The sequence below is a fragment of the Apostichopus japonicus genome, chromosome 9 (genome assembly GCF_037975245.1).
Source record: "Apostichopus japonicus isolate 1M-3 chromosome 9, ASM3797524v1, whole genome shotgun sequence".
In the NCBI taxonomy this organism is placed as follows: Eukaryota; Metazoa; Echinodermata; class Holothuroidea; order Aspidochirotida; family Stichopodidae; genus Apostichopus; species Apostichopus japonicus.
The window spans coordinates 23,752,300-23,896,478 of record NC_092569.1 but is presented as its reverse complement, the minus strand read 5'-3'; the positions used below and the strand labels follow the sequence as shown (position 1 = coordinate 23,896,478).

At 36.4% G+C, this 144,179-nt stretch overlaps 8 protein-coding genes across 10 annotated transcripts in view; 4 read left to right on the top strand and 4 right to left on the bottom strand.

The window, feature by feature from the left end:
* LOC139973703 (uncharacterized) overlaps nucleotides 1–17,668 on the bottom strand; it is a 24,167-nt gene extending 6,499 nt beyond the window's left edge. Inside the window, exon 1 of the mRNA XM_071980543.1 lies at nucleotides 17,370–17,668. Within this exon, the coding sequence (XP_071836644.1) occupies nucleotides 17,370–17,448 (79 nt within the window). The 5' untranslated portion in view covers nucleotides 17,449–17,668. The remainder of the gene's footprint in view (nucleotides 1–17,369) is intronic.
* A 9,930-nt stretch (nucleotides 17,669–27,598) lies between these two features.
* Nucleotides 27,599–89,745, bottom strand: LOC139973033 (fibrinogen-like protein 1). 2 transcript variants are annotated; one of them, XM_071979381.1, is made up of 6 exons: nucleotides 88,475–89,745; nucleotides 37,941–38,246; nucleotides 33,298–33,746; nucleotides 32,295–32,606; nucleotides 30,326–30,590; nucleotides 27,599–29,239 (listed from the first exon to the last, which is right to left on the bottom strand). In XM_071979381.1, the coding sequence occupies exons 2-6, from the start codon at nucleotides 37,945–37,947 to the stop codon at nucleotides 28,977–28,979; spliced, it is 1,296 nt and encodes a 431-aa protein (XP_071835482.1). In that variant the 5' UTR covers nucleotides 37,948–38,246; nucleotides 88,475–89,745; the 3' UTR covers nucleotides 27,599–28,976. The 2 variants fall into 2 exon arrangements, with proteins under 2 accessions (XP_071835482.1, XP_071835481.1); XM_071979380.1 differs by lacking the exons at nucleotides 37,941–38,246; nucleotides 88,475–89,745 and adding an exon at nucleotides 35,068–35,378.
* On the top strand, nucleotides 45,794–57,861 carry LOC139973034 (fibrinogen-like protein 1). Its single transcript, XM_071979382.1, has 7 exons — nucleotides 45,794–45,926; nucleotides 48,992–49,037; nucleotides 49,525–49,694; nucleotides 50,412–50,691; nucleotides 51,045–51,175; nucleotides 55,379–55,643; nucleotides 57,472–57,861. The coding sequence occupies exons 1-7, from the start codon at nucleotides 45,846–45,848 to the stop codon at nucleotides 57,738–57,740; spliced, it is 1,242 nt and encodes a 413-aa protein (XP_071835483.1). The 5' UTR covers nucleotides 45,794–45,845; the 3' UTR covers nucleotides 57,741–57,861.
* LOC139973035 (uncharacterized) lies at nucleotides 59,209–61,810 on the top strand. The gene is made up of 2 exons (XM_071979383.1): nucleotides 59,209–59,494; nucleotides 60,640–61,810. Exon 2 carries the CDS (start codon nucleotides 60,860–60,862, stop codon nucleotides 61,808–61,810), a length of 951 nt encoding a protein of 316 aa, XP_071835484.1. The 5' UTR covers nucleotides 59,209–59,494; nucleotides 60,640–60,859.
* On the top strand, nucleotides 68,398–72,721 carry LOC139973036 (fibrinogen-like protein A). The gene is made up of 5 exons (XM_071979384.1): nucleotides 68,398–68,643; nucleotides 69,745–69,790; nucleotides 70,656–70,819; nucleotides 71,590–71,857; nucleotides 72,274–72,721. The coding sequence occupies exons 1-5, from the start codon at nucleotides 68,563–68,565 to the stop codon at nucleotides 72,525–72,527; spliced, it is 813 nt and encodes a 270-aa protein (XP_071835485.1). The 5' UTR covers nucleotides 68,398–68,562; the 3' UTR covers nucleotides 72,528–72,721.
* LOC139973766 (fibrinogen-like protein A) lies at nucleotides 76,915–82,589 on the top strand. 2 transcript variants are annotated; one of them, XM_071980629.1, is made up of 5 exons: nucleotides 76,915–77,170; nucleotides 77,515–77,560; nucleotides 78,639–78,802; nucleotides 79,232–79,499; nucleotides 80,709–82,589. In XM_071980629.1, exons 2-5 carry the CDS (start codon nucleotides 77,527–77,529, stop codon nucleotides 80,960–80,962), a joined length of 720 nt encoding a protein of 239 aa, XP_071836730.1. In that variant the 5' UTR covers nucleotides 76,915–77,170; nucleotides 77,515–77,526; the 3' UTR covers nucleotides 80,963–82,589. The 2 variants fall into 2 exon arrangements, with proteins under 2 accessions (XP_071836730.1, XP_071836732.1); XM_071980631.1 differs by lacking the exon at nucleotides 77,515–77,560 and having other exon boundaries at nucleotides 76,919–77,170.
* Nucleotides 89,746–90,679: 934 nt separating the features above from the next.
* On the bottom strand, nucleotides 90,680–113,908 carry LOC139973957 (uncharacterized). Its single transcript, XM_071980848.1, has 6 exons — nucleotides 113,700–113,908; nucleotides 113,280–113,585; nucleotides 112,647–112,908; nucleotides 111,099–111,398; nucleotides 105,867–106,179; nucleotides 90,680–94,977 (listed from the first exon to the last, which is right to left on the bottom strand). Exons 1-6 carry the CDS (start codon nucleotides 113,883–113,885, stop codon nucleotides 91,803–91,805), a joined length of 4,542 nt encoding a protein of 1,513 aa, XP_071836949.1. The 5' UTR covers nucleotides 113,886–113,908; the 3' UTR covers nucleotides 90,680–91,802.
* Nucleotides 113,909–127,937: 14,029 nt separating this feature from the next.
* The window catches only part of LOC139973956 (uncharacterized), a 22,472-nt gene continuing 6,230 nt past the window's right edge, over nucleotides 127,938–144,179 (bottom strand). Inside the window, exons 3-17 of the mRNA XM_071980847.1 lie at nucleotides 143,184–143,288; nucleotides 141,426–141,554; nucleotides 136,247–136,354; nucleotides 135,739–135,846; nucleotides 135,231–135,338; nucleotides 134,724–134,831; nucleotides 134,216–134,323; nucleotides 133,708–133,815; nucleotides 133,200–133,307; nucleotides 132,693–132,800; nucleotides 132,410–132,517; nucleotides 131,903–132,004; nucleotides 131,568–131,728; nucleotides 130,938–131,199; nucleotides 127,938–129,662 (exon numbers count right to left, since the gene is read on the bottom strand). Of these exons, the coding sequence (XP_071836948.1) occupies nucleotides 129,352–129,662; nucleotides 130,938–131,199; nucleotides 131,568–131,728; nucleotides 131,903–132,004; nucleotides 132,410–132,517; nucleotides 132,693–132,800; nucleotides 133,200–133,307; nucleotides 133,708–133,815; nucleotides 134,216–134,323; nucleotides 134,724–134,831; nucleotides 135,231–135,338; nucleotides 135,739–135,846; nucleotides 136,247–136,354; nucleotides 141,426–141,554; nucleotides 143,184–143,250 (2,004 nt within the window). The 5' untranslated portion in view covers nucleotides 143,251–143,288 and the 3' untranslated portion in view covers nucleotides 127,938–129,351. The remainder of the gene's footprint in view (nucleotides 129,663–130,937; nucleotides 131,200–131,567; nucleotides 131,729–131,902; nucleotides 132,005–132,409; nucleotides 132,518–132,692; nucleotides 132,801–133,199; nucleotides 133,308–133,707; nucleotides 133,816–134,215; nucleotides 134,324–134,723; nucleotides 134,832–135,230; nucleotides 135,339–135,738; nucleotides 135,847–136,246; nucleotides 136,355–141,425; nucleotides 141,555–143,183; nucleotides 143,289–144,179) is intronic.

Here is a 144,179-nt window from a genome sequence, read left to right as displayed (position 1 = left end):
ACGTCGATGGAATGATTTTACAACTCGTAGGCTGCAATACGATAATTGGATGTTATATAAACTAAACCTTTCTTGGCCGAGTGTATGAATGCCAAGACTATGTCAGAATGAGTTTTGTTCAAATTTTAAAAATATGTCATATAGTCTATGAAATATATCTACTCATCACCACAAAATACATACCATTCTATATGACTACATGCATGTTGGCACTCATTACAAACGTTTTTTTTTTGCATGACCTAATCATGTACTTTAGTGCAGTGCACATGTAACTTTGTATTACATGATTTTCGTGAACGCATTAACTTTGTTCTATAATAATAGAACAAGAACTAATGACCCTCATTCAATATGTCTGTGACATATATTCTCTTGTTTCTGAAGTATACTTTTAGTCTGGATAGTTATAACCAAAGATAACAGTTTTCTTCAAATTGATCAATTTAACAGAACGTAACTTCTGAATATAATATGTGTTATTGGAGATAAACGCCTTAATTAAAGCCCACCCTAAAGCATGTAGACATGAATTTTTTCTTTAAAATGAAAATCGGAAGTATACTTTTAGAATCTGGTTCAATGTATTAAAATGCGGCTAAAACTCATGGGTCAGATTTCGTCACCAATAATGACGTCATATTCCCAATTTCCATGTCATATCATTGTTCCTTGGGGTAAATATTTACACATTGTAATTAATTAAAATCTGTTCATTTTTGTCAATAGGGACCCAAGTATTGACAGATAGGTATTGAAATGAGGTTTTAATTTTTATTATTTTTTTTTTATAATTGAGCTAATTATGTAAATATGCAAATGAGGTTATGATACATACACTGTACTTTCCTTTGCCCATTTGAAATTATTTTGATGAAATCTGCTGGACTTTTGATAGTTTGATGAGTTCAAGACATGGTTATTTTATACTGTAAGTAAAATATAATTTGATGTTTGAATGTGAGAAATATGACTGATTTTTTGACGTTTTGTTAAATTTTCATTCACGAATAAATTATTTATTTTACAGGCTACCAAATTTAGGGTTTATATCAAAGTTATGGTCTCCATGCTGGTCAAGGGCTCTTCTGGAGTGATAAGTATAGGCTGTTGTTCATCCACATCATATTTGGCACCTCAGTTGTTGCTGTAACTGGAGCAAGGGTCTAATAAAAGGCTAATTAGTATGCGCATAAGTACAAAATTTGTATATACAAACAATACACAAAAAAGGGAAATAAATTGCTTTGACTTTTGAAATTCCTATTCAAACTTAATAAACCAGTTCATTCCCCTCCCCTCAATCATATCTACTACCAGGTTGCCAACCCCCCTCCCTTATACCCCTCCCTCCAAACTACTTGACATGTATTTAGGGGATAAATACGAGGGGAACCAGTCTTAAATTTGATTTGAGACCGATGATGACATCATCGAGGAAGCTGAGCGGACCGAGGCGATAGCCGAGGTCCGCTGCCCTTCTCGATGACGTCATCAGAGGTCTCAAATCAAATTTAAGACCGGCCGGGTACCCTCGTTTTTATCCCCATTCATAAATGACCCTCACAAATGTTAGAAAACAGCATTTTTTTGCTAATTTTTGCTGATCTGTATTTAATTCTCCTTATGCCTCCCTTGATCTTTTTCCTGAATGACTTATAGTCACCTCATATGTAATACAGCATTTTCTTCCCACGAACATTAAGAGTGATAAAATACGAATGGAGCAATGTCGTTTGTTCTTAAATTTTGGTAGTTTAATCAATTCAAACACTACAAAATGGAGGGAAAAGACAATTAAATAAGAACTGATGAACAAATTTCTAAAGATAACATTTTAAAACTTTTTTTTGACCTACCAGGTCAAATTGCGCAATAAACAGATGCTGAGTTGTGTGTGTTCTGGAAAGTCCGTAAATGCTACAACAGTTAGGCTAGCAACGTTGCCTGTTGCTAACATTCTTTTGAGTAGAACTCGTCTATCCCTGGTCGGTAGATGAACCATTCAATAAAACATTTACTGGGCCTGAGAATGAGCAGTTTTTGAAGAGGTTCCGAGCCCCATTGTTCGACAGGTTTTGACTTGTAGTAACCACAGTGTTATTGCGAGTCTGAAAGATCGCTAGGCCTGGTCCCTGGTCAGTCATGTCGTTACTGCTAGTAGTAGCATGGACACTTCGAAGTTCGGACACCTAAGCCTTAAAACACCCCAAAACTATATCTTCTGGTCTAAATCACCTGAAAATATACTTGATATGGTGGGAGAATTGTGTTATATTACAATACACGGCCAAACTTACTTTCCTGCAAACTGTTTTCACGTTGTATTCCAAGAAGATTCTTCGTGATTGTGGAACTGGTATTTTTTTGCTAGAGTATTGCGAAGTTCGGACACCCAACCTACAGTGTGGGGCTGGTGATAAAATTGGTGGCGCATTTGCTCTTTCAGTAATTATAACAGACTTCATAGATCTCCGTCATTTTATTGACAAATATGTAAGTACTTTCTTGCACACAGGTCATTTTGGAGAGAAAATAACTGTAGCTTCTTACTTTTTGGTGAAATTTGGCTCTTCCTGTAGGTTGTCATGGTGAAATCATGTATTTCTTAGGGTGTCCAAACTTCGCAGTGTTCCGAACTTCGCAATACTGGCTATAGTTGTCGTGCCTATTGTTAGGCTTAGCGACAAGGTTCTTCTGTTATAGTGTCAACATTGGACGCTTTACGCTTCGGTTCTTCGTTGAAGCACCTCGATAAGGTTGCTGACATTGACTCTAGCTCAAAATTAAGCTCAAAATTAATCCCTTAGTCATTTCATGTTACTCGAAGTATTTAGCTGGATGATTTAAGAAGTACGTACAGTGTGTATTGAGACTCGGTGTGTGTGAAAACATATACAGTACTACTGCTGTAACTAATTGCAAGTAGGCTATATATACTGTACAGTATTCTTTTGCAATTTGGAACATTTCTTTGCCCATAAACATATTTGCATATACTCATGGCAACGTTACACCATGTCTTCACTTCTTTTAATTATGACTTCATGATTGCCACGGCAACAAACCAGTGTTTGTCTAACATTTCGATCCTGAAGCAATTCTCCTCTCTATACACTCGACCAGTCTCGAATCGCATTCGAGACTGGTCCAGTATACAGAAAGTTGGTTTAGGCATTTATGAATATGTAATACAATGGTAGTCAAGCGTACCTATTGCACTACTACAGTACATGTATACACAATACATACAGTGTGGCTTACCATATCAGGATTTCATCGTCAGAATCTTCTTCAGATTCAGCGATGTCGTCATCCTCCAACGGCTGGATGGTCAAATTGCCCATAAAAAGAAGGTCTAACGCCTCTTTTTAGTATTTAGCCATGATAATATGTGCTAAATAGTTACCGTTTCAATTACGTGAGTGATAGCGTTGACCCTAAGCCTCATTGAAGGTAGCAGCCACTAAGAGCAGACACTAACAGCAGCCATTAAGAAAAAAAGGACAGTAAGACATGACACACAGTACTACAACTGCGGTCGTGTGTGTTTGTTATAACCAGTGTTACCAGCGAGAGTTGACGAAAAAACGCTAGATTGGCGAAAATAAAACCCCAAACGCGCTGTATATACTTAATGTGTAATGATCAGAAAAATGATTTTTTTTTCAAAATCGATTAACTTTAGTTATGGAGCCTACTAGGATGTCCGGTTAGCACCATATTAAAGTAGAAAGGTTCATCTTTCACGTGGTATACCTCTACTATCGGTAACAAAAATGATTTCTTGACCAAAAGTGGCCTTGAAGTTTTAACCCCGATCCGGACATCACTAAACGCGCTGTATCTAAGGTGTAATGATCTAAAAAAATGATTTTTTTCCCTTCAATATCGATTAACTTTAGTTATGGAGCCTACTAGGATGTCCGGTTAGCACCACATTAAAGTAGAACGGTACTTCTTTCACGTGGTATACCTCTACCATCGGTAACAAAAATGATTTCTTGACCAAATATGGCCTTAAAGTTTTAACCCCGATCCGGACATCTCTAAACGCGCTGTATATACGTAATGTGTAATGATCAGAAAAATGGTTAATTTTTATTTATTTTTTCAAAATCGATTAACTTTAGTTATAGAGACTACTGGCATGTCCGGTTAGCACCATATTAAAGTAGAAATGTTCCTCTTTCACGTGGTATACCTCTTTTATCGGTAACAAAAATGATTTCTTGACCAAAAGTGACCTTAAAGTTTTAACCCCGATACGGACATCTCTAAACGCGCTGTATATCTAAGGTGTAATGATCCAAAAAATGATTTCTTTCTTTCTTCAAAATCCATTAACTTTAGTTATGGAGCCTACTGGCATGTCCGGTTAGCACCACATTCAAGTAGAAAGGTTCCTCTTTTACGTGGTATAACTCTACTATCGGTAACAAAAATGATTTCTTGACCAAAAGTGACCTTAAAGTTTTAACCCCGATACGGTCATCTCTAAACGCGCCGTATATACGATATGTGTAATGATCAGAAAAATTTATGATTTTTATTTTTTTCAAAATCGATTAACTTTAGTTATGGAGCCTACTAGGATGTCCGGTTAGCACCATATTAAAGTAGAAAGGTTCCTCTTTTACGTGGTATACCTCTACTATCGGTAACAAAAATGATTTCTTGACCAAAAGTGACCTTGAAGTTTTAATCCCGATACAGACCCTTCTCTAAACGCGCTGTATATACGTAATGTGTAGTGATAAGAAAAATGGTTAATTTTTATTTTTTTCAAAATCGATTAACTTTAGTTATGGAGCCTACTAGGATGTCCGGTTAGCACCACATTCAAGTAGAAAGGTTCCTCTTTTACGTGGTATACCTCTACTATCGGTAACAAAAATGATTTCTTGACCAAAAATGGCCTTAAAGTTTTAACCCCGATACGGACATCTCTAAACGCGCTGTATTTACGTAATGTGTAATGATCAGAAAAATGGTTAAGTTTTATTTTTTTCAAAATCGATTAACTTTAGTTATGGAGCCTACTAGGATGTCCGGTTAGCACCACATTAAAGTAGAAAGGTTCCTCTTTTACGTGGTATACCTCTACTATCGGTAACAAAAATGATTTCTTGACCAAAAGTGACCTTGAAGTTTTAACCCCGATACAGACCCTTCTCTAAACGCGCTGTATATACGTAATGTGTAGTGATAAGAAAAATGGTTAATTTTTATTTTTTACAAAATCGATTAACTTTAGTTATGGAGCCTACTAGGATGTCCGGTTAGCACCACATTAAAGTAGAAAGGTTCCTCTTTTACGTGGTATACCTCTACTATCGGTAACAAAAATGATTTCTTGACCAAAAGTGACCTTGAAGTTTTAACCCCGATACGGACCCTTCTCTAAACGCGCTGTATATACGTAATGTGTAGTGATAAGAAAAATGGTTAATTTTTATTTTTTTCAAAATCGATTAACTTTAGTTATGGAGCCTACTAGGATGTCCGGTTAGCACCATATTAAAGTAGAAAGGTTCCTCTTTTACGTAGTATACCTCTACTATCGGTAACAAAAATGATTTCTTGACCAAAAGTGACCTTGAAGTTTTAACCCCGATACAGACCCTTCTCTAAACGCGCTGTATATACGTAATGTGTAATGATCAGAAAAATGTTAATTTTTAATTTTTTTCAAAATCGATTAACTTTAGTTATGGAGCCTACTAGGATGTCCGGTTAGCACCATATTGAAGTAGACAGGTTCATCTTTCACGTGATATACCTCTACTATCGGTAACAAAAATGGCCTTAAAGTTTTAACCCCGATACGGACATCTCTTAACGCGCTGTATATACGTAATGTGTAATGATCAGAAAAATTTATGATTTTTATTTTTTTCAAAATCGATTAACTTTAGTTATGGAGCCTACTAGGATGTCCGGTTAGCACCATATTAAAGTAGAAAGGTTCCTCTTTTACGTGGTATACCTCTATTATTGGTAACAAAAATGATTTCTTGACCAAAAATGGCCTTAAAGTTTTAACCCCGATCCGGACATCTCTAAACGCGCTGTATATACGTAATGTTAATGATCAGAAAAATGGTTAATTTTTATTTTTTTCAAAATCGATTAACTTTAGTTATGGAGCCTACTAGGATGTCCGGTTAGCACCACATTCAAGTAGAAAGGTTCCTCTTTTACGTGGTATACCTCTACTATCGGTAACAAAAATGATTTCTTGACCAAAAGTGACCTTGAAGTTTTAACCCCGATACAGACCCTTCTCTAAACGCGCTGTATATACGTAATGTGTAATGATCAGAAAAATGTTAATTTTTAATTTTTTTCAAAATCGATTAACTTTAGTTATGGAGCCTACTAGGATGTCCGGTTAGCACCATATTGAAGTAGACAGGTTCATCTTTTACGTGATATACCTCTACTATCGGTAACAAAAATGGCCTTAAAGTTTTAACCCCGATACGGACATCTCTAAACGCGCTGTATATACGTAATGTGTAATGATCAGAAAAATTTATGATTTTTATTTTTTTCAAAATCGGTTAACTTTAGTTATGGAGCCTACTAGGATGTCCGGTTAGCACCACATTGAAGTAGACAGGTTCATCTTTCACGTGATATACCTCTACTATCGGTAACAAAAATGATTTCTTGACCAAATATGGCCTTAAAGTTTTAACCCCGATACGGACATCTCTAAACGCGCTGTATATACGTAATGTGTAATGATCAGAAAAATTTATGATTTTTATTTTTTTCAAAATCGATTAACTTTAGTTATGGAGCCTACTAGGATGTCCGGTTAGCACCATATTAAAGTAGAAAGGTTCCTCTTTTACGTGTTATACCTCTACTATCGGTAACAAAAATGATTTTTTGACCAAAAGTGGCCTTAAAGTTTTAACCCTGATACGGACATCTCTAAACGCGCTGTATATACGTTATGTGTAATGATCCAAAAAATGATTAATTCCTGTGTGGGCAATTGGGCCTTTGAGGTTGCTGCATGGGTCCCGTTACAGTTAAAATATGAAGTCGTTGGTATTTTTGGATACCGCAATGTCCAATAGGGCCAACACCTCTAAACGAATTATCCTGCTTTTTGTTAACATAATCAAATCACGTGTGGGCCATGGGCCCTTGAGGCCATGGTAGAGGATAAATTTGTAGTCATAGGTTTTTCTTTTTTTAATACCCGACAACCTTATGGTCCAGCGCCAATAAAAAGAAATCATACTGCTCTCTTTTCACATGATTAAATCATGTGTGGGCCACAGGCCCTTTCTGGCTACTGTATGGGTCCTGGTACATCATAAAGTTGTTGTTATTAGTATTTTTGGATACCCCAATTTCCAAAGGGTCCAATGCCACTTTAAGAATCACCCTGCTCTCATTTCACATAAATGAATCATATGTGGTCCACAGGCCTTTTTTGGTTGCTGCCTGCATGGGCCCATGTACATCATAAAGTTGCTGTAATTAGTATTTTGGGACACCCCAATGTTTAACTGGTGTACCGCAAAATGAATTATCCTTGTCTCTTTTCGCATGATTAATACCATTTTGATGGGCCCTTCTGCAGGGCCCGTCACAAGGTACAATTACTGTCATTGCTATGATTCTAAAAGTATCTTACTTTGAGTTTTATCCAGCTCTTTTGCCTTGCGTCTTTCACATGATTAAATCAACATTTGAGCCCCCTATTTTAATTGAAGGCACATTTAGACTACATACACGCACATTGTGTGGCACGGCAGCAACACATAACCTTGAATCCTGGTCATAAACGGACATAAGCTGCCCATTAAACCCTCTGTCTCTTTTCAAATCTTCTGGGTTCCCGGTCCAGTTGAGTATCGAATCGATGCAGACTGGGTTGAAAGTAAACGCGGGCCAAGTGCAGTGCAATGCAATAAACTAGGCTCAATTCACTGCAAGATGCGAGCCATCATAATGACGTCACAGGTCGATTTACTGCAAATTTATCCTCTACCATGGCCCAGACAACCTCAAGGGCCCATGGCCCACGCGTGATTTGATCATGTGCAAAGACACAAGGATTATTCTATAGTTGCATTGGACCCTTTATACATTGGAGAAACCAAAAAATACCATCTACGACTTTTATCTGTACCGGGCCCCAGGCAACAGCCATAAAGTGCCCATGGCCCACACATGATTTGATTATGTTAACAAAATCAGGATAATTCTTTTAGAGGTATTGGCCCTATTGGACATTGCGGTATCTAAAAATACCAACGACTTCATTTTTAACTGTAACGGGGCCAAGGAAGCAACCTCAAAGGCCCAATTGCCCACACAGGAATTAATCATTTTTTGGATCATTACACATAACGTATATATATGTTGAATTTGACATGTTGATAGACGTAATGACATATTGGTATTTTGTCTCGATATGTTCGTATGGAATTGTAACATGTTGATATCGAATTGGACATATATATTGACTTGGACACTCCACTTTCTTTTTCGACATTTATGGAACGTTTGGCTCTCCGTACTCTTCGACTGTCTTTGTGTTATGTTTTCACTTAGTTTTGTATGAACTGATCATCTGATCACTGTATCGTCTCTGTATTCCAATCAAGTCTTGGTAATAAACAGAAAGTAATTCATCAATTCTTTTCATGTTGCGATCACTCAGCTGATTAGATTTAAGAACTTTCATTCTCGATTCAGCATGACCAATTGTTCGTGGTACCGAAACTTTACGAACGTTTCTGGTAATACTATTTATATCTACATCTATATTAGTATGTCGGTTCAAGTCACCGAGAAGTAACCCAGACCAAAAAGCAGATGACGGTAATAAACCAGTCTCCAATTCTTTCATAAGTACTGGAGAGTAAAATAGATTGGGATCATACATTTGTTCTTGTATTCACTGGCGGATCCAAGGGGGGGCCAAGGGGGGCCATGCCCCCCCCCCAAGGTGAGCAAAAAAGTGTTTCCGAACATCCGCTAAATCGTATGATTGGAAATTTAAAAAATCGAGAGGAATAGCAGTGGTAGACTAGTCTAAACCTTTTCGTTTTCTGGTTTAAAATTAAATGCAGAGCTCCCAACTGACCCGCGATTCGCGGGAATTAGACCCGCAGTCTAACACCCAAACCCGCTGACCCGCACAAGCGTCCGAAAAAACCGCATTGTAATTGTCAAGTATACATAAAAAAATTTGCATCGAATTTTGACTTAGCAACCATCATTTCTTTAGCATTTAGCATAATAGAGTATAAAACCTCCTTTACAGCATCATTTGAACCTTTGAATTGGGGCGAGCAGCGAACATTTTCATGCCACGGGAAAGAATGAATTATCACCTACTATTCAATTTATTGATGTTACACAAAAAAAAATGCATATTTCTCAGAAAATTTTGGGTGACAAAAGCCTTTCTAAGTGCCACCATTTTACATGTAGGCATCACCAGGATTCCAAAAAGATTCAATAGGGGAGGGGGACACCCCCTCCCCTTATACCCCTCCCCCAGGACGGCGATTCGTGGCATGGACCAGCATTTGCCTTCTCAAGAGTTGGGAGCTATGTAAATGTATGAGCATGAGGATTTACAGTTTAACACCATTTTGCAGTTACAGGCTGGTTGTAAGAAATTTATAACCTATGAGAAATAAAATTTCTTGAGAAAGATGATCCCAACTTTGTTTTATAAATATTTTAGAAAATTACACCTGGGAAACATTTTTTTTTAGAAGTAAATTAACATCACCATTGTACACTTTTGTCGCACCAAATTGCATCTGAGGGCATTCAGCAATAGAAAATTTTCCAAAGGGGAGGGGGGCACCCCATCCCCTTAGACCCCTCCCCCATATCACTCTAATGCCACTTTGGCCCCTCCCAAACAGAGGCCCTGGATCCGCCAGTGCTTGTATTTGATATGCTACTGGATGTAACTAAGTGTGAATATAGGGTTTGTCATGTCTCATAGAGAGTCTGTTTAACTTATAAGACGTTTTATTGTTGTGATAATATTACAAATTATACTTTTACAAAGAGGTAATGAGAAGAGAGATTAATATCGTCAGTCATTCTTTAGAACCTCAAGATCATACTGCAGGATGATTCGTACTAGTTAACAAAAGTATCCGATCGTGTGTTAAATGTACAATGTATTCCACACAGACTTCATGTTGGTTATATGTGGTCTTATGGTACGATGTGAAGATTTTCTAGTCATGCCTCAAAAAGGTAAATGACTAACTTCTTTTGAAAGAAAATACAGTACGACGAAAAGTTATCAATTTTATTTGATTACATATTTTGTCTATATAGTCTGATATTTCGGTACAGGTGGAGCACAGAAGTAGATTTGATACAAACAGTAGCTATGGAGCACAAATAATCAGTTTGTTCCGACAAGAAGGACAAAATTGAATCATAATTAAATCTAATCAAGAAATCAGTTTTGTTAGGGGTCTGTATCGGGGTTAAAACTTTAAGGCCATTTTTGGTTAAGAAATAATTTTTGTTACCGATAGTAGAGGTATACCACGTGAAAGATGAACCTGTTTACTTTAATGTGGTGCTAACCGGACATGCCAGTAGGCTCCATAACTAAAGTTAATCGATTTTGAAAAAATAAAAATTGACAATTTTTCTGATCATTACACATAACTTATATACAGCGCGTTTAGAGAAGGGTCCGTATCGGGGTTAAAACTTCAAGGTCACTTTTGGTCAAGAAATCATTTTTGTTACCGATAGTAGAGGTATACCACGTAAAAGATGAACCTTTCTACTTTAATGTGGTGCTAACCGGACATCCTAGTAGGCTCCATAACTAAAGTTAATCGATTTTGAAAAAATAAAAGTTAACCATTTTTCTGATCATTACACATAACGAATATACAGCGCGTTTAGAGATGTCCATATCGGGGTTAAAACTTCAAGGTCACTTTTGGTCAAGAAATCACTTTTGTTACCGATAGTAGAGGTATATCACGTGAAAGATGAACCTGTCTACTTTAATTCGGTGCTAACCGGACATGCCAGTAGGCTCCATAACTAAAGTTAAGCGATTTTGAAAAAAATAAAAATCATAAATTTTTCTGATCATTACACACTACGTATATACAGCGCGTTTAGAGAAGGGTCCGTATCGGGGTTAAAACTTTAAGGTCACTTTTGGTCAAGAAATCATTTTTGTTACCGATAGTAGAGGTATACCACGTAAAAGAGGAACCTTTCTACTTTAATGTGGTGCTAACCGGACATCCTAGTAGGCTCCATTACTAAAGTTAATCGATTTTGAAAAAAAATAAAAATTAACCATTTTACTTATCACTACACATTACGTATATACAGCGCGTTTAGAGATGTCCGTATCGGGGTTAAAACTTTAAGGCCATTTTTGGTCAAGAAATCATTTTTGTTACCGATAGTAGAGGTATACCACGTAAAAGAGGAACCTTTCTACTTTAATGTGGTGCTAACCGGACATCCTAGTAGGCTCCATAACTAAAGTTAATCGATTTTGAAAAAAATAAAAATCATAAATTTTTCTGATCATTACACATAACGTATATACAGCGCGTTTAGAGAAGGGTCTGTATCGGGGTTAAAACTTCAAGGTCACTTTTGGTCAAGAAATCATTTTTGTTACCGATAGTAGAGGTATACCACGTGAAAGATGAACCTGTCTACTTGAATGTGGTGCTAACCGGACATGCCAGTAGGCTCCATAACTAAAGTTAATCGATTTTGAAAAAATAAAAATCATAAATTTTTCTTATCATTACACATAACGTATATACAGCGCGTTTAGAGGAGGGTCCGTATCGGAGTTAAAACTTCAAGGTCATTTTTGGTCAAGAAATCATTTTTGTTACCGATAGTAGAGGTATACCATGTGAGAGAGGAACCTTTCTACTTTAATGTGGTCCTATTCGGACATCCTAGTAGGCTCCATAACTAAAGTTAAACGATTTTGAAGAAAAAAAAGGAAATTCTGATCATTACACATAACGTATATACAGCGCGTTTAGAGAGTGGTCCGTATCGGAGTTAAAACTTTAAGGTCATTTTTGGTCAAGAAATCATTTTTGTTACCGATAGAAGAGGTATACCACGTGAGAGAGGAACCTTTCTACTTTAATGTGGTCCTATTCGGACATGCCAGTAGGCTCCATAACTAAAGTTAATCGATTTTGAAAAAATAAAAATTAACCATTTTTCTGATCATTACACACTACGTATATACAGCGCGTTTAGAGATGTCCGTATCGGGGTTAAAACTTTAAGGCCATTTTTGGTCAAGAAATCATTTTTGTTACCGATAATAGAGGTATATCACGTGAAAGATGAACCTGTCTACTTTAATGTGATGCTAACCGGACATGCCAGTAGGCTCCATAACTAAAGTTAATCGATTTTGAAAAAATAAAAATTAACCATTTTTCTTATCATTACACATTACGTATATACAGCGCGTTTAGAGATGTCCGTATCGGGGTTAAAACTTTAAGGCCATTTTTGGTCAAGAAATCATTTTTGTTACCGATAGTAGAGGTATACCACGTGAGAGAGGAACCTTTCTACTTTAATGTGGTCCTATTCGGACATGCCAGTAGGCTCCATAACTAAAGTTAATCGATTTTGAAGAAGAAAAAAATCATTTTTAGGATCATTACACATAACGTATATACAGCGCGTTTAGAGAGATGTCCGGATCGGGGTTAAAACTGTAAGGTCATTTTTGGTCAAGAAATCATTTTTGTTACCGATAGAAGAGGTATACCACGTGAGAGAGGAACCTTTCTCCTTTAATGTGGTCCTATTCGGACATGCTAGTAGGCTCCATAACTAAAGTTAATCGATTTTGAAAAAAATAAAAATTAACCATTTTTCTGATCATTACACATTAGATATACAGCGCGTTTAGAGATGTCCGTATCGGGGTTAAAACTTTAAGGCCACTTTTGGTCAAGAAATCATTTTTGTTACCGATAGTAGAGGTACATCACGTCAAAGATGAACCTTTCTACTTTAATGTGGTCCTATTCGGACATCCTAGTAGGCTCCATAACTAAAGTTAATCGATTTTGAAAAAAATAAAAATTAACCATTTTTCTGATCATTACACATTACGTATATACAGCGCGTTTAGAGATGTCCGTATCGGGGTTAAAACTTTAAGGCCAGTTTTGGTCAAGAAATCATTTTTGTTACCGATAGTAGAGGTATACCATGTGAGAGAGGAACTTTTCTACTTTAATGTGGTGCTAACCAGACATGCCAGTAGGCTCCATAACTAAAATTAATTGATTTTGAAGAAGAAAAAAAATATATCAATATTTTAAAACGTTTAGGCCACTTTTGGTCAAAAAAATCGGCTTTGTTACCGATAGTAGGTATTACACGTGAAAGAAGAAATTGTTTTCATTGATTTGATGCTAACCGGACCTCCAAACTAGGTCGATAACTCAAATTAACCGATTTTGAAATAATAATACGTTTGGATCATAACACATTACCACGCGTTTCGAGCTAATTTTCCCATTTGCATCCCACTCCTGTTAGGATCGAACGGTTTGTAGCCATCGAATTTCAATAAATCAAAGTGTTACTGGCTGATTTTTCATACCACGTGTAAGAGGAATAACTTAACATCGTCATTGTACCCCTCTTGACTGTTGCATATTCTCATAAATTAATTGCTTAGACATTTGAAAAAAAAGAAAAAAAATGGTATAAAAATTGCCGCCATTTACGCCTTTCTCCACAAGATTTGGTAGGATCACAAGTTTCAGTTCAATATGGATGCAGATTTCGTCCACCATTAAATTCCAAAATTATATTACATGAAAGAGCAACAACTCATCTCTCATATGGTGCAATTATTGGCATTTTACAGTATTCATAGCGTTAATTATTATCGCTTTAAAACAGGTACGAAAAAGTAGCAGTCTTGTTATTGTCCGCTAATTTAGGCTGCCCTTAGTGGCTGCTGGGGATCCACTTTCCCGCCACAGCGTACCCAGCGCTCGTCACAGTGTACAAACATCAGTGGCCAACGGCGTGTAACGTTGATGTATACACTATTGGCTGCTGTTAGTGGCTGCTGTTAGTGGCTGCTACGTTCAAACAGGTTGACCCTAACTACACGAAGCGTTTCAACTGTGGTTGACCGAAATTCTATTCCATAAAAATGCTCGAGTTGAATTGCTAAGGATTACTCACAAAGTGGAGGCCCTATTGCTAAATTGTTTCTATGTAGCATAGCGTTTCAGTGTGGCGCTTCTGGAGAGCTAAAAATCTACTCTGGTAGGGTGAGGCATTCTGGAGAAATATTATCGGACATAGGTCCGTGTTTTGGCCCTAACTTAGACCGAAAAACGTCATTTTTTGACATATTTCCCCCAAATATAGAGCCATCTCTCTACATATGCATGTGAGGCTCCTGATTTGATTCCGTATGTCTTAGCTAGTTGTATCAGATAGGGTCAGTTGACTTGAAAGTTTTCACTGTTCTCACAATTTTTTTTGAAAAAAAGGTCAAAACGACCGGTTTTTTGAATGTAAACAAATCTTTGAAGACAAAAAAAAAAAACGCCTATGTGACCCCCTCGGAAAAATGTTGTTTATTGATGCAGGCTGTCTTATGTGCAAAATAAAGCTATGGGAAGCTCTCTAGTGTATTCCTATCTCGAGTAATGATTTTCTAAACACATGGTTTTTCAGTGGATCAAATATGGACCACCTGCCAAGAAGGAGCAGGAGCGTTGATCATATAGGGAAAGGTGAGAAGCGGAGGGGGGGGGGTAGGGTATTCCTTCTTCTCCCCATCGGTGAAAACTGGAAGGGGTGGAGGTATGATTTTAACCGCCCAAATAATTACTAGTGGATGCATAAACAAAACACTAAGTCCGATTGTTTTAAATAGGCGGTTTGAAGTTGTGTAAAGCAGTAAATGTTAAACGACCTAGCTTTATGGTTTGAACCAAATTTGATCAGCCTTGTTCACAAGTCTTGCACATCATTCTAGCGAGAGCTGGCAAGTAAAATTCGAGTTTACAAATGAAAGCAAAAAAAAATATCAAAATTATGGACCAGAAATCAATACAACGTTTGGAAGACGTTCGACTTTTTCTTTCCAAACTTTTGACCAAAAGTACAAATTTCGACATTCTATGTAATTTAATTTGCAGGAAACCCTTAACTGTCAACAGCTTATTCCCATAGTTGTCAACAGTGCCCTGTATGCCTTACTCCATCCCATTTTTCATCGTATCCCTTTTATTCTAATTTCAAGATTAATATTAATTAATAGTGCATATCAATTAATATTGTGAGATTAGAAAGTTCATATTTTGGCTTATAACCCCAAAGTTTTGATAGCTTCTTACACCTCTGAACTAAGTTGCGTCCTGTAAAAAAATAAAACAGGTACGCGGAAGGGGAAGGGGTCAGAAGGAGGTACATATTAAAATCCAATCATGCATGGGTCCTTCTTATCAAGTAGTATATTTGCCAGTGGCGTAGGAAGGTACTTTTGAGTGGGGGGGGGGGGCTGAAGACTGATGGTCGGCCTGGGGGAGGAGTCTAAGGGGAATTTTTTGCATTTCCAGGTAGCCTCAGATGCAATTTGGTGCAATATAGCACACTTCAACACCGACTCCATTTTGTAAACTTAATTTTGTATTTTCACCTGGCCTTAGATGCAATTTGGTGCTCCAAATGAGATTTTTTTCTCATTTGGAAATGAAAAAGGGGTTTTCAGACTTGCGAAGCGGGGGGGGGGGGACGGAATGATACTTCCGCCTCTCCACATTTTCACTGGGGGGGGCTGGCGCCCCCCAGCCCCCCCGGTTCCTACGCCCTTGATATTTGCCAAATTCATGAACGATTTTTATCGGTAAGTTCAGTCATACCCACAGTCCTGATAAAAGTTCAACGCCCTCAAAATCAAGTGCAATATAATAACACGATATAACAGATTCGTGAGTTACAAAACTGCCTTAACATGAGAAGATTATGTAAAATTAAATGGGTGGCTATAATTTTGACTTCATTTCAGGTTAATATACCTAACGTTAGGCTCATTACTGGTAAGCCAATTCGTTCATATTACAGTACCTGGTGCTTATAGTTACTGTGTTTCATCAAACAAATAAAACAAAATTCAGGATGATGACAGAATCAAACTGTCAAAGCAAACATTTTAGTAATTATTTAATTGTAATGTATTCCGTACTAGTATTACATAGACTATAACGTATTTGTGGCGTATAATTATCTGATTCTTCATCAGCCATAGCATAAATTTGCATGAAATTAAATAATAAACTATTATATAATTCTAAATGTTGAATGAATTCCGGTTGAATAATCCTGCTCTCTGATTTTTCTTTAACGTTCAGACTAAATTATAAATAATTTGATAGTTAAGAGTGGATTCTGTCAATGAAGCGAACAGCCTCAATGGACATTTAGGCAAAATTGATATTTAATCGCTAAATGCCAAAGTATCTCTCATACTGTGATTGTGTAATAACAATGTAATGGCCGCAACGCCATATTTCAGAATGTATCAATTTCACACACAAAACGGTATTCCAAGAAAGTGTATGTATGCTTAGACATAATGTTAGCCTAAATTTGAAAAGAGTTCGGTCTTACAAACCTCAGAAATGGTCTGTGTTATCTTTCAAATGAATGTCACTGACACGTCGGTTGCCTAGGCAACCGTTTGTAAGGAAACGCACTAAGTAATATTATTCACAGAGCAATGTCATTCATTAATGTTGATAAAATTAATTTCTTCCAACTCAAGAATAATAATAAGTGAATAATAATTGAAAGGCAGTGATAACCATAACATTTCAAACTTTACAATGTTTAGGTTTGACTTCATTAATTTGATATGACATTTTGTATAATCAAGTTGATGGTCTACATAATCTGCTATGAAAACATCAAATATGACTCAACATTTCAACTAAAGGATGTATTTTCGATTATTATGTGTTCACCATATTAAATCATTTTAAACTGAATGTGAGTTGTTAACAATAGGACACTGACGAGCGTGTACTGAAGTATACTATCCTATCAATTAATCATTTAATCAATTAAGAAAGACAACAACTTAAAATAACGTGATTTGTTTCGTAATGAAATACTAGTTTCTACAAGGTCCAAAGGATACATGGAGATTGCTATCATGGTAACACTACATTATACTGAATATGCAAGGATTTTGTTGCGAACACATAACAACGTAAAATAGTTAATATCATACATTTTAAAAGGAGTTATTCTTTAGAGAGGAACATTAACGTACAAGCTCAAAATAGGCTTACCTTTGGTCAGAGTCACATTTGCCATATTGATCATCAATATTGCGATGGTTATGATGGTTGTACGAAGCTCCATTTTCATTCTTTTCAGTGCAATATTTAGCGTGTTATAAATCAAATTAATTTTGCTTTCTATATATATGTATTGATCAATTCTTTACAATATAAAATGAAATTCGACGGATCCAAGTAGATCAAGAACCGAAATGATTTTAACGTCGTCTAGAGAATAAACGCTCAGACGAGTAACACATTTGATTTAAACCGAACGATTAACTGATATCTTGCGAAATCACGTTCGTCCATTAAAAAGCCAATCGATGAAAGTTTCCTTTAGTGACGTAGACAAGGAAGATATAGCTGATTATTAAATATCACATGAGTCTCGATAGCAGAAAAATTAATCAGTAATTGTTCACATGAAACGATAAATCTCCCAATGGCAACAGTAATTAGTTACATTGATAATAACGTAACGGTGTATACCAGACCGCCTATATGCAACCAAGCATGATTTGCATATTTAACGATGGTTTTCGAGTTATTAATAATTTTGTTCTTAACAGTAAAATGAAGGGAAGGGATTGGGGGAGGGGGGGGGGGGGGGAACACACATGCAGTGCAAAATGAAGAAACAGTATACAATTTTATGACCTGCAAGCAACTGCTTTTAGTGAATTTTCAGTATGATCTCAACTCACTTAATGTGAGAAATGTCGGTATAGCAGAGTTTAAACGTGAACATAGCAACAATGGTATGAAACATGTTGAATGCATATATTTATGCATTTAAATAGATCGTTTATAAGATTCCAAGTTTGAAGGCCTTATCTACTAACAGTCTTATTATTGCCATCTTAAACGATGTAACTTAACATTTTTTTCAATGTGCGCGCCCTTAGGAAATAAACAATGTATTTGCAACCTCTCTTAGAGGCTGTAGACCAGGGATTCCCTAACTTTACCCCCCCCCCCCCCCACGAACCCCCTGTGGATGTCAGAGTTCTCCACGAACCCCCAACTTTTCGAGACACGATTTGAGTCATTATTGTCACTCAACAACAATTTTCAACCAATAATTTATGCTAAAGTCAACTTTGCTTTGTGTCGGGCAAAATGGAGGTCATCTGGAATTTCCAAAATAATAATATTTTCTTTGGCCAACTTTTCAGTTACTTTCTCAACTCTTTATCTTCACGACGTACTGCCATGCGTACACCAACTTCACCAAAGTCATGCGGCCTGTGTCTGTTTCAAAATTCAGTTATTTATCACATGCACGGTACGGTACTGCTATGGCAACATATGCGTCTGGAACGCGAAAAGTTTGTCGATAGGTACGACTTTTGTTCATTACTAAATTATATGATTTATCAGATTTTAGTTCAACAAAAAGTACTCTAGTTTTGACTTACAGAAACGTCTCACGAACCCCCCTTAGATGGACTCACACACCCCCTGCAGGTTCATGCACCCCAGTTAGGGAACCCCTGCTGTAGACGAATGATTTGCTCATAAATATAGTTGTTAATTTCTGTTGCTTCGCACGCACCCTGGATTCCGGCCATGGACACATCCAGGGGTCGTTTGCCCCACAGATTAATTAACAAATTAACCGCTGCTCTAAAACTTAAAATCGTGATGAAAAATGAATTAGAATCTATGAAAAGTGTTAGACTGTATTGTTTATCGTTGTTTCTTATAATTATAAATTTACTACCGACTAAGATTTGTTTATAGTTTGTCCATATTTCAGTGTCCCTCTAATGTTGATTGTAGGTATATGCGTTACGTAGGCCTATCATTGAGAAAAAATATAAACCGCTGCTCTATCTAATGGAAATAGAGAGAGAGAGAGTTCATTTGACTTCATCTAGAGAATTTGCTTGACCATAAAATTTCAAAGTTTATGATAATTATTCTGATGCCAACTGTGTGTTTCGTTTCATTTGCTGTTGTTATTATTATTACTGTACACTAGGAAGTATGCGTGGCTGCGCCCCTGGCTGCGCCCCCGGCTGTGCCCCTGGCTGCGCCCCTGGCTGCACCCCTGACTGCGCCCCACGCTGCAACCCTGGCTGCAACCCTGGCTATGCCCTGGCTGTGCCCCTGTCTGCGCCCCTGTCTGCGCTCCTGGCTGCGCCCAACAACCCCAGAGCAACACCACCTCCTTTCTATGGTCGAGATTCGCTCTTGATGATATACATCAGCAAAACATATTCAGGTTTATCTCCTCTCGTTAAGCTGTTAGGCAGGTTAAGTGGAGAATGCTATTAAGCGTGTGCATTTGTTACACAGAGGTTACTATAGAGGCGTTGTCGTAGACCAGTGGCGGGTAACCTTCGGCCCGAGGGACAAATATGGCCCGCGAGAGGCACCTTACTAAAAAGTAAAAAAATAAATATAAAATATAAAATAAAAGCCCCTTTTCCGCTTCCTGGCATTAGGTTTTGAATGCTCTAGAGTGTATTAATGAGTTGGTAATCTCATTTTATTATCAAAATAGCTTGCCAGCATTCAGAAGGAGCACCGACTTTCACTAATTTGCATTTCTGACGAGTTTGTATTTCATTTTTGTTTTCATTCATAAATTTGGTAACTGAAATTTCGCAGTTAATATGCTGAGGGTGAGGGTGTGGATTGGTTGTACATTGGAAAACCTGTTTTAATGCTGGTCCGGCCCGCCGGGATACCAGACTACATAATTTTGGACCCCAAGTAAAAAAAAAATGTTGCCTGCCCCCGTCGTAGACCCACAGGGACGATGCGGGTGAGACTATTCAAATGCCAAAGGCTTAAGATGACAAGTACCGAACCCTGTTCTAAGGAAATATTTATTTTTTAAAATGCGCTTTATTTTCGATAGACCGTTTGACCATTGACCAGTCTGTTTTGTTTTCATAATTTTTTGTTGTTGTTTTTATAATTCTACATTAACTATATATTTTTTTCTGTTTTTCTTAATGTTTTTTCCTTTTTCATTCCATGAACAATGTAATTAATTTATTCCTATCGAGATAGTCCGTCTTATGCTGGCACATCATGTGTGTTAGGCCTAATCATAACCGTACAATGTTTAGTTCCATACATTACACATTATAACTAGTATAAGTGTATAACAGCGTTGCTATCAATGGATCGATATAGTTCGTTAGACTATTTACAGTGTATAATAAAATACACACAATACTCCTTCAGTTCTGGCTATATTCATCAGTTTTATATCATTAGTAACCAAACAAGCCATCTTCGACAACTATAGAAGAGAGTAATACCCTTTGTGTCATTTTAATATTGAGCACAAAGATGGAGTATTATCCTCAATATTGACTGATGTTGCCAAATTCAAGATGTTACTATGGCAACAGCATACTCTCATGGGTTAACGACGTCTTGCACTTTGCTTTCTTTGTCAGCTAATCTCCTGTGTTCCAAAACTAATGCGACAGTCTGATAACGTGTAGGTCCAATGATCTGGCCACGTGGTAAATGACGTCACCGATAAATTATTCACTGATCCCCTTCTCCAAAATCGGCCCCGCGATCCGAGGCTGCTTGACCCTCTCCTGACCCTAGCCGCTCATCAGGCATGATTGTGAAATATGAAGTCGGCATTATTAGATATTCGTATTTTGCGAATGTTCTTTACTGTGGAATACAACCATGTTATATATAGAGAAGGCCGACTTTTAGTCGTGACTCTATTAGGCTATATTTGGACCAGTTACAATTTTCCCCCTCCTTTACTCTTTCTCTTTGCCAACTCGGCATCATCAGTCCCTCTACCTCTACCTCTCCCCGTAACTCTACCCCTATATAGGCCTTCCTTAATATTGAGTTTGTAGTAAAGTAGCTCTAGTGTGGAGTTTGCTACAGCTTATTATCACAGTTAGGCTGAAATGAAAGGATACATCCATTTAGAATGTTCCATTTCCATGACTGAAAGAATACAATAGCTACCCATATATCCTTTGCATACAATAATATTTCTTATGAATATATCGTAGCGATATATCTATGGACAGACCATTATATGTTTATTCAACAGGTTATTTAAGGATTTGATGAATAATAACGAGATTCAGAACATGGACAGACGACAAGCTCAGTGGCACAGACCACACGGAAAAATGTAGTATAGGACAACATTTCTGTTACCTCGATCTGAAGTTTGAAACGCTTCTGATAAAACGAACATTAATACCATTTGTTGTTCAGTGTAAGTGCATGCATTAATGCATGGTAATCCGTATCTCTCTATTAGATGTCATATTGATATTGAAAGATCATCCGTATTGCCCCCAAATTTTAGCATGATGCTAAAACTTATCGAAAGTAATGCTTTTTCTGCGGTTCTGGCGTTTCAAAATATTTCTGAAATGGACTGGTATAGAGGAGGGTTCAATTGGACAATTATAAATGTCTAAAACGGAAACAAATGCTTTTTGATGTTAGAACATGAATGACCATTATTTGATATTCTAGCATATTTCCCGACAATAACGTCGGTGGCATATAATGACTGTATCGACCGTCTGTGGTCATAGGCTTAGATGCACTGTAGAGACCTTGTTACAGTTTCACTTGTATTTGTAAAAAGTACACCTTTGTGACATATTGACTAATGACTTGAAGATATTGGCGTTACAAAAAAAAAAAAAATGGATTTTCTTAGAAAGCGAACAACACTTTTCCGGTCTTTAAATTTTGTTTCCATCTATCTAAACAGACACCTTTCTCTCATCTTGTCGCATATCATGTTTGCCGACAATTTAACAAAGATATTACATTTTGTAAATTCTACTTCAATTTTTTATGTACCATTGAGATTCTAATGTATTATTTACCTGTTTCACCTCTTATTGTGAAATAAAATCAAATGCGACGTTTTTTCAAGACTTGAGCAAATATTTAACAGTCAACCCTGCTATAATATCAAGGTTCAACATGCAATAAAGCACTGCCTGTTAAATTCCCAGATCTGAAGAAAGTTAGGATGTTGCCATGGTAATCATATTTGTATAGAACATGTTTCACAAATGAATGATACATTTCCGATACACCTGTTTTAATATAAATTCAACGTTTCATATTTAATACTATCTTAAAAGGGATATTATATTTAATTTTTTTTTATAGCAGGCCTGTATTTTGCTGTCCTTTGTATATTTTTAAATGAAAATCAGTCAACATTTCTGCTTTCCGAAGTAGATTTTTTTATATTTTGTTTGTTTATACCAACGCTGCAGTTTAATTTGTCCGATTCAGTGGGTATTATAGGTTTTGCTCTAAGTATAAGCCTGATTTTATCAAATACAGTCTATACTTACAGATTGGAAGGTTTTGTCAGAAGCTGTTAATTTTAAATTTATTTAAGGTGTATTGCGATGGTCGAATTTGATTATGTCTAAATCAGTGGCGTGAGTAGAGGTGAGAGGGGGGGGGGGCGGGGGAGGGTAGAAGGCCACAATCTCCCATCAGTCGAGGGAAATGAGGAGTCCAGTAACAATGATTTTTACTCTCCTCCGTAGAAAAATTACCACCGCTACGGATCGACATTCATACTCTAGAAAATGCTGGGGAATTATTTTGGCCAACAGTGGATATGTGTATGTGTCTCGTGTATGTGTATGGAAATGTATGTGTCCAAAAAACTTCCAATTCGTAAAGTTCATGCCCCTACCTAAATCAGTCGTTAACAATTTAGAAGTTGACTCCCACCCACCCTCCCCTTCCGTTACAGCTTAATTATGTAAATATTTATTTTCCATTGCTACATAGGGATGGGTCAGATTTTGATGACAACATGTTTAATCGAATCGATATGGTCTTTTATAGGTTTGATACACTTGAATCAAATCACCATCACCATAAAATTGAGATTAAAACTGTATGCATTGGTACTGTAAACTGAAATTTTACACCTAGAGAGACACTATTCTGACAAGACTGAACATGTTGGCAGTTCTTAAACTACATTGTCAACTAAGCAACAACAAAAAATCCACAAGTGTCACATTTCCATTATAAAAGCATTGCACAACATAATGATGGCGTCCATGCAATCCATCATCGTTCTTGCGACCAGATTTTGTATTATATTTGCCCGCAATAATTTTTGCAGCATATTGTACATTCATTATGAATAACATGGTATGTAACCTTTCTTCTCTTATTGTCTAGATCCATACATAGTAACTTGTCCACCCAATGAGACAAGACCGTTTTATATTACATATTTTAACGTTTGCAATCCCACAAATTAGGTCTCTCATCCTCTACGAAATCCTTCATCTCCCCTATCCCACCACCTTCGTTCCCCATATCGCCCTCGCAAATACCCTCTATGAGTAAATTATTATGGGCTACATAATATGACCAATTGAAATCCGCCACTTGATATCATGATTATTATTTCATTATCTTTATGTTGTCTCTCATGATATTATTATAGTAGTTATTTTTTTTTATTACAATCACATCATAAATCTTCGTTACGTAATGATGACAGTATATAGAGCTATCTTCTGTGTTAAATATATATATATGTTTTTATGTCTTGATATTGTAACTAAAATTGCGTAGTATATTAATATCTTAAGAAGCCATATGTTACGCTGAATTGTTTGAGCTTGCATGTCTAATTTTGCAATAGTTTGTCGGGAAATCCCCGTTCCCTCCAGGGTTGTTTGTTATGACGTAATCAATCGCGCCCCTGGCCTTTCGTTCGCGGCTCTGAGCTTCCTAGTTTCCAGAAGACTGGTGACCGCAAATCAGGGGCAGTGTTCTTTGAAGTAGTAATTACTCATGCGCGTAATCGTAAGCCAATACGTAGGCCCAAATGCAAATGAGCTGATTTTAATATCCAGTGTGACACTCCTTAACAAAATCACATGCAAGACAATAGCCTACGAACTGTGCGTCATATTATCATTTTTATCAATCAAAGTTGGGACTCTCCTAATACCATGGCAACTGTATCTAACTGTTCGTTGATATTATTAAGGCTTGGCAAACCATTGTATGCATTTGTGGGTCATATGAATTGCTTGCAGACAGACTGTACTGTTGCACTAATCTATAATATAGTACTATCCTACTATGGCGGGTTAGGTGTATTTGTAAAGCGTTATTGGTAAGTTTTAGATTAATAAGAACCGGTGCTCTACGTTTCTAAATTCTGTTCGAAGCCTTAGAAAATAGTGATTGCTTCATTCTTAACATTCAATATTTTTAAGAAGAGTCTTATATATATCATATTGACTAGATCGTCTTTATGAGGTTCATTGGTGATAATGTACAGCATACAGCTCATCTATTGTAGACATATTACCGATCAATGTTTGTGATAATGGCAAAGACCTTGTAGAATCTTTCTCTTTCTTTCACCAAACACAAAACACATCCAGGGGTTAAATGGGTACATGTGAGATAAATTTTCATTATGCGTAGTATAAAACTGCAGCCGACTAGAGGGATTGTCTCTGGGACAAATTATCATTGACCAGGGATAATATAACGTCTGTAGAGCGCTTTGAGACCTTTTGCTGGTATAAAGCGCTATATAAAAATTAACTATTATTATTTTTCTTATCCATTATGGTGGGAATAGAAACCGTATGTTGTTGATAGGCAACATGATGTAATGTAACTTTCATAATATTTCGTAATATAACGTCTGTAAAGCGCTCTGAGACCTATATTGCTGGTATTAAGCGCTATATAAAAATTGAATATTATATTATTATTGTAATCCATTATGGTGGGAGGAGAGACTGTATAATGTTGCTAGGCAACATGATGTAATGTAACTTTCATGTTCTGAGGACACTGTACTGACAAAGCATATGATACATACAATATACTGAAGGTCAATGTCCTTTCCAGCGATATTCTATAGACACCTTGGTATTCTATGCTTTGAAACAATTTCGGATAGAGCAGCTAAAATGCCCTCCCCATACTATCTTTTATTTGTATCGAAAAATAATAAAGCTGTTAACCTCCTGTAATTAGTCAAACAGTCAAATCAGAGGTTCACAATTCCATATTTTTGAATGTCAAAATGTTTATGAGCCACAAAAAGCTGATAATGAAAGAAGGTCTTTACATAACTCATATTAGGAATACTGTACCTACAAGTATGTAGACCTGAAAATAAAAACTTAAGTAAATCCGGGTATTTTCAGGAATACTCACATGCCCACAATCTTCAAAAGTCTGGTCTTGCTTTATGCTATTCTATTGTCTATAGTCTGTAGCCTAGTAGTCAGGTGGCTTAGCAACAATTTTCATCTTGAAATATCGGAACCGATTAAGTGGGTTCCACGGATGAAATCAATAGTTAGGTCTAAAAGAAACTCCATGCCAAATTTGGTACTTTTGTCCGGCCGGTAACGTTAAATTTGCTAAGCCACCTGACTATAGCGCATTCGTTAACCAGTGGTAGTTATAACATATAGCCTAGTTGAACAGAAGACTATCAAACTCTTCCAAGTAAACTGAAATTTGACAGTTGAACGCCTCAACAGTTCAAGGAATTATGCTAGTCCTTTGGAGATCTTGCTAAATGCCTAAGCTACAACTATATTACAAAATGACTGAGTAATCCGTTACAACGCTTTTACCATTCAAGTTTTTCATTTGTGTTTGTTGAACAAAGGATGCGTTTCATAAATTTCGGGAAAATAAAAAAAAGGAACATTTCTGAATGTCTGCTATTGCAAGAAGAATAAAATTAGGAACATCTCTGATTGTCTTCTTTGCAAGAAAATAGTTTGCTCTTCGCTGGTCACTCGCAGTAGAAGAAATGTGAGATGCCATAATAATACGATTTATGAATATTTATCTGTATTTGTGACATTAAATTTCCAATGACTACCATTTTTTCGAACAAATTTATAACTATAGGAAACTAAACTATCCATAAGCTCATCAGTTTTATGCAATTTGTAGTTGTTGTCATGAAAAACAGATTTATTTGTGATAAGTTGATGGATTTTTATTGTTAATTTCGTGAAAAAAGGAGTGTTAGCTCAGTGGTCAACGCCGGTGCCTTCCAATGATAAGGTCCCCGGTTCGAGTCACTCCAAGATTAATGTATGTCGTCCAGTTACAGAGTTGTTGACAATTGACAATTCATAATCATGGACGTTAAATATGAATCTAAGAGACTGACTTCGGTCAGCTTGCGGCTTTGATAAGACAATGATGGCTTCTTCGCGAGTTCCTGCTTGCAGGAGGATCTACAGGACATACATACAAACAAAAGTGGAAATAGAGGGTGGATCACTGGACCTTCGTCCACGAATCACATGTGTTTAAGAGGGAGGTAAAAATTGCTCAATCAGGAGGGGCACAAACATCGCCGAGCATAAGTGAGGTATCTGAATTTGATTTTAAAATAATACACCACAAACTAGTTGTCTTAAAAAGGTAACCAAAACTGGGGCTCTGCTATAGCCGTTCCAAACATTCCAGTATGTGGAATGTTTTTCAAAAGATAAAGGGAACGTTTTTACCATGTTTGTCTAATTCATCAAAATAAATCACAAAGATCAGTGTCTTTTGTTTTGCTTACTAATATGAATGTTTCAGAAAGGAAGACAATGAATATTTAAAGAGAAAATTCAGTTTCTAAAAATTGAAAAAAAAATGTGCTTTTTGTTACCACAAGGTACATTTGTTATTTGATAACAGAAGGAATATTTGATGTGCACGGATGAACAGAAAAAAAATATATTGATGGCATTTCATTTTCGTTGACGTTTAGGGAAATGGAATTTCTTAATCTCAAATATTTAATCATATCAAATTGATTCTAGTATACTAATGTAACTATTGCCATTTAGATTTGTGAAATAAATACCGACTGTGACCAATTTGACTTAATACCGAAGGAATTATGAGACCTTGTCTTATTTATTTATGCTTTTTCATTTTTGTGGTATTGGGAGAACCAGAATTGGAAGAGGTTTGGATGAATTCCTTTAATAAAAATGACACACAATATGTAACGTAATTGAGCGTAGGTGCACATATATCATTTATTTTTACATTACTTACATCAACAAACGTCCACACTGCCATGAAGGCCTACCAAGAGTTAACAGCTTAAGCGCATTGCAATTACAGTGTGTGAAGTGCAGCAATAGTTTAAACCATATTAAATGATAGCAGCGTCTGATCAATACTCGCATGAGGGGGATTAAGAGGAGAGAGAGGGAGACATATAGAGAGCGGAAGGTGGAGAGAGAGAGAGAGAGATGTGTTAAGTACATCTAGATTCTTCGTGTCGAAAACGTACTTATATATGCAGTCCCGCTTCCGAAAATGTATGTTTTGCATCCAGCATAATATGGCTTATAGTCTTATATAATCCACCTCAACCTCTGCCTCACCTCTGCCCCACCTCTGCCCCACCTTTGCCCACCTCTGCCTCACCCTTGCCTTACCTCTCCCCCATCTCTCCCCACCGCATCCACGGTCTACTAGGTTTAGTGCAAATGACAAAGATAAACTAAATCAACAGAAATATTGTGGAACATGATGACATACATTTGAGGATGACTTATAAGTGGTGGTGCACAAATATATTAACATTTGATATGGTACATACAATATGAATAGACACACAGCTAACGTAAAGAGGTTTAGGTGTAACTTTAATTACACAAGTTAAATCATCTTTGATTCGTGCATGTGATTGGCTTATGGATTCGGTTGCGTCATAACAATTACACCAGTTAATTCCCCTCTCCCACTCCCATCCTACACTACGTACCAAGAATCCATACTGTGTTTATCAAATATTAGTCTTAAAATTAATATGGTATACCTTTTCATGACACCTGAATGTTTCCATATAATTATAAATCTGACTTTTCATAACTGATGAAGTAGATAGAAAGCTTTACCCATGTCAAAGGCAAATTAGAGATGAACTTTGGGGGGGGGGGGGGAGAGGGGGATCTCAAGGAGCAACGAGGCATGTCATATTGGTTTGAGGGACAAACAAAATCGAAAAGCTTCCTGACAATGCGAAATTACTTTGTGCACTTTTCAGTGTTCCACTATTTCACTATAATTGCCAAAGGACACTTTTCAGTATCAGAAAGTGACACTTATTACGAAGACGTAGCGTGTCTCCTGTCTCTCGAGACGAACCCCTCCTCCCCGAGTAGATTGTTACAATAGGAAGAGCAGCATCAGCTATATGATGTCGTAATAGAGTGGTAGTTTTGCTATCTTGGGGTTGGCGTCCTCGAGGGTGCCCGAGGCTCAGAACTGCCCTGCGTTGGACCCAGACTTGACTCGGATGTGATACACTCGACTACTGTCCTGGTACTTCATAGTAATAACATGAATAAAAGTTAATTGGTGGGTTTAAACATTAACTATGATAAAAATCACAATTGTAACAACTATCAACACGAATAATATGTAACGAATGATAATCCTTTATTCTTTTGCTTTTAAACTATAGGAATTTGTTTCCTCTATTTACGGATTGTAAATCTGAATTCCAAAGCTGAATGTTCGTATGTGTCGTACAGTGTCGTTTGACTGTGTCTAATGGATCCAATTAGACACGACAAACTCATATAATATCTACACTGCAGGACGAATCTTCATCTCCGTGTACATAATCTTATACCAGCTTCCAGGGAGATCAAACCAGTTGATACTTTTAGTACTTTGAAACGAGTACCGATAGTCACCATTCAGGTTCGATTTCCCGCAGCCCTTGAACCACCAGCCACCATACGCTTCCTGCAGACAATCTTGGGGACTTTCTCTGTTGTTTCTGTCGCTGGTGCTGAAGAAAGTGTTCAGATGATAGCTTAAAGCTATGCCGCCTTCGCTAAATTGAACTGTGAATTTAAAGAAGAAAGTTTCACGCAATGAGACCTTGTGAGACGCGAGTGTAACGATTGATACAGTATTTGTATCACATGTGTACTCACTGCTTGGTAACCGTGACACATCAGAACACAACTCTGACTACATATCACACACCACAGATATGGTACAATAATGACATATTAAACGATATGTTATTTCAGTCATTCGTTCATGTTATGATATAATTGCATATTACTGTGGTAATATGTTTCTTAAACAAACAACAAACCTGTAATTTCACTGTGATGGTATATTCTATACTGTTCGAAGTTTGTTTCCTCTCTTCCTTGTCTAACATATAAATAAATAAATAAATAAATAAATAAATATATATATATATATATATATATATATATATATGTATATCTATATATATATATTTATATATATATATATATATTTATATATATATATATATATATATATGTATATATATATATATATATATATATATATATATATAACGTTGAATACAAAGCAACGTTTACTTCAGATAAAAAAAACCCAACCTCGTGCATAGGTCGTTTAAGGTACCCCTTCAAAACCAGATGCTACAAACACACAAATCCTTTAGAAATCAGAGATATGAGAAAGAAACCGAATTGTCTAAACATATATGACTACACTGGAACCAGGGAAATCCTAAACAAGTCGAACACAGCCAAGTGCGTATCTGGACGTTATTTTCGGAACATTGTCAGCTAGTCACTGCAGTCTGCCGCGAAGAAGCCCAATCGGTCGATACTCTCTTGATAAAAATTATGATGAATGTTTGATCACATGTTTCGCAATTGTATTTTTATAAGTGAAATCAAAATTTTCATGAACTGAAATTCCTATTGTGTTTTCGAGCTCATATCTTTTCCAATGATGTGCACTCAAAGACAGGTGCGTTTTGCACTTCCGAGTTTTGTATCCCGAACAGTTTGCTTGCCCCCTTCCTTTCCTAGCCTCCCCTTTGCTTCAACACATCAACGACATCTCGCAAAGGAAAAAAAAACACACAAAAAGCAGTTACCATAGTGTTGGACATAAAGCTTTGAACATTGACGAACCTGCTGTTCCGTCGAAAGCTCCTAGGTCAGACAAGCGATAATTATCGCTCTCGTCGTTGATGCGGAACGTTTGAAACTGAGCGAAGTAGTGATCTCTAACACTATTCCCCAGATCAATTCGGAGTTGATACTTACCTTGATTGGTGAGGTAATACAACTTGTCGTTACCCAACCAAAACTCGTGATTGGGCTTACCAAAGCCTTCTTTATAGCTTGTCCAATTACGATCAAAATCAACCAAACCATCGACACGGCGTTGGAAGACCTGGTAAATAAGGGAAATTTAAAAAAAGCATTGCAGCAAAGGCAACATGACTCAAGCAATTTATTTCAGGAATCACTGCTTCTTCAAATTTAACTGATACCACACATTAAACGAAGCAAATACAAAGACGATGGAGGTTGTTGTACTGACTTGAATTAGTGAAAAATGTCCGTTCTCTGGCCTTGCTTCAGTACCGTGCATTTTTCTTTTCGAAGCAGTTTACTCGGACCTATGAGCCGATATTAAATTGTGTTGGGCTACCAGGGTAGGCTATTTATCAGGTAAGTTTATAGAGCTTTTAAGGTATCCAAAATTTAAACAGCTGAATAAAGAAAATTAACCGGAACCACAATAATTTTAACTGAAACCCAACAAATAAATATTTCCCATTTCCCTACTTCAGTTATATTAAACATGAAACAAATAAAGTACATCGTCTATACTATAGGTTGAACATACTAGACTCACCATCTATACTCCTCCGTCAGTCATATTATATATATATATATATACAATATATCGCACATACTATAGGGTGTCATAATAGACTTACAGTCCACCCTCCTCCGTCAGTCATTTTATATATATATATATATATATATATATATATATATATATATATATATATATATATATATATATATACAATACATCGTCTATACTAGGGGTTAAAGGGGTTAAATATGATTCCCAGTTAAATAATTTTTTGTTTTGTTATTCCAGGGATCCTGTCGTGGAGCACTTCAAAGAGACTATGAAGTCCCGGGTATCATATAGGACTTTAACGTGTATGTATTAAGTGTAATAGTAATAGATCGAATACATCGTAAATCGATTAAGAATACATCATAGACTTACCATGTATCATTCTCGTCCAAAAGTGTACTAAATATCATCTATAACATATAATTATGATGTCATACTAGACTCACCGTTCATCCTCCTCCGTCAGTCATATTATACATATACAACATATCGTCTGTACTATAGGATGTCATACTAGACTAACCGCCCATCCTCCTCCGTCAGTCATATTATACACAATATATCGTCTACACTAAAGGATGTCATACTAGACTTACCGTCCATCCTCCTCCTCCTTCAGTCATATTATACATATACAATATGTCGTCTATACTATAGGATGTCATACTAGAATTACCGTCCATCCTCCTCCGTCAGTCATATTATACATATACAATACATCGTCTATACTATAGGATGTCATACTAGACTTACCGTCCATCCTCCTCCGTCAGTCATATTATACATATACAATATATCATCTATACTATAGGATGTCATACTAGACTTACCGTCCATCCTCCTCCGTCAGTCATATTATACATATACAATATATCGTCTATACTATAGGATGTCATACTAGACTTACCGTCCATCCTCCTCCGTCAGTCATATTATACATATACAATATATCGTCTATACTATAGGATGTCATACTTGACTTACCGTCCATACTCCTCCTCCGTCAGTCATATTATACATATACAATATATTGTCTGTACTATAGGATGTCATACTAGACTTACCGTCCATTCTCCTCCATCAGTCATATTATACATATACAATATATCGTCTATACTATAGGATGTCATACTTGACTTACCGTACACCCTCCTCCGTCGGTCATATTATACATATACAATATATCGTCTATACTATAGGATGTCACACTAGACTTACCGTCCATCCTCCTCCATCAGTCATATTACAGAAGACTTCAAATGGTGGTTCATTCCAGTTAGTTGGTTTGATAGTATATATACCATCAGTAATGAAACCAGCATTGAACACATCCAGACAGTCACCCATTTGTATAATGGTACATTCCTCCCCGTTGCCAAGGTACCCACTACTACAGTAGCACCTATGTGTTTCTTCGCGCGTCTCGCATACTGCATGTAAGCTGCAAGAGTATCCTTCGTTCACGCTTATCAGTCCATCAGTACAGTTATACATTACTGTACAGTCGTTGTTCACAAGAAAAGAACCTGTCTGAAATAAATTAAGAATAACCATAATTAAATTGGTCACTAATAAACTAATTAAGGCCTTTTTGTGAAAACGCGTACTGCGGTATTGATTGCGGACGTCTCCAACAATCCGTGTATTCATCCAATTGTGAATATTAATTGCTTGCATAACCTAATTATATAATTGGCAAAATCCATCGAAAAATGGATTTGATCGTCTCTAATGCATTACTGAATCAATCGTTTTGAAAATTGGAGAATAAAATTGGTGATTAAGAAAATTAAGAAAATTGGTGATTAAGAATCGTTATATAAATGTAATTTCTGCTCTATATCGGTGGTCCTTAATCGTTCACACGTTATTGCCCTGCCCTATCATGTAAGTCAACTACACTGATGTTGCCAACGAAATGCATCCTCAGGTCCACACAATAGTTGTTACCATCAAACTCCTTTTAGCGATGTAACGAAAGCCCAAGTGTGTGTGAATGTATGCATGCATACATTTTACAGAGCCATATACCCACAAGTTTCTAGTATTCAAAGCGCCAGAGAGCGAGAGAGAGAGAGTAGGAGGTGGAGGGGGAGGTGGAGAGGGACAATAATAAAAAACAAATGTAAAATTTATCTTTCGAATTTCTTCTCTTTTGATTTAAAATCCTACTAATTTCGTTTAAATACAGTCCTGTAATTTGAAATAACTTTTATCTCACCAAAACAGATACATTCTCCCCTGGAAGAAAACAATTCTCCCCGATACTTTTCTGTGTAGAGGGAACTGTTAGTGATGCAGTACCAGTGTTGGTTGATGAGGTTATTGTGACTGTTTGAGTTGTTTTTCCTCCCTGGTAGGTGGTTCCACTATTCGCCGTGCTTCCTGGTTTGTCATTTGTAGTTGCATCTTCTTGGATGGTGGTTTCACTTGTAACACCGACGTCTTTTTCGGTGGACATTGCGCTAGTCGTGTCTCCTTTAATGTTTTCAACATTAATTGTGCTCCAACTCGTCCTACTCGTGGGATCTGATGATGTGATGGTTGACTCTCCCATCATGCTATCACTGGTTTTAATGTCCTCCTGACCAATAACAGTTGGAAGTTCTGGTACAGCGTTGGTATTGGTGTTGGTGCATTTAAAGTAACCAGGGATCCCGGAACCATCCTCTGTTTTAGATGAAAAGGAGATCGAAATACCAAATATCAGAAGAACTTTCGTCCCTTCGCAAATTCCAACCAAGATGGACTTTCGTTTTTTTTTTCATATACAAACATTGTTCTAGTTTGATTGAATATAAATGATTCATTTTTTTGTGTATCATAGAAAACATGAATTATGTATTATGTTCCATCTTACAGAAGGGAAGTCACTTAGAACAAAGTTGAGTAAATAAGACAAGATTTAAGATCATAGTTAGCTATCAAGGCTTCAATCAATTGACCTGTAAGTTTAGACTATTGAATACAATGCCTTTGCCTTATCGATCTATTCTGTCCCATTATACATCTCAAATATATGACAATATTTGTTTAATTACAAAATCACCAGGCTGAAGATTATATAGCGTACGACTATAACGTACAATAGCATTTAAGAATTGTTTATATCATGTATTGTTTAATATGAGGAAATCCATTATCCATAATCAGGTAAGCATATGAAAACGTACTCATTCTTTTGAAACACTTCTACAGCTTTTCACAATAAATTAGTCCGAGGAATTTCCTTTTTCAGAAGTTATAATTAATATTATAAAGAAAAACGAAAACAATTCTACTGAATTTCATGTGTGCTCATTTGTTCTGGAATTGCCAGATGCATTTACAAAGTACAACCAACTTTGAGAATGAAAACGTGCTTCGCCATAGGCAATGCCGTGATGACAAGGTATTGAAATACTATTAAACAATCTTGCTCAGTCATCGAAATATCCGAGAACACCACTGCCCAACCCTAACCCCTCCCTAAACCACTTAACTACAAGCCCTGACTCTAAGATGCTAGTACTTGCGAAGGATGGAACAACTCGTTTCAATTGATAATAATAATAATGATGATGATGATAATAATAATAATAATAATAATAATAATAATAATAATAATAATAATAATAATAATAATAATAATAATAATAATCAGTTATTTGTTCGACGCTTAAGCGACCACAATGTGGGAGAATCCCGCAAGGTGTTATGGATTAAAACATACACGTCGTGTGGCTTCCAATTCAAGTTTAAACTCAAATTTGTAACTCGTTAGAATTGTTTAAATACACATAATTATCGTCACTTAGAAGTCATGAAATGACTCAATTTACTGACTATGTACTTACATCCCCATAGGCCTAGTTATACATGATGAATATCTTCCTGAAAGAAATACGAGGACAGTTTATCGCAAAGATGATTTCTGTTGGATGAACGGATAGTTCACAAAATGAAATTTGAAGCTGACACAGAATCAAGTAAAAAGTTAAAAGCGTCTTACCTTTTGCCAGTATTTTAATCGCCGCATTTATCACCAGAATTATAAAAATGGGACATTTATGGAGCTTCATTTTCCTTCCTATTTTGTTATACCTAATATGCAATCTGTAAAAACTTGCTAAATCCTTCTATCGAATATTAAAGAAAAAAGATGAGATTTGCTAGAAAACCACTTGAAATTGCATATATCTTCTTTTGTGCAAATTCACATTTATCCATCATTGCGGAAGAAACGTAAATATTCTTGTGAATCCTCAATTCCACCTTATGTATATTTTCTCGTTGTGTTCTGAAGGATTTTCATTCTTTCGAAGATGTGCGGCAATAGAAAACCTATTGCAAAAAAATCATTTTAGATCAATACGTGTTACAATGGATATACGGTAGATTTGAAGTATGTAATTTCAGATATCTAGACATCTATTCATCAGAAAGATAAGTAGTCTTGGAAATACAAAAATTTAGCTTTATATATGTTTTTCACATAATATTGTCAAGGATTTCTGACCTTCGGTAATGCATAAGGCATATATATATATATATATATATATATATATATATATATATATATATATATATATATATATATACATATATATATATATATATATATATATATATATATATATATATATATATATATATATATATATATATATATATATATATATTTATTTATATTCATTACATTAGGTTTAAAGGTCTTAAGTCTTTGTTGAGGCCGGTGGTGCAACACTTAATGCGAAAGCTCTAATCGTTTTTTTTCCGTAAATGTTCAGTTACGGATTTGAAGTTCGAGGCAATTAAAGTACATTTTAGGTATTTCACAGAATGTCTATAAAGATTGATATGTTCGGAAACGGGAAATCCTGCAAAATTATCACGAATTGATTTTTGTGTGTGATTATTAAACGTAAGCGGAACCGAGAACCCGTTTCACCACGTCATTGCTCTATTAACAAAGAACACAGTAGAAAATGTAACTAACATTGCTGGAATCACAAGAGAGGGAAGGGCTATTAGACCATACTCAACATTGGCAATATTTACCGTTTATAAACCTGGGGTAATATGGGGGCATATTTGGCACCGAGGTTTTCAGCCACGGAAATGATCTGCGGACGTGGAAACTTGGTATGGAAATCTAGTGGTAGTGAGTAAAAATCTTGGTTTTTTTTTTTTTTTTTTTGGGGGGGGGGTTACGAAAACCTAACATGGAGGAGGGGGTACATTAAAGCATTCTCATATAGACTGATCGTCTTTGAATAAAACAAAATTTGTTTGATAGAGCTAATAAAGGACTTGATGACCTGTTATGAAGATAGTAATATTAAAATATATCACTTATTGTGTATGATGTCATCAATAATTACTCCCACAGTAAAATCACGCAAGCTCACTACTACAACAACAGGGGCGTATCCAGGATTTTCCAATAGGGGGGGGGGGGGCGTCAGGCATGAATGATCGCCGTCCTGGGGGATGGGTCTAAGGGGAGGGGTGGACAATTTTTGCTTTCGAAGAAGGGCTGAAATGCAAAATGGTGCCATATGCATGGGCGGCGATCCGTACTTCTGAGTGGGGGGGGGGGGGGATATGACCTTGTTGACTATCTAAGCGTAGCGCCACCATAAGTTGGCGCGAAGCGTACAAGAAAATTTTGGGATTAACAAACCCTCTAGATGGCCGGAAACGGCACTTCCCGAGGTTTCCAAGCGGCATATACCCAACTTTAAAATAGGGATGTCATGTCCGAAATATCTCATAATCAGGATCCAAAATACCTTTTTTTTAATTTCGGGTGTTATTTTGGGAAAATTGCCCCTGTCAATCTTGTTTCAGGCGCAACGTTAGAATGTTCGAGAGCTCTTTTATATTATTCGATGAAGAAAATGGCCTGATGCAGGCTATTATAGGCCTATACACATGCAATACACAATTACACATAGTTACATTCCTAGGTACCGATTGCTAGGGCATCCAGGTGAAACGTATTAAGCATTACCCTGGTAACATGAGATTCTCAGCTGTTCGAGGGAACATGTACGTGTGTAGGCCTACTATAGGGCCTATATGAATACTATGAGGGTGCATATATGTACTATATCAATACCATGGGCGCGATAATACATTTTTTTGTTATAGGGCCAATGAAGCCTACAGTCAACTATTCTTGCATTATAAAGACGCTTTATTTGAAAAGATCGCACTGCGTTTATGGTAGGCGAGAAATGAAGCTAAAAAAGAGCCGTACATTAACGATGATGCATAAATGTAGGCATGAAAATATTCTTATCCCTGGCATTTGGTGGGGAGGGGATATGGTGTATTACATCCCCTCCACCCATTTTCATGGGGGATATATCCCCCTTCCCCCCAGGATCGCCGCCCATGGCCATATGTGATCCATTTTTCGACCTTAATAATAAGCAACATTTCCAGTAAATATGGACACAAAATGCACAATTTAGTATGGCTGGCATGTCACTTAGTGTTTATAGTGATAATACAAACACAATTACCATCTATGTTTCTAAAACTATTATGCCGCCGAGCTTCGCCAGAACCTTTTTTTGGCAAACAAAAAATAAAGCATACGGGAGGGGGGGGGGGGGGTTGAGCGATCACCGACATCTCACTTTAAGGTCGTCATCATTTTTTAAATTTTTTTTGGCTAAACTTTTTTTTTTGGTGACGGCCAATGGGGGGGGGCGCTTGTTGGGCCCCCCTGGATACGCCCCTGCAACAATACCTAGTTTAAACCTAAGCAGCCGGTTACTGAAATAAATTGTACAATTATATGATTTAATGTATACACATAAACCCACTAATACTCAGAAATGACTGATTGATGTATGCGTACACAAGACTTACCGTCCATCCTCCTCCGTGAGTCATATCACAGAATACGTCAAAGGGTGATGTATTCCATTTTATCGATTTAATGGGGTGTAGACCCTCGGTAGTGACATCCTCATTAAACAGATCCAGGCAGTCAGTTATCTGCTTACAGGTCTGTCCGTTACCTTGGTAACCCCTAGTACAGTAACACTTGCGTTCACCGCTGCGTTTCTCACAGACTGCATTAGCATCACAACTGTATCCTTCATTCACGCTGATCAGCCCATCTGTACATTTAACCATCATTGTACAATTGTGATTCACGTACAATGAACCATTCTAAAAACAAAACGAAAGGGATAATTAATAACCAAGCTTCCATATCTTAACTCTTAAGAAATATTGAAACATGCAGACTGATACAAGAAATAAGTAATCATCATTCTACATGAATTCCACGTATTACATTCCAAACCTTGTGTTCTTTCACTTCGAGGAACAGAGGTCAAGTCGTGACTGCAGTGAGTCACTGAATTCCATTTCGGATTACTTGACTCTTTCTGTTACTAGTTACGTTTGAAATATAATAAAACCTGACACTTTCCTAATTGCTAAAAAAAAAAAAAAAAAGATGTCAAAGAAACTTTGTTGTTACTTCCGCTGCATAAATGTTCCTTTTCATTTGCAAACCTCAACATATAGTCGAAATTATGTCACTTTTACACAGCAGAATGGCATATATCTTTACATTACATAAAAGAATGGAATATCTGACATTGCAATTGTACACACTTTTCTAGTTTCTTTAGCTAACTAATTCCTTGGAAAAAATGCTTCGGCTGTTTAAATATTTAACTGAAACCTGCTGGAAATTGGAATTTGACTTTGAAACGCAATAATCTTTAATAACTGTGAGAAATATCACACCCTAGAATTGAGGACAGAGATATCAACCAGCAGATGTCTAATATAATTTCACCACATTTTTCGTCCTTTGCGGCACTTTAATCTGACAGTCATTTCTTGATTAATATCTTACATATAATTTGAATGGTATATGCTGTCCATATTTTAAAGCTTTTCTGACAGAAATATCACATCAATAAAGACTAGTGGTTTCGTAACGAAATTGATCTGGTTGGCTCATTATAATTTTGTAACCAATACATGTGACGCTAAATTTTAGGACTGTAGCTACTCTCATGACAGAAAATGGACATATGGCATTACATGCAAGAGAAATCATATCTCTCATTGCTATGGGACTGCATTATTATGGTTTTTAAAAAGCCCTATTCGCGGGCCACAGAAGAGTTGTTCGCCAGACGCGTTTTGCACATCCGTGATTTAGACGCCATATTTTAGTTGCGATCAGTAAAAACGCGAAAACGAGTTGTAAAACTGTATAGACATATGCCATTTATTCGTCATTATTATGACTTCTAAATTTTAGCCAGACAACTATCTCCTTGTCGTATTTTGCTTATAATGAGGACAAACGTACCGTACACATCTCAGTTACTAAAATAATCGATTCGTATTTCAAGGGTGAAAGACTATCGATTAATATTTGTTTTATATAAAGTATCTCCTAGTCGTAACGATTGAAGAAGAATATGGTTTGCATTGTTGTATTGTATCGCTTTCACAGTGCAACGGAATATTTTCCCCTCAAAAAGACCTTGGGAGGTCGAGTTGTAAGTGATTTCGCATTTATACTCAGAGGTTTCACTTATATCTGGTTTCATTAAAGCAGTGATCACAAAGTCATATATGCGATAAATCATACTTAATCACTTACATTACTAACTGCAGTTTGTTTCGCCCTATTCTCTCATGTATGAGCCGATTCATATCGTAATCCTTCTTCATTTAGGTCATTACCATTGTTAAACATTTATGTTTTCGCTAATATTATTCATATTACACATTTTTTGTTCTACATTTTTGGGAAATATTTCTATACATCATTCATATGAGAAATGTGTTTAAACTTGAACTTGAAATACAGAATCGTGATCACGAAAGTTTTAGACTAACATTTCATAGACTGACTGTCTCGGTTGTTGTTAAATCTTCACAGGCCGGAAAACGACTGCAGCGTTTGTTATCGATTTAGAATTTCCATTATGTCGAGAAAAACTGTTTGTAAATCATTTGCAGGCTCATGTAAACTAGTGCCTGTACTATTGTATTTTTACAACCTGCCAGGTGGTTTTAAAATTGATTGTCGTAGTGTCTAATATATTACACGATACTTGAAACCTCATCAAAATATCGACGTCCTTATTAGGAAAGCGAATTACACATAATGCACATGAGAATCAACAACACAGGAAAAGTGATCTTAACAATACAAACCTATAATTTTTTCATGACTTTTGAACTGACTCAGCATCGAAATAAATCGTTGAAGCTATGTCATGTAACAAGGTAAAATGTAAAAGCTAATTAGAATGCATTGAATTGAAGAGAGAATTTTCTGTTAACACTTTGTTTGTCTTAAGCTGTTATGTCATGTTGTACGATGATGTTCGACCAGTACAGGGTGGAAATAAACAGGTTATCCTATGTGTCCAATACTTTACATACAAACAAACAAAGAGAAAGAAGGATATTACGCCAAGTAAAAATATTAACACTTTAAACAGAACAGCTATTCAATTAAGGAGTATCAACAAATTAAGTCCAATGTTTGATTTGTACAAAGAAAGACTGATATGATTTATTAAAATAGAAAATTGTATAGGTTGTACACCATTATAAAAATTATCGGCTGAAAGTTTCAAATATTTACAACCTTTTTGTAATTTAAAAAAAAAATCCCATATCGGAGATTATCCACCTGCATATGAATGTATTATCATACCCAGTTTACGAACACTACACAGTATTATTATATGAACAAGGATATTTCGGGGTTCGGGGTAGGGGGGGGGGATACCGTGGAGGACCTGTTGGGGAAGGGCGAAAATTCCAATTTAGGTAGAGCAATACCCCTCACTTTCGAATAGTTTTAAGATGACTCGGAAATGTTGGACTGTAATTATAAATGGTAAGTTTTACATAATTTATTTGAAATAATTTCATCCATGAAATATAGTTCATATGGACATATATTTCAATAAAGTTTTCATTAAAAGATTATCTTAAATTGAAGCAAAAACATTCTAATGTTCGCATTGAAAGAACAGTGGTTTCTTTGCCTTCTTGAGAATTGAAGTATCGAGGTTTTTGTCCGATAGAGATGCATTCAAAATGACCAAGAACTGCTGACTTATCCGCTGTTTCCGAGACAAAAAAGAGAAAAAAATGACTGACGTTTTCATTCCTTACTGTTTAAAACAAAAAATTATCACAAGACATGACACAATTTCTACAATCAGCTTCGGTTTATCTGTATAACAGATCTTAGAATAGTTTGTGACTGGGAGTTGTCATTTTGTAAATCTATATTATCATATTGCGACTAGTATCTGAAGCCATCTACTTTATCATTGTATTTTCCTTCATATATATGCAAGGTAGAATATTTACAATGTTGATAATGAAACCCCCATATGCCATCATTAGGTCGTGTTAAGTACTTCCTTATCTTAGATCAAAGCATTTTCAAAAACCCTGCTTATTACAGTAAATAAATAATGTAATAAATAAGGAAAAAACGAAAAAATTAAGGAGTGTGACTCAACCATGTCATATTTAGACTTGAAATATGTCTCCAATATAGTATGTGAAGGAACAGTAAATTGGGAAATCTCTTAGCTGTTCAGGGAAGATATTCATGACATATATAGCTCTATTCATATAAACCAATAATGAAGATAGCATGTTTGTATCATATTATGTAACATGCGGCAGTTTCAAGCGGCTTATCGTCCTGGACCAAACCAGGGCTCTTGACAAACTTAAAAATCGTAATATGCCTCGGCAGTACACTTTTCCTGCAACCAACAATATTATAGAAATGTGCTAACATTTTCGGAACTTATATTACGCTTGTCTTTTACTAATTTAAACAAATTGAACCAAACTTGTGTGAAATTCTATCACTCTGGGGACGATGTTATTCCAATATCATATGTAATTTAGAAGTTTTGACATTTCTCATATTAAATTTTATAGGACTGATACACACTTTGTTATTTTCTCTTGCTATAGTACTCTGCTAAGAGTGGAGCTTTTAAGATTATTGTTTCACATTAACGATCGCTTTCAACATAAAATGTGCTACTTAGTTTGAAATAACTTGTACTTATATGGGATTTTTGTAATTGTACTATCTGCATTGATTCGAAAAAGTACCTGTCGGCGGGGTTTGACTTTCAAAACTAGTTAGAAATGAAGACGCAATTTAACACTAATTGCGCGGCACTACTTTTAGTATAAGTCCTAAGTGAACATATTGTATTTTTGTGACATAATCTGGAACAACAGTGCTTTTAATTATAATTAACATAACTAAATTATTCTATTTAAAGTTTGATTTCATGATACAAGCTTTGGGGCGCATCTTAATCTAAAGTTAGCCCACTTGACAACTTTGTCGCTCTCAACATTGTAGTGCATTTAATTTTTCCTTTCTATCTTAAACGTAATGACATTGAATCGTCATCACCTGAACTAAAGGACTAACTAAACCTAGGGTTATGATTAGCATTTATCACATATTTTAAGTTTAGCTCAGTAGATTAACTCTCATGTTCGTTCGTCCGTTTGTTTGGTAAATTTGTGTCTGTATCATTATGTGCAGCCACCCCACACCAACCTCCCCCAACCTCACCCCACCCCGCCGTTCTACTAGGTGCACACAATACCATAGAATAACAACTTGTAAGCAATGCTTAAGCTGTCTAAAGAAAGGTTTTGATGATATGGATGCTACAGGAGGTCTCTCTATTGATCTGATACCTCGGACAATACCGGATTGACCACTGGCTAGATCACCACTCGGACAATCCAGATTGACCACTGGCTAGATCACCACTCGGACAATCCGGATTGACCACTGGCTATTTCACCCATAGCCACATATGATACTCTTGGTAAAGCTCTTCAAAAATAGGAAGCAGACATACTCACCATTTGGTAAAGATGGCTATCGCCAAAATTAATACCAACATTGTAAATACTGTAGACGGGAGATGCTTCATTTTCTCTTGTATGGAAAATTGCCTTAAATAAACGATAATTTATTTTCACAATATCAGATGAATAGTATCTTTTTGTGGTGAGCATCTGCTAGTCTTCGCGTCGTAATCAAAATGATATCCTGAGAAGTTTAATAGTTGCAGTATTAAATGGTCAGTCAATTAACACCAGTTTAAATCAGCCACTTAAACAACCAGCCGCATGATAATGTTATGTTAATATTGAAGTCTAAACCTTCAAGTTCATATAAAATCTCACAAGCTGCTCCCAATCAATAAAAAGTAAAACTGAGATACAAAAGATTAAAGGATATACATTTCAATTTTTTATTGACTTAAAATAGTAGCATATAACATATGATTCATTCTCTATAAGTAAACTTTAAGGCAACACAAGACGTCTTAATTGTTTTACATTTTCACAAGTACTTGTATAGGGTTATCATCTTTCGCTGTATAGAGGCGTTCCTATTAATGAATATCTTATATAATTGTTTAGTAAAATCTACCAAGAGCTACATTATCTGTCGTTAAAGCCATTAGTAAGTGACACCGTCAGCCATCACAGCTAGTATCATACACATATAAGTATTGTTATTATAAGGCTTACAGAGAATTGATTCGACATAAAGGACTCTGATTAAAGGTTTCGATATCAAACAGGATATTACGGGATGTGAATATTGATTGCAAGAAGGTTGTTATGATAACAATTTTCTGTATTGTCTTCTACATAAAAAGAAAACAATCACTTCTCGGAGATATTTAATGGTAAAAGCAATTCAAAAAGAAAGCAGCAGGCAAGATGGATCGATGGCTTTAATTGAAAATAAAACAGTTTGAATGGTAATTATTTTCTACAATGCAGTAATGGGATATCGACGTTTTCACTCAGTAAACATATGATCAAAATACACGTATGGATATAATGTTTTCTATATCACATAACACAACGCGATGCGAATATCCCGATGTGAAGGTCCCGAGTTTGAATCACTTCAAGATCAATGTATATCGTACAGTTACAGAGTTGTTGACAATTGACAATCCATAATCATGGACGTTATATATGAATCTAAGAGACTGGCTTCGGTCAGCTTGCGGCTTTGATAAGCCAATGATGGCTTCTTCGCGAGATCCTGCTTGTAGGAGGATTTTAGATACAAATACATACAAAATAGAATGCAATATATAAAGAGCCGTATATTAACCACATTTTTTTCTTCTTTTAAGTATCAAGGTTAACATTATTTGTTGTATTATGTATATTTGTGAATGGCCTTAAATATCAAGTACAGTTTCAAGTCTGACTTTTAGTCAAACTTGTAGTGAGTCTGTTCACCTGATCGTATCCAATTATAATTTCTTGTACTCTCACGCATAGTCTTGAACTGTCCACCATTATACTCATGCTGGCGGCATTTCGAAAATCTAGAATAGATTTTAGCAAGGGCGGCGGAAGCACATTTAATCTGGGGGGGCACCGACATCAAAGGGCACTTTGCAGAAATTCGATTGGACTGATGCAGCCTTATATTTAGTACCATTTATAACTCTTATTGTATTATCTTATTTGCGTATACACATCACTCCATCAATGCCCCCCCCCCCCCAAGGAAAATATGCATACTAGCACTGCAATTTCCAATGTGCAAATTGGGAAACAAGGAACAAGTTTTGTTTTGAGACAAAATGAGGTGAAATCATGCTAGTTGCTAATGTAGGAATCTTCCGAATTAGAGTTTATTTCTTGTCAATATCTTAACAAATCTTTTCCATTAGCTTTGAGTGTGACCCACAGAACTTCATTAAAAGTCGGGGGCGTAGCCAGGATTTGCAAAGTTGTATGCACGACTATCTGAGCGGAGCGCCACCATCGGTTGGCGCGGAGCGTACAAGAAAATTTTTGGTTTTACAAACCCCTCAGATGGCTGGAAACGGCCCTTCCCGAGTGTTCATTCTGGTTGTCTGGCCTCTTGCTAACTTGAGACACCTCAATATTTATGTAGAAAAAGGGCACATTTTTAACCTGAGGAAAAGTGGGGGGGGGGGCACGTGCCCCCTGTGCCCCCCCGGTTCCGCGGCCCTTGGATTTTAGTACAAGATTACATAATCATACATGCACTTAGAACCACTTAGAACCACACAGGGAGTTTATGCTCATTGGTTAATACCGGTGCCTTTCAATCATAAGGTCCCGAGTTCGAGTCACTCCAAGATTAATGTGATTAATTAATTGACAATTGACAATTCATAATCATGGACGTTAAGATATGAATCTAAGAGACTGACTTCGGTCAGCTTGCGGCTTTGATAAGCCAATGATGGCTTCTTGCGAGTTCCTGCTTGCAGGAGGATCTAAAATACATACATACAATACATAAACTTACTATTGAACAAACTGCTTTCTTGTTGAGTTGAACGGACAATTAGAGACACCATAGTTGTCATTTCTTTTCATGCTACAATTATAATTCGATGATACTTCTACTTAGTCAAGGCACGCCCCATGTATATAGTCATTGCGAATTTAGCAAAAAATCACGTGATTGCGTTTGTGTCCGGGTTCTGACAACAATTTCCTTCTAATTCTACGGACGTTAGTAATTACCATCCCTATAAAGAAACTCTATGGAATTACACATTCTTACCATGATACATCTTATTTCCATTTAGTTCCAATATGTTCTTCCGTACATATTTACTTTTCTTGACAATGCCAATTCTTGTTTGAAGAAATTCCATCAGTCGACTGAAGACGAACGACAGAAGAACAACGCTTTTCACAATGAAGATTATTACTCTTGAGCAGAGAGTTCATTTCCAAATATTGTTTTGGATAACAGGTTCGTTTTTGTTGCAGTTAACGGTGAGTCCTGAATATCTGACATGTTTCGTACGAAATTATTAAATTATTAAAGTCGTATGAAAGGTGGTAAAAACTTGATTGAAACTTTTAACAGATGTTCCTGCTTTGCAACAAGCTATTTCTGACGTCTTCATCATTTTTAATGAATATGGAAATATTTTTAACTAATATTTATAAATATTTTTCCATATTTAAATCTTAAACCACAAATGCTGACTGTTAGGACATTTGCTTTTTAATGCAGTGAAAAAATCAGATACAAATGTCCAGCCTATTTTATCTTGCATTTCAGTACAATTTTAACTACTTTTGGTACACCATAAGTTACCAGAAATACTTTAAAGCAAGTCTTAATGCCACGAGAAGAAATAGTGCTGGATGATATGAAAACATTCCACACGGTGCTTTGGCGTTGAAACGTGGCAAGCAGCACTAACGTTTTAATAAGTTATTAAAACATCTATATTTGCCAAAACAGATATAGCAAACGTTTCACTAATATATTTTAGAAGAAAAATATATAACAGTTAAGTTATTGTTAATAGTACATTATGCTCTCCTTAACCAACTGAATATATTAGGGTATGCTGAACATTAAATCAGAAAGCAACAAATCGTGCAAAGTATTTAAATGTGGTCTTAAAAACCCCGAAATGTTTGAAATAGTTATCTAGCCCTCAGTTCTCCTATTAAAAGTGGAATAAATTTGCCAAACCACCAATTAGTAATAATTTACTCTCTTTCCTTTAAGGGTAAATGTAGCATCCTTTATACAACTTAGAATATCAGGAAATATTTACTAACAGCTTGAAATATATTTGGTAACCGAGGATGTATGAAAACGACGAGTTTGAACGGTAAAGAGAAGCTCCTTCCAAACTAATAACCAATAAGAAGGATTTTTCTACAAAGATCAACACAAGGATGTTTACACATTAAAAGTATCGTGCGCAATAATTGTTTAGAAGAAGTTTAATCATTGCATTACATATCTCTCTTTTTCTATATTAAAACAAAATTAGCTAATTATGGAAATATATGGAAATATATAATACTTAGATATAGTTTCTGAAAGGCTTTTATCACCAATCGTTATTTACTTGATTAAAACCAGAGACATTTGTAGAACCGTTCCAAGAATATTGGTAAAGTTGGACGGACGTGATAGGCTTAAGACACCAATCCTGTATCTTTATAGAAACGTGAAGAATAAAACAATATTTCTGGATTTGCTCTAAGTTTAAAAGCAAATTTGATCTGCCTTGGCGTACGGTAATTTAAAAGAACCACTTCTTTTAATCGGTACCAATAGTTTTACACGCTACAATAGAAACAAATACATATTCAATTTACTTTATTACGTTCCACAGCTAACATCTATTGTTTTGTCTTCAAGTAAACGAGTTACTTCAGACAATTTGAAGTTATTACAGATACCGATCGTTAGCATTGAAATCCATTACGTTTTGCAAATACGCTTTCGTTTTCAACTCATTGGAACATAATAATTCATTCCTTTGCTAGTTTTTAGTTCTTTATTGACATTTATCAATGTACAGAATAATCTGGAATCATTTACAAAGTACGAGTTTTTGTCTAATATACGCAACAAACAGCGTTACTTCAGTTATGTACTTACACTACAACGACAATGAAAATCCACAATTAAAAGACAAAAGACAGTCTAGTCACTTTAACTTCTAGAGTTTCTTGAGTTTATTTCGTTTAGCAACTTTTGATTTTAAAGTCCCTTCTTTTAATAGTTTCTTACTTAATGTACAAACTTTTCTTTGGGCATGTCAGATTTCTTGCGATATCATTGACTAACATAAAATCTGTCCTGACATAACCTGTATATCCATACTTGAAGCTTTCCATTGTACATTTATATGGCGTTTAAGTTCTTCATTGCTACGAAATCTCATAATGTAAAAGTTTAGTCCAAAGATACAAGATTGCACTGAAATGAGGAGAGAAAAAAAAAGCTAAGTTTTTTTTTGTCCATCTCACTGCGACATCAAACATTTTGGTTTAACCTTAATCGCGTTAATTTAGTTTTAAACTTTCGACAATATTTAACTGTTATCATATCAAAATATGGCTGTACAAGTCAGGTACACCAATGCGTAGATGACTGTGTTGCCATTTTTATCAGTTAAATATAAATTGATCTATATACAGTTGTTCTATTTAGGTATTTTACGTGGAAAATGAAACAGACAGTCAAAAGTTTTAGAGATTAGGTTTCAAACCAAAATTGAATAATGTGAGCTAGACTTAACACATAACTTAATAATATTGAACATGTAAATTTATGTATCTCATGACTACAATCCCTGTAGAAAATTACATGTCTATAGACATGGAAATATGCCTTTGCGAGTTCCTGTGGTCCTAAGATCGTTGAAGCCGACTGGTATAAATTAGGCTTATAATATAATATGCTGATGAATATATTTAATTTTTTAATTTTTCAACTGCATGATCTGCGCCTGCACTTATAATTTATCCCTAGTTGTTTGCATTAAGGATGATAATTCAAGTAACCAGTAAAAGTATTTTTCGACACTGTTTAAGTTCACAGAAATTAATATACTGTATTAAGGAAATATATAACGTGTACATTATATTGCATACATCAATCGCGTAGTCTACGTATTGACATTGTTGGTCAAAATTTGTTGACAGATGTAAAATTAATTTTCAGTTTGAAAGAAAAATCAATTTCTTTTACCTTAGTTCCATATTGCTGACTTAATTAATAATTGCATATTTTTCATTCTGTATTTGTAAATATTTAAATGCTTTTTTTTCTTTAGGGAAGTTTCTTGTATATACTAAGATAATCCTTTTTTTTGCGTAAATATTACAAATAATTTGCAAAAACTTTGCAATGTTCTAGCATTTTTCTTACTTTTGTTTCTTTCTCAAATTACTGTGGGAACAAAGAATACTGTTTATTTAACTTCTGGGTTTTTGTTCATATGTTCTTATTGGAGATAGAAATATCGTTTTGTATGATAAATTACAACTGTCTTTTACAATTTTTCTCTCTTTGCATTAAGTCTGCTCAGCCAGAAAACAACCACGAGACCACCAAACAGACTACAGGTAAAATAATCACGATCGTAACACATTTTGTTAAAATAATTTGTTACTGTTATAAATAGGAGTCAATGTTTTAGTCAGTTTTTTTTTTAGAAGTGGTATAAGAAACTCAAACATCTATATTTATAAAGATATTGGATATAATTACACATTGGTAAAACAATTATCAGCCTGTGTACAAATACACAATACATATAAAGTAAAATTGAAGTTAACTCAAAAATAAAAGTCCGTGATGATATTTTTCAAGTTTGTTTTAGAGAATCCATAATGTATATCATGTTTCTTCAATATTTCTATTGCTGTGTCAATATCAAAATACGTAATAATGTACTAACATCCTTCAGAAGGGGACGGTGTGATGAATGTATCCAAATAAAACTGCAGTCACTACAACTAGGTATCGAACTTGTTAGCCTCTTAATTGTATTAGAGCCCAAGTTGGGAAGAAACCATAAACATTATTATTACATTTTTTTTTAAAATCAAGATTCATCCATTTTCTTCTACCAACAACCCGGGTTCCCCAGAGACTGTAAGGAAGTCCGAGATCAATGTGACTTAAGTAATTCAAGTGGAATTTATTTAATTAAACCAGAGACTTGTGTCGAACCTTTCGAAGTATATTGCGACAGTTCTCATGATGCCGGTGGCTGGACGGTATGTACCTGAGAGCAATATTGTACAGTCATTCCCGTTTTGCCATTTGGTTTACTTTATGCGATGAAATAACTAACATTTGATGGGAGAAATCATTTTGAAATTAGCTTGTTATAATGTATATTATTGTTATAAATAAAAAAGTGTTTATAATTGACTGTTATCTACACGAAGTGGTCTCTTTCAAATTAATAATCCAGTTGTTGGTTGCTGGTTATGGTTGCTGGTCGTTGGTCATGCGATGAAATAGCTAACATTCGATGGGAGATATCATTCTGAAATTAGCTTGTTATAATGCATATTATTGTTATAAATAAAACAAATTGTTTATAATTGACTGTAATCTATACGAATTGGTCTCTTTCAAATTAATAATCCAGTTGTTGGTTGCTGGTTATGGTTGCTGGTCGTTGGTCATGCGATGAAATAGCTAACATTCGATGGGAGATATCATTCTGAAATTAGCTTGTTATAATGCATATTATTGTTATAAATTAAAAAGTGTTTATAATTGACTGTAATCTATACGAAGTGGTCTCTTCAGACTAATAATCCAGTTGTTTGTTGCGTGTTGTGTGTATCTAGCGACAAACCCTAAAAAAAAGTTAAATATGGTAGTGGTATACACATGGACAAAGTTGTCCTAACGTAGAGTAATGTTACACTTATTATTAATCGTCTGAAAGTTACGAGTTCTCCATACAATTTCATTGACAGGTCATTCATCGTCGGTTTGAGAATGGATCGGTTGAGTTTAACCGTAACTGGGAGAGTTACAAAAATGGCTTCGGCTTTTTGTCTCACGAATTTTACCTTGGCAATGAGAAAATATCTTTGCTGACCAATCAAAACAAATACGAACTGATATTTGAGATTACAACTTCAAATGGTTCTACATTTCAACAGTCTTACGAGAACTTTCGAATTGGGGATGAGTTTAGCAACTACAAGTTAGTGAGCCTTGAAAGAAACTCTGGAACATTATTCCAATTCTCTCGTAAGTCAACATTCTACATTTGTCTTTGTAACTTAATGAAGTCTTTTTTATTTCCTTGAGAAGCCTTTGTCGACATTCTTTCAAAAGAGATTTAGAACTTTTCTGAACGGAACGTACAACTCTCGTTTAGCTTGAGAGCACTGTCCTGCTTTTAATGTATAAACAAATCTGACCCTATCTTTCAGCACAATTAAGACGTTCATGTTTTATTTAAAATAGCACAATTAACTCTTGGTTTCTGGACTAACTACAAAAGGAAGCAAAAAATATGGAAAATTTGTTTTTTTAGAATAAAATATATCCCGTATTGGACTTCTAATCAAACAATCGGTTGTACGTTTTGTCTTCTACAGATTTTGTTGATTGTCAAGACGCATATACCTCTGGCTTTAAAGATAATGGAATCTACAAGATAAAGCCGAACAACTGGCCTGGATCAGCTTTTAATGTTTATTGTAATATGACCGACGGAGGAGGATGGATTGTGAGTAAATGATTACAAACTTCTTTCATTAAAGATTTAACGACAGCAGTTTTCTCTGTTGATGTACTCAAATGGTATCGATTCATCTCATTTGGGGGTGGGGGTGGGGTTATGACTATATTAACGAGCTACAAAGATGATGCATTTTACTGCTGTGTTTTGGAGATTAACCTTTTCTTGTTAATGACCGATGGTCCTTTTTTTTTCAGTTCCCCTTTTCCTCGTTTTTCTTCATTTTCTTCATCAACTTCACATTGTGTTGAAATTTAGCAAAGAACTAAGGTACACTTTCGTAGGTTGGATGGGACGTTAAATGTTGGCGCTTGAAGGTTGGATAGATGCACACATGAGACACTTGCTTCTCTTAATGAAAAAGCGTAGGCCTTAAAATTAGCCCGAAAAATCTTATAAATATTGCATTTGACATGAACCACTATTTCTTCAATTAGCTCTTTCAAAGTAAGCGCAGTAAAATAACTGTTACAACTTGAACACAGTCTCCTTTCTTAGAGTAAATCCAAAACAGGTCGTAAAGATTTGAAACACTAGTCTAGTTAGGAAAAGTGGCATACTTTCCGTTCTTCAGGAAATATCGTCCCGTATAGGTCAACTTTCAAACAGAGTCAAATGACAGTTTGAAATTTAGAGATTTATGTTAGTGTAATTGTAGTGAAACATTTATTCTCACAAGATGTTAAAAAGATCTGATCGGTGTTAATATATATGTGTGTGTGTGAAGGGGGGGGGGGGGGGGAGGAGGTTAAGGAGCACTTTCCCCTGAAAGAATTTCTAAAATAAAATAGCCAAATTATATGATCTCTTGTCGTTCAAAAGGCTAAACCGGCACAATTTTGACAGTAAAAAGGATTGAACAGTATGTAAACCAATTTACTAGTTTATTTTTTGGGAAGTAAACTACACGCAAAAAAATGGAGTGTTGAATTTTAACACTTTCCAGGTGTAACCGTTCACCCTACACCTGAAGGGTTACTCTGACCCTGAGTAGGGTTACATAATTTATGTAGCGTGGATTTTTTAACACCTGCAGAAGTGTACTTTCAGTTCGAGCATTCTGATTGGTCAAACCTCCCGTCAGCTGGATTCTTAGTGTAAGTTAAGTGTTTAAACGATACCACCGTACCGTGAACACGCATTTACCGTACCTAGCAATACTTGTACCAGTTTGTCGACATTTATCGTTACTAAATGTACTATAGTAACCACAGCCATATATACGTTCAATCCACAAAACGTTACGTACTCAGTGTGCGATAACGAGCTACAATGGCATGAAATGACGTTATAGGAGACTGGGGCCTGGAAGAATTGATTGAAAAATTCGAAGGTATGTTTTGATATTATGTAAGTGTACATGACAAGAACGAGATATGCGCTTAGAGACCCACGACTAAGCTGGGTAGACGAATGCATTTGAATCGCTTGCGTTACGTAGACCTAACGTTAAAGTCATACTATAAGTTAATATAATAGGCTAGCTGCTGTTTGTCATAGTCAACTCATAATTGTCAACGAATCAGTGTAGCCTACATACAAGTAAACATTAAACGGAATTGCCTTCGGACGGACGGAGGACTTTGGTCTAGGCCTTTATTGTAATCTAGTGCATTCTATTCCTTTTTGTGCGTTAACCGTAACTTCGTATACCCTGCGAGTCACTTTTTTAAGTTGTACTAGGCCTACTACTAGGCCTAGTACTACTAGTAGGGTATACTTAGGCTATTTCAAGACAATGCATTTTAAATAGCATCGGGCATGGGCCTATAGTTACGCTGGTACTATGTTCAATAAGGGATAAACATATATTCATGTAATGCAATATATAATTACCACTAATTGCCATTTTAGCTTGTAAGTTGTAGCAAGTAGGCCGAAGCTGATGTGGATTGGTGATACTTTTAGACCTAGGCCCAACTATAATTTAGCTATTTTATGGAAGTTAACTAGCTGTTATAATTCATATCAATCTACACAATTGCATACAGTGGGAGTGAGCATTATTTTAAGCATTGTTAACATGATGCATTGGTTATAAAAGTTGCCTACCTTGTCTGATGAAAGTTTAATGCAAGTTCCTGTTTTGACAAGTAATCACTATAGGCCATCTGGCTTTCTAGATTCAAACGTACTTGAAGAAGTTAGAATCACAACTGATTAAATTGTGGGCATTTTCTTTAGGAATGTTCATGTTTTGTGAGGGGTACATGTAAAAAACTGCTTATGCTCCAAGAAGGTTTTAACACAACTTCATTATGATGGGAATTTTCTTTTCTTTTCTTCGTTGTTACTTAGGAAGCATCAACTTGGAATTCTATTTGCAAAAGATTTCAGAAAGACCTCAGCAATATGTGTTACTTCTTGGAGGAAGCAAAATATACCCCAAGCAGTCATTTGTGATCATCCAGAGACATGCCCTACCCCAGAGGACATTTATGAAGCCATTGATGTTTGCTTCAAATTATTCTACGTGTTAAATCTGAATTATACCAAATTGCAAGTCTCGGTGCCTGGGAATTTTTCCAAAAAGTTGTCTACAAGTTGCCTGGTGGTGTGAAACGCAACCAGATTCGAGATTTTTATGCTCACCGTGCCGACAAAAAAGACAAAGTTACTGCAGTTTAGCAGTTGTCATAGACAGAACTCCATGTTTCCTCATCTCACGGATCAGAATGTATGTAAAGTTGTTGCTTATTTGGAATTGTCTTTGGGAAGAGTTTTTTCTTTGTGTTTAATTTGGAATACCAAAGGCACGAGCCAACAACAAAGACAAAGTAACTGCAGTGTAGCAGTCATCATAGACAGTACTCCACGTTTTCTCATCCCACGGATCAGCATATATCTAAAGTTGTTGCTTATTTGAAATTGACTTTGGGAAGAGTTGTTTCTTGCGTTTAATCTGGAATACCAAAAGGCATTTGCCAACAACAAAGACATAGTCACTGTAGTGTAGCAGTCATCATACACAGCACTCCATGTTTTCTCATCCCATGGATCAGAATTTTTCTAAAGTTGTTGCTTATTTGAAATTGACTTTGGGAAGAGTTGTTTCTTTGTCTTTAATCTAGAAACCAAAAGGCATGTGCAAAAAAAGTAAAGACCAAGTAACTGCACCGTAGCATTTGAAAATGTTGGCACTTTTAAGTTGACTTAATTCCACAAGACAATACTTTTATAGCCTAAATTGTTCGTTTTACATTTAATGGGATATAATAAATGGACCTCTGGAATAGGAAGGTCGTAGGGTGTTTAATTGCTGAAAATCCCACATTCTGAATTGTTTGTGTTGTCATTGCTTTTTGCTCTCTCTTAAATGTAACTTTCTGCTGCGAGCGATTCAAACATGCATCCATATTGTTTACCTAATTACTAAGTAATAATTAACCTAAAACCTGTATAAAATATTTACTAAACGGATGCGATGTAAACATTTCTGGCAAAATTTTACATAACATTATTGTATTTGCGTTGCATAATAAACATGTAAAACTTTACAAACCAGCAGTTAAATATACATCCAGAAGTATAAACGAGAGAGCACTATTGTGTGTTGAGAGTCCATTAAGTATCATCTTGACACAGATGACAAATGAACACTATATGGTGGTAATTCTACTCACTGAAGCAGAACTTTGACACCCAGAAGGCCAAAAAATGTGCACTAGAGTGTTAATTATACTCCCTGAAGTGCAATTTTGACACCCAGAAGTGCTAACAAATGAACACTTTATGGTGTTAAATTTACTTCCTGAAGTGTCATGTTGACACCCAGAAGTTTTAACAAATGAACACTTTATTGTGTTAATTTTACTCCCTGTAGTGTACCTTCAACACCAGGAAGTGTTATTTTGACACTTGTATGGGTGTTGTTAAGGTAACACTCGCAAAGTGTTATATTATGTTACACTTCTGAAGTGTTAATTTAACCCGGTGGGTGTTGTCCCTAATCCAAACAGGGTGGGGTGTTAAATTCAACACTTTACGATTCAAATTTAACACTTCATTTTTTTGAGTGTAGCTACATAAAAAACCCGAAGTTTTTTCCCCTTCCGAGGCTATTGTTTTTTGTTCTTCTTCATTTCGCGGACTTTTAAATATGTTTTATCTGCTGAGAGACTAAACAAATAGTTCCTTCTGTAAGGTTAACAATTCGCGCTTTGTTTTCCTCTTTGCTTTTAAAATCATCAGGTTGTTCAACGTCGCGTTGACGGAAGCGTCGATTTCTACCTCGACTGGGATAACTATAAGCAGGGCTTTGGAAATTTAAATTCCGAATTTTGGATTGGAAATGAAAAGCTGCATTTCTTAACGAATGCAAAAAGACAAGAAATAAGAATTGATTTGGTGAACAGGAATGGAGCTCCATACTTTGCCAAGTTTGACAACTTTGGCATTAATAACGAGACGGACAACTACCGCTTATCAGTAATCGGAACTTACAGCGGAACAGCTGGTTTGTAACACTTACAGTTTACGATTACATATGTATTTAATATTGTACATGAAAAAAAATAAGAGGCAGTTCAAGAGTTTCAACTGGGGTAGGAAGGGAGGGAGTGTCATAAACCTCGATGGGCATGGAGATATGTGACTTTGATTGGAGGGAGCAATATTGATCCACGCCCTTGCAAAGCGACGATCTTTAGTGTGCAAGTTCATGCAGCAGTTATTTCTGTTACAACATGTTGGCAAGTGTGACCTTTCGCAGCTCTTTGCATTTGAATACTCTTGTGCTTATAGGAATGGGCCAAAAAAGTGTTAATATCAATTTTAATATATGTTATGGTGTTTTCTGATCTCATTCGGATTCTACATGGGACAACTTAAAGCTACTTGCTAAGAAGAAACAATCAGGACACAGGAGGTGGGGTGGGAGTGGTGGTCCCAAACTTGGATCAGAATTCAGCGTGGTCTTACAAAAGAGTAAAAGTGAGTAAAAGTGCAAAAGAGTAAAACTAAAAAGGAAGAAACCGAAATCAAAACCGGTCTCTCTGTTTCGGACGTCTACATTTTCAAGATGTCAGGTAATATTAGGCTACTAAAATGATACAACGTCAGGGGACTTCACCATTTTGGACTTCAACGGGGGTTGTAAATACAATCCTTTGAGGTTGAATACCTCTATGCCATATATATTTCTGTGCTTCAAGAGAACAACAACACGGCAATGTTGCAGCTGAAGTCCCCGTAAACCCAACTAGAGCTTATATACACATTCCAGAGAACATTTCGAGTAAATCCTCTTTACAACATACATTTCTTTCTGAAAAATGCAGCTGGCAGAGACTTTACCCCCGCCCCCTCACCCACCCCAACCCCTGTAATCATATTAAATAACAGTGTAGCACTGTAATTATGGATAAAATTACCGCTTTTGTTCCAGGATTATATTTCGGTCTCAAATAATGTAGTCGGTATCGAAATCGATCTATAGGCCTACCCTCATGAAATAATGGTAAATGTGAGCCCTTGTCTTAAGAAAGTTGGAAAAATGTAAGTTATAAATTCAGAGATTTACAAAAGCAACAATAAAACATTATATAAAGTTTTAAGACACAAACGGTTATTAATTGTTCACGATGTGTTATATTGTATGTAAATCTAGAGACATATAGGTGATTGAATGTAACCTATTTTATCTGTATAAACCTTCCCTTACTCCTGGCAGTGGATCACAGTATGTGCTATTTGAGGTTGTCTGCACTAATGTTCTTGAACCGCTTTACTTGGGCTATTAATAATAGTCTTCTTAATTAACCCATTGAACGTTTTCCCATCTGTTTATTCAAATCATCTTTGCAAATATTTTGTATATTAAGTAACGTATTTTCAAACTTGCAAGAAGAAAAGGAAAAATTCACGAATGAAAAGCAAGAATAACAACAACGAAGAACGTAATGTTGATTAATTACTCAAAACTCATATAAGGCCTTCTACCATGTCCACTAGAGAACATTGTATTTCTACGTGAATGAAACTTTATCTTGTGCAAAAATTAATAACTCTCTTAAATTTTCTTCACTGAATTTAAAATAATTTTTAGTGGGAAAATTATCAGAACTTGAAAGTAATTTAAATCCGATAAAAAGTCCCCGTGGAACCAACGTAACCTGACACAACTGGATTGTTCGCTTAAAATGACAAGTCGACAAAATATATCTTTAAGATTATATTACAATGTTATCAGGATGTGGTTTTGACCAAAGGATGCGGAAAATGTTCAGCACATTGCATTTGTAACTCGGATATTTATTTATTTCATATTATATTTATATTAACAGATTCTAGAAGCAATCCTGATGGTTACGCATTGCGTTATCATCTGGCCCGCCCGTTCAGCACCTACGACCGTGACAACGATCCGTGGAGTGGCAACTGTGCCATTAATCGACACGGAGCTTGGTGGTATAATGAATGTGCAGCTTCTAACTTCAACGGAGAATACTTTGGACCCCGCGACAGTTATCGAAGCATCGAATGGGAGACATTACCAGGAAGCATCTACAATATTCAGTTTACGGAAATGAAGATTCGTCCCTTTGCGGGTTAAACTGGTCTATGCATTTTCCGAATCTTCTATATTAAATCTGTCTGTAATGGTCTTGAAATCTCGAACCATATTTCAAATCTGTGAAAATTGTTTAATGAGAAAATAAATCAGTAACTGTCGACCCGACCGTATCAGCAATTTCTTAAAATTGATCTGAGCGACGAAAGGGCTGGGTTGAGTTGAGGTGTCGGAGTAGGGTTGTGTTGGGTTGGGTTGGGGTGGGTGTGGGAGGGTGTGGGAGGGTATGGGCTGGGGCTTGGTGTGGGACGAGGTTTTGATAGGTAGCATGAGAGGTACTGATAATTAATCTCTGGAAATAATCTTCTTTGACCCTGGAATAATAATATCATTGAAAGTGTAATAATTTCAACACTGCTGTGATCATGATGGTTATAATTTTCAGCCTTTGTTGATTGAAAGGTGAACTGAAAGTTCAGTATTACGTTTGATAGAAACAACGTTCATAGGGTGCAGCAAATGTAGAGTAACAAAGCACTGTAACATTTATTAAATAATAACAATTACATGGTTTAAATTGAACGAACTCGGAAACTGCCTTAAAGCTACACTGACTTACCATACGTATCGTCTTAGATGAGCAGTAGTGTAAATCACTTGATATATAGTGAACTACCCCCTACCGTCCCCTACCTCCCCCTACCTCCAAGAAGAAAATGGAATTGATTGCGATCCAATTCTCGTAATAAAGTCTCACAATGCAACCATTACTCAGAGCTGGTACAGTTAGTACTGTTCATATCCTGTAACACATAATATACTGTGTTACCAGCCGACTGCACAATGATGGAATGCTTGCCATGGAAGTCGTTCTCCGTTCGGCCAGTGGGCAGCAGAAGATAAGATTAGATGTGCATTAGTGAAGTAGTGATTGTGTCAAGCATCTCGATAACAAGTCAACTACACACCCTCAAGCCTCCCCCTTTCGCCTCCCTCCCAAGAAGAAATGAGTTTTGATTGCGATCCAAATCTACTTAACGCAAGTGTCTTAATTGAGCAGCTGTGGCATGAACCAATCATAACATCGTTGAAAAGAAATGCAAATAATATTCCCGAAGAATGACAAAAATGTACAATAGACGAGAGATCTTCTCAAGGTGTGTAATTACTGTTGTCATGACTTTTAGCAAATGTTCGCAATGCTATAGGGCTGTCTTTCGATCTCAATGGGTGCATTGAATGTACACACGCGGTTTTGAACTACGAAACCATCAGTCATGCGATAGCAAGTATCATAGTTAAATGGGTGTGTGTTAGTAATTCATCAATGATTATTTCATTTAGATAGAGTTAAATCATAGCTCAAGGTACGTTATCCTCAGTCAAGGTAGACAAATGTGACTCGAGATACAGACTACACTGTCCGTGTACACTTACAAACAGCTTACTAAGCCATATCTATTCTACAGTGGTACTGCTGATAGAAATATATATATATATATATATATATATATATATATATATATATATATATATATATATGTGAGGTAGTGCCCATTAGGCTACCGATTATTTACGTAATGTGCATGTACTCTCTAGTATACTTTTGTTCTATTTGGCGTTCCATGTTCAGCGCTTGCGGTTTCGCTAAGTAAGCCCTGTTCGTTCTCTCTTTATTCTATTCATTACGAAATCACCTTGCTTTACGTTCAACGGCAGCCATATTGTATATTACTATTTTGTTCTCATTACCGTCATTTATTGAGAGATGTAGTTCATCAGCCAACATGTTAGAGGTAAATACTATCTTAACTGTATTTGATGCTTTTCGTCTCTAATTAAGTAGTTTTGAAAGCGAGATTAGGCAAACTTTTCGTAGACCCACAGTCGGGCCTCGTAAACACTCGCTGTTCAAAGTGTGCATATACCGTACAACTTGTATTGTTCACCATATAGCCTCATTGTGTAAGGTACAGCGTGGTATTTCGTATAAATCCCGCAGATAGGCTGGTCTTTTTCAACTTAAATACATTTATCATCGGGCTTGTATCATGTAGATTTTATGTTCATTTTGTGGAGCAGATCCTTAAGATCATTATTGGATAACGTTGTATGAGCATTATTGTTTTATTAACGGCAAAGGTTAAGTTAAGTAAAAGTATTTAAGACTGGGCCCTTTGTTTCGTTACTGGCCCAATATTATGTAAATATTGTATATATCGCTGACACGATTTCAGGTTAGCGCCCTCTTTTAGTAATTAAGATGGCGGCGCCCATGTGCGTTACACCAATGTACCGTATGGAGTTGTTTAGGCCTGAAGTTGTAACTGGTCTATTATACTAGAAGTTTTGCTTGTATTTTAGCTTGGATTGATATTACTCTCATGTTTATTTTATATTCTTTTATCTTATTTTATTGTTTTCTATTTTATATTCTTTTCTCTTATTTTATTGTTTTCTTAACCTATTTGCCTGGTCTATATGCCAATAGCCTAGGGCTTAATTACTTACCTCTATGGGTTATATTATTATCTCATAAGGAAATGTACTGGTTTAATTGTATGTTGGTTAAAGCCACCTGTTTTCTATTTATCAAAGACTGTTTCACGATTACGATGAAGGTTATACTTGTTGTAGTATAGAGATTGTTGGGCAGACGTGTCCTTGGATTTAAATATCCCTCTCTCATTGGTTAGTTGAGCGAAACTATGTTAACCTGACCTTAAATGGTCGCAGTTTAATGTATTGGTACTAAGTTTAACATAGGGTGTAGGCTTAAATGTCAGCCCTATTCAGTATAATTTTCTGCTATTTTTAGAGTTGCCTAATGGATATGTAAGAGTTCAGGTCATACAGTTACCAGTTATTTTCGTAAGATGTCTTGCCCATGTATTTTCTTATTTTATACTTATTAGTTTTGTTCTTCCTTTTTATTTTGCAGTAGTTTACTCATCTCCAAGAGTAGATATTATCCACCGCCCTCTTACCATGCTTAAACATAACCCCCAATAAAGTTGCCACCACGTACGGAGAAGTACGGAATCTATTTGATTTGTTTTGTTTGTTCTTCCTTACTCTCTGTCATTACATTTTGGTGTCAGAAGTGGGATAGGCAATACTATTTTAAAATCTAAACGGCATAAAAGGGCGGTGGATATAAAATGTCTAAATCAGCGATGAAGGACCTGCAGCGCCAGCTGGATGCTCTTGCAGAAAGTCTTGAACATGAGAAGGCCAAGAGGGAGGAAAAACTGGCGGAACGAGAGGCTCCGAACACTGTCTATGTGTTAGAGAAGGAGAGGAAGATAAGAGCATTCTCCGGTACAGAGGGACCATCAGTGAGCAGCTTTCAGGAAGACATCCAGGCCGCACTGAAGGTACGAAGGTTATCCGATACCGATGCTGCAGACTTTATATTGGCCCACCTGGAGGGAGCAGCCAGGCAGGAAATGCGACATCAACCGTCAGAAGTGACCTTGGACCCAGACCTGATCCTTCAGAAGTTGTCGGACACATTTGGGGACCGCCGTACCCTTGGCTCCCTAATGAGAGAAATGTGCAACAAAGTCCAACGAGAGGAGGAGACGATTGCAGAGTTTGCATTTAAACTCATGTCCCTAGCAGATCAGCTAAAGAAAGTACCTGGTGCCCCTGATGCAGAACAAGCCATCAAGGAGCAGTTTCGAGATGGGCTGCTTGACGGAGTGTTGCGGCGTGAGATTAAGAAGGCCTTGATACAAGATCCTGACGTGTCTTTTATTAAGTTGAGAGACTGGGCCCTTGATATGGCAGAAGAGGATCGTGACCTTCCCAGAAGACGTGTACGAAAGCCTGTGAGTGCCGTCGAAGCAGAGACCACTCAAATCACCAAAGCCCTGGTCGATTTGACAACAGCTGTAAAAAGCCAGGCTGAGGTGATGGAAGCCCTGCAGATCCAACAGTCAGGCATATTATCACGACTTGACAAGCTGGAGGCACAGAACACCCGACCTGCCCGCATCCCGAAGAAGGATCTGAGGTGCCATCGATGCCAAAAGATAGGTCATTTGGCGAGGGAATGCCGTAGCCCAGCACCTCTGTCACCTGCCGTCACTCAACATCAGGAAAACTAGAAACATCCAGAACAGTGAGCCATGTTCTGGGTGAGATTGTAACAGAGACGCAAGGGGGCTCAACAGATTTCTATTCATCTATTGTCGGGGAGCGACCTACTACCACTGTGGTGATGAATGGCTCTCGGATTAAGGCAGTTATTGATACAGGTTCAGCTGTAACACTTCTATCCAAGGCTCATTTCTTGACCTTGTTTGCAGGGAAGTCACTAGTAGAATTAAGGTGGCTTGGGTTAAAGGCAGTCAATCAAACAAGGATTCCCTTCTTGGGATATTTTGAGATAGATGTAGAAGTTGGTGGCGAAGTGATACCCAACCGTGGTATTCTGGTGGTTGAAGATGATCAAGACCCTCCATTGTTACTGGGCATGAATATCATCCACCGAATGTCAGGAGAAGTTCTTGTTGACATGCTTGGGTACAAAATGGATGAGTCGACGCTGTCGAAGCCAGTCTCTACTTTGGCACGGATACCTGGGAAAAACAAAGTTAAGTTACCAGCAAGATCAGTCCAGGTGGTTAATGTCTCCTGTCCTGTGCATGCGTCGGCAACAGAAGTGGTAATAGAACCAGTCAGCCAACTGCCGAAGGGAGTTTCTGTAGGCGCAACTTTGACAGTTGGTACAAATAGACTTCATCTTCAAGTCATGAACCTTACCGATGAAGACATTTGGCTGGAACCTAGGACACCTCTAGGAATTATCCAGTCTCCATCCTTTGTTGAAGACGGTCTTGTCACTGGGGAGAAAGCTGAAATTCAAGTAAACCAGATCACCACAGAAACACCTTCATTCCATGAGACTGCTATACCTTTTACCCTATCACCAAGTTTGACCCCAACTCAACGACAGCAGGCAGTTGACTTGATCAACAGAAATCAGGACATATTTGCTTATTCTGATGACCAACTGGGTTTTGCTGAAGGAGTCACACATAAGATCAACACTATAGATGACATTCCAGTTAAGCAGCCTCACCGACGGATTCCACCTTCACAATGGGAAGAGGTCAAGGAACATATCCGGAAGTTGCTAGATAATGGGGTCATAAGGCCGAGTACCAGTCCGTACGCATCGCCGATTGTGTTAGTCCGCAAGTCTGACGGCAGTCTTCGTCTTTGTGTTGACTACCGCAAACTTAATATGAAGACTATTAAGGATGCCTATCCGATTCCCAGAATAGATGAGTCAATCGATGCTTTACATGGAACGAAGTGGTTTTCTACCATCGACCTTCTTTCAGGGTATCATCAAGTTGCCATGGAAGAGGCTGATAAACATAAGACAAGTTTTACAACACCATTTGGTTTGTATGAATATAATCGGATGCCATTCGGTCTGTCAAACGCTCCTGGTACCTTTCAACGGTTAATGCAGGCTTGTCTACATGACCAATTCTTCACCTCTGTGCTTTGCTACCTCGACGACATCCTGGTGTTTTCCAAGTCCTTTGATGATCATCTGGTCAATTTACAAAGAGTATTCGATAGACTCCGGCAACAAGGCCTGAAAATAAAACCATCGAAGTGCACCTTCTTCCAGTCTGAAGTGAAGTATCTGGGTCATCGAGTAACTGCGGATGGAGTAAGACCAGATCCTGACAAGGTTCAAGCCGTTAAGAATTGGCCTGAGCCACAGAATGTGAAGGATCTACGATCGTTTCTGGGATTTTGCTCCTTTTACCGACGGTTTGTCGTAGATTTCGCCAAGACGGCAAAGCCACTCCATGCACTGGTGTCCACTAGCCTACAAAATCAACGTGCTAAGAAAGAAACACCGTTTCTCTGGACAAACGAGCATCAGATTGCATTCCAAGAACTGAAGGATAAGATGTGCCGACAGGTTGTGTTAGCTTATGCTGACTACTCACAACCATTTGAAGTTGAAATTGATGCGTCACTCCAAGGTTTGGGTGCTGTCCTATTGCAACGCCAAGATGGACAACGAAAGGTCATAGCCTTTGCCAGCAGAACTCTCCGAGGTGCAGAGAGAAATATGCAGAAGTATTCCAGTTTCAAGTTAGAACTGCTTGGTCTGAAATGGGCAGTAACCGAGAAGTTTCGGGAATACTTGCTGGGCAACAAGTTCATCGTCTACACGGACAATAACCCCTTAGCTCACTTGGATAATGCTAAACTTGATGCAGCATCACAACGATGGGTAGGAGCTCTTGCTTCATTCGATTTCACTCCCAAGTACAAACCAGGACGGTTGAACACTGGAGCCGATGCCCTGTCCAGACGCCCACATGTGCCACAGCCTGATGTAACCTTGAGTGAACTTGGTCAAGGAGTAGGACTAACAGTTGTTCCTGCAGAATTGATTGAGGCAATTTCCAAGCCAAATGTGGAAGTGAGTGTCAATCAAGTGAATGCCGTGAAGACATCACCTTTGGTGTTCCCATCCTACACCAAGGACCAACTGAGAAATTTCCAACAGAACGATCCAGTAATTAGAAAGTTCTACACTTTCTGGTTGACCAAGGTAAAACCCTCAGTTGAAGAACGGGCAAAACATAGTGAGATGTCCCTACTTGTGAAGCAGTGGGACAAAATTCAAGAGTATGAAGGACTCTTGTATCGGTCTATAGAAGATGGGAAGAAACTACAGTTAATTCTTCCAAAAGTTCTCCAAGAAGAAGTGCTATTTGCCTGTCACGACCAATGCGGACACCAAGGGTACAAAAGGACATTGTCACTCATTCAAGATCGGTGCTACTGGCCAAAATTTTCCCAAGACGTAGCCTCCTATTGTGAAAGGTGTAACGAGTGCACACGGTGCAAAAGGCCACCCAAGATCAGAGAACCACTGAAGAGTATGATGGCAACCAGGCCAAACGAAATCCTTGCTATAGATTTCACCACCATTGAGAAAGACACCAGAGGCAAGGAAAACATACTTGTGATGACCGATGTCTTTTCCAAGTTTACGCAGGCTATACCTACATCTAACCAGACTGCGGAGACAACTGCTAAGGTATTAGTTCGGAACTGGTTCCTTTTGTATGGACCACCAAAGAGACTCCACTCTGACCAGGGCCGAAATTTTGAATCGTCCCTTATACAATGCCTATGTAAAGTGTATGGGGTCAACAAGAGCCGAACAACACCCTACCATCCGGAAGGCAACGGCCAAGCAGAGCGGTTCAACAGGACTCTGCATGATCTTCTGAAGACTCTGCCGCCAAACAAAAAGCGCCGTTGGTCAGACCATCTCCCAGAAGTCCTGTATGCTTATAATTCCACACCACACACTTCCACGAGTCTGTCTCCTTTCTTCTTGATGTTTGGAAGGGACCCAATCCTTCCAGTGGATTACCTGCTGGGACGTGTTGATTCTCCATCTGACTCAGACGACACGGATCCCATTGCTAACTGGGTGACGTCACACACCGAGAATTTACAGATGGCGTTCAAGAAAGCAGGGGAGCAGATGTCTTTGGAAGCAGAGGCTCGCAAAACCCAGTATGACAAGAAGGCCAAATCGCATCCAATAACTCTTGGAACCAGGGTATACCTGAAAAACCATCCCCGTGGAATGCACAAGATAGCAGATGAATGGGGTTCCACAGTCTTTAAAGTGGTCTCTCGCCCCAATGCAGGTTCTGTGTACGTCATCGAACCGGCCGATGGTAGTGGTGGACAACGAACGGTACACCGGCGGGAAATACGGACATGCCCACAGCTGATAGACGTACCTGTTGCTGTCTTCAAACCCGTTGCCCCAGCTCAGTGTGATCGGGAAAGGGAGTCTTCCAGTGACTCTAGTAGTGACGAGGATTATGGTTTCCGTCGACGCTTTGAAGGTGCCCCAACGAGACGTAAGCAATCAACCAGTGATGACTCTGATTCATGGTCTGATGACAGCGAGGTCACCCAACCACTACGTCGCAGTGCTCGAGTCACCAGAGGGTTTCACTCTAACATCAGCCACCTGCCAAGAAGTATCAGCAGTGTGACAAATAGTACCTTGTATGATAGTAAGTTATCAGATTTGTGTCGGCAAACCCAAAATTTGCTGGAACGTGTCAAACGTTATTAGATCAACCTTGATTGTATATAAACAGTTTTTTTTGCTAGCAATAGTTTGCCCAAGTACTTTTAGTTGGTAGTGCGGATACGCATGTATATTTTTTTGTTAAAGTTTTCTTTCATATTAATCCATTTTATCGTATTTCAGATATCTCGTATACATTGGTCGTTTGAGGACAAACTTCCTTTAGCAGGGGAGAGTGTGAGGTAGTGCCCATTAGGCTACCGATTATTTACGTAATGTGCATGTACTCTCTAGTATACTTTTGTTCTATTTGGCGTTCCATGTTCAGCGCTTGCGGTTTCGCTAAGTAAGCCCTGTTCGTTCTCTCTTTATTCTATTCATTACGAAATCACCTTGCTTTACGTTCAACGGCAGCCATATTGTATATTACTATTTTGTTCTCATTACCGTCATTTATTGAGAGATGTAGTTCATCAGCCAACATGTTAGAGGTAAATACTATCTTAACTGTATTTGATGCTTTTCGTCTCTAATTAAGTAGTTTTGAAAGCGAGATTAGGCAAACTTTTCGTAGACCCACAGTCGGGCCTCGTAAACACTCGCTGTTCAAAGTGTGCATATACCGTACAACTTGTATTGTTCACCATATAGCCTCATTGTGTAAGGTACAGCGTGGTATTTCGTATAAATCCCGCAGATAGGCTGGTCTTTTTCAACTTAAATACATTTATCATCGGGCTTGTATCATGTAGATTTTATGTTCATTTTGTGGAGCAGATCCTTAAGATCATTATTGGATAACGTTGTATGAGCATTATTGTTTTATTAACGGCAAAGGTTAAGTTAAGTAAAAGTATTTAAGACTGGGCCCTTTGTTTCGTTACTGGCCCAATATTATGTAAATATTGTATATATCGCTGACACGATTTCAGGTTAGCGCCCTCTTTTAGTAATTAAGATGGCGGCGCCCATGTGCGTTACACCAATGTACCGTATGGAGTTGTTTAGGCCTGAAGTTGTAACTGGTCTATTATACTAGAAGTTTTGCTTGTATTTTAGCTTGGATTGATATTACTCTCATGTTTATTTTATATTCTTTTATCTTATTTTATTGTTTTCTATTTTATATTCTTTTCTCTTATTTTATTGTTTTCTTAACCTATTTGCCTGGTCTATATGCCAATAGCCGAGGGCTTAATTACTTACCTCTATGGGTTATATTATTATCTCATAAGGAAATGTACTGGTTTAATTGTATGTTGGTTAAAGCCACCTGTTTTCTATTTATCAAAGACTGTTTCACGATTACGATGAAGGTTATACTTGTTGTAGTATAGAGATTGTTGGGCAGACGTGTCCTTGGATTTAAATATCCCTCTCTCATTGGTTAGTTGAGCGAAACTATGTTAACCTGACCTTAAATGGTCGCAGTTTAATGTATTGGTACTAAGTTTAACATAGGGTGTAGGCTTAAATGTCAGCCCTATTCAGTATAATTTTCTGCTATTTTTAGAGTTGCCTAATGGATATGTAAGAGTTCAGGTCATACAGTTACCAGTTATTTTCGTAAGATGTCTTGCCCATATATTTTCTTATTTTATACTTATTAGTTTTGTTCTTCCTTTTTATTTTGCAGTAGTTTACTCATCTCCAAGAGTAGATATTATCCACCGCCCTCTTACCATGCTTAAACATAACCCCCAATAAAGTTGCCACCACGTACGGAGAAGTACGGAATCTATTTGATTTGTTTTGTTTGTTCTTCCTTACTCTCTGTCATTACATATATATATATATTGGTCATTTCTATGAGGGAATGACTTTTTATCTTAATGACTTTTTCTTGGTAATCCTTCAAGTGTTTCCTTTCGCCCTACTTATTTTCCTATTATCAACTGTACTTTCTTGGAGGGCTCTTTATATATTTGTTATTACGAAATACCTGTAAATGATCCGACAACTTCCAATTGATGGGGTTCAGGAAGTCGTTCAAAGTTCCTGCAATTGAGATATCAGATCTAGCTTCAAGTTTACACTTGTCTTTTAACTTTGATTATAAACCATTACCACTGAAATGGGAAAAATTCGGTCCCCAATCTCTCTCGATATGGCATCCAAATAGGCACTGCAACATTATAGCATTTCTATTCGAATTAATTTAGAGCGTTGCCCTTCAAACAACACGACTACTCTAGACGAAATGATAAAGTCATGAAATCATATCATCTAAATGTAATCTTCAAAATTTGATAGATATGTCACGATTTCAAGGACTTTTACCCCAACTCAAGCAACACTATTGGTAAATTGATATCATTTTCGAGAATTACAACCTGAAATAAACATCTCTCCTAGTCACTCATCTAAATGCAATTGTAACATAGATTAAATAATGGATAAGATGCCCAATATTTTTTTTTTGTCAGCTTAAAATTACCGTACAAACTTTGTTTGCGTGGCGCCCTCTATTTGTCTGCATTCGACCACTAACAGAGTTGTGCAGTTTAAGTCCTCCAACTCTCGCTACTACAACTAATCCGTCCGCACGTGATTTCCTGTTATTACATTCTGTTTAAATGTTCCTTGTAAACAGGTCAGCAGTTTTTACTGCAATCAATAGATATTCTACCATTTTCATAGAAAGACAGTTCTCTGTTAAAGACATTAGAAGTAATCCCTACAATTAAAGCTACGGTATTTAAATTCGATGCTTTTAGAATCCGCATTTGAATTGCTAGAAGAGAGCTGACTACAATCATGGCGTTTCGTCGAGTTTTCGTTTACGTTTTGGGCATTTTGCTGATTCATAATGTTAGTTGCGAGTGCCAACATCGAAGGGTAAGTTAAAAAAGTCATGAGGGCGAAAAATAATTTACTCAATTGTGTTTTGTGGGAAAGAGGGGATGTGGCGCGGGAAAGAGTAAATAGAGAGGAACGGAAGAGGGAGTAGGAGGTGATGGACGTATTCTATAGCTAAGAGTTAAAAGCTGTAAATACAACCCAATTGGCTGACAGATCCATGATAACTGCAACGGTGATGCTAAATTCTGATATTTATAGGAAATTTTAGACATAATGGTGTTGTATGTACCACTTAATTTCATCTAAGGAGACTCAAACCCTAACTTTCATCTTAAGTTTATCATTGAGGTATTTTTTGTGAGGAAGATATCCCCTACATATCTAAGAAAAATCGTGATTCATTCGGAAGAGTTCGGGAGAGTTTAAATGAGTGATATCATATTGTGAATCTGTGATGTCATAGTACCTCTAGGACCTGGATCCTGTTACTGTCTCATAGTATTTATTTTTATATTTTCAAGGTGTCATCATAACAGTTTATATACCAACACCAGTGCTTTTATGAAGTCATGTTTAGACTTCCAATATTTCAGACTCAGCAAAACTTGCAAAACTCATCTTTATGACAGTTAATAAAGAATAACCATAATGAAAATTAAGTCTTTATCAAATCTTCAGACTTGTGTGTATGAAAGGAACAAATGTGATTAGAACACGCATTCGTCTACTCTATATTACTGAAATATATTGAACTTGTGATTGATATTAATTTGAAAATCTGTCTCGGCGATTAAAGGTTCGAATCAAATTCATTTATGATCGCGTAGTAACCTAACCAAAATGCAGAAGAATTGTTATTTTGATTAAATTACAATCTTTTTCTGAGTAATTCTCGGCCCGATTAGTTAAACTTTCCTACGAAACATCAGAAGTTGTCTGAAACATTACAAGTCATGGAGTAAAGTCACCATGCCATTAGAGAGAAGCTTTCATTTGGCTGATATCAAGAAAACAAAATTGACTAAACCCTGAACTAATGTTGGTTTATATTTTCGGAAATTAATATTAACTGACAAACATTTTAATTACTATTAGTTTCTATTTTTTTTTTATCCCTGTTGAATTCCATACATGTAGAGAAATGTGGAAATGGCTGAAGATGGGTATCTCACTGTCAGTACTGGTTAGTATTGCGATTAAATCCATGTTAAGTTATTTCATGTAAATTATCGTTTTTATCTTAGTCGCATCCTTTATCGAAAAACAGAAAATCAAAAACAGCAAATCAAGTTCTTCCCTCCTGCGTAGAATGTGCACATGAGATGTCAGCTTTTGTTTATAATTACGTCATAAACGTTTTTCTTTCCCCAAAACCAGTAGACCAAGATTAGCTAATATTTAATGAGAATGATTACATTTGATACTGTCGTTTAAGTATAGTTACTTCATTTGAAAGTTGTAGCTTAATTAGCGATCCACCGACTTACAATAAACATATATTTTGGACTACACTGAGATTTTGAGAAGTCAGTTATTGCGGATTCGATATAAGTTTAGATGAATATAAATTTAACGAGATCAGTGGTCAATGCTTGGATCGTATACTAAACGGGTTCAACACACATTAATGTAGGACTGGGAAAGACATGGGGATGTATAGGGGTAGGGGGCAGGGATTGTTACCCCTATCGAAGCAGTGTTTTATAAAAGAAAATCACAACAATAATTTCAAGGCAAAAACATTTAATGTTATTTAATGTTACCAAAATTCAATGAAATCTACCCGGTGACACACTATATGAGACATTGAACAATGTAATGCAACGAACATATGAATATGTATACAGCATGTACCTTATACAGGTATTCAGAAACTAGTCTTTATAGTCTATATTAGTCTATGTATTATATATAAAAACTGAATATAAAATCCAAGGACTATTTAGGTCAAATTTCACTCAATAATGCTACTAAACAAAGATTATTAGAAAATTACTCACTTCAGTCATTGATCAGCTTACGCAATCACGTCATTTTTCAATTACCAGGAAGCGAGTACCCGAGAGATTGTTCTGAAGTCCGTGACTATCTCATGAAGTTCTCATCAAGATTTTCTACTATGAAGTCTGGAGTTTATCTTATTCAGCCGGACGATGCTCTAGAACCTTTCCGTGTATACTGTAACAACTCGATTGATGGAGGGGGTTGGACTGTAAGTTAAGTTGAAGAATTTCTCTATATTTTGTTCGTCAATTAGAAGGAAATCGCACTAGCGGAACCAGCAATATATGCAGTTAAACTGATATAGTTTTATCAAAATTAGTTTGATCAAGCCACATGCTGACATGAGAGAGAGAGTGGGTCTGAGAGTGGGTTTGTGTGTGGGTCTGAGAGTGGGTCTGTGTGTGGGTCTGTGAGTGGGTCTGTGAAGTCTACAGTTAGAATCCCTGTATAAACCACCTCACCTGCGCCTTTCCATTTAAGATATTGACTTTTTGAATAAATATGCTAAATTCCCGCAGAGAATGCTCCTTTCATGAAACTTGCTGATGACGTCATTTCCTAAATAGCTGATGATTCCATTCCATTCTGAAAATAAGGCTTCCTCATTGACCCGCGCTCCATGGCTGTAGTCTCTGACCAACCACTGCCTCTATCCCTTGAGAGTGTATGCCATGACGATTAATGATCTCAAGGAGCGAATCAAGAAAAAACTCCTTACAAATGTAAACCATAAGTAGGAAAATGTAAGAACAACTCAAACTAAAGCACTGGTCAGACTAAACTCAAACGAAAGCACGGGTCAGACGGCAAAACATTTTCCTATGCTGTAAACCCGTTTAAAGTACGCAAGAATTTATACATAAGTTATTGATTTCAACAACGAGTAAAAGTGATGCAAAGTTGCAACCGTATACTTAAATTGCAGCTTTAAGTTTTCACTTTTATTCAACCGCCTTCTCAATAAATCGCATTCGACAGATAATCCAGCGTCGCGTTGACGGGTCCGTAGATTTCTTCCGTAAGTGGTACGATTACAAACATGGATTTGGTTTTCTGAACGGGGAATTTTGGTTAGGTAACGACAAAATCTCTCTCTTGACGAATCAAAAGAAGTATGAGATTCGGATTGATATGAATAACCAACACGACGTTCCTTACTTTGCCAAGTATGATCGATTCCGAATCAGTGACGAGAGCAGTAAATACAGACTGGTTGAGCTCGGACAATACTTGCCGGAAAGTACATGTTAGTATTTTGTTCTACTCAATACCTTTTCAAAATATATATGCTTAAGTATTTTCGTTTTATTTAAATATGCAATTGAGAACGACGGAATAATTAATATATCGATAAGAATAGGAATTGAGAAATCGGTAAACAATAAGAATGAAACAATGTCTTATAGAATTGAGGTTGGGACAACAAAAACTAAGAGGTGGTTTTCAACTACCAGTGTGGCATATTTCTCTTTTCCATATTAATTTCTGGCACAGGAATAACAATATAAAGAATATTTTACAATTAATTTTTGTATTAGATTAAATTTAAATATATATTTTCAATAAATATATGCAATTCTCTCTGCATATATATAGATTGATCACGTACCTATACCTTGTTTTGTTTATGGGTTTAATTCTTTTTTTCATATTTGGTTACAGGTACAGACTCATTTGCAATTCACAGAAATATGTCCTTCACAACTACCGACAACGATAATGACAAACACGGTACTGGTAATTGTGCCTTGTCACAGGGCAGTGCCTGGTGGTACAACCGATGCGACGAATGTGATCTCAACTCTCGCTATTTCTTTCGCACTGGTGACTTTGTGGATGCTTGTATTGAATGGACTGGCCTTCCTGGGGGAAACTGTAATCTGAAATTTACCGAAATGAAAGTTAGACCTCTTTAAACTACACCCCACCACGGCCCCTTTTTTCATTCCTTTTTGGGCGAAAAATTGATTGTACCTGACAGTGTTCCTTATGCTACTACCGAGCAATACTCGGGCTTCTTCTCACATATGGTACTTCACCAAACTCTGTGGTGCCTTTCTCTTTCTTTTTCTCCATATATATCAAAACAAATACACGTGATCAACTTTAATATTTACATTGCATATTGGTTTTCTTTCTGTATTATTTTAGTAGCACTGTGATCAATAGTACTATACTGAAGTTGATATTATGATTGCAAAGATCCAACCAATATACGGCATGCTTAAGTTTCGTGAGGCCATGGGGTATCTTCTACACCCACTTCCCCACCCCTAATCCGGTGCTTTCTCATTAAGGTAACGAAACATACCATGGTCTCTTCTCTACCTCCTCCCTCCTCCCTGTGTCATTTCTGTTTTGCTTGGCAAACACCAATAAGGCTGATGTTGTTGTACGCTGCTAAACTCATTTATTACAGTAATCAACTATAGAGCTTATACAAGCAAGGAAAATCGTTTATAATTACTGAATCACTACAACAAAATATTAAAAAGGAGCAAAGAAATTGTCATTGCTAGAACTGGATTCGAACCAGTGGCGTTTGGATAACAGACACAGCGCAGTACCAACTGGGCTATCCAGCCCTTAGTTGTTTGAAATGCCCACAGCTAGTTCTTTGATGTGGGTGCCAGTCAGAAGCCGCAGTATGTTGCTACCGTTTAACAAGGGATCACGCCTAAGTTTCTGTCGGACACGACCGAAAAAGAGGCAAGGGAGATATTTCAAGAGAAATTCGGCTTTAAATATATAGTAATTGTATATATTGCATGGTCATATAGGGAGCTCACCATCTAAGGGCTGGAAACTGAATTTGTGAAGCGGTGTGCTTGTAATCCAGCGGCCACAACCCCGTTCCTAGTAGCCATACAAACATTCTTTGCATATCCATTGTCTAAAATTTCAGTCAGTTTGTCTTTTATAAATATGTTTTATAAAATGAATCATTCCCTAGAGGAGGAAAGTGGCTACATAATTACAGATAGTTTGCTTGCACATTTCATTTTCCCCTCGATTTTATTATGAAAAATCACAATACATTATACTTTCTAAATTTCTTCGGTAAATTTCCAAATCCTTCTCAGTGGATCTCCTCATTGACTCCGGGCCTTGGGGAAACCAATTACCCCCTCTCGTCAGGTCTTATCTCGTGTTTATTCAGGGTATAAGATTGCGTTTCAAATTGTAAAAAAAAACTGAGACTACCATCCTCTTTGCACTTTGTGGAAATATTACCTTAGGATCAATGACTTCATAAATATCATTTCATCAATTTTGTTTAGTACAATTATGTGGTTCCACCGACTCCTATTGCTAACAATTTTGATATAAAATAACTTATTTTGGAATCGTTGATTGGATATGAGTGTCTGTTAAATATTATATTTGATAGACAAAAAGCATGTAGAATAACTTGAGACCATATTTATGTTCTATTGACACAAACATGAAGGTTGAATCATTTACCTCGGAATTTTTCGAAAAATATTTTGTGTTAAGCTCATGATTTATTTGATTTTCCAATTGCTAGAATAAATTGTTAACATGGGAAAAGTTCATTCTTTAATTCCTTATTGTTATAAGAGGTTTATTTCCATATAATACATATCCAGGCACCCGGTACACACATAGAACACAGCTACCTACTGTAAATCTTAATGTTTTGTACCAAAGTATAAACTTGATCTACTATAACACTATAGCATGTGCTATTCATATTACAGTAAGAACTAAGGATATGTGTAGTCCCAACGAATCCAGTTTGAAGCATTTGTTGGGATTACACTTATCCTCAGTTCTTGCTGTTAATCTACTAGCACATACTACCGATTTATCATATTTATCAGCACGATCCAGTTTCTACTGTGGTACAAAGTTTTAAGATTTACAGTAGTTACTGTAATCTCTGTGTGAATCGACTTCAGGTACGGCAACACACTCAATTACTTTTGACCATTCACCAGTTCACAACGGCAAAGTCTCAAAAGTACCTCTTTTCATAAATTAGGAGTGCTGTATTTTTTAACGAAAAGTATCTTTCCCCATACATTTTCTTAATGAAAAAGTGCCGTTGTGTTATTAAATTGACCTTTCGTTACGAAATTCAGACAGTTGTAACACGAAATTGTCCTTTTAAAATCGGTGAAATGCTAAATAAAATAGTAGTCAGTCACGCCGCCTGATTACAATACATCCAAATAGTGAAATTTGTCGTACAGAATGTACAGAGGGTCCATTTTAATGACAGATTTAAGGTAATCTTAAGACTTCCGATTCCGCCCCCTCCCTCCCCAGATTGCACCCATCTCTAGTCCTCTCTGATCTTTGAGTATCTATTATGGAAACTTTGCTCCTTCACTTAATTCCACACACTGATGCGCACTTATTTACACCTATCGTAACTTTTCAGGAAGCTATGCGTTCCAGATTTTTTTTTATAAATCTAGGAAAACCTCTCCGCTGCACATTATTAGAAGTTAACTCTTGGATGGTTTGAGACAGCGTTCCACAACAAGAAATTTCAAGGCAAGTGGAACGAATTGATGAGGGAACGAACTGTCCTGAGTTGAGTGAAGGCTTCATTTCCTCCCAGTCCTAGGCTAAATAATAATAATAATTATTAATAAAGTAACACAATGAAAGTATGACGCAAGATAAGTGAAAGTAACATTGCTGGAAATATAACCAAATAACCCATGGCTATACAGGAAGCGGATTAAGAAGCAAAGAATAGGAAGAACGGATTACATACGTTAGTGGAACTGGTAGTCATTTAGGGGTACCAAGTCTTTGTTGAGGCCGAAAGATTTACGTTCAGTTATGGATTTCTAGTTAGAGACAATTAAAATACATTTTAGGTTCTAAAAGAATGTAAATGAAGATTAAAATTTTCGGACATCCTGCAAAATTATCACGAATGAACTTTTTTTGTGATTATTGAAAACGTAAGCCGAACCTGTTTCACCTACATAATTACCCTCATTGCAAAGTACACAGTAGAATATGTAAATGACATGATCAGAATTTTGTACTTTTCATTCCACTGCCAAGTATTGCACACGAAGATTCCAATATTTTTTTTCTAAAACAATACTATTTATTTGTCAATTATGATCCATATCTATAATCATTTCTATGAGGAAACGATCTTTATCTCAATCACTTTTTCTTTGTAATCCTTCAGGTGTTTTTCTTATTATTAACTGTACTTTTTGGAGGGCTCTTTGTTATATTTGTTATTACGAATATAGCTGTAAATGATCAGACAACTTCCGATTGATGGGGTTCGGGAAGTTGTTCAAAGTTCCTGCAATTGAGTTATCAGATCTAGCTTCTTACTCACATCCAATGGCGTTTACATTATAATTTTGATTATAAACCAGAAGCAATGAAAGAGGACAAATTCGGTCCCGAATCTTATCCAATAAGCACTGCTACATTATAGCTGCGATTCGAATTAGTTTAGGGCGTCACTCTTTCAAACAACACGACTACTCTAGACGAAATAAGGAAGTCATGAAATCGTATCATCTAAATGTCATCTTCAAAAAAAATTTCACGTTTTCAAGGACTTTTTCTCCAAACATGAGTTTCGATTATATCACCAAGTATGTTGTCTATTTCCTTGCTAACGAATTGTTCATATGGCTAGCTAAGCGTAAAAGAAAGATAATTGTTTTATATGTAGCAAAAAATCATTTAATTCCCATTAACGTCACTATTGTGGCCATTGGTAGAGAAGACGAATTCCAAAAATAATTCATGTCCCTCCCTCTCTCACTCGTACGTACCATATACCCCTCAAGCATGACTATAGGTAAATTGATATTGTTTTCGAGAATTACAACTTTAAATATAAATCTCTCCTATAGTCACTCATCTTAATACATTGTAACACAGATTGAATAATGGATAAGATGCCCAATATTTCCCCTTCTTGTTTGCCAGGTTTCAATATTATCTGCTGTTTTTAGCTAATTATTGAAATGCTCTGCTGTCAGCTTAGAATTACTGTACCAACTTCTCTTTGTGGCGCCCTCTCTTTGTCTGTTTTCGACCACTAACAGAGTTGTCTAGTTTATGTTTCTCCAACTCTCTCTATTACAACTAAATCCGTCCGCGTGTAATTTCCTGTCATTCCTTGTTTTTTGTTTAATTGTTCCGTTTAAACAGGTCAGCAGTTTTTACTACAATCAATAGATATAATACCATTTTCATGGAAAGACAGTTCTCTGTTAAAGACATTAGAAGTAATCCCTACAATTAAAGCTACGGTATTTAAATTCGATGCATTTAGAATCCATATAGCATTTGGATTGCTAGAAGATAGCTGACTACAATCATGGCGTTTCATCGAGTTTTCGTTTACGTTTTGGGCATTTTGCTGATTCATAATGCTACGGAAAGGGGAGTAGGAGGTGATGGACGTATTCTATAGCTAAGAGTTAAAAGCTGTAAACAACAACCCAATTGGCTGACAGATCAATAACCGCAACGGTGATGCTAAGTTCTGACAACTTGTGATTGATATTAATTTGAAAGTCTGTCTCGGCGATTAAAGGTTTGAATGAAATTCTTTTGTGATTCCTTATCAACCTTTAATTGGTAGAACAAAATGCAGGAAAATGGTTATTTTGATTAAATTCCAATCTTCTTCAGAGTAATTCTCGACCCGATTAGTTATACTATTTTTGGACACATGAGAAGTTGTCTGAAACATTACAAGTCATGGAGTAAAGTCACCATGCCATTAGAGAGAAGCTTTCATTTGGCTGATATCAAGAAAACAAATTTGACTAGAAGCTGAGCATTTGTTGGTTTATGTTTTTGGAAACTAACATTTACTGACGAACATTTTTGATTAATATTAGTTTCGTTTTTCACTGTTGAATTCCATGCATATAGAGAAATGTGGAAATGACTGAAGATGGGGATCTAACTGTCAGTACTGGTTAGTATTGTGATTAAATCTATAGTATTTCGTTGGTTATAATGAGTTTTATTCTGAATCACATCCTTTACCGAAAACGAGAAATGAATCAGAAAATCATATTCTTCCTTCCTGCGTATAATGTGCAAATGAGATATCTTGTTTTGTTTCTAATTAAGTCATAATTAAGTCATAAACGTTTTTCATTCCTAACAACCACCAGACCAAGATTAGCTAATATTTAATGATAATGTTTACATTTTATACTCTCGTTTAATTATGGTTACGTCATTTGAAAGTTGTAGCAACATTAGCGATCCACCGACTTACAAGAAACATATTATTTGGGCTTCACTGAGATTTTGAAAAGTTAGTAATTGTGGACTCGAAGAAAGTTTAGATGAATTTAAATCGAGATCCATGGTCAATGTTTGAATCGTATCCTAAACGGGTTCAACACACATTGATGTACGAGTGGGAAATACATGGGGATTTATAGGGGTAGGGGGCTAAGATTGTAACCCCTATCGAAGCAGTGTTTTAAAAGAAAATCAACACAAAAATTTGAATACAAAACAAGGGTGATTTATTGTTACCAAAATTCAATGAAATCCACCCGGTGACACAGTATATGAAACTTTGAACACTGTAATGCAACAAAACTGTGAAGAAAGCATGTACCTTACACCGGTATTCAGAAAATAACTAGGAATTCTGAAAAAAAGTTGTCATTTGTTCAATTTTTGTGCATATTTTATTATATGCGGTAGGCATTTGAGTCAACATAGAACCTATTTGAAGCTATTGTACCACATGTTATCATGGTGTATAATAATAATTCAAACAATGCTAGTATAGTGTTTATAAAGATTGTCATTTTCGAAGAAGTAGAAAAACCAGTCGACACGAAGATAGATTAAAACCTCATGAATAGTCTATAAATTAGAGGACACAATAAAATGTAAAAACTGAATATAAAATCCGTGGAATATTTACGTCGAATTTCATTCAATAATGTTAATTAACAAAGGGTATTTGTGAATTACTCACTTCAGTCTTTGATCAGCTTACGCAATCACATTAAATTCTCACCAACCAGGAAGCGATTACCCGAGAGATTGTTCTGAAGTCCGTGACTATCTCATGAAGTTCTCATCAAGATTTTATACTATGAAGTCTGGAGTTTATCTTATTCAGCCGGACGATGCTCTAGAACCTTTCCGTGTATTTTGTAACAACTCGATAGATGGAGGGGGTTGGACTGTAAGTTCCAGTTTGAGAATATTTTTCTATTTTGTTTGTCAATACCGCTAGCGGAACCAGCAATATATGTAGTTATACAATTCATGTAATTTCAATCAAAGATTTGACAGTGTATATATCGTGATAGTTAACGTAAAACATGTGTTTATCTTACGGCTATAAACTTTAAAGGTTTTGGTGGGTATTGCAGAGGAGTCGGGAGCTTATGCGAAGAGGTGGGATTCACTCCTAAAAGATTGTTCACCCCCAGGCTGGATTTAATACCCTGCGGAATAAAGAGTTTGAGGAGCAGTCAGCTGTTGGTGACCTTACTGATGTCTGACTTTATATCGGGTGACAGGCAATGATGCAAAATAACAACTATACTTAAAATGCAGCTTAAAGTTTCACGTTTATTCAACCGCCTTCTCAATGAATCCCATTTGACAGGTAATCCAGCGTCGAGTAGACGGATCAGTAGATTTCTTCCGTAAGTGGTACGATTACAAACATGGATTCGGTTTTCTGAACGGGGAATTTTGGTTAGGTAACGACAAAATCTCTCTCTTGACGAATCAAAAGAAATATGAGATTCGGATTGATATGAATAACCAACACGGCGCTCCTTACTTTGCAAAGTACGATCGATTCCGAATCAGTGACGAGAGCAGTAAATACAGACTGGTTGAGCTCGGACAACACTTACCTGAAAGTACATGTTAGTATTTTGTGCTTCTTATAGAATTTATTAACTCAAACAATGATAGGAAACCCCTTCACCATGACCCAAACGTTATATCATTTCATAATATGTTAATAGTTTCAACAAACTAGTTTTATCGAATATAAGAAATTAATTGCTTTGATTTGTACTCCTAGTTTCGAATTATTTAAATACTTATATGCTTATTTGATCACAGGGAGTAAGATTACTGCAGAGAATCAAATTGTGTTCGTTCAATTGTATAAGTCTTATTAAATAATCCATACTACTTGACATTCTGGATTGTTTAGTTATTACTGGTCAACAACTCAACATGATTGGTTAGACTGAAAACAACAGAAAATTTAGCCGACTCGCGCTTCCTTTAAGAAGCAAATCTGCAATACAGGTTCATTTATATTAATATCCGGACAGGTGAACTTTATTCGGAATGATGTTCTTGGGTTATTTCAGTGGCTTATGTTGATTGATTAATACAACTATTGACATTGTCTGCTTCTTTAGGTCAAAACCAGATCCTTGTAGCACTTTTTGTGACGAAGATACGATTTTTGTTTTCGACTTTGGTGATATTTTGTGGATAAAACTGGCATCAACAGAGTGCATGATGTCACCACGGCAATTCAGCTGAAATTTCTTTTTCCCTTTTACAATCATTAACTCACTAATTCACAGAGGAAAATAATGTTACAAAAAAAAGTTGCATTTTAATGATATTCTAAATACAGAGAATATTAACAGCCAAACACATTCTTTAAATGTATCACTTTTCAAGGACAAATCAAGAAAAATACGATAAAACAGAAAAGTAAATATTTTGAAGCACATTTGCAATGATGACATCGCAAACCTTCAAACTTCGATAAACTCCGGAGAAGAATCGAGGGTTTTGCCAGGCGAAACAGGTTTCATTCAATTAACCATATCTTGAGTTTGGGACCAAAACAATTGAAATGTAGTTTTCAATTATCAGTGTGGCATATTTCTCTTTTCCATATTAGTTTCTGCCACCGGAATAACAATTTGCAGAAAGTTATACAATTTACCATTTTATTAGATTGAATTTGGCAAATATACTTTGAATACATTTGCACGTCTCTCTGTACATAGATTGATCACGTTTCTTACTAACTTGATTATACCTAGTTTTATTTACTTTATTAATTCTTATTAATTTGGTTTTCATATTTGTTATTTGTACAGGCAAAGACTCATTTGCAATTCACAGAAACATGTCCTTCACAACGTACGATAACGATAATGACAACGACTCTAGTGGTCCTTGTGCCTTGTCGCAGGGTAGTGCCTGGTGGTACAACCGATGCGACGAATGTGATCTCAACTCTCGCTATTTCTTTCGCACTGGTGACTGGTGGGATGCTTGTATTGAATGGACTGGCCTTCCGGGGGGAAACTGTAATCTGAAATTTACCGAAATGAAAGTTAGACCTCTTTAAACTTCACCCCACCACCGCCCCTTTTCTTTCTTCGATCCCTTTTAATTGCGATAGTGATTTGTACCTGATGTCCTTTATGTTATTAACTAGCAATACTCGCGCTTCTCCTCACATATGGTACATTACCAAATCTCTGGTGCATTTTTCCTTCATATATATCACAACGTTGCGCTTAATCAACGTAATCAATATTTATATTTCGTTTTCATTTCTCATTCTGAATAAATCTAGTAGCACTATATGTGGTTAATAATACTGTACTGTTGATATTATGATTGCAATGATCCAATTAATATTCGGCATGCTTAAGTTAGTATCGTTAGGCCATGGGGTATCTTCTACACCCACTTTCCCACCCCTAATCTGGTGCTTACTCACTGAGTTAACGAAGTATACCATGGTTTCTTCTCTACCCCAGCCTCCCATCTTATCATTCCTGTAGTATGATGTTGCTGTATGCTGCTAAACTCATCTATTACCGTAAACGTCTAAAGAGCTTATACAAGCAACAATAACCGAAGAAATCATTGAAACAAAAGGAGCAAAGAAATTGTCATGGCTAGAACTGGCTTCGAACCAGTGGCGTTTGGGTAACAGACACAGCGCAATACCAACTGGGCTATTCAACCCTTAGTTGTTTGAGATCCCTACAGCCAGTTCTTAGATGTGGGTGCCAGTCAGAAGCCACAGTATGTTGCTACCGTTTAACAAGGGATCACGCCTAAGTTTCTGTCGGATTCAAGCGAAAAGATGCAGGGGAGAGATTACATTAGAAATTCTGTTTAAATATATCATGCTATATTAGGGAGTCACCATCTAATGGCTGGATAGCTGAATTTGTGAAGCGATGTGCTTGTAATCCAGTGGCCACTTGTTTGAACCTCGTTTCTAGTAGACATAAAATATTTTTTGCCCTTTATCGTTATCTAAAATTGCAGTGTTTCCCGTTATGCATTTAGTTTTATAAGTATATTAATAGTTTGTTTGGTAATCGAACTTCATTCCCCAGCGGAGGAACGCGCTGATTTAATTACAGCTAGTTTACTTGCACCATCATATTCCCGAGATTATATTATGACAATCAGCATACAATATTCTTTATAAACTTTGATCCATTTTCAAATTCGTCCCGTGGATATCCTCATTGACCCCGAGCCCTGGGTCACCTATTATCCCCTCTCGCCTGGCCTTAACTCGTGCCCATTCAGGATATAAGATTGCGTATTAAATTGTAGAAACAAATAAGACTACGATCTTTTTTGCACTTTGTGGAAATCTTGCCTCAGGATCAATGACTTCATAATTATCATTTTATCAATTTTGTTTAGTACAATTATTTTGTTCCACCTACTCCTGTTGATAACAATTTTGATATAAGAAAACATATTATGGAATCGTTGATTGTATATAAGTGTTTGTTAAATATTACATTTGATAGAAACAAATGCATGTAGAATGACTTAAATCAAAATGAGACCGTACTTATGTTCTGTTGACACAAAGTTGGACTCGAGGTTGCAACATTTATCTCAGAATTTTTCAAAAAAAAAAAAACATTTAGTGTTAAGCTCATGATTTATTTGATTCGTAAATTGCTAGAATAAATTGTTAACACGGGAAGACTTAATTATTAATATCTTATTTTTTATTAGAGGTTTAGTTTCATATAAGACGTTGTCGTTTCACAGTGTATGACAACACACTCGATTACTTTTGGCCCTTCACCAGTTCACAGCGGCAAAGTCTCAAAAGTACCCCTTTCCATAAATAAGGAGTGCTGTATATTTGGTAACGAAAAGTACCTTTCCCCATACATTTTGATGATGGAAAATTGGCATTTTGTTATTTAAATTTACCTTTTATTACGAAATTAAGACAGTTGTTACACGAAATTGTAAGGTGAGTTAAGGTTATCTTGACTTGTCTCCTCAAGAAACAACTACCGAAGCCGCCCTACACCCCCCCCCCCTCCCACCCCAGATTGCACTCTCTCTGATCCTTCAGTACCTATTGAGGAAACTTTGCTCCTTCACTTAATTCCATTCATTTTTTACACCAACCGTAACTTTTCAGGAATCTATGCATTTCAGACCTTTTTTTTTAAAATCCAGAAAACCTCTCGGCATATTCTTAGAAGTTAACTCTTGGGTGACTTGAGACAGTGTTCCATACAAAGGAAATTGAAAGGCAATTGGAACGAATTAATGAGGAAACGATCTGTCCTGAGTTGAGTGAAGGCTTCATTTCCTCCCAAACTAGGTTATATTTGTTAAGGAAACTTTTACCTTGATTTCTGTTGTTCTAAGTATATATATAAGCGGATATTTTAAGTGTCTTGAAGAAGAAACGTATCTCATGTCAAGGTAATACAGGAAGTTTAGTACATTGGGAAAGGATTTTTATGTGGGCAAAATGACTGATAATTTGAGAATCTATGAAATAAGTTACACGAGGTGGCATCAGCATATTTTCATTGTAAATTTACACTTTTTGGGGGTAAAAGATATTTTGTTTTATAACTATGTACTTGATATATCGATCTATGAAGAGAGATATTTGTTAAAATTTGGATGGTAACACCAGAATCAGAGGACGAATGATTTAAACCTGTATTTTATTCTGATATATTTCATATGATATGTTTGGACGAAATTATTGGCGAAACCGTTAAAGTAGTCTGATTAGTCGAGTCAATCATTATGCATAGGATTGTGTGTTTAGTATTTTCTGTTCTTGAGTCCTACTCAGTAGTAACTGGTCATAAATGTAACACATGTTAAGAATTATAACACACATCAGATTTAACTGATTAATTGGTACACACCTTTACCAGTTTTAACCGATAAAACCATGAGAATCGGCTAAGTTAGGCATACATTTGAAATTATCAACTGGCAAACTGAAACTGAGCATATAATTAGTGAAATACCTGAATAAGAGAGTTGATAAGATGATAATTACTAAGTTACCTTATGTCCACTTTTTTAGACTGCGTATGATCCAAATACAGAGCTTGGTCAGTGTGATACAAGTAACATCACAACTCAAGACGTATTATTGGTCAAGACGTTGCTGATATCTTACTACACGAATTTAGATTATGTCCTTAACGGTAAATAATCCAATTGCTCTACAATTATTTAGCGAGGGCGTGTTTACATTGAGCTATGCATTCCAAAGAAAAGTCAGCCAAGAAAGAACTTGAGCACGAAAAACGAAACTACTTTATTGATCCACTTTCAACCCCAGCCCCTTTTACATCGAGACTGTGACTGTGTGATCATTGTCATATGTTAAAAGACGAGTCCCCTGGGACAGCCGATACTCATAACTGGTACAGCAAACTACAGTTCATGTCCCACAACCGTGCATCAGTAATTACTACGTTGTGTTCGTAACACGGTAACATGCAACGAGTTTAATCAATCTGGAGGAACTATCACACAGTAAATATGCGCGTACGCGCGTACCATGCATGGAGGGTCATGTGATGTGTTCCAGGGTGGTACTAATATATTACTCTCCCCATTATGCATGATGATTTCACCCAACTAGTACGTAAATGTGTATGCGTGCTTAGAGCAGCAGACGACACCCGTTACCTAGCAATAACCGTGCCTGTAGCCTAACGTGATAGCTATATTCCCGTCGAGCAGCATTATGCTCTGTTCAATGGAGAATTCCGTGGTAGGACTGAACTAAACATTTCCAACAGCACCAAACGCTCACCCTTGACAACCGTGGAACTACTGATTTGGTTCACACGCAGTGCTTGATGAATACAGAATCATTTCAACACGAAAATGTACGTTAAGCTAGTTACTGTAGAGATGTCTGCATTAACTGTAATTAACTTGCCCGATACCAGACTAAACATAGGCTATGTTACTGTTAGGCAGTAGGCACTATCTGCATGTGTTAAGTCAGGTCTACAGAGAACACTTTCTCTTAACTTCTGCACAGTTAGCTAGTAAACACACTTAAAATGATATAAGACACCGTCCAGTTCAACAATCCTTTTCGACAAAAAATCGTTCTTGAAATACAATTCAGACATCGACATTTCCCGCTGCAAGCCCAATGTATCTGTACTTGTTCTGTGCCAGCATGTCTAACGTTAGCATATTAGCACTATTTCGTAGGCCTGAAGTACCAGTACCTTCTTACGCCGTTAGTTCCCATGTCCGATCCGTCTTGGTGCAAATCTTTCACGAAGTCACTAACACTATTCTCGAACTGCTACAGAGAAATATCAGTTTGGTACCACACTGGAACACATCACATGACCCTCCATGCATGGTACGCGCGCCCAATTGACATGAATCCTCCAGATTTATTAAACTCGATGGTAACATGTGATATAGGTGGCACAGTAACGACTGCAAAACGGTTTACTTGTTCCCATGTAAGACAAAGAACTGCGTGACTAGACATGGAGTCTAATAAGATGAAAAGGCCTACGGGATGAAGTAAATGAGGTACCGTACCGCTTGATTCCAGTTCACATCTCTCTTTAAATTACTCCAATTTGTCATGCCGAGAACGAAGAAAGGACTAAACAGCAACAACTGTCCATGTCCCACAACAGTGTATCAGTAAGTTTTCCTTTTGTTTGTTCGTAACACGGTAACACGTGTTACAGGTGGCACCAGTAGTTAATGTACTAAAGCCATGAGTATCAGGTGCCGAGGAATGGAATATACTACCAGATACTACCAGTTTCCCTCAGTATTAACTTCAGAAGATGTGAGGGCGCAGGACTAACTTTAACAGCACCAGCGTATATGCCTTGCTTTACGTAAGTTGAATAAGGTCTTGAACGAGACTACGCAAAATACAGTTGATACTACAACAAGAATAAGCCTATAGGCCTACAGGTATATAACAAACACGTGACGTGTGTTAGCTATGATGGGTTTCGTTTATATCATCATCTTCCATATCGCGCTTTGGTGGTTCAATTGACATGATGTCGGGTTGGATCCCTATCAAGCACTCACTCTAACAACCTTCCCCGGCGAGTAATCTCTGGCACTCTCCATTTTTAATCATTCATTTTCTAAAGTTCTTTATATCTCCAATTCTTATATTTCACACCATTTGAACTTCAAATCAAAAGAAGATAACGATAATGTCTGAACACGTACCACCACAGTTGCTACAAAACTTAGTTTTATGCATTACCTTAAGGAAAAGGTTAACCTTTTGTGCAGATGTGTAGTCCATTAATGTGGTATGCTATCGCTGCAAGGTTATATCTTTAGTCATAATTTTAATTTTCATACGCCATATTCTAAGACACAAAGAGAAATGAGTGCTAGTAATGTTTCTATAGTTCTTTTTTTAAGTTCTTTTGTATTTCTGGTGAATGTTGTGTTGTACCTGATGAAACGATTTCTTAGAATAAGTGGTTCAGCCAATTTCATTGATGTGCTTCAGATGTTTAAAGGGTCATTCCTCCCTTGAAGAGTTCACAGTATATAAGCACTGCAAGTGGCCGATAGAAAGCTGTAAAACTATGCTGTCAAGAAGGCGACGTATACACTTCATGACTGTCACAGATACAGACTAACGAACAGGGACGCAATCACACATATATCACAAGGTACTCGGAACACCCATTGGCAGACAGAATATTAACCCACAATATCATATAGGGGCACAGCACAAAGCCCTTCAAGAGAATGCAACTTTTGGTAGACATGTTATTTTCTTAGCATTTTTCTTAATAAATCAGCCACTTGCTAATAACATAATTCATATTCCTTGGATATACAATAATAGAATAATTATACAAAACTTGAAGTTTAATTGGAGTAACGTCTACAAATCTGAGGCCAGAAAGATATGTGCGAAACTACAATGTCAAAACTTGTTAATATATACTATGAATTTTTCAATTAACAAGCAGCTGTCGGGCGTGTATAACATGATAGTTTACGATAAAAGTTATTGTCATTATGAATTTAATTCACTCTGTTTTAGATTGTAATGGATTGTGCATGGGTGAGGCATTCAGAGCGGTACAGCCCTAGGTCAAATCTGCGTCCACTGGAAATTTTGATAAAGAAAAATATTCTTCTTTTTAATAGTGTAAGTAAACATGGCTGTGCCTCAAGATCACTTGAATGACGTCATGGCATTAAATAAATATAATTGTGTATGTCATACACAGACATCTATTATAATAATTTTCCATTTAATTTAATTTAACTTATCATTCATTATATGCCCTGTACGTTTGATGGGAGACTGTTAATGATTATTAATGCTGACATTTCTATAGTACTATAAAACTAAGGAAGTTCATAAACCTTGTCAAATGGACAATAAAACTATATCAAATGTTTGTAGACGGCTTGAGTTCATAAACTACATATTACACACTTGACAACCACTTTATCATGGAAACAAGCAAGCAGATAAGGTCGTCATTGCTGTCGAGTATTATTACTTTAACTTACGATAAGGCAACCAGAATTCGTTAACGGTTACATGGGCTTGCGGGGGAGAGGAGGGGGGGGGGAGTGGGGGTGCACCTGGAAAATACCTACAGTAATATATTACAATATAACGGAACGGTACCAATAAAGCATCGCATAAGAAAACATAAAAAAAAACATAAGGATTGACCACGTGCGACTCACGCTTCCTATTTCCATTGCTGATTTATATACTTGATCAAACTTATGTTGTTTATAGCTATACTGTTTAGTGTCAAAACACTATTTTCTGAATCGGGAGGAGCTGAGTGCGGTACCTGGATAAGTACTTTTTTTTACGGTACGTAGACGTTTTGTCCAGATAGTCACGCATAATATATATCTACAAATATATTCGAAGCGATTGGATCTATCCACACAGTTGAAAAGGTAATAGTATGCAAACTTTTCCATTACCACAATTAAAATGTATAATTGACAGGTAATAACATATCGAAGTTACTAGGGGTAGCCTATGTTGTAAACTGTATATGATACTATCTTTTATGAAAAGTTACCCAAGAAAGAGCGTCGGTACGAAACCCAAACAATTTAATCAATTCACAAAGCCAACCACCCCACCCACCCCCCACCCCTTAAATTGAGAATGAGCTCGTACAATCCTGATGATGTTACGTCATGTGAGTTTAGCGAATCACTTGGAAAGGGAGTAGAACCACACGATTTGTTTTTTATTCTCGTTTCTTAAATAATCCAGGCGAAAATGTGTACGTCCCATAGTATGCATTGAACATGTAATCTTGTAGTATTTCTACCGGACATTTGAAGTATACGTTTAGTATAATTATACATCGGTCGTACAAGTTTACCCACGTCGAACACGGTATCCAATGCATTCCTATTAATAAAGTATTTTAACCCATTCCAAACCTGTAGAAATTAATTGGTTGGCCCTCTCGGGGAGATCTATCGTACATTAAGCTATAACTTATATATAACACGGGAAATGAAGGTATTCCATTGAAAACGTTAAAATAGGGTGGTTGGCTATTGCAAGTTTAAAAATTACCGGTACCTTGTGGTTCATTTATGAAGGATATTCGCCCTCTCATTGCTGATATGAGGTGCTGTCAATTCATTATCCATTATCATACATTGAGTCAACAACTCTGAACGGGAATAAATTTCAAGCCCAGCACATGACGATTACAAGAAATGTATGCGAGTCGTTTTGCGAGTATAGAAACAGCGGTATCCTATCTGGACATATATCATACGTGACAGACGTCGTGTCTCAGTTCTGTAATGTTCATTATCTTACTCAATTACCTTTGCGGTGTAGGAAGACATGTAGACCTTCTTCCGCGAGAGTTTCCTGTTCAGTTACTCACCAATAGATAAGTGTTTATGTCAGGTCTATATTTACCAGCGGATACTTAACATGCCGTGACACATCCTCTCAAACCCTCAACACTTTTCACGCCGACAGAAGTAAGGAATTGGTGTGCTCCATACAGAAACACATTGCAATAGTTACGCACCGTGACATTAGACTACTTAATTCCTGGCAAGTTACAATACACTCACAATACACTAACAAAACTATCTCTAGTTCGAGAGATGAATTCGGTGCTTGCCTCTGAGTCAATTCTTACAAATTTAGGTCTACTTATAGACTGAATTGTATCGCTCTATTATACTACAGAGTATCTGGCATAAAACCCCCTTTGGTAACGGTCACTTCACTCCTAAAGCGTCATCACAGTGTTAAAAGTAGATACGTATTTCTGTTTGTAGTTCTGACAACATTGAAATATGTAGAATGCTAATATCGATGGTATACCATTTGTGGATGAACAAGGGGGTGGGGGTGGCAGAGGGGGCCGATGGATTGAACGGTTGGGAATAGGTTAGTTTCTGCGTCTGACGCCATCTCTTTTATCTAGACACCATTTTGAATTATTCAACTGCAACGTAATGTTTCAAGAAAATCTAAACCACAACAAAGCCTAAGCAACTTCAAACCCCAGCCACCCCCCATCACCCGCGACTCAAACTCCCCATTTGTTAATGTTGTAATAATATAACACTTTAGACAACGTAGTAAACATTTAGCTAAGATATGTGTTGGTGAAACAGTAGGAACCACATTTAAAAGAGGTAACTGTGGTAAATGATGTACAATGGCCAATCATACCCTACACTTCAAGATAGTGAAGGAAGAAAATGTATGTTTAATAATATAGGTTTTCTTCTTTTGTATATAACACATGGTATGACATGTTAAAGCAGTTGCATAGTATGTTTGAATTATAATATTCCTTTGGCACTATATGTCGTTCACAAGTGAAAGAAAGATCCATGATTGATAAATTAAAATGAAACTTAATATGAAATTAAAATACATGCGTCGTGAACATAAATTTCTGTGATTCGATTAAACCACAACCAGTCCATAAAGGGAGAAAGCCAATTTGACCAGATTAAATGTCTAGTTGGAGTATATCAATCTCCTCGTGAATATAGCTTACACTCAGGTGCGTAGACAGTCTTCATGGTGTGAGGGGGCAAAGCAAAATATGTGTCCCCTTTTAAAGAGTTAGAGAAATTAAGAATTAATTAGCACTTACATTGATATGTTATTTTTATGACACCATTATAGGTTCTACCCTTTGTTTCAGGTTGGAATTTAGAGGGGCAAGGTGAGGGGGGGGTGGATGGGTATGCAACTTTGCCGACGTTCCTGTTGGGGCTCGTTCTAAGAAGATGAAAAGAACTCTCCCATATCATAATTTTTGCCAAAATGCAAAATATAGATGCAAAATGTTACTATCATTTCCATTAGTTTAACTACAGTTGCCAGTGTATATGCTTTTTGTGCATGTGCAACTTTTTAGGCGTACCCGTTTCGTCCCTGAATATTGCTATAGACGACCCCATCCCCACCCTACCCCTACCCGCACTCTAGCTACGCCACTGCTTACATGGTTCGTAAAAATGAATTGGATCTACCTTACAGCTCAACCTGAGAGTGCGTTTTTTTTTTTACAGTGGGAAGATGGTCAGGATCTTATGGTAAATTTCATGAATTATGTACATGTGGTTAGCTGTTAAAATCGAGATAAACGATACGGATTTGATCCGTAGCGACTAGATTTTGAAACAATCTGTTATGGTTTGCCAATCTCCTTTAATTTAGACTTAGGCTAGGACTACTAAATAATTTACCAATCAAAGCCGAGAATGAACAGAAAACTGTTTGACACGATACCACTTACGAAAGGTTTGTACACTGTTAACGTACAAATATGTATATTCATATTTACTAAAGTTTATATTTACTAAAATATTATATTTCGACATATCAGGCTATATATATATATATATATAATTATAATAATAATATCATATAGATTATAAGATTAGGTATGAATAACGTGTCGGAGCTACGAAATGTCCATGAACAATTATTGAAAATTTGATTTACCTTCATTTGTTGGAATGTGATAGAATATCTTATCTTTAACATTCTGAGCACTACTCGATAAGTTTAGACAAAATTGCAGACAAAACGATAATAAACAGATAAAGTACTTTAAAATGTACATTGCGCCGTATATGGTTCCTTACCACAAATGTGATAACGAATCAGTTTCTCTAAATTTTACGTCACTTCCCATTGTTTAAAATTCCTATCATAAATATTGTATCTGATTCATATCCAGCTTTGGTTGACAAGGAAGAAATCTGAAACCTGCTGCCATTAATAAGTCCTTTATGTTTTGTCAAATGAGAACGCAAAGCTGAAACACCATACACGATGGTGGTTAGACTATAACTAAATTCAATCTACATTCCATGAATATTTCTATTTTTATACACATGTCAAGTGAATTAACAACGGATAATACAATGGAAATGGGGACCTGGTACACACAGAGAACACAGTAACTACTAAAAATCTTTAAGTTCTGTACCAAAGTAAAGACAGGATCGTGCTATGAATCGGTAGCATGTGCTATTAGGATAACAGTAAGAACTGAGGATATGTGTAATTCCAACAAATCCAGTTGTTGGGATTCGTTGGGATTACACATATTTTCAGTTCTTATAGTAAACCTAGTAGCACAAGCTACAGATTTATCAGATTTGTCAGCATAATCCAGTGTTAACGTTGGTTCAAAACTTTAAGATTTACAGTAGTTACTGTAATCTCTGTGTGAACCGGCTAAAATGAGCAGATATAGTTGAAGCTAGAATCGGATTTGAACCAGTGACCTAGGCTGGTTTATAAGCCCTACGGTTTACCAACTGAGCCACCCAGCCCTTATAATGGGTGACATTTTCTTCCCACTTCTCATATCATATCTGAATGGGATAAATACTCAATAATCGGTCTAAACACATGTTTCAGAAGAGACATTGTTTGCATTCGTTTCTTTCAATGTGTCGATATTGCCACGCTTAGCTGCTGGCACAGAATATAGTAATTTTGACCAAAATAATGGATCTTTCTTTTCTAAATAAGTATTAGTTGAAATGTAAGCTTTGATTTCCTTATCCAATGTTGATTTCTTGACATCTTCCATCATGATGAGAACAACTCTACGACTGCGATCACTCAATGCCTGATGGTGTGATGTCTTAAACTCATAAGAACACCACTCACTCTCCAAGTAATTTTTAGAACACAGTATTAAAATCTTGTTACTATTCTCTATAGCATTAATAATATTGGTTGCGATACATTCACCTACGACGAAATCTCTATGATGAATACAAAGTTTTCGTTTGTTTTCTTCACTTTCCAGTCTCGGGATGAATTCTTCTAGAACAAACTGCCTATCCATGCTACTGAAAGATATAAAAGCGTCAAATGTTTTCTCTTCTTCCCCGTTACTATCATTTCTGTCAAATATTTTCACACCTGTCTTTGTGTATATGAGGACTAATATTTCCAACCGAAACTTGTAGATGAAACCTAAAACAAGTGAAGTAATTGCAGCAGCACAAACCCCAACAAGAACAACTATAACCGAGCTTGGTTTCGGTCTGTCAGAAGGGGGAATCACCGGGTTACATGTCACCGTTTGCTGTTGCATCCAATCGTAAAGTTCAGTTTCGTTCAAAAATGGAGCACATCCTATTTCTGCGATATCGCTAGAGAAACTCCTTTCGGGAACAAACGCTACTTTAACATACCAATCTGTTAAATACAGCAACTCACAAGTGCAGTTGAATGGGTTGTCGCTAATCGTTAACATCGATAAATTGTGTAGATTATCAAAGACTCCTTGAGAAATTGTCTCTAATTTGTTATGGTCAAGTTTTAAAACTTCCAAAGAAGAAACGCTTAGAAAACTGTCACGATCGATCTCAGCAATATTGTTTGACGATATATCAAGGTATTTCAACTGAGACGAGGAGATGTTGAACGTATTGGAACGAATCACAGTAAGGTTATTACCACGAAGAGATAATTCGCGTAAACTATGCAAGTTATAAAAGGTACCGTCCTCTATGGAAGAAATTCGATTGTCTCCCAAATCAACGTTGGTAAGGTCAGGCATGTTGGAAAATGATGTCGAATCTAATTGGGTAATCATATTTCCTTCAAGAGAGAGAGTATTGACCCACGAGCCTAATCCGTTTGGTATTGAAGTCAGATTAGCATGCCGGCAAACAGCATAGAAATGCCCGTTTGAACACTGGCGGAGGCACCGGCAAGTATGGGGACATAAATCAATTGACGAAACATGGGAGAACCACCTCTCTGGATCATGTAGCATTAGGTCTATTTTATTCTTGCCGTATAGTTCTGTCTGGCATTCGAGAAATTTCGCTTGAACGAAAAGTTGGTTTGTCAAAAAGTAATTGCCAGGCCAGATAATATCGTAGTAATATTGCAATTGCCATATGTCTCGACCAACACGAGTAAACACATCCCTAAACATGTCACAGTTACATTGGAGTGGATTAATCCGTATGTCCGTTGAAAAGGGATCTCGTGAAAGGTTATGATGAAGGTCAACCTCCCAATTAACATTGGAAAGCTTTGGGAAATTTCTTAACATATTACCCTCTAAATTCAAGTATTTCAAGGTACTTATTCCGTAAAATGCTTCTCTGTGAATATTTTGAATGGCATTGAATTCCAGAGACACTTTTTCGAGTGATTTTAAATTATAAAATGTCCTATAATGGACTTCCGTAATGTAATTTTTATACAAATTTATAGATTTCAGATTTTCTAAGTTACTGAATGTGTACGTCATAATGCTGCTGATCTCATTGTCTGATAAATCAACGATTTCAACATTTTTTAATGTAATAGTTCCGGTTATACTTGGAAAATTCGTGAAAAGGGGTGGAATTTGCTTTAGTTTGTTCTTCTTTAAACTCAAATGTTTTAAATTGTCGAGATTTGAAAATACTTCAAGGGAAAGATTAGATACTGCACAGTTGCTGATATCAAGTTTTTCAAGTTGGGTTAGTCTGTCAAAGAAAGGAATTATCTGTAGTTGTCGGTTTCCAGCTAAAGATAGACTCCTCAGATTTGTCAAATGTTGAAATGCCAACAAGTCTATATCTACAAGCAAGTTATCGTCCAATATGAGTATTTCCAGCTTATGGAATGATTCTAACTGTTGAACAGTTATATTAGAAATATTAGTCATAGAGATTTCAAAATGTTGGAGATTCGGCATAAAAGTCGAGATACGTGGTGGCAGCGAGTCTATGTTTTGACTGTCGTAAATTTTAAGGTGTGCAAGTTCTGTCAAATTTTGCATACTTTGAAAATCGCTGTTTTGGAGGGTAACAAACTCAAATTCTAAAGTTTGCAAAGCACCAAGGTGTTGAAAAGCATTCTCTGGAATCCCCGTTGAAAAATTAAAGCTAGAAAGTATCAAATGTCTCAAATTTGGCAGGAAAGTGTTGCTAGTTTCGCTCGTGCTTTGAGGCACAGGACCTATAAATGCCCGGGGATATTCCGATATGCTAACTCCTGCTTCGTAGTCCTGATAGACGTCTACGGTAACAAGGTTGGTTGTTTTGTAAAATACTTCATCTTGCATCTCCTTTATGACAGCGTATGATATATTAAATTCTATCATAGAAGTTAAAAACTCGAGATCTCCATTTTTAAGTTCCAAATTGTTACAACGGTAAAGACGCAGAGATTCCACAAGCGACTGTGAAGTAAGGAGCTGTGTACATTCAAACATCTCAGTGGAGTTAACGTCTCCCCTTTTGCAATCGACATTTAAATTACATCTGCTTCCTTCCGGGGCTAAAGAAGAGGGGCCGTCTATAGGGTAATATCCGGGTAGAAGGTATGAACATTGCCCCTCCGTGTGGTTATATTGAAAATCAGTTCGCCATTTGCAGTCCCACCGCTGTAGGCAAATCGTTTCGTTGACCATGCATCCACCGAACGAGATTATATTCAACAAAAGGAACAGAATGGTAACATTGCAATGACAATGAAGCAAAATCGACTTCATATTTATAAGAAAAACACTGTATTTATATATCCACTTTGATAAACTGAAAGATGGTGCGTATGGTATGCTCTATATCGTTACCACTAATTAACTTTAACCTCCCAGTTTTCGTTTGAACTTGCAACTTGGGAAATATGTATCTTTAAAACGTGAAATCATTCAAACAACAGTATCCAAAATTGACGAAATAATTTGATGTAATAATCCATAATTCGAACAGAAAGACAGCAGACGATACTGGATACACCTACACGTACTGCACGGAACAATAACTTCTGTGCATAAGTAACAATAGGTCACACAATTTCTAGGAAGTTACATCAGTAGATATATATAAAAGCAAAGCAGTGTGCCTCTCAAAGTCCAAAAACTTAAGTAAACAATTATGCTTCATTTGGCACTAACCGGACACGTTATACAATGATAAGTAAACAATGGTAGTCTAATGATTCCAAAGTTCCGTTGTTTGCCTCCAATGAACTGATTTCTTGTAGGTTAATACTCTGTATAGTTGCAACACAGACGGAGGAATTTGAATCTATGACGCTCGTGAATTTACTAGTAACGGTCCAGTCAGAGCGTTTATGGCCAATACATTTCATTAAACTGCGTGGTGATAAGCAGTGAAATATTCTGTCACGGTTTGCTCCAAATACTGAGTTGATGATTACAGCTAAACCAAACTGTAGTTTTTTCCGAGAATAATTTCAAACAACTCCTTACATGATTATGGTATTACATGTTAAACACCATGTAACTCATAACCGGTTCACTGCTACAACATACATGAATAGTATACTTCCATTTAGTAACTTTAAATATCAACCCACTGTAAAGACGCGAAGAACGAGATTTGTGTTGATTGAATACATTACTGTATATGGCTGCATCCTGTATGATATCCAGTAGACACGTTAGCCCATAGCGTACCACAACAAATCACAAACAATACACCTGCTTGGATAATTCTGGGCTTCTTCCTTTTGCCCTAGTCATCAGCCAGGTATATCCGCTTCTTCACTTTTTCAAGTCAGTAACCTATTTCTAGGAAGATTCTCGAAAAAATGATCATTGTGCCTGTTGGCTATATGCCTGTGTTATTTCTTAATTGCGAGTTTATTACACACCGATGAAAACCTCTGCCACAGATAGTAGGTTCACAGCACAGATATTGAACTGGATAGTCGAATAGAATATTCTGGCCTCCTTCAACAATAGCGTTTTGGCTCCACAACGGTTAACAACAGCTCTCTCGGTATCGACCTTTGATCTCGCTCTCTGATGTATGTTTGTCACTCGAAGAGTCATTTTTGTTCCTGCCAAGTAGGCCTACGCTACGACACGGGAAATTGCTACGAGGAACTACGCATGAAATCACCAATCACTGTAGTTGTTGGCAGTTACACCACAGAGTTCCATAACAACTTCCTGGTTACAAAACCACCTGTTAGTTAGCATGGTGACGAAACTTAAGGAATGTGACCTGCGATCTCACCTGACATGACGAGAAACTGTGCCCCTTGGTTTGGTTGTTTACCATATTTCCGAGGTAATATTTTATAGACCATATTTTATCACATGTGTTGGTTGATTCGAAGAGCTGCATTTCTGAAATAGACTGCGAAGCTGCATTGTACAGATGTGTATCTATATAGAAGCGTTGTAGTGAGTCATATTAAAGCGGGTAACAGCAGAATATCACCCAAATGCGGTTTATTCTTTTCACAGCAACAATGTCCTTCCGCGTCCGGTGATGCTGTCTAACATGTTTTCATTGCCAATGGAGTTTATGTTACCCATGATGTACTACATTTGTATTTGACAATCAGCACCGTTACACGGGAAGTGTATAGGGTTGATCACAATTGCAATACAATTGATTTTCATCAAATTGTCTTGGAAATACAAGTGAAGGAAATTTCATGACCAGAATGATGACAACTGGAAAGGCCTCTGGAAAGCTTCCAGATTGATCCTTTTAAATATATCGGGTAACCCCTGTACTTGATTCCAGCCTAATTGCACCAAGAATGTTGGAATTTCCCTAAGGAAATGTTCTCAATTTTGTAACGAAAAATGAAAAGTTAATGTAAACGGGTGTTAAGTGGAGACTCTACGAGGTGACTAGTAAATGTTCATTTTCAGTCCCCTAACATGAACAGTGTAGCCATATGACCTTGACCCTGGACGGTGGAGCGGGAAGGGCAAGCGGAGGGGTGGAAGTGGTGAGACCAATATTCTCGCACAAGTCAGAAGATAACTGGAGCAACAACTAAATTGGGGGGGGGGGGGTAAGTAGAAAGCTATCTAAAAGTGCTGTGGAGGGGGTAAGGATGTGGGGGCGGTTGTAGGGAAAATGTAACCGGTGGTCAGTTTCGATATCTTTGCCAGACGAATTTTTCTTTTGTTTATGCTACGGTAGCTCAGATGGAAACATGGAAACTTCTACATTTTATCTCTAAATTTCTACTATTTATTCTTAATCTCACTTGACTCTCTTCTGGAAAGTTCAACCTGTAACAAACCGAAATTTCTGGCTTTGCTTTTCAAAATGGTTCAATATTTGTCAGGTTTTACGACTTTTTGCTTGATTACATACAAGAAGAAACTATTATTTTGCCAGAGCTTATCTCAGAATGGAGACTACTTTATTTCAAACTTTCGTCTACATTCTTCAACGTTCGATGTTTTTGGTTTTTTTCTTGAAAATTTCAACTACAATATTGATTTTTAGAAATACAAATGACAAAGGTGCGGTGGCTAAATTCATCCCCTACCACATCCCTACCCCTTTTCCGCCGTCTCTGATGAAGATGTTACGCAGAGACTGTAACTGTGAGTCAGTGCACTGTACGGTACCGTATAGGATATATCTTGGGTTTGTTGGATGTGAATTACAGTTTGTCGCGACTCTTTATAGATACCGCCACCACTTTCAAATGTAGTGACGGACTCAGACAGTTCATTCAGGAAGAATGTAAACATCGCGCAGTATAAAATTTAGTGACAGTGATATAGATGGAAAACATTTATAACACATCCTAAGTTCTTTAAGTGTAAACTTGATGGTCAGGAGGTTGGAAGTCAGATCGCGGGCCCATGGAAACATATAATGCCACCTGACCCCCTTTTAACTTCATAGCATATTTGAAAAGGAGAATATATTTTTCTTCACCCAATGTTTTACCGGGCCCCTTCATAGTCTCCCGATCCCCAAATCTTACCTTGAGTACCACCATCCTCTCGCCAGGCATGCATGTTAAAACACAATTTCTTGTGCACAGTGATACCGGAGAGAAATGGGTACGGCGCTTGAAATCTCTGTTTCCTCATAGTTTACGTTCATCAACCGGTACAAAGTTTAGTTTAGATCTTGTGCATCATGATCAAAAGCGACGACGGATAACGTACTCTCATTGTTCTGTATGTCTTGCATAATTGGCTATTTTTTGTTTGTTTATTTTTTTGTAAAGAATAGTTGCCTTTCTTTTTACTCAGTAACGTTACACCAAAGAATCAATTTAAGAGAAAAAGTTACACTCGCTCCGTTTTGTACAGCAAGGAATGTTACAGCATGATGTCACATTTCGGTCCATGGGAAAGGGAGCCCTCACTTAGTGAGTAGGTTACCCGATGTTACTCTACAACATACAACCTCTAAGTGTATCTACTAAAATCGAGAGATGAACGAACGAACGGACGTTCGAACGGAAGGACGGACGAACGAACGCATATGTTTACTGAGAAACTGTTCATTTGCTTTGCTTCATAATGAGCAACTACTGGCTTGGATCCAGTGAGTGAGTGTACATTCCCCTAGTACCCTTCTCAAATCCATGTACGTATGAATTATTTTAAGCACAGTGTTTTTTCAACACCATGTAGACCTTATTATCTTATTATAAACTTTTTTTGTAGTTTAAATATGCCTCAGAATTAATTTGGACCACCCCCACACTCTCCCCTTCAGCATGGGCTTTTAACGATCCCGGGGCCATATATGTTTTTATAAAGGAATAGAATGTTACCCCTCGCTATCTCTGGAAACCGAGAGAAAGAGTTGATGTAGTGTTTTGGTTATATTGTCCTTGCAATTTAAAAAAAAAACACCACATTTTCGATCATTTTTCTGTTGTATACTGTCAGACTGTACAACCTGCCGTTACGTTTCTCCGTAGATTGTCCTTTCTTTTTCTCCCCACTACACATGTGCATGTTACAAAGATATCTGTGAGGTACGGAAACGTATAAGAACCATGCCATTAGCCGTACACGGCTCTGAAAATGCTGAGTGACGTTTTGATGGAATATGTAACAATTCGTCAAAAAAAAAACCGAACATTGACGTTTTGTCGAGAGGTATGAACTCTTCTGGATGATAAAAAAAATGGAAAATTGACGTTTTGGCCAGATTCATCCCGACAAAACATATATAATTTTTCAGATTTTTTACATTTTAACGATTTGGTATGATCTCGTCAAAAACGTGAATTTTCTCACTTTGTCATCATGACGATAAGATGCTTCTCGACAACATTTAAATTAACAGATTTTCGACATTTTGACAATTTAGAATATGTCGTCAAAACGTGAATTTTCAACTTCTTGTCGTGTTGACGAGTCGTTGCATCTAAACGCCAATTTACATGTCTTTTATACGCTTCCGTACCTGTCAGTTTTCTTTGGTAACATATAACATGTCATTTAAGTCATTTAAAAGTGACAGCGAAGGGAACCAAACTCCATGATTTGGCATCTGATAAATGTTGAGTCCTTCATACCATTGAGCAACGCCCCTCGTTACGTGTCAGGATGATGTCCCGCCTACGTATACGTGCTTACCTGAATTGCACGCTAAATTTATGGAATGCCAATCGAGCAATAAATAATGATATCAAGGTTATCGAAGTTAAAGGTTTGTGAAGTAAATGCATTGCTCTCTAAGCTATCGTTGTTACGGGTTGAAGTTGGCATGATACAGTTTGATGTTATCCGCAGCGGGCAGTTGGCTGAAAAAATGCAAACTGCAAAATGAGACATACGGGAGTCTCCGATTGTAAGTTATCCGAAAGAAAGGATCTGAATTCGATTCTTCGGACAACAATTTTTGTCACTAGAGCAAGAGATGGCCTTTGACGAGAAATAATTTGTCACTAATTAGTATACACTTTTCGGCTGTATTAACTGCATGTACTACTTTCACGAAAAACTCCGTTGATGCATATACTTTACTTTATGTTACCCATGCTGTGGACATTTTTACTGCACCTGTGATATATTCGAACCAATTTATGCTTGAACCTGCAGCTCGACGTATGTGTGTTATATAACATCACAAAGTAAGCATTGCTTCCATAACAGATTCAAGTTCAACTGTATGTATCCCCAAAGGGCAATCGCGTGCTCGCAATAAAAACATGATAAATACATAGGCCCTAATAATGCAAAAAAAAGAAGGAAAAAACAAGAGAGTAATAATATATAATTGTGCTAGGAGGAAGAGACAACGAAGTTTAAGTAGGAAAGTAAAATAGTAAAATAGTAAAATACCAGAAACCTAGCGATTAAATAGATTGTTATAAAGTTTAATACAACGAGGGATAAATGATGATTTGTGTTGATTTGTAAGAGCATATGGTAGTCTCAACCTTGCACTACGAGGGATTATTGCACTATTAAGATCTACACTTATAGTAGGTGGTTGTTATCGTCAAGTACGGTGTTAAGCCTAGCCTCAAGATAACGTTGAAATGATGAGAAATGATGAGTAAGCTGATTATCTCCTAACGTACGGCTATAGCTTGTGATTACATCCGTGGGTTAGATAATGACTTTCTTAAAATCAATTACCATCTCATTTTTCTTCTTCACGATAAAAAAAAACGATTTATTTAAACTAAATAAGCATTATCGTCATCCTTTGTTATCAACCTTTATCATTAATTATGTAGTATCATCAGCAAAATTAAATAAAGGGCAGCTGTCATTTGATGATCTAGCATCTGACGTGTACATCCATAAAACATATTAATACGAATATATACGCGTAGTAATTCGAATATAAACGCGTATTAAATCAGACAATAACTGGCATGTCTAATAGCTTTCACAAACGTGTTTCGAGAGTTATCACAAAGCAGCCTCTCCAGGGCAATAAATGAGTTAGTCTCTATTGAAGTACATCCAGGCCAAATCTTCTTGATCTAGACAACAACATGATTTAATACGTGTTATAAAATACGAATTAATACGATTATATATCCAAATTCGAATTAATACGCGGATATATTATGCGGAGTTTGTCCCACTTGGCTTGCCATATGCGTGTGTGAGTTTCTCAAAGATTTTTCTTGGGGGGGGGGGGGAGGGCGGAGCGACTGCCCCATTGGCCCCCTGGCAACGCGTTTGGATAAATTCACTATACTCTTAGCTGATAACCCTGTGTGCTCTGTTCTCGTACTATTTACAGTACTTGAAGAATCTCTCGGACTTTGTCTACAAATGCATGTGTATTTTTTATTGGATGGTTCATTTTTTCAGTAAAATGTTTTATTCACCGAAACAAATTTAGAATTTGGATCAATTAAAAAAGTCAAACAGCGATGGGGTTTTGACAATTTGGTTCAGTTTTTTAGTACTTTTAATTGTTTTATATGAAGTTTTCCCTTTGGTTTGGAATATTTCTTCAACATTACAGACCTCATTGTCTACGAATTACGTAATATATCATGCTGCAGCTTCCAAGTAACAAGACTTAGTTCGGAGTGACGGACGGTCAATATAACTAACGATGGACAAAAAGTTATAAACATACACTTAAAATAACAAGCATGGTAGTAGGTTATCTCGTTAGGTAGCATGTTTGACAGGGATGGGGGCCTCGAATGGGGTATGGGGACCTCGTAGCGATAACAGAAAGCAACATGATAGGATAATATTTTACATTAGACGCAATTGGCTGGTATAAAATTTGAGAATTCCCGTCAATTAAGGATGAACGTCAACCGCGAACTGGTTTAACTGAGCCTTTAAATGCATTTTGTCATGTGCGTCCAATATTTTTCTTTCCCACATTTTTCATTGGGGGGGGGGAGACATTTGACTAGGGGGGGTGGATGTCCAGCCTACTTTTCCCGCTGGTTACGCTTCTCTTCTTTAGGAATATAAACTCAATGACCCAACTACATACACATATATGATCCTGTTCATTTTGTTTATTCATATTCATTATGCAATATGGCGGTGTAGTAGAGTGCTCCACGTTATTTGGGCTCCACAGAATTCATCCTTATTAACTACATCGGGACATTAACTTACTACTCATATGAGAGTAAGTAAATAATCATAATCACTATTCTCAATTGTTTGTCATCATGAGTCCCTCCTCCCGTACTTGAAGAGCAACTGAAATGGCTAAAAATAAGAATCAGCAGACAACGCCTTCACAACGTACGTTAGATTTTGTTAGGCGAGATAGCCTATACAACTCCTCAGACGGGGACCATAACCAGGAGCAGGTAGACGACTTGGGCAAGTCTATTCGGGAATCCATGCATCGTATTAAAGATGACCTGAATCGTATTGATCGGCAATTCAACAGAGCTTTGGCTTTGTATGTTTGTATATTTATTTGTTTCATCACAATTTACAGTGTGACGGGAAGTCTCCTATAAAGCCTGCAAGGCTTAACAAATTAGGAGACTCCCCAAAAAGAAAAAAAGAAAGAAAAACTTAAGAATAGAAAAAGAAAAGTTAATAGTAGCATCTACAATGATGAAATAATCGAATTGACACTAATTGAAATTAATTATGTTAATAAACAATTCTTACAATCTTTATAATGATCTAATCACAAACACACACAAGAATAAATCCATCAATAGTGAAAAATAATTACAGTTTGGAGATACCTTTTGAATACAGAGTAAAAAGGCTTATTCTTAACATTATCCTGGAGATTATTCCACGTTTTTATAGCACGAATACGAGGGTTAAAAGAACTTAAAGTACTTCGTTGGGATAAAACATGGGCGTTATTACAATGGCGTGTTTGATGGTTGTGGATTAGTCTATTACTATATATAAAATCTTTAAAAGCCTCGGGTAGCAATCCATTCCATGCTTTATATGCAAATGTTGCAAGCTGGACTCTTATAATATCATTTAGTTTTAATAAATTTAATCTTTTGAATAATGGGCTAGTATGATCACGTGGTGCAGCATGTGAAATATGGCGGATAGCTCTCTTCTGGAGGACACATAGGTGATTAAGATTTGTAGAATAGGTTCCTGACCAAATAGTCGTGCAATAAGTTAATTGGGGTAAAATCAGAGTTACATAGAGTGTTCTGAGTATATTTGGAGGTAAATAATGTTTTAATTTGCATATAATACCAGTATTTCTAGCCACTCTGTTACAGACTGCTGATATATGATCACGCCACGAAAGTTTATTGTCTATGTGTACACCCAAGAACTTAGTAGTGTTAACCCGATTAATAATTTTATCATTCATGGTAATATTGTGATCCCATCTGAATGAGTTACAAGCATTAAACACCATATAATTAGTTTTTTTCTATATTAAGGGATAATTTGTTTGCTGCAAACCAGCTGGAAAATTTAGTTAGTTCAGTAGAAACAGTTTTATGTGATGAGAGTAGATTTTGGGAATCGAAGAAAATATTTGTGTCGTCGGCAAATAATATTGTTTTAGCAATATCGGAGACATTAACGATATCATTGGCATAAATTATAAATAGTAATGGACCTAGTATAGAACCCTGAGGAACTCCGCAAGCGATTTTAGCAAGTTCAGATTTAGAATTTTTATATACAGTGTACTGGTATCTATTTGAAAGATAACTATCTAGCCAATTTAGGGTTGTTCCTCTGATACCATAAAAAGATAATTTACTTAGTAATATTTTGTGATCGATGGTGTCAAAAGCTTTGGATAGGTCGAGAAATACGCCTACACAAGTATCATTCTTATCAAGACTATTATAAATATTGTTGACTGCATCTGCTAAAGCTAATTCTGTAGAATGGTCAGGACGAAATCCGTACTGCTCGTTATTAAGAACATTATATTTACATAGAAAACTGTAAATACGATTAAACATTAATCGTTCAATGATTTTTGAAAAGACTGACAATAAAGATATAGGGCGGTAATTCTCAAAATAACTGGGGTCTCCTTTTTTAAAGATTGGTTTTACCTTTGCTATTTTAAGCTTATCCGGAAAAATGCCGGTGTTAAAAGAAATATTGCAAAGATGAGTTAAAGGCTTTACAATGTATGGGATAACTTGTTTGATAATACCTGGCTTAAAGTCATCATAGCCTGCTGCTTTGTTTGGTTTCACATTTGTGTGAGCAACTTTTAGAACTTCTTCCACTGTTACTGGATATGTAAATATGGAATGGCATACCTTGTCATTATTATGTAAAAAATGTTCCGCTTTTAGTTTAATATTAATCTTACTAGCGAGGTTATAACCAAGATTTACAAAGTATTTGTTAAAGTTGCTAGCAATGTCATTATCATTGCTAATTTCGCAATCATCATTTTTAAATGTTGCTGGATATGATGAGTCTTTACCGTTTTTATTGAGAATTTCATTAATTGTACTCCAAGTACTGTTTACGTTGTTTCTACTCTGCTTGAATTTATCATAAAAGTATAAACGTTTGGAATATCGTATAACATGGTTTAATTTATTACGGTACATTTTGTAAATAGACTTAGTATGTTCAGTAGGATTCTTCAAATAACGTCTAAATAATATGTTCTTCCTTTTTGTTTGATTTTAAAATGCCCTTAGTGATCCAGGGATGTTTTTTAGTACGTTTCTTTTTTGGATTGAACACTTGAGTAGGAAAGCAATTATTATAAGTAGTATTGAAATAATAGTAAAATGTATTATAAGCAGTATTAATATCTGGTTCGTTTAGGACATTGTCCCACGTAGTTTTCCCAATTTCAGAAGTGAAAAGTTTTATATTATTATCACTGTAATTACGTGCATAGATGGGATTATTTTGTCGGCGATTAGTCTCGAGGGCATTGACAAACACTGGAAAGTGATCAGTGATATCAGTTACAAAAATACCTGATGAAAGTTTAGAGTTACTATTAGTTATAATATTGTCAATCAAAGTTGAAGAGGTACTGTTCACTCTGGTTGGTCTTGATATTGTTGGATAGAAACCATTTGAGTAAAGGTTATTTCGAAACTCTGGTGATTTGTTTTTATCTAACAAATCAATATTAAAATCCCCCATAATGTAGGAAGTACAGTTTAGCTGATTAATTGTAGTACAAATATTTTGCATGTTATAATAAAATTGTTCTAAAGAACCATTTGGAGGTCTATAAACAATACCGATAATTATTTTCTCTTTAGAATTTGGCAAGTTTGCCTCAATAAATAAGGATTCAATGATATCGTTAAATGTTGATAGATCTGGTTGGTGTTTAAAGTTGTGTACATATAAGCAGACACCGCCACCCCTTCTATTAACACGATGTTTTTCTATAATTTTGTAATTTTTCATATGAATAAGAGGTGATGGGTGGTCACTTAGCCACGTTTCGGTGAAGCCAGTACAGAGAATTCATTCTTTAGTAGTGAAATAAAGGTATTTATTTCGTTGAAATTTTTGTTCAGACTTCGACTGTTTAAATGGAACATAGATAGGCAATTATTTGGAGGTAACTTGTTGTAAGAATCTACGTCAAAATACTCACAAAGAACACTGTTATCATTTGAGTCCTCACAAACATGATCCATTAATGTAATATTGATTATTTAGCGAGGTTGCGAATTCCTGGCTTTTCGCAGATTTGGAATGAATGACTTTTTTTTCAGTCTAACAGTTCTAAATTCACCTTCGTCATAAGACATTTGTCGTTTCATTTGTTGAGGTAATTCCGTGGTTGGTTCATCTTACGTTGTTTTGTTACCGGTGGAGTTAGTGGCTTCAGTCGCTTTGTTTCCTCTAGTTGCTTTTGTATTCTCAGTATCCTCTTGGGTTGGTTTGGTGGGTCTTTGTTCATCCCGTTGAGTTGTCTTTATATTCTCGTTTTGCTTCTTTTTAGTCTCGTTGGTCTCAATGGCGCTGCCTTTTGTTTGGGGTAACTGGTCCATGGCTTCATCTTTTGGTTGGTCTTTGTGTTGGACGTTGGCATGCTTAGGTGGGCTTATAGTGACTCTGCCTGTTGCTGGGTCACCGTTACCATGGTGATCATTGTTGTCATCTCCGGCTTGTGGACAATTGAAACTTTTGTGTCCTAGATTGTTACATTTAAAGCATCTTACTTGTGGACATTTCGCTTCCCAATGACCTTGTGAATTACATTCCCTGCATACATATTTGGGGCAATTCCGCATAATATGGTCATTTTCCAAGCATAAATTACATACCCTGGTTTGTCCATTGTGCTTTAGTCTCATATGTACTCCATTCAGTGTCATTGCATATGGTAGACTTTTGCATTCGGTTGGCAGTTCCAGTCTAATGTAACGAATCCCATTTTCAATATTGGGAAATTCCGGGTATGTGTTGTGGTGCCATTTCCCTTTAAGTTTACAGCCAAATTCGAGTAGTTTTTCTGAGAGTTCATCGTCGTCAATGTAGGACGGAACACCAAATAAACTCACAGTTAAAAATGATCTTGACACTCCATAGACGTTGCAAGTGCTGTCGTTTATAACTATACCTGTCTCTATTAATAGATCTGCATCATCCTTGTTTCGTAAAGTTATTATCCAGTTTCCAGATGACTTCACACAGCTTAGTATCTTTCCGTTCCCAATATCGTTAATGATTGATTTCAGTACATCCTTGACTTCATATGAATCGTCCATAACTCTTACGCTACACTCCTTTAATGCACCCATCCTTTCATGTTTCGCAGAACCCATCTCAATGAACCGTTAGGCAGACGAACGCCGCAAGGCGTCGTTGCAAAAATTAAACAATTTATAAATTCCGATTAGTATCCGGAAATGATAAAATAATGGTGCAAGACACCTTGAGGGCAGTCCTCCAGCAGATTTCCGTCAAAAGCACTAATCAGTTGGTGCATATAATACGGAAAATAATGGAAAATAATGAGGTACTGAAACGCTGACTACTATCGATGACTACTGACTTACTCTATACATATTAGCACCCGATTAGCACCCGAGTTGAAGTGCTCGAGACAAAAGATACAGAAACTCAACGATATATCACTGCCTTGAAAACTAAAGTTTGCAATTTTTTGAGAAAGCTAACGAAAACTTGTTGTTAGCTGTGAATAAACAAGAGCGCTTTTCTCGAAAGTGTAATCTTCGCACAGTTGGCTATCCATATTCTGAGGATAAAGATTATGCTGGTATTTCTAAGGGAGTGTTTCGTTCTGTTGGCCTTCAAGATGCCGGAGTTCTTAGAGCTCAAAGTGATGGTGCTTTCATCCTAACCAGCAACGACCTAGACATATTTTGGTGCTACGTACCACATTCCAAGATAAACTTACTATTCTACGGAAGCAGCGAACCTCGCTCATCGATATGGAATATTTATCACCGACGATCTCACCCATGCTGATATACTGGAGAAGCGGAAATGGAATGATCGTGTTTCGCAATTATACTCGGAAGGCATTAAACTGCGATTTGTTGTCAGGACAATGGCGTGATCAAAATGGTAAACCATTTAACTTCTCCTAATTGCCATCATGTAGTTGTCTAGTTTACTCCAACACTATGGGCCCGATGTATCTTCCTAGTAATCGTAGTACTCTGCTGTTTTTCGACGTTGACCCACCCCTGTTCCAAGCCAGCCTATCTCTCAAGGTCAGCCTTTCTGATGGCTGTTTGGGGTTTAGAACTTTTCTATCTTTTTCTGTTTGCTTTATTCCACTGTATCTATCGTGACTTTATCATTTTTGTGGCCAGCAAAATTAGTTTAACTTTATCTTATAAGTAGACGTATATAATGATTGAAGTAAGATTGGTTTCGTGTAATGCTCATGGGTTACTTAACTATATGGATAGAAAAAAGTTATTTATTTATTTACGTCGTTTTGAGGTTATTTTACCACAAGAGAGTCACTCTGTCCCTTGTGATGTTAACTCTTGGTCAAAAGAATGGGGTGGTAATCTTTATCTTTCCCATGGGGATAATAACAGTAGAGGTGTTGGTTTATTTTTCAACCCGAAACTCAATATTATTATTATAAGAACTAGGGTCGATGAAAATGGAAGGTATATTATAATTGATTTAAATGTTTACGATCAGATTTATTCTGTAATTAATGTTTATGTTCCAAACAAGGATGACCCATTTTAAGTTAGTAATATTGCACAACATTCGACAGCATTTGATTGTACATCGATTATTTGGGCGGTGATTTTAATTTGGTAGGTAATTTAACTCATGATAAATTTGGAGGGTTGCAAAGAACTCATTTTAATGCCCGTCAAACTATGCTTCAGATAGCAGAAAATCATGATCTTGTTGATGTTTGGCGTGATCGTAATCCTAACGCCCGGCTTTTCACCTGGCATTCTTCTGTTGATAATTCTATTCACTGTCGACTTGATTTCTTTAGGTGTTCTCGACACATTGTTCAAACTGTGAGTGCAGCTGACATTGTTTCTATTTTTAGGTCCGACCATTCTAGCGTTACGCTTACTATTAATTGTAAGATCGAGCCAAGGGGCCGTGGCTACTGGAAGTTAAATGTTTCTCTCTTAGAAGATTTGTTCTATTTTAATTCTATTATTGATATTATTAACAGAACTGGTGAGAACATTAGACTAGTTATAGACCTCATTGATCATTTTAATTCTAACAATATTTCAGGTACTCTTCTTTGTCTAGATTTTGAAAAGGCCTTTGATTGTTTGGACTGGGAGTTTCTTTATCAAAGTTTAAAATTCTTCAATTTTGGTCCAAATATTATTAGGTGGGTTAGAACTTATTATGGGAACGTTGCATCTTGAGTTATTAACAATGGTCATCTCTCTCAGTATTTTAGTATTTCTCGAGGTGTAAGACAAGGTTGTCCCCTCAGTCCTTACCTCTTCATTTTATGTTCAGAATTTCTCACATTCATGGTTAAAACCAGCTGTCGTATCAAGGGCATATCTATTAATAACCCTGAATTAGAATTTCACAATGTGCCGATGAAACTGTTTTATTTTTCGATGGTTCTCGCGCTTCTCTTGTAGAGGTTTTTAACATCATTAATAATTTTTCTGCCGCTTCGGGTTTAAAAGTTTATTTCAGCAAATCATTCTTTTTTCCATTGGGTGCTTTGGTTTCAAGGGTTGCTCGTTATTTCATGAGTATGGTTTTAATGTTAATCCTGGTCCCGTGAAATATCTTGATGTCACATTTACTGCAAAGAATGAAGATTTCTTTTCGTTGAATTATCTTCCCAAATTATCACGGCTCAAACAGTTGCTTGGGATGTGGTCACAACGTGACATAACACCAACCTGTAAAATAACTGTTATCAAGAGTTTGGCCGTTTTGCAACTTGTTTTTCTTTTTAGTGTTCTACCAAGTCCTCCTCATAGTTTCATTAAAGAGGTAAATATAATTTTATATAATTTTATTTGGAACAATAAACCTTATAAGATTAAAGCACCCTTATTAATAAGAAAGTTAATGGTGGCTTTGATATGACAGACATTGAATCTTTTATTAAAAGTCTAAACTGTAACTGGGTAAAACGGTATTTAGCCACTCAGAAAGGAAATTGGAAAATATTTTTTGATTTGTACCTAAAACAGTTCGGTGTTGCTTTTCTTTTTAAATGTAATTTAAGGAAGTAGTTTCATGTATTTCTTATTTTTTTGGCATAGAAGTGTGTGAGGCTTGGGCTGAGTTTTTTTTTTTATAATCTAGATAGTAATAACAACAATGAAATCATTTTAAACAACAATCATATATTGGTTAACAATAAAGTGATTTTCCATTACAATCTTTTAAATCACAGAGAATTTCATTTGAAAGATTTCATTAAAAATGATGGCTCGGTAATTCCATATAACACGTTTCAAGCGAAAATACATATTAGACATTTTACTTTTACTTCATACTTTGGGATTGTTCACGCCATTCCTAGTTATTGGAGGGAGTACCATGATTCTGATTTGCTCCCAATGAGTGAAAACAACTTTTATATGTGCAAGCGCACACATAAAATAACCACAAATGTTTAAAATAAGCTAACTACCGGTCTCTGCACGCCCCGTCGTCTATTATGAAGTGGCAAGCTATGAATTTTCCAGTGAAAATAGATTGGAAGAAGATTTTTAGGCTTCCTTATACGGCTGTGAATGACCCCAAAGTATCATATTTACAATTGAGTTTCCTACATCGAATTTTAGGCATAAATAGCTTGGTTTATAAAATGAAAATGGTAAATTCTCCAATTTGTTCGTTTTGCAAGAATGCCGATGAAGCACTAATACATTTGTTTCATAATTGTTGTCACGTTGAGCGATTCTGGAAGGCAGTGAATTCAAATTGCATTACAATTAATTATACTTTTAATTTGACCAATATTTTTTGGGATGATTTTGATGATATGGCTAATCCTGTGAACTTTTTAATTTTGCATGCTAAAAAATATATTTACAATTGTAGGTTGAATAACAAAATCCCAGATGTGCACGAATTTTATTTTCAGTTTCGCTTTCGCTTTCGACTTGACCTTTACTATTTCATATCTAAGCAAAACAACAATTTGTATAACATTAACGGCTATTATGATTTCTTTATGTAAGCTTCTTTATGCAAGTCTTTTGCTGATTCTTTTTATATGTTACGGTATTGTAAATAAATACAGTGGAAAATAAAACATTGAAAAAAATTGAAAACATGATCAGTTTAGGAAATTATTTCAAATAAAGGAATATTCAACAATGTGTCTGAAGATTAGAGAATACTATGTTTTTTTTTTGTAAATCTGCCACTCACATTTGAACATATAATATCCTAATGAAAGTTGAGAGGTTTCAATCCTCGATGATGATACATAATGTAATGGGGTTTTTTCACGGATACTACCAAAGACTCGTTTCTTCCTGTTGATTTGTCTTTCTCATAACGAAAAATATCTGTTTATTTTACAATGTTTTCGAGAGAAACACAAGGCAGACTATCCGTCATCAACTCAAGAGGATGGTCGAATTTTCATCTCAACATATTGGACGTTGCAGTTATGTTTATAATAAGAGAAGATCCCTTCCCCGTTGCCTCCTTTGTAGACCCCGTTGAGGTTGAGAGCCGTACAAGCTGACTTGCAGCTGCTGCTGTATTGGAAGTAAGAGCAAAAGCTATCACTATAACAAGAAGAGCACCAATTATTCGACTGCCACCAGCCACTTCTGTGCTTCTCTGCGCAGTTGAAGTTACCACATCTGTCATTGTCTCGGTCATGCGTGCTGAATTGTTTTCCTCTGCTATAATAGAGATAATAACCTGTGAAGAAAAACAGCAAGAACCATCAGTGGTTACTACTTGGCCATTAAACAATAGCGTAAGTATCCTGATATATTGCAGAAACTTTGATGGGTCATGATATAGGTATTATGGTGAACTGGAATAAAGGGGGGGGGGTTGCATATTGAATTAAATTATTTCTTATTATCAGTTGAATAATTTCGCGATCATTACATATCTCATGCACTGATGTATTAGTTTACCCTCTCAATGGATGTGACTGTAAGAGGATCATTGATCTGGATTAAAATTAACTGATGTATATTAATATAAAAACTGTAATCTTGCTTATTACATGAAATTTTTGTATATTGATATTAAATATTATGATAAAATGAGTAAATATGGTATTTGAACGGAGACCTATATCATCGGCTTTCCATTAAATAATTTTTAGTTATGATATTCACATTTTTAATTTAATTCTATGTCTCAGTTTGTCTTTGTTTTGAAACACGGTGTACGGCTGCTATTCGTATAAACATCACATATATTATAAGAAACATTATTCTGTTAGTAGTATGTGTTCACTGCAAGCCCTCAATAATTAATTCTCTTTTACTGGTTCTGTGAGGATATATGGTCGTATTTCTCTTCCGTAATATTTCCTGTTCTTAGATTGATGCTTTCTCATTCAGCATACATTCTTGTTCATCGACTAGTCAAACTACTTCAATATTTTGTCAAAGATACCAACAGTATTCAAATTAAGGTAACGGGTCCAGCCTGGGAGAGACAAAGCCTTCTTTGCTCTTTCAAGATTATAAAACCAAAACTGGCGAAAGTAAAACGTTTCTTTATATCAATTGCCAATAAATGAAGATGATTGGAAGGGAGAGACAAATACACAGAAATATGGTATTTTGTATTATTTCATCACTTGTTCTGTTTCTATCGGTTTTTGCCTTCTAATTAATGTGTGCGAACGATCCTACATACCCTGAAATGGATTATAAACTATATAATAATTTCGTCGATACGACCGAAGAAAGGCTGTGTGTGTGTGAAGTGTGAAAAGAGGAGGGGGGGGGGGGAGTGTTATACCAACCCTCTTTGTAAGGGTTACTGATACAGTGTACCCATGCATATTTTGTAGGTAATATTTAACATCAAGAAGTGCTGAAACCGTGAAAACCAGTTTCTCATGAAGTTTATTGTGAACATACTAGTAACTTTAACTTGACTTATTATCCAAGGCAAGGCGTAAATATCCAACATGCAACAAACCTGTATTTCCACTGTGAGTGCCCAGTTTATTCATTCTGAACTTGCTGCTTTCAGACTCGATTTGAAATTCTGTATACTCAGCATATTTAGCCGGTCCCCTAGAAGTAGTGATGTCCAAGCGAAGCTTGTAGTTTTTCTGGTTCGTCAAGTAATGAAGCTTTTCGTTTCCCAACCATAAGTTGCTGCTGTCACCAAACCCTTCTTTGTACGCAGTCCAGTTTTGATAAAAACTAATAGAGTTATCGGTACGACGTTGAAACACCTTCAAAGATAGCGGGTAAAAATCATGAAATAAATAATATAGTTATTGGAGAAGTTGAAGCATTCTAACACACAAACTTATTTAAGAAATACCACACGATTATAAATTTATAAAATAATGTTTCAGTATGACAAATTTAGGACTTTTCTTTGTTGTGATTTTCTTTAGGGGGAGGACATTTTTTTATGATTGCCACCCTTTGCATCTACTAAAGTATTTTTAATATATTCAATTCCTGGTAAGGAATTAAACAAGTGCAACCAAACCGAAAACCGAAACTTTGTACTTCCATTACCGTCTACAATAGACTAAATCATAATAACTCACAGAAACATAGTTGAAACATTCCTATTTTGTAAATCAAGACTTACGGTCCATCCTCCGCCGTTTTCCATTTTACAATATACGTTGAACGGTAAACCAGGCCATGCAGTAGGCATGATTGTATAAACGCCATCTTGTGTATGTCCAGCGTCATAAACTTCCTGACAGTCTGTATACAAGGATACACAAGTTTCACCGTCACCTTCATATCCCTCATTACAATAACACTTTCGTACTCCATCTCTGACATCACACACAGTGTTGGCACTACATATGTAGTCTGCAGAGGTCAGTTGGTTATTGCTACAAGACCACTTTCGTGTGCAGTGATTGTTAACGGATGCTTCTCCATTCTAGCATTGAATTGATGCAAAGAGAAACAAGGCATTTATATCAAACTATAATTTGTTCGTGTGGCTTCGTTTGAATAGTCACGTGATATTGAGATTAGTCATGCAAATACTCACTGGTATAACCAAGTCGGCCTCTGTTACGTAACACCCGCATTCACTCGCACTGATACAGTCATTCCCTTTCATTAGGAAACCAGCTGGACAGGTGCAACCCTCAGTACCCAAACAGTCTTTGTTACAACCAGATTGTCCGTTGGGATCTTCACATGTTCCTTTGCAACTGCAGGTTCCGTTGATCATGTTCTCAGGACATGTAAGGATCGGTGTACCTAGGCAGCACAAACGCAGACTATCTTTAAATACAGTTTTAATTTTGAATTGCAATTCATGTGTAATTCCCTCTCAGAAATGTGGGAAGATTTACATAAAAATAGTAACAACGATTTTATTTCAAATATTATTAAGATTATTGAAAAGGACACAGTGGTATAGACCTACAATGTAACAAATTCACTCATAGTTTAACAGTTACAAGTTTTGGCAAGTTGCCTGAATAATTTGGGGCAAAATTACAAATAAAATTTAAAACAAATTAGATATTCAGTTGTAGCGTAAATGCCCAACCATTACTTGCTACTTATTTAAAAACGATGTCCTCCTACTGCTCTGCGGCATATTTCCAGAAGGAAAACGTTCGGGCGGATTTGTAATAGGAGTATGCCACCTAAGGCCTGTAATATGGTATATAGCACGGCTTGATTCTGGTGTGCAAGACAAGATCAGTCGATATCGTTACGGTACTGTACCTGTAGCAGCACTACCAATGAAAAAATGGAAACATGACTATGTTGGAAGCTCTGGTAATTGTTAGGGAACCCTGGATACATTAACAAGGGGTGACACCTCCTTGGCTAGAGCCTGTATGACAAAAATAACTATAGCAGCAAAATGTTTAATCGCGTGTGCATTTGTTTATTACAGTTAACCTTCCGTCCTTTTTGACCTCAATTTGATTTCATCTCCACTTCTTCGCGTGCACATTGAAGTTGTTTTATTGAAATCATGAATGATGCTTTTCTATAGGTGTTTGTTCTCATCAAAGTACAGTTCCTTTTCAACTATTGCATAAAGCCTAGCTGTGATTAAGTCAGTTTTTATTGCCATTATTAAAAATACTAACTGGTATATTGAACACAAAAAGAAACGTTATTCACGACGCTATTTTTCGATTTTAGTTACCTTGAACTGGCATGGTTATCGAGAGATTAATAGCTAATACAATTCTAATAGAATGGTTTTGTGACTATGTCTTTGTTGCAGTTGCCTATGAATGCACTTTTTGATATTCTCAGCTCAGGAACAAACTTTATTAAATACGTAGATTTTCCAGCCTCCACCCGGGATTTGAACCCGGGCCTCCCGCTTTATATGCGGACACCCTAACCACTAGGATATGGCGCTGATTGCATGTCCAGAGCTTCAAAGGGAGGTCGTTATTCCATCGGCGTTAGTCACATGTATTGAACAAAACTAGTTATGTTTTGGTGACTTATTTGCCCTACTCTAGAGATCAAACATGATGCTAACAACTCTCGAAATCATTTGTGATTCCTAAACCCGGATCTCGAAAGAGATACTTTGAACATACTTTATGTTAATGAAATGGAGGTAAACGACAAAAGCGTATATATATATTTATATATATATATATATATATATATATATATATATATATATATTTATGTATATACTATACAATGTACACTATACACTATACTATACACTGTATACGCCAGGGCTAACTGTTAAAACATACCCGTATGCTTTCAATGCATTGCGCTTAACAAATAACAGTTTCGGCTCAAATCATGTGTAGTGTCTGTTCCCTCTCGATGCAAGGGGACTGGGCTTGAGAGCGGATCAGTCGTTCGGTAATTTGGTTTTCGTGCCCAAGTTTTTTCCTCGTTGACTTTTTCTTAAATAGTACCGCTAACACGAGAACATCTAACCAAAACTTCAGGTAAGGTCCATGAGATTAGTCACTAAAGTTGGTGATATTGTTAAAACCATTGTTATAACTGTAACGTTGTTGCATACAGCTTCACGTAAATTGTTCGTTCCCATATTCCAATACTATAGACTAGCTTCTAGCCTAAAACTATCTAGGCCTACGTTCGGCTATAGCCTAGGGCCATAAGCCAAGGCCTAACAATTTTTTAGCATTGGGTCTAGGGTAAACTGTTCTATAGTTAGAGCTACAAATTACTAACAACTGCCCAAGAAATTAGATTTCACAAGTAGGTCAGCTTAACGTCTTAGCCTACTGTACATGTATCATATATGGCCTTAGATTTTCCTGGAAAATAATGTTACATGTGCCCTATATCATGACCAGATACTGTACTGAGTGTACAGTAGCTATGCCTAGAATTAGAGACTGAGCTAACCATGCAGATGTAACTTACAAATACAAGTAGCCTGTATTGAGTTAGACATGCTATAATTGATAGAACTTTTGCAAAATGTTCCTGGAAGTCTTTACTCTCCAAATTGATCTCAGACATTCTAAACACCACTGTACTGTAAGTTGTCTGATTATCCCAGTGACGGTATCAATGAAAACAGTTAAAGGATATAGTATTTGAAATTCCATCACCAAATTTGGGCCAATACAGAATACCTTAATCTAAGTCTCTCAAATGATGCATTGTGTTTCTTTTGTGTCTTATTTATAACTAGCCAAAATTTGTACAAAATAACAATGCCCTGCATCCAAAAGGTTATTGAGTCAGTACAGTTCCATAATGTAACTGTTACAAAAGCAGAGCGCACCTAATTAAATGTTAACATCCTTCAACAATCTACATTATAAGACAAACATTTGATAAGCCATCTATCCCCTCCTTGCATATATACCATTGTGTTGCGTTTATTTAGATCCATAAGTAATACCAAGTTGACTAAATGTTACAATATTCAGTGTAAAAGATCTGAGCTCTGTATTGGCACAAAATATATTGGAGAGAAGTGTACATATCAAATAAAAATTGAAATATTGCACATCTACACTCTGACCATTTTGTATTTATTTGATTGGCACTGTTAATGTTTTCTCAGACCAACTTGACGATCAACATTCTCAACATGAATGACAACAGCCCACTATTCAAGGGAATAACACCGTACGATGTACACTCTAAAAAAAAAATACATAGGTTGTGTAAAATTCTACACAACCGCTGTGTAACTAGTGCACCTATCAACCTTGTGTAGAAACTACACAACTGTTGTGTAAGTGATCATTTACACAACAGTTTTGTTAAATCTACTCACATTTGTGTATATCCCAATACACAATAACTGTGTAAATTGTACACAACCAGTTTGCAATTTCAGCACACCTTGTGTAAAAAAACATACACAAGTTGTGTTAATTCTACACAACCTTTTTACAATTGATTAGTGTAATGTACACAACTATGAGCACATATTACACATACTTTGTACAGTCTTAACACATTCTGTAGCTATAGTTCATAGCACAGAGCATAAGTATCAATTAAAAAATAATATCCAGTATAGACTATACACAGCCTCAATGTTTTGGTATGTATCAACCATGTCCAGGAATCAGGTTATCAGTTCTCCTGTTGTGCTTTACATAGCTTTGGATGTTATAAATAGTAGCTTGCTAATTGTGTGGATTCTACATTGAGACCTGTGTTAAACTGTACTGCAAATTGCTTAACTATAGATGTACAGTAGGACACTATTCACGATACAAAAAAGGATATCAATTTTCTTGGTATATATTTATTTTGGAAGATCAAAACAAATGCTCTCCATTACAATGAATAAAACCGTAAAACATATAATAAAGAGAAGAAAAGTTGATGGAATTCAGCGACTTACGTCACACAACAAGAAATAAAACAGAAATATGTACTTTAATAGATATAAACTATAAATCAATGGATTGGTCATTTCCACATCTTCATTGTAAAGAATAAGTTGTAGGCTATTCTTCCTTTGAAACAAATAATGGGTCTTACAATATTCACCATCATGGAAGTCACCCATAACACCATCAGTGCTCCCCCTATGTTCATTGACACATTCTACAAAGCCAGGACTCTCAAAAATAAATTTGATGAATTCTTTGATAGGAACATAGTAGAAAACACGAGGGGTTGGCACCTGCATCACATTCCCATTAGTTACACAGGCTCTGTGTAAATGTTATTTTACACAATTGTGATTGAAACTAACACTTGGTTGTGTAGTTCGAGCTATGTTCGTCAGTTACACAACCACTTTCCAGCTTTAATTTCAATGTATTAATTTATTCAGTATTGTAAGCAGATTATAAAATTAAAATCAGTTTATAATTTCATTTGCACTTTACTTTTAATTTTTCCTGGATTTTTAAGTTGAGTAAAAATGTTTTTTAAGATTTCGTAGCTTTATCTGGCAATAAACTGCCGCCCGGGAATTTATGTATCACTGCACTGCACTTTACTGACGCCGTTCTATCAGTCATCAAAACTTACGCTGGTAACCGTCTGCTGTTATAATTACCTATTTTTTACCTGTCAACGATGAACTTTGTCCAAGAAAAACTCAAGGAATGGGGTCTTTCTTATATGCAGGACATATTTGAAGGTTAGTTGAAAATATTTCTTGAAACTAATTTGGTTTGCCAACGCAACTTCATGCAAATCACAGGCTCTCGTAGCCTCGTACAGTGTAGTGTACAGACTAGTAATAGGCCTAGTACAAGTAATAATTACTAACGTTAGACCTAACGTTACACAGTATAGGCATAGGCCTATATCTAGTACAGTAGTAGGCCTATAGCCTAGGCATAGTTTGTTTATCAACGAAAGCGTTTTATTTATCAAAGTAAACGGCTGTGCCGAATCTATTGCACTTATTTATCTCCTTTAAAAATATCATAGGATATTTCTAAAATCCTGCATTATAGGTTTTTTTTATTTTGATTTGAAAGAGAAAATTACTCATGACTAGAGTAGAGGCTACAAGTACAACCCTAGAAATCATGAAGATAGGCCTATCCTGATTTGATGTCTTACTTCTAAATCTAAGCCTACACAAAACAAACCAAGGTTGTTCCCAGGAATTCTCCCCTTAGTTTGAAAAATTGATGTTGCTCAGGTGCCAGCTTTAATACATATGCTTCCTATACTCTAAGCCCTTGGACTTGGAGCTGATGATGTCATTGAATATTTCTCCTGTAACGGCCTTTTTATAAAGTTGAGGCCTGTAATTCTACATTCTTGTTAATGAGAAGGACAACTAAGTTTTCTAAAATTGCTAAGTATTATGATGCTGATTCATTGAAATGTGATGGAAGTATGTATACGTCTGTGGCACCAGCTAAACAGCTTCTTGTTTGAAGCTAGTGGCTACTAACAGCGGTCATTAAACTACGTAGTTGATCATATTTTACTATTATCAGCTGCGTTATGCAATTGCACTTTGTGGCTGCTAGCGTCAACGATGCAGGCTGACACCTTGCGCAATCATCAATGCAGTGATCAGATCACATTCGTTAATAGGCTATAGTCAATCAAAATCCCAACCAACTATGTACAGCTGTTTTGCTGTTCATCTAGCCTTAACTACCAAGCACAGCACTAAATTGGTTACTGTATTCAAATCAAACTTGGATTATACTCCAGCAGGTTTCCAGCAGAACTTTTCATAGAGCATTATGAATCTGCTGTGCACTACAGTAAGTTTAAATTACGTAAGTCGCGTGCAAAGCGTATTGTAGGCTAGGCCTATGTAGTGAACTATATGAACCGATGTTTTCGGCATGTTGCTGTTGAAGTTTGCATAAATATCACAATAGAAATTCACATAGATTAGGCAATTGCTATTGTAACCCAAGAATGCTAATGTTAATACTGTATAGCAAAGGCTAGAAGCCTCGACCTATTTTTTCAATATATTAGAAATCATTGATTAATTACTACAGCTTTCCCTTAAGTTGGGAAAGGGGATATTGAATGCATAGGGCAATCTTGTGTGCATTTGCATTAAAGGCTGAGTGTTTTCAGTTTGTGTCTCTAAAATCCTATCAAAGCTTATCCCTCTGTGTAGTTTTGTCATGCGCTCTGACCATCTGTAAGTGCAGAAGTTATGGTATAAGTTTTCATTAATGACAATGAAAGGCTAGTTCACAGATTTGCAAAAGAAACAATTTCTATGTGCTGATAGTAACAGGGAATACCTCCAAAGTAATGAATGGCATGTGGATGTTCCATCATACACACCTTTAGTACCAGTTCAGTTAATAACTGCCATTTTGACTAATGTTCATTTCCATTCCATATCTTGTTTGTGAATCATCTTTTTCTTTTAATTTTAGAAAATGAGATTGACAGAGACAATTTCCTGTTGCTGGGAAAGGAAGAAATAAAAGAACGTTCCCTAAAGTTGGACCGAGAATCACGTTTATGAGGAACTTTGAGGCCTGAAGAATGAAGGAAAAGAAATGGTGATGATTTTTTTCAAGTGGAGGTGCAGTAAGGGTTTGAACAAAATCAAACAAGACAAATAATAAAGCTCTCTCTGATCCCACAAATTTTGATGAGGAAGCTGTTGTTACTGCCAGGGAGTTAGCAAAACAAGTAAACACTACAAAGAAATATATAATTTTGTATTAACAATGGCTCTAGAGTGTTTCCACTGTCAAACTGAAGTTAATGGTGGCATAAAGGGGCTCTTTGCACATTTCAGAGCCTTTTCTTGCTTAGAGGAAGTGATTTTAGATCTATTGCAGTGTGTGAACAAAATGGATGTCAGCAAAGCTTCCGGAAAAGTTACAGCTTCAAAAGGCACATCATTAAACAACACACAATGCCTAATATTTGTAATGGAGAACATATCCAAGAGCAAGATGATGATTTGCCTGTGGAGGCTGTGATAGGAAACATACAGCAAGATGACATTTGCATTGATGACATGGATGAAGATAGTGATGACGATGCATATAATGAAGAGTGGGATCACCTTGATGAACAGCAAGTTAAGGAACAAGCTCTCATGCTAATTTGCAAACTTAAATCTTTCAGTAGTGTGTCTCAAAGTTCAGTGTCAACTATGGTGCAAGATGTGTCTCAGCCTTTTGATGACCTTGTTGGAAGTCTAAAAGAAAACACAAAAGCATTTTTGCATAGCCAGAATGTTGATACTAACAGTGAGCCTGCCCTTGAGCTCTTTGAGAAGTTTTTACTTTGTCAAAAACCGTTTTATGACATAGAGACAGATTACAAGCAACTGCAGTATCTGCTGGCATCAAAGAATTTTATCAAACCTATTGAGAAAGAGAAAACATTAGGGTATGCACCAAGCACTGGAACTTTGAACCTGCAAACCCGGAAAGAGACAATTTTGAACTTCGCACCACTCCTCCGGAACATCTTATTCCATAAAACCTATGAATGATGCCAAGTTCCTAAATACAGTTTTTTTTTTTACATTGGAAGATGTCTGTACAAGATGTAATAATGCAACTAACACCTCTATTTTCACATGTGCCAGAATCACCTTGTTTGTTTTTAACCCAAAGAAAGTGTGTGACTGGGGTAAAAAAAACTAGTTTTTATTCACCCCTCAGTTGTTTTTATTTACCCCAATATCTGTAATCTACTGTAAAAAGTGTTCAAGACACAGAATCTCATTGTTATAATTTTTTTTTTATTGAAGTTTACCATAAAATTGGGGAGGGTCTATATGCAGTTAGCCTAATGTTAAATACTTTGGTAGCCCAACACAATGAGAATAACACAAGAGAACAGGCTAGACCCTAGAAGGCTGGAACATCATCAGCTCAGGATTTGATACTGGGGTAGCCTAAATTCTAGGCGTGTATAGGCCTAAGGTAATGCTAAATTAGGCTGGTTTATATTAGGGCTAGGAGAGTTGTCAGGACTGGAGGAGGGAAGCGGGGGGGGGGGGGGAATGATGATGGAAAATCTATAATAGTCATAAAATGTTGCCTTTTAGGGATGTCAGTGTCTGCCCTACTGAATGAAAACAATATATACTCCATTTTCAACACTCATGTATCATATAGCGGACCACTTTAGTAAATTATGTACATCAGTAGGTTATATACAAGTAACTGTAGCCATGGAGTGATAATCAGCTTAGTCCTATATTTTCTATGGTAATTATATCTGGTTGGTATACAGTAGCATATGGCTTACAGCATTTTACAGACATTCATATTATTCGGAATACAAGGTTTCCTGTTTCCATGTTTATAGTTATAACACTCACCTTGAAGAGGATCACCTTGTTGTCATTTAAACATAGTCTAACTTTCGGATATTTCAACTCCTAACAATTTTATGAGGGAGAGCTTGAAAATTCATGCATTTTGTCATTAACAGATCAAAGATCTAGCTATAGACATTACAAATACCATATTGACCTACAAATATCAAATATCAATGTTTTGACAATGTTTATATTGAACATGTTACACATATCAGGTGTAAACCAAACATGGAAGGAAACATACCAAAAAATGTTTATGTTTCAAAGTCGACACCATACTATTTAGACTGAATTGGCAAGGAACCTTGTTGCAGGAATGCACACAGTCTTTACAACATATATTGATCTACACAGAAAGACCAGGGAAATGGATTTTCATTCATACAATTTGACTTACTCATTTTTCTAGAACTATATTCTTTTATGAGAACATTGTTTTCTTGTTACCCCCACAAAGTTTTTTTTACTCCAAAAATGTGGATATTTTTTTTTCAAATTTTGTATTCATTCTTTGCAAAAACAATATTTCTTCCAGTTATGTCAGAAGACGTTCCTACTTGCCAGTTGAAAAGAATAAAAAATGATGAAAATCATAAATGTATCTCTTGTTATATCAAACTTTAGCTAAATTGTTTTTTTAGCCCACCCGATTATATATTTAAATTTTGAAATCTCAACAATTGGTAAAACTTTAATGACTTGCAACTTTAAATAGCACTTGCTATGGTAGGAGCTGTATCAGCTTCAATTGAATACATGGCTGCATAAATAAAATGTTCAATGTTGTATACAAGGCAAGATGAATCAAGAATTAATGGGCCCAAAATGGGATGGATAAACGAATTGAAATTGACAGTGACAGAAGTATATATATATATATGAAAGGTTGTGAGATGATTAAAATAGTGGCAGATTTACAGTAGATTTAGTTTTGTAAAGCAGTCCATTGTTTTCTTCATTTGTAGAGTGTGAGGTCATGTGAGGTCTATTCGGTAATCGCAAAACTTTCCAAGCTATAGCGTGCTTTAATTGGGACCAAATCAGCATATCTTTAAGAGAAAGCTTTTCTTTTTGTACCTATAGATGGATAGATCTACAGGCCGATGCAGCAAAGGATATGCTCTAATTAGAAATGCCAGGCAAGATTATCACACATTTTACAGTGGGGTGAATACCAGGGGCGTATCCAGGTTTTTGTAACCCGGGGGCGCGAATTACTATCTAAGCGGAGCGCCACCATCAGTTGGCGCGCAGCGCACAAGAAAATTTCTGGTTTTAATAACCCCCAGATCACCGGAAAAGGCACTTCTCGGGCTTGAAAATGACCAACCAGATGTATACTTTTGCCTGAGAACCAAGTATTTCCCAATAGTTTTTTCCCATCCATAACCTTTTTGAAGATGGTCATCAGTCACACATCATGTTCGACCTCATTGCATGCCCTGTGGATCATTGCTTTTCTAGGTGATTCTACTTCGCGGCCCACAATACCCGACAGCCCCACTTTTCAAGGTTTTCAGCCCATTATTTGTTCAGAATTTGAAAATTCACATTTCTCGTGAATAAACTCACTTCAAGACATACCCATAATGTTGCAAAAAATGTCATCTATAGACAACCAATATAGAAAAATCTTCTTGAACCCCTAACAGACCGGTAAAAATTACACGAGTTGAGGGAAGTATGATGAAGAAGTAATGTTGGTAAGAAAATTTTCGAAAATTCAGATACAGTTAATTTATTGGTGTACAAATATTAAACCCTCTTATAACGGCTATGATAAAACTTGGTTGAAGGAAATAAAAAAAATACCAGATATTTCCGAAACCGAACACTACACACATAGGCGTAGGAGGCGGGGGGGGGGGGGGGCTCCTACTGAAAGAAAAATTAATTGCAATGATATAGCTAAAGGAAATGAATAGTTTAAAAAATATCTCCTTGATAATTAAAATAAAGTTCTAAGCTTGGCCGACTAATTCGCCATTACTTATGTAAAAGAGAATTTGACATAATAGGACCTCCATGCTTTCTCTCCATCTACAAAACACATTTCGTTGTTTACATTAGCATCCCGCGGTATACTGCGCAACTTTCACGGACAGTACGGTACACGATGGCATGCGATGTAATAACCGATGCTTGCTTATATGATATTAACATGAACGTTGAACGCGCGCGGAGCGCGATAAAAATGTAGGTTATATTTTTCGGGCAAGTCGTTACAGCCCCCAAATCAAATTGGAGTCCTATGACTACACACATCGACAGTTTTGAGCCTGTTAATCCTGGAACCTCCATTTTCATGCTCACTGATATGATGTGATATCTGCTGTTTGCTTTACAAATTCGAACAGGCGCATAGCGAATAATTTACTAAGGGAGGGGCGAAGCCTGTAGGCAAACTATCTGTGCGTAGCGCCACCACGAGTTGGCGCGAAGCGAACAAGAGGATTTTGCCTCCCAGATCGCTGGATATGACACTTGCCATGCCTCGTAAGTTGCATCTAAGCTTTTGTTTATTTTGAAATCACTAGCGATATCATAAAAATATGCTGGGGGGGGGGGCGGTCGCCCTTCCCGAAATGCGTCATGTTCGACGACTCGGTCGAGTTCGAGACCAGCCACAGTTGGTTTCATAGCACAATTGTACAATTGTTTAAGGCGCATATACACACACACGCGTTATGATTGACCATATATAGTAAATATATATAGATACATTAGTGAGAGAGGAAAAATGGAAACGTCAAAAGTGGATTTGTCGGTGTTAAGGGTCGGGTGAGGCGCACGCCCCTTCCGAAATCCTCGATCCGTCACTGGCTACCCGGCCATGTGTATGTTATAGGGATCAGCGCTGCAATGATGTCACTGCTCCTCTTTCTCTTCCCGGTGTCTTGGCGTTTTTCTTTTACTCCCTCATTTTCTCTTTTTTTTTCTCCTTCTTCTTTTTCTTTTCCCTTCCTTCCTCTCCTCCTCCTCTTTTTCCCCTCCTTTTTCTCTTTTTTCTTCTCTTTTTTTCTCTCCTCTTTATCTTACCCGGGGGGGGGGGGGGCGCGCCCCCAACACCCCCCTGGATACGCGCCTGAATGCGATCATCAACCAAGCTTTTCATCATGCTGTAGTGGTATAGCTCCTTCTTGGGCTTATCTAAAAAGCTTGCATAGAAGCCGATGCCAAGCAAAGCCATAGTATGTCCTGTAAATTGCGAAGAAGATTCACACGTCTCGTGCATATCCTCTGGGACATCACATTTTTCAATGGAGTTAGGAAGTTGCTGGGAATGGTTGTTGGATTGGTACAGTGTTACAGTATTTGGGTGACCTGCGATCATAATGATTGAAGTAAAATTCGTTTCGTTTAATGCTCGTAGGTTACGTAACTATATGGATAGAAAAAAGTTATTTATTTACGTCGTTTGGACGTTATTTTACCTCAAGAGAGTCACTCTGTCCCTTGTGATGTTAACTCTTGGTCAAAGGAATGGGGTGGTAATCTTTATCTTTCCCATGGGGATAATAACAGTAGAGGTGTTGGTTTATTTTTCAACCCAAAACTCAATATTACTATTATAAGAACTAGAGTCGATGAAAATGGAAGGTATATTATAATTGATTTAAATGTTTACGATCAGATTTATTCTGTAATTGATGTTTATGGTCCAAACAAGGATGACCCATTTTTCTTTAGTAATATTGCACAACATTTGACAGCATTTGAGTGTACATCGATTATTTGGGACGGTCAGTTTAAGTTTGTAGGTAATTTAACTCATGATAAATTTGGAGGGCTGCAAAGAACTAATTTTAATGCCCGTCAAACTATGCTTCAGATAGCAGAAAATCATGATCTTGTTGATATTTGGAGTGATCGTAATCCTAACGCCCGGCTTTTCACCTCGCATTCTTCTGTTGATAATTCTATTCACTGTCGACTTGATTTATTTTGGTGTTCTCGACATATTGTTCAAACTGTGAGTGCAGCTGACATTGTTTCTATTTTTAGGTCCGACCATTCTAGCGTTACTCTTACTATTAATTGTAAAATCGAGCCAAGGGGCCGTGGCTACTGGAAGTTAAATGTTTCACTTTTAGCAGATTTGTGCTATTTTAATTCTATTATTGATATTATTAACAAAACTACTTCATATCCTATTTGAATGATTCCCTTCTCTGGGAAGCTGTTAAGGTGAACATCCGTTCTTTTAGTATGCGTTATTTTTCCATTCGTGCGAAAGAGCGTAACAGGTATGAATACTATCTCGTAAATGAGATTGCCAGGTTTGAAAGTTTAATCACTATATGTCCATCTGAACGTTTAAATAGGACTCTAGCAGATCTGCGAAACAATTAAGATATTTTATATGATTATAAATTTCAGGGTATGGTTATTTGTTCTAGTGCTAGATGGTGTGAATATGGTGCTAAAAATTCACAGTATTATCTTAATCTTGAACGTTACAACATGGTAAATAATAACCTATTAGAGCTTTACAATGAAGATGGTCGTATTGTTTCAAATTGTCAGGATATTTAAAGTGAAGCTGTTAGCTTTTATCGTAAACTTTAAACTAAGTGTCCTAATATTTCTCCTGTCTCGTATTTTGATGATGTTTGTATTGATCACTACAGTCTTACCGATGATTAGAGTTGTTTGTGCGAGGGTCTTTTTACCATCAATGAATGTAAAGAGGCTATTGGGTTCATGCAAAAGAATAAAACCCCTGGTTCTGATGGATTATCAGTTGAATTTTATGTACATTTTTGGGATATTTTAGGTGATTTTGTTGTTAATTCTCTTAATTTTGTTTTCAGTTGTATACACACTTAGCCGATGAACAGGACAGGGCAATAATCTCTTTTATTCCAAAGCCTTCAAAAGATTTACAATTTTTGAAAATTGGAGGCCTATAGCAATTTTAAATACTGACTACAAGATCGATGCAAAATTTCTGGCAACCCGCATGAAGCGTATTTTAAATTACATTATTAGTGAGGAGCAAACTGGATTCTTAAAGGGACGTTTCATTGGTGAGAACATTAGACTAGTTTTATACCTCATTGATCATTGTTATTCTAACAATATTTCAGGTACTCTTCTTTTTCTAGATTTGGAAAAGGCTTTTGATTGTTTGGACATGGGAGTTTCTTTATCAAAGTTTAAAATTCTTCAATTTTGGTCCAAAATGTATTAGGTGGGTTAGAACCTATTGTGGGAACGTTACATCTTGTGTTATTAACAATGGTCATCTCTCTCAGTATTTTAGTATTTCTCGAGGTGTAAGACAGGTTGTTTACTCAGTCTTTACCTCTTTATTTTATGTTCAGAATTTCTCACGTTCATGGTTAAAACCAGCTGTCCTATCAAAGGCATATCTATATTAATAACTCTGAAATTAGAATTTTACAATATGCCGATGATACTGTTTTATTTTTCGATGGTTCTCGCGCTTCTCTTGTAGAGGTTGTTAACATTCTTAATAATTTGTCTGTCGCTTCGGGTTTAAAAGTTAAGTTCAGCAAATCATTCTTTTTGCATTGGGTGCTTTGGTTTCAAGGGTTCCCCGTTATTTTCTTGAGTATTGTTTTAATGTTAATCCTAATCCCGTGAAATATATTGATGTCACATTTACTACAAACAATGAAGATTTCTTTTCGTTGAATTATCTTCCCAAATTATCCAGGCTCAAACATTTACTTGGAATGTGGTCAAAACGTGACTTAACACCAACTGGTAAAATAACTGTTATTAAGAGTTTGGCCATTTCGCAACTTGTTTTTCTTTTTAGTGTTCTACCTAATCCTCCTCTTAGTTCATTTAAGAGGTTAATATAATTGTGTATAATTTTATTTGGAACAATAAACCTTAGAAAATGAAACGTAGCACCCTTATTAATAAGAAAGTTAATGGTGGCTTTGATATAACAGATGTTGAATCATTCATTAAAAATCTAAACTCCATGTAGCTGGGTAAAACGGCATTTAGCCCCCCACCCCCCCCCAAGTAGGAAACTGGAAAATATTTTTTTGATTTGTACCTAAAACAGTTCGGTGGTGCTTTTCTTTTTTAATTTAATTTCAATAAGGAGGCAGTTTCACGTATTTCTAATATTTTTTTGGCAGAGAAGTGTGTGAGGCTTGGACTGAGTTTAATTTTCATCATCCAGATAGTAATTACGGCAATGAAATCATTTTAAACAACATTCATATATTGGTTAACAATAAAGTGATTTCCATTATAATCTTTTAAATCACAGAAAAAATCATTTGAAAGATGTCATTAAAACGATGGCTCGGTAATTCCATATAACACGTTTTAAGAGAAAATAAATGTTAGAAATTTTCCATTTACTTCATACTTGGGATTATTCACGCCATTCCTGGTCATGGGAGGGGGTACCATGATTCTGATTTGCTCCCAATGAGTGAAAATAACTTTTATATGTGCATGCGCACACATAAAATAACCACAAATGTTTATAATAGGGAAGCTAACTACCGGTCTCTGCACGCTCCGTCGTCTTGTTTGAAATGGCAAGCTATAAATTTTCCATTGAAGTAGATTGGAATAAGATTTTTAGTCTTCCGTATACGGCTGTGAATAACCCCAAAGTATCATATTTACAATTGCGTTTCCTACATCGTATTTTAGGCATAAATAGCTTGCTTTATAAAATGAAAAAGGTCAATTCTCCAGTTTGTTCATTTTGCAAGAATGCCGAAGAAACTCTAATACATTTGTTTCATAATTGTAGTCACGTTGAGCGATTCTGGGAGGCAGTGAATTCAAATTGCATTCAAAAATAATTATACTTTTAATTTGACCAATATTTGTTTTGATGATTTTGATGATATGGGTAATCCTATGAACTTTTTAATTTTGCATGCTAAAAAATATATTTACACTTGTAGGTTGAATAACAAAATCCCAGATGTGCACGAATTTTATTTTAAGTTTCGCTTTCGCTTTCGACCTGACCTTTACTGTGTCATATCTATGCAAAACAACAATTTGTGTAATTAACCTTAACGACTTTAATGATTTCTTAATGTATGCTTCTTTATGTAAGTCTTTTTGCTGATTCTTTTGTATGTTACGATATTGTAAATAAATACAGTGGAAAAAAAAAACATTGAAACAAATTGAAACATGAACAGTTTAGGAAATTATTTCAAATAAAGGAATATTCAACAATATCTCTGAAGATTAAAGAATACTATTGTTTGTTTGTTTTTTGTAAATCTGCCACTCACATTTGAACATATCATCTCCTAATTAAAGTTTTCTTGAGAGGTTTCAATCCTCGAAGATGAAACATAATTTAATGTATTTGTTTTTTCACGGATACTTCCAATAGCTCGTTTCGTCCAGTTTATTGTTTTTCTCATATCGAAACTATTTGTTCATTTTACAATGGTTTCGAGAGAAATCACAAGGCAGACTATCCGTCATCAACTCAAGAGGATGGTCGAATTTTCATCTCAACGAATTGGACGTTGCAGTTATTATAACGAGAGTAGATCATTTCCCCATTTCCTCCATTGTAGACGCCGTTAAGGTTGTGAGCCGTACAAAATGACATGCAGCTGCTGCTGTATTGAAAACGATTACAATAGCTATGACTAGTACTAAAACAACGAGTGCACAAAGTATTCGAGTACCACCAGCCGCTTCTGTGCTTCTCTGCACAGTCGAAGTTACCACATCCGTCATTGTCTCGGTCATGCGTGCTGAATTGTTTTCCTTTGTTCTTAGAGAAATATTCACCTGTGAAGCAAAAATGCAAGAACCATCAGTGGTTAATACTTGGCCATTAAACAATTGCGTTAGTATCCTGATATACTGCAGACAATTTTTGTTGGGTCATGAAATAAGTATTATAGTGAACTGGAATGAAGGGTGGGGGATGCAAATTGAATTGAATTATTTCTTATGATCAGTTGAGTAATTTCGCGATCATTAGATATATCATGCACTGTTGTATTAGTTTACCCTCTCCGTATATGTGACTGTAAGAGGATCATTGATCTGGATTGAAATGAACTGATGTATATTAATGTAAAAGCTGTAATCTTGCTTATTACATGAAATGTAATAAATGTCTATTGATATTAAATATTATGATAAAATGAGTAAATATGGTATTTGGTCCGAACGGAGACCTAAATCCTGGGCTTTCCATTAAATAGTTTTTAGTTATTATATTCACATTTTTAATTTCATTCTATGTCTCAGTTTGTCCTTGTCTTGAAACACGGTGTACGGCTCTTCTTGGTATAATTATTTCACATATGTTATAAGAAACATTATTCTGTTAGTAGTATGTGTTCACTGCAAGCCATGAATATTTATTTCTGTTACTGGTTCTGTGACGATATATGATCGTATTTGCCTCTCGTATTATTTCCTGTTCTTATCCTGATGCTTGTTCATTCAGCATACATTCTTGTTCATCGACTAGTCAGACTACTTCAATATTTTGTCAAAGATACCAACAGTATTCAATTGAGACGGTTAAGGTAACGGGTCCAGCCTGGGAGAGGCAAAACCTTCTTGCTCTTTCAATTGCAAGATTATGAAACCAAAACTGGCGAAATTGAAAAGGTTTCTTCATATCAATTGCCACTAAATTGAGATGATTGGAAGGGAGAGACAAATGAACAGCAATTTGGTATTTGGTATTATTTCATCACTTGTTCTGTTTCTATCGGTTTTTGCCTTCTGATTAATGCGTGCGACTGATCCTACAGACCCTGAACTGGATTATAAACTATATAATTATCTCGTCGATACAACAGGAGAAAGGCTGTGTGTGAAGTGTGAAAGGAGGGGGGGGGGGGGTGTTATACCAACCCTCTTTGTAAGGGTTTCTGATACAGTGTACTCATATACATATATACATATTTTGTAGGTAATATTTAACATCAAGAAGTGCTGAAACCTTGACAACCATTTTTTCATAAAGTTTAGTGTGAACATACTAGTAACTTTAACTTGACCTGTTATCCAAGGCAAGGCGCAAATATCCAACATGCAACAAACCTGTATTTCCACTGCGAGTGCCCAGTTTATTCATTGTGTAGTTGCTGCTTTCAGACTTTATTTGAAACTCTGTAAATTCAGCATATAAAGCCGACCCATTAGAAGTAGTGATGTCAAAGCGAAGCTTGTAGTTTCTTTGGTTCGTCAAGTAATGAAGCTTTTCATTTCCTAGCCATAAGTTCCTGCTGTCACCAAACCCTTCTTTATACGCAGTCCAGTTTTGATAAAAACTAGTAGAGCCATCGGTACGACGTTGAAACACCTGAAAAGATAGCAGGTAAAAATAATGAAAAAAAGAGAGTTATTGGATTAATTGAAGCATGCTAACACACAAACTTATTCAAGAAATACCGCACGAATATATATTTATAAAAAAAAATAATGTTTCAGTATGACAAACTTAGAACTTTGTTTGTTTTGTTTTGCTTTAGGGGGAAGGACATTTTTTGGATTGTCACCCTTTGCATCTACCTAGTATTTTTAATATATTCAATTCCTGGTTAAGAATTATAAAGTGCAACTAAACCAAAAACAGAAACTCGTACTTTCATTAGCGTCTGCTATAGACTAAATCATAATAACCCACAGAAACATAGTTGAAACATTACTCTTTTATAAATCAAGACTTACGGTCCACCCTCCACCGTTTTCCATGTTACAAGATACGTTGAACGGTGAACCAGGCCATCCAGTTGGCTTGATTGTATAAACCCCATCTTGTGTATGTCCAGCGTCATAAACTTCCTGACAGTCTGTAAACAATGACTCGACAGTAGGGCTACCAACAGCTTCTGTAGATGGAATATGTATGCATGCATAGTTACAACAGATAACATCCTAATATGCAATAGTACGTATACCCACTTGGTAATGTATTAGTGCTACCAACAGCTTCTGTGGATGATATGTATGAATGCATGGTTACAACAGATAACCTGCTAATATGCTATAGTACGTATACCCACTTGATGGATTATTAGTGCTGCCAACAGCTTCCTTGGAAGGTATATCCTCTGATGTTTGTGCAGCTGAAGAGGTCGGGATATCCTCAGTAGTTGTTGAAATTACTTTGCCAGAAGAATATATTGAAGAAAAATATATGATCTAAGTTTGTTTTCATTTGGTTTGTAACTTATTTGATGGTAGTCAAGTAGAGTATAAAATAACTATATCTTACTAATATAGAGCTTTTAAGAATAATTTGGGTCAATAAGAAATGAGATTTGTTTGGGATAACCCTAAAATGTTGTACTTTGTTCCCATTTTATTTAAAATTTTGGCTTAATTTATGTTTATCGGAGTACATCCCACACCGCTACCCTCCCGAATACCCTTGTTATAATTCACTTGAAAATCTAATTAAAAACAAGTACTTTTGCATTAGTGCTACCAACAGTTTCTGTAGATGGTATATGCATGCATACATGGTTACAACAGATAAACTCTTAATATGGAAAAGTACGTATACCCACCTGGTGGATTATTAGTGCTACCAACAGCTTCTGTGGATGGTGTATCCTCTGATGTGTGTGCAGTTGAAGAGGTAAGGATATCCTCAGTAGTTGTTGAAATTCCTTTGCCTGAAGAATATGTTGAAGAGAAATATATGATCTAAATTTGTTTTTATTTGGTTTGTAACTTATTTGACCGTACTTTTTTGTAAGTACTTTTGCATTAGTGTTACCAACAGTTTAGATGTGTGCATACATGGTTACAACAGATAAACTCCTCATATGGAAAAGTACGTATACCCACCAGGTGGATTATAAGTGCTACCAACAGCTTCTTTGGGTGGTATATCCTCTGATGTGTGTGCAGTTGAAGAGGTCAAGATATCCTCAGTAGTTGTTAAACTTCCTTTGCCTGAAGAATGTGTTGAAGAATAATATATGATCTAAGTTTGTGTTTATTTGGTTTGTAACTTATTTGACCGTAGTCAAGTAGAGTATAACATAACTATTTTTTACTAAGATAGAGCTTTTAAGAATAATTTGTGTCAATAAGAAATGAGATTTGTTGGGGATAACCCTAAAATGTTGTACTTTGTTCCCTTTTTATTTAAACTTTTGGCTTAATTTATGTTTATCGGAGTAAATCCCACACCGCTACCCTCCTCACTACCCTTGTTATAATTCACTTGAAAATCTAATTTAGCACAAGTACTTTTGAATTAGTGCTACCAACAGTTTCTGTAGATGGTATATGCATGCATACATGGTTACAACAGATAAACTCTTAATATGGCAAAGTACGTATACCCACCTGGTGGATTATTAGTGCTACCAACAGCTTCTGTGGATGGTGTATCCTCTGATGTGTGTGCAGTTGAAGAGGTCAGGGTATCCTCAGTAGTTGTTGAAATTCCTTTGCCTGAAGAATATGTTGAAGAGAAATATATGATCTAAGTTTGTTTTCATTTGGTTTGTAACTTATTTGACCGTAGTCAAGTAGAGTATAACATAACTATATCTTACTAATATAGAGCTTTTAAAGAATAATTTGGGTCAATAAGAAATTGAGATTTGTTTGGGATAACCCTTAAATGTTGTACTTTGTTCCCATTTTATTTAAACTTTTGGCTTAATTTATGTTTATTGGAGTACATCCCACACCGCTACCCTCCTCAATACCCTTGTTATAATTCACTTGAAAATCTAATTAAGAACAAGTACTTTTGCATTAGTGCTACCAACAGTTCTGTAGATGGTATATGCATGCATACGTGGTTACAACAGATAAACTCTTAATATGGAAAAGTACGTATACCCACCTGGTGGATTATTAGTGCTACCAACAGCTTCTGTGGATGGTGTATCCTCTGATGTGTGTGCAGTTGAAGAGGTCAGGATATCCTCAGTAGTTGTTGAAATTCCTTTGCCTGAAGAATATGTTGAAGAGAAATATATGATTTAAGTTTGTTTTCATTTGGTTTGTAACTTATTTGACCGTAGTCAAGTAGAGTATAACATAACTATATCTTACTAATATAGAGCTTTTAAAGAATAATTTGGGTCAATAAGAAATTGAGATTTGTTTGGGATAACCCTTAAATGTTGTACTTTGTTCCCATTTTATTTAAACTTTTGGCTTAATTTATGTTTATTGGAGTACATCCCACACCGCTACCCTCCTCAATACCCTTGTTATAATTCACTTGAAAATCTAATTAAGAACAAGTACTTTTGCATTAGTGCTACCAACAGTTCTGTAGATGGTATATGCATGCATACGTGGTTACAACAGATAAACTCTTAATATGGAAAAGTACGTATACCCACCTGGTGGATTATTAGTGCTACCAACAGCTTCTGTGGATGGTGTATCCTCTGATGTGTGTGCAGTTGAAGAGGTCAGGATATCCTCAGTAGTTGTTGAAATTCCTTTGTCTGAAGAATATGTTGAAGAGAAATATATGATCTAAGTTTGTTTTCATTTGGTTTGTAACTTATTTGACCGTAGTCAAGTAGAGTATAACATAACTATATCTTACTAATATAGAGCTTTTAAAGAATAATTTGGGTCAATAAGAAATTGAGATTTGTTTGGGATAACCCTTAAATGTTGTACTTTGTTCCCATTTTATTTAAACTTTTGGCTTAATTTATGTTTATTGGAGTACATCCCACACCCCTCCCCTCCTCAATACCCTTGTTATAATTCACTTGAAAATCTAATTAAGAACAAGTACTTTTGCATTAGTGCTACCAACAGTTCTGTAGATGGTATATGCATGCATACGTGGTTACAACAGATAAACTCTTAATATGGAAAAGTACGTATACCCACCTGGTGGATTATTAGTGCTACCAACAGCTTCTGTGGATGGTGTATCCTCTGATGTGTGTGCAGTTGAAGAGGTCAGGATATCCTCAGTAGTTGTTGAAATTCCTTTGCCTGAAGAATATGTTGAAGTGAAATATATGATCTAAGTTTGTTTTCATTTGGTTTGTAACTTATTTGACCGTAGTCAAGTAGAGTATAACATAACTATATCTTACTAATATAGAGCTTTTAAAGAATAATTTGGGTCAATAAGAAATGAGATTTGTTTGGAATAACCCTTAAATGTTGTACTTTGTTCCCATTTTATTTAAACTTTTGGCTTAATTTATGTTTATTGGAGTACATCCCACACCGCTACCCTCCTCAATACCCTTGTTATAATTCACTTGAAAATCTAATTAAGAACAAGTACTTTTGCATTAGTGCTACCAACAGTTCTGTAGATGGTATATGCATGCATACATGGTTACAACAGATAAACTCTTAATATGGAAAAGTACGTATACCCACCTGGTGGATTATTAGTGCTACCAACAGCTTCTGTGGATGGTGTATCCTCTGATGTGTGTGCAGTTGAAGAGGTCAGGATATCCTCAGTAGTTGTTGAAATTCCTTTGTCTGAAGAATATGTTGAAGAGAAATATATGATCTAAGTTTGTTTTCATTTGGTTTGTAACTTATTTGACCGTAGTCAAGTAGAGTATAACATAACTATATCTTACTAATATAGAGCTTTTTAAGAATAATTTGGGTCAATAAGAAATGAGATTTGTTTGGGATAACCCTAAAATGTTGTACTTTGTTCCCATTTTATGTAAAATTTTGGCTTAATTTATGTTTATCGGAGTACATCCCACACCGCTACCCTCCCGAATACCCTTGTTATAATTCACTTGAAAATCTAATTAAAAACAAGTACTTTTGCATTAGTGCTACCAACAGTTTCTGTAGATGGTATATGCATGCATACGTGGTTACAACAGATAAACTCTTAATATGGAAAAGTACGTATACCCACCTGGCAGATTATTAGTGCTACCAACAGCTTCTGTGGATGGTGTATCCTCTGATGTGTGTGCAGTTGAAGAGGTCAGGATATCCTCAGTAGTTGTTGAAATTCCTTTGCCTGAAGAATATGTTGAAGAGAAATATATGATCTAAGTTTGTTTTCATTTGGTTTGTAACTTATTTGACCGTAGTCAAGTAGAGTATAACATAACTATATCTTACTAATATAGAGCTTTTAAAGAATAATTTGGGTCAATAAGAAATTGAGATTTGTTTGGGATAACCCTAAAATGTTGTACTTTGTTCCCATTTTATTTAAACTTTTGGCTTAATTTATGTTTATCGGAGTACATCCCACACCCCTCCCCTCCTCAATACCCTTGTTATAATTCACTTGAAAATCTAATTAAGAACAAGTACTTTTGCATTAGTGCTACCAACAGTTCTGTAGATGGTATATGCATGCATACATGGTTACAACAGATAAACTCTTAATATGCAAAAGTACGTATACCCACCTGGTGGATTATTAGTCCTGCCAACAGCTTTTGCGGAAGGTATATCCTCTGATGTTTGTGCAGTTGAAGAGGTCAAGATATCCTCAGTAGTTGTTGAAATTCCTTTGCCTGAAGAATATGTTGAAGAGAAATATATGATCAAGTTTGTGTTCATTTGGTTTGTAACTTACTTGACCGTAGTCAAGTAGACTATTACATAACAATATCTTTCTAACAAGAGCTTTTGAATAATAATTTTAGGACAATAAGAAATGAGAATTCTTTAGATAAACATGCAAATTTGTACTTTCTTCCCTTTTTATTTGATATTTGGCTTAATTTATGTTTATCGGAGTACATCCTACTCAGCTCCCATCCTCAGAATCCTTGCTATAATTCACTTGAACATACAATTAAGTAAAATTAGTTTATGACGCGCAACCCGATGCAAGAAATGTTATCAAATATTTTCGGTAAAGAATCATTTTGGAAATATGTTTGCCTGACTTACAAATTTAAACTTTTCTGGCATCATCTTTCTATATATACGAATGTTTCATTTACAGTAGATCAACCATCGCATTGGTTACCAAAAATAGTATTTCAGTTTACTTTCAGATAATACATGCTGACTGATGATTAGCAAATTTAAGCAAACACATAATATGGCACCAATATAAATATTTGATTTGAAACTATAAAACAGCTTAGTATATTGAATTTGTTCATTGCATTGTTTGTTTGAAAAGTTTAAAAACTTGTACGTCAGGAAGCAAACAATATTTGAAGGACAATTGTGAATGAACACAAGAATTGTTTAGAAGTTAAAGAGAGTAAAACGACAATTTAACACAAACTGAAAGGAAGTTGGTAAGAACTGCATTTACTACTGAGTCCTTCAATAAATAAATCACTGCACTAATGGTTAATGTTCGTTCTGGAAATTAAATGTCTGTTGACAGATTATTGGCATGAATCTGACTTTATGGGAATCGGGATGCCCAATACTAACTTTTGACAAAATCAAGATAACCTTATGTGACACTGTTTGCATGGAGACATATCTATTGAGATGCGTCACTGCACTTTGTCACAACAATTTCGCAAAACAAAGTATAGACCGGGAGCCCAGAGGGTTTGGTTAGCTGGGAAGGTAACCAATTGCCTTGTACGTCACAATGTTCACAGTGCATTCCTGTATATGAAACCAGACGACTGGCAAACCGGCTGTGGTGGGTGTGGCTGGGAGAGCAATTTTAAAGTCACCTAAAAGCTAACCTAGATCAGCTTTCATGGTAACCACATCAAAGTAAGTACAATGTGTCAGGTATGGCCCCAAGAGCAACAAATGCCCTCCAAAATGCCCATCCCTCCTTGACCCAGGTCAACTCATGAGGTTACCAGTTAAAAACTACTGGAAAATGATTGGCAGGACTCTATATGGAAGGGATGGGCATTTCCAGTAATTTATATTAGTGGGGTTCACCTGCCAGTAGACCCCTAAAATGCCCGTCCCCTCATTGACCTAGGTGAGCTCATGAGGTAACCACTTAAAACCTACTGGAAAATGATGGTTAGGACTTCAGATACAAGGGATGGGCATTGCCAGTGATTTTTGCCAGTAGACCTCCAAAATGCCCATCCCCTCCTTGACCCAGGTCAACTCATGAGGTAACCAGTTAAAAACTATTGGAAAATGATTGGCAGGACTCTATATGGAAGGGATGGGCATTTCCAGTAATTTATATTAGTGGGGTACACCTGCCAGTAGACCCCCAAAATGCCCATCCACTCATTGACCTAGGTGAGCTCATGAGGTAACCAGTTGAAACCTACTGGAAAATGATAGGTATCACTTCATATGTAAGGGATGGACATTTCCAAAAATTTATATTAGTGGGGTACCCCTGCCAGTAGACCCCCAAAATGCCCATCCCCTCATTGACCTAGGTGAGCTCATGAATTAACCAGTTGAAAACTACTGGAAAATGATTGGCAGGACTCTATATGTAGGGGATGGGCATTTCCAGTAATTTATATTGGTGGGCCACCACTGCCAGAGTCCGACCCCCCCCCCATTATTAACCTAGGTGAGCTTATGGTGTAACCAATTGAAAAATTCTGGAAAATGATAGGTAGGACTTCAGATTTAAGGAGAGTCATTTCCAGTAATTTCCAATTTCTTTTAGCATGGAGACATTTTTTGTGAAAAACCATAAAACAATAATCTACGACATATGACCTGAAACTTGGTTTCTTTGAGAGGACTATATATAAACTCTGATCATTGAATTTGACCTCTCGATAACCACTGTGAATAAAAAATTCCATGCCATGAAAGAAAAAAGGTATTATAAAATTATATAGAAGTAGAAGTATATTATAAAAGGTTTTATAACCCTCCCCTATGTCAGTATGTGTAATAACTATTTATGAAGACCTCTCAAAGAAACCAAGTTTCAGGTCATAGGTCGTAGATTATTGTTTTATGGTTTTTCACAAAAAATGTCCCCATGCTAAAAGAAATTGGTATGGCAACAAAAGCACAAACAGTGAATCATTCATCAGATTAATATATTTTTCCTTGACCCATGGAAACAGGCTGGTGCCACTGGCATGGACCACATCACAGACAGTCACCTTGGCATTAGTAAATCTACGGTAACTTGAACGGACCACTTCAGAACAGCTGAATGAAATGAACGTTGACCGTCAAAAACATACTTCCTGAAACATTTTGGGGGTCTACTGGCAGGGGTACCCCACTAATATAAATTACTGGAAATGCCCATCCCCTACATGTTGAGTCCTGCCAATCATTTTCCAGTAGTTTTCAACTGGTTACTTCATGAGCTCACCTAGGTCAATGTGGGGATGGGCATTTTGGGGGTCTACTGGCAGGGGTACCCCACTAATATAAATTACTGGAAATGCCCATCCCTTACATATGAAGTGATACCTATCATTTTCCAGTAGTTTTTAACTGGTTACTTCATGAACTCACCTAGGTCAATGAGGGGATGGGCATTTTGGGGGTCTACTGGCAGGGGTACCCCACCAATATAAATTACTGGAAATGCCCATCCCTTACATATAGAGTCCTGCCAATCATTTTCCAGCAGTTTTTAACTGGTTACTACTTCATGAGCTCACCTAGGTCAATGAGGGGATGGGCATTTTGGGGGTCTACTGGCAGGGGTACCCCACTAATATAAATTACTGGAAATGCCCATCCATTACATATAGAGTCTTGCCAATCATTTTCCAGCAGTTTTTAACTGGTTACTACTTCATGAGCTCACCTAGGTCAATGAGGGGATGGGCATTTTGGGGGTCTACTGGCAGAGGTACCCCACTAATATTAATTACTGGAAATGCCCATCAATTACATATAGAGTCTTGCCAATCATTTTCCAGTAGTTTTCACATGGTAACTTCATGAACTGACCTAGGTCAAGGAGGGAGGGGCATTTTGGAGGTCTCCTGGCAGGGGTACCCCACCAATAAAAATCACTGGCAATGCCCATCCCTTGTATCTGAAGTCCTAACCATCATTTTCCAGTAGGTTTCAAGTGGTTACCTCATGAGCTGACCTAGGTCAGCCGTGAGGGGTCAATTATTGATGACTGGCAGGGGTACCCCACCACCAATAATTACTGGCGATGGCCATTTGTTGCTCTTGGGGCCATACCTGACACATTGTACTTACTTTGATGTGGTTACCATGAAAGCTGATCTAGGTTAGCTTTTAGGTGACTTTAAAATTGCTCTCCCAGACACACCCACCACAGCCGGTTTGCCAGTCGTCTGGTTTCATATACAGGAATGCACTGTGAACATTGTGACGTACAAGGCAATTGGTTACCTTCCCAGCTAACCAAACCCTCTGGGTTCCCGCTCTAGTAGTTTCATTGTTATATAATTAACGGAACATATTATATATGTACAAAGAAAATGTAGTGACTAAATTACATTAATACTAGAGATTTTGATGGATTGAGTCGAATTTAAAGGCATTTCATTATGTATATCTGCTTTATTTCTGGGTCGGTGTCCGGTTGGATAGAATATTATATAGAGCCGATTGTGATTGCTAAAGGTAAAGGCGCATGGCATTTATACATGAAATGCCGATATTCATCGAATTCCGGGAAGCTTTATAATGCGTTGTTTCTTAACTGTATTAAGTTCGGCTCATTTCTTATCATGTATTTATGTTATTTATTCTTTAAGAACCATACATTTAGTTGTCAAACAACTTCCTTTTAATACTGCTGAATCGTTATAGAAAACCGTTTGTTCATTGGTAGGAAATTAAAGCTTTGTTCTGTGTTCAGAGATGAGTCCTAAGATGTAAGCTTATGAAGTGAAATTATAGACAAATGTTGATCTGATATTTTGGGCATGTTTACTAAAATTATTCCGCACAACTCGTCTGTAGTGCAGTGGCGTAGCCAGCATTCTATTGTTAGGGGGGGGGGGCAAGATTTTTCTTAAGGGGGCAACACCACATTATGAAAAGGATACAATGAATTAGCTACTCTTATTCACTACATGCCCAGATTTCGACACAAACAATTTTCACTAGGCATATAGGCCTATACGTGAAGTGAAAATTCTCCACGAGTGGCATCATTAAGTTGGTCGCTGAAAATACACATGGGTTGCTAGCGCTAGTTTGTAATGGTTATACAACCGGCCAAATTATTGGCGCTTATTCTGCAGGACGATATTGATCAACGGTCTCCGTATGTGGGTATGATGAAAGCCCAACATGTGCAATATCTCGGTCTGATCACCAAGTTCTGACCTTATATGAAGTATGAACATGAGCCATGAGGAATGAATACTTGTGATTAGAACTCGAAAAAAATGTAAAAAAGAAGTATTTTGAATACATTACTGGATTTCACTTAAGGGGGGGGGGGGGCAAGACTGTAGCACAAAGCAAATTTGGGGGGATTGCCCCCCTGGCGCCCCTCTTGCTACGCCACTGCTGTTATATCTAGGGTGTCACTTACGTATTATCAAAATGCCATCTTTAACATGAAAGAATAACAGAATCCAATGAATGTTAACATCTATATACTTGATGCTTTTACTTGACAATAAAAGTGAATATATGTACAGTTTCAACTCTGCCATGGCTCCCAGTCATCATAAAATAGTTTAATATTTATGCTCAGATGAACACCCTCACCTGTGAATGATTTTGGTGTTGCGGTAGTCTTAACACCCCCAAATTTGATGACATCACAATCTCCTTTGTCTCTGATCCACTTTGCAGCGCCATTCTCGTCAATTGTTGTTGTGTAATAGCAAGTCTTTCCTTGAAGAGGAATAATAATGACGTATTTAGTATATATATATATATATATATATATATATATATATATAACACAAGGGTTAAAATTCATGAAAGATATGATTCTTTTCCTCGTTGTTACCTATATTGATTTTTCTCGATAGATATTGTCCTGAGAAAGTATGCTAGTTGATTATAAAAGTTCTTGCTATTTGCAAATTTATGATGTATTTGTTTGACGTTAGTATATATTGCTATGAGTAACATTCGGTAAATTTGTTAAAACGATATGTTTAGCCTCCCATGTATGAATGACAGTGAAAACATATTAACCTTCTTTTACGTCAATAAATTCATTTTTTTTTTAAGCCAAAGCATTTTTGAAGATATTTATTAAAATAATCTGTATTTTATAAACACGAGTAAATTTAATAAATTTCAGAGATCTTAGTTTGTTCAGATCGCTGAATTATTTAGAACTATATTGTAGACTTCTAAAACAAACTAAACTTGATGCTTTCACACTAACAAAACGGTATAGCTTGGTTACGATTAATAACCTACTGTCACAAATAAGCGCATCTAGTCACGTTTAGCATATGAGGCAACGTATTATATCACATGTTGCTTAAACTGTCGATTAGATATATATTTATGTCTTGAAAGAAACACATTGAAAGGCTTAGCAAATATGATGATGTTTGAAAAGTTATGTCTATGTTTAATGTTTCATGCTGTTGTTTATTGCCTTAGGTGAACATTTGACGTCAATATCAAACCCCCAAATGCTTGAAAATTATGACAATTTTCTGAAATTGAAGTGGACATAATGTAGCGTGATTTATTTCACAATTTACAATTGCTATGTTCAGTATACAGCAGGGTTGTCCAACCTTTTGCAGAGGAGGGCCACATGGAATGCTTATGATGAAGGAGGGGCCGCATGAAACCTACGATTTTCAATTTGTTTGCGCGAAGCCCAAGGCAAGAAAATGTGGGCACTGCCCGCGGTGCGCACTGATTTATTTTCTTTCCTGATAAAGCAGATGAATTAAGTCCAGCCGCCCCGCCCCCTACGCTGAGACCTTTATGCAGTTTTTTGGACCCAGAAGGTTTGAATGATTGATTATATAGCTTCAAATTGTTATCAATAAATCTGCTCACTAAATTTCGCACAGTAGAGCATCTCTGGTGGGCCGGACGCAACCCTGCGGCGGGCCTTACTGTGGCCCGCGGGCCGTAGGTTGGACAACCCTGGTATACAGCGACTAAACAGCGACAGAAATGTATCATCTACTCCTTCATAGAATTTGAAACCTCCATTTTGTTGCAGCATTACTCAAAAACAGGAATATAATATATATCGAAATTACGTCAATAACAACATGGCATACAATGGATAACTTAATTTTGATTTCACTGAACCGATAACAACTTGTAAAAGACACTTATTTATTTAGAGTTCCAAGATAAGAAAAGTCTAATCGTCATCAACATCGCTAGTGTTATTGCCATCAAACTTTTTGTACATATTTTATGACAGATCTATTAAAAAATAAAATAATCATGTTACGCATCATCCTGAATTAATGTTTGAAACAGCCTGTTTTGTTGGGAAAAGATGGAGTTGAAACGTTAAGAGATGTAGCTTACCCTCGGTCCATTCGAGCAGTAAATAAATTCCGCAAACCATGGCGGCGATTATTGTAAACGGCTTCATGATTCCTTCCGAAACGTCTCAAATCTACGAAGTATATACTTGGAAAACAGACGATGCGAGCTAAGAATCACATCAAGACAACTGCTCTGATTGTCAATTGTGAATGTACATTATGTATACCTGTAACTCATAGCAACTCCAGAATCATTAGGTTACGTTTCAAATATGACCGCCGAAGCGATGAATATGCATATTGTTTTATAGTTACGATGGATATATATGAATATTGAGTGATACAAATATACGTTTATTATTATTAAAATATAACACTTACTTGTAAATGTTAGAAATATAATATCTTATTTTTATTTTGAAAATGTTACAGAGAAAATAAAAAAACTGGAAGTTAGCGCCATGCGTTTTGGTACAAGGTTTATAAGTTTGAATCTTTAGATTTCAGTATATTAATGTTATATTGGTAGACCCACACAAATGCAGTTTAGTGACAGCGTTAGTTTTTATTTCGTTTAGCCCTTTTGCGTTTACCGTTTTGCTGTTTACCAGCTACTACAAATCGCCACCAATGAAAAAAATAATATAATTTTAGTTTATTTGGTTCTAATTCCATCAATGCAAATTTCACTTAATTAGCATCATACTTTCATTGTGTTACATTTTGTACTTTTCATTCGACTGCCAAGTATTGCTGACATAGGTAAATATAGTTTCTAAAACTTTACTCCTTATTTGTCAATGATGCGTCATATCTTATTTCTCTGGTTTTCTCTAAATATATTTTCTTTAGGAGTAAACATGGATTTTCGTTATAATATATATATATATATATATATATATGTATATAAATATAAATATATATATATATATATATATATATATATATATATATATATATAAATGTTTATATATTCCGAATTGATACGATATTTAAACCACGATATCCCTCCCATACACAATACTGCTACATTTTC

Bases quoted from the DNA above. Each gene is read 5' to 3' on its own strand.
- LOC139973033 (XM_071979380.1), bottom strand. From the start codon at position 35,137: ATGAAGCTCCATAAATGTCCCATTTTTATAATTCTGGTGATAAATGCG. The intron at 32,607-33,297 runs GTGAGATAAAAG...AATTTATTTCAG, and splicing joins GGGAGAATGTATCTGTTTTG to ACAGGTTCTTTTCTTGTGAA. The intron at 30,591-32,294 runs GTAAGTCTAGTG...CTTATTTACCAG, and splicing joins CTGATGGAGGAGGATGGACG to GTCTTCCAACGCCGTGTCGA.
- LOC139973034 (XM_071979382.1), top strand. From the start codon at position 45,846: ATGAAGATTATTACTCTTGAGCAGAGAGTTCATTTCCAAATATTGTTT. The intron at 51,176-55,378 runs GTGAGTAAATGA...TAAAATCATCAG, and splicing joins CCGACGGAGGAGGATGGATT to GTTGTTCAACGTCGCGTTGA. The intron at 55,644-57,471 runs GTTTGTAACACT...TTATATTAACAG, and splicing joins AACTTACAGCGGAACAGCTG to ATTCTAGAAGCAATCCTGAT.
- LOC139973035 (XM_071979383.1), top strand. From the start codon at position 60,860: ATGTCTAAATCAGCGATGAAGGACCTGCAGCGCCAGCTGGATGCTCTT.
- LOC139973036 (XM_071979384.1), top strand. From the start codon at position 68,563: ATGGCGTTTCGTCGAGTTTTCGTTTACGTTTTGGGCATTTTGCTGATT. The intron at 68,644-69,744 runs GTAAGTTAAAAA...CCATACATGTAG, and splicing joins GCGAGTGCCAACATCGAAGG to AGAAATGTGGAAATGGCTGA. The intron at 71,858-72,273 runs GTTAGTATTTTG...ATTTGGTTACAG, and splicing joins ATACTTGCCGGAAAGTACAT to GTACAGACTCATTTGCAATT.
- LOC139973766 (XM_071980629.1), top strand. From the start codon at position 77,527: ATGACTGAAGATGGGGATCTAACTGTCAGTACTG. The intron at 78,803-79,231 runs GTAAGTTCCAGT...CCCATTTGACAG, and splicing joins TAGATGGAGGGGGTTGGACT to GTAATCCAGCGTCGAGTAGA. The intron at 79,500-80,708 runs GTTAGTATTTTG...TTATTTGTACAG, and splicing joins ACACTTACCTGAAAGTACAT to GCAAAGACTCATTTGCAATT.
- LOC139973957 (XM_071980848.1), bottom strand. From the start codon at position 113,885: ATGATCAACGGAACCTGCAGTTGCAAAGGAACATGTGAAGATCCCAAC. The intron at 106,180-111,098 runs CCTCTTGAGTTG...ATTGTCCACAAG, and splicing joins TGAGATGAAAATTCGACCAT to CCGGAGATGACAACAATGAT. The intron at 94,978-105,866 runs GTAAGATGAACC...AACGATATAGAG, and splicing joins TCCACCGGTAACAAAACAAC to CATACCATACGCACCATCTT.